A 139,839-nucleotide genomic window follows, 5' to 3' on the forward strand; every position below is an offset into this window, starting at 1 on the left:
GGTCAGGACCAGCACAGTGAAATATGGAGGTGGGGGTGAGCTGATGTGAGGCTGCATGAGAGCAGAAGGTGGTGTGGAGATGACTTATAGATGGAGCTTTTAACCCAGATCCTGAACCAGAAGACAGCCCCCAGTCTGAAGGAGTTTCCAACATCACAATGATCCAGACACTCTGAAGAAGTCAAACCTAGTCTAGTCTGTGCCTGACTGGAACCCAGTAAAAACCGCTAGAGGATTTTAAAACATCAGGATCCGGGGAGAACATCTGTCCACACATCTGTCCACACATCTGTGTCAGATTGGTGTCATCCATATCCAGGAGGAAGTCACCAAAAACAAAACATTACAAAATAAAAGGGCAGAGTCTGTGATGGAGGTGAACTGACTTCAGTGTCTTTGGTATCAACCTTTCATTGTTAGAGGATCACCCTGACCCCACCTCCCTGCCAGTCTGACTGTGGCCGGCAGTGATCTGGAGGTAGACGTGACGTCAATCAGTGCCTCCACACTGGCCACAGTCAGGCTGGCTGTCTCGTTATTGTGAAAACTTTGAGGAAAGTTCTCTGGACTCAAGGATGAACTGATTAGAATCTGGTGGTCAAAGGTCAAAGTTCAACGCTGTAATCAGGAGGAGGAGACTGTGACCATATTTCCTATAACTTCATTGGCAGAGGAAACCACAGGAGGAGGTGACTCTGGTTGTTTTTCTTTATGAACGATGACAGAGTGTGTTGATGTACCTGAGCTACTCAGGGTCTGTGGGCTCTGTAAACTGGATCATGGTGTTTTCAGTCCAGACTGTTGGACGGTGTCGTCTCACAGCTGCTGATCTGTGACTCACAGCTGATTTAATGTCAATAAAGCTTCAGTGTTTACTCTGAGTGAAGCTGCAGCAGTTTGTCTCATGGCACAGTCACAGTGTTCAGGCCTGTGCATCAATGTTTCTATTAAGGACGGAGGTGATGGTGGTGATCAGCTGACTGCAGCTCTACAGAGACTCAGATCAGTGTTCAGTGTTCTGGTTCACTCTCTGCTCTCACAGCTGTTTACAGATGTTTTCATCTGTAAACAGCTGTCTGTAGAGAGCTAAATGAGAACACACACACTGCTCCTTGAGCTGATTTATCTCCAACATAATGAACAGTGAGTCATCACAGCTGCAGTCAGAGCACCTGAGCGACACATGCTTTTATTATGAAGGTCCTGTGTGATAATATTTTAGGAAGTGCATTTCTCAAAATGTTGACAGTGTTCAAATGAGATGATACTCTCATCAGTCACATCAAGAAAAACATTTATGTTTGGACAAAATAATAATAATAATAATAATGAGGCAGAGGCCCAGTCTCAGTCTTCCTCTTACGGCCTGAGTCCTGAATCCTCACAGACTGCTGCAGGGGCACAGAGTGGCCCTCAGCACTGGAACTGGGTCAGTCTCACTGTCCTCTGTTGTTCCTGAGAGAGTCCTAACTCACACAGCCACTGGGGGGCATCTCTCATCTCACCTGTAGTTAACACTGGGTTAAACTGGATGATAGGCCTTTTATTTTTTATTATTATTATTATTATTATTATCATTACCCTGTTCCCAGTGTAGTCAGCAGAGCTGATCTCAGAGCAGCCACATGATGGTGACGTCTCAGGTGATGGTATATGCTCTTCCTCCCTCATGCAGCTCATCCAGCAGACAAACACGCTTTCAGCTTTATTGAGTTTATCCACTGAATGGCAGCTCTATCTATCTATCTATCTATACAGTGGAGTTTGGTGAACTGAGCCAACTCTGTGTCCTGTTTTGACATGAATGTATTTCAGGCTCCATTGTCAGGTGATGAATACATGAATAAGATGGTGTGAGCAGTGTGATGAACACACGAATGAGACGGTGTGAGCAGTGTCAGGCTGAAACTAGAACCGGGACTGGACTTACTTCTGCACAAACTTTTGTCATTCATGTGGACTGTATGTAAAATAAATAAAAGTTGTAATACAGAGTGTGTTGTGTTGAGTTGAGTTGTGTTGCGTTGTGTTGATGTGCAGACATTAGAAGCCAGAGGATGTGACTGTAGAGATATGACTGATACATACAGGTGTTCTCTGTCTGATGCACAGAGAGAGGATGAACAGTAGGTCTCAGGGTTGTACAGTGGTTCTTGTTCTGGTTGGAACCTGCTGGGATATCTGTGTATGTGTTTGTCTGTGTGTATCCTCCTACAGCCCAGAGACATGCAGGTTATGTTAATGTTATCTGAGCCATGTGACCTCCTCTCAACATCACAGACCTGGACAGAGGACAGACTGCACAAAACTCAGAGACAGTTCATAGAGAGGACACAGATAGACCCTAGACCAGATCCTAGACATCTGGACCGAGGCCTTGATATAACAGAGGGACAGACGGAGACGATGGTCCACCACAGAGGGTTCCAGAGACCCAGCATGTTTACCACCTACTCATGGACATGAACTCATTTAGCTGTACTACAGTTTTGGTCTCTAGAGCTAATTTCCTCCTCCATGACAACTGTTCGGGCTGAATTTTATAGAACTCACCTGTTTACATTTTATTAAGGACTAAAGTGATGGAGAATTGTGGGCGTGGCCTCTTTGAGTGACAGGTTGGTGAACATATGTTTGCCACAAACCAACATGCACTGAAGTCCCAGCTCCACACATGCCCCGCCTCTTTGACCATATTTGGATTAGCTGGGAGTTAGAGGCAGAGTCAGGCACTGCTAAGATGGCGACGGTGGAGCAGCTCACTCTGAGCTTCAGAAACCTATGGTGATGTCACAGAGGCTCCGCCCATCTTTACTGACAGTCTGTGGTGGAGGCGAGCTCAAATGGGTGAAGTCATTTTCAGGTTGTAGTTCAAATTCCAGCTGCAGGAGTCTCAACTGTTGTTACTACTGATTTTCTATTGGTCAGCTTCATATGATGAAAAACATTTCTTACATACGAAGCAATAAATGTCACCACTCAGCATTTGTTTCCAGCTGCAGTTCTTTAACATGTTATTAACAACAATTAGTGATAAACTGCTAAGACCATACAGTCCAGCTTTAATGCTTGGAGCCCTGTCACCATATACAGTCCACCAGAAGGCAGAGCCAGGTTGAACACACTCTGATCCTGTGATAGAAAAGGTCACTGTCCAACACATGGACCCACAGACTCACAAACTGATATCAACCTTTTCTGATCTGATGTTGGTGACCAATGTTTCCAGAATGTGATGGAGCTGAACTCAACAGGTTTGACAGTCTCAGACCTAAGCAGTGATCCTGCTCCCTACTCTCTGTCTGCACCAATGGCTGCCTGTGTATTTGTGTGCATAGCTGCAGACATACAATCTTATTCTAATCCTCTAGACAATGTCAGCCAAAAGATGTTTATTAATAACCCGACTGGGGCCTAGAGAGGGGAATAACTGACATGGTCACCGCCTGGCTCACTACCCCATCCATCCCAGGAGAAATCCAAGTATAGGCACTGGAGGCCAGGTGATGGAATAGAGTTACAGGACAGACATTCCTACCCAGTGTCAGTTTGTATTGTGTTCTATCTCCTAACCTCTCAACCTATCACGAGACGGTTCATAGAACATCAGTTCTTCAAGTTCTGTTTAAAACAGTTATGTTCTACATTATTCTGGAGGGGATTAATGTGTTTCCTTTAGACACAGTCTCTACCTCTGAAGGCAAAAACAGAATTTAGTGGAGAGAAATGCTGACATCAGTGTGTGACTCCACCTGAAACACTCAACACACTTCCTACAACCTCCTTCAGAACTGACCCAGAGGTAGTAAAGCTTCACTCATACAAACAATGGATCAAATGAATGAATGTAATCTGACTCAGCTGTAAGAAGACGTCCATCCTCTTTTACCTCGTTTGGTTTCCGTCTCATCTGAATCCAGCAGCAGCTGTTGTCAGAGAAAAGCTCTGATGAAGCTTCTGTCCATGACCTGCTCAGCTGAAAACAGACACAGTTAGAGAGCAGCAGCTGAACATAGTGGAGCGTTTAGCAGATAGATCTTTTTCCCATCAGCTGGTGGAGACTAGAACAGGGAGCACATGTTTGTGAAGTGGCCTGAAACATTAGCATGCTAAATGAATGCTTGCTCTTAGCCAGAGAGGAAGGCACTCCTCTCCTTCTCCTCTTAACCATGACATCAGGTGGGAAAACAGATTCAACATCTTCAACCTGCATGACTTCCCCCTTTGGCTTCTGCCTCCACCTCCCCTGCCATCACAGTCACTGTCGTCTCTTGTCCCTCCACCAGCCATACCTGAGTGTTTCTCACTCTGCAGTGTCCTGTAGTGTCCAACATGATGGAAAATATTCCCAGTGTCCTCGCAGATCACCCACTCACCCAGTCAGACCTCTGAATTTCTAAAATTCCTGGTTCCCTCACAGTCCTCGATAACCAATCTTTATGTCCAGTCCTAACACAGCTGTGATGTGGGTCATTTTAGTTGCACTGTTAGCCTTAGCCTCGTGTGTTGACAAGGTTAACTTCTTCCTATAGACGTCCAGAAGAAGTTCTATCCTGACTGTCCTCCATCAGGTGCCCTCATCCTCTTCTGGTCACATCTGGTCTCCACCAGTAATTAGGAGTGTCAACTGCCACTTCCCCAGGGAATCTCACATATACAATAGTAGCAGTTATCTTTGTTGAAGCAGGCTGCACAGCAAATACCAGACTGCCCTCCAATCAAATCTGCCCTATTCAGCACTCAGTCTCCAACAAACATGATCTTCACTTTAAATGACTTCATGTTTCATAAGTCTGACTTCTTATAAGGACCTGCTCTTTCTTCCTTAAATGATATTCTTTGGGGTAACAACCTAATAAGAAAAATTTGGGCTCCATTGTTAATTGTATAGATAAAATCTCTTCTATCACATATTTCACCTCTTCCCAGAACATTTTTATCTTGTTACATTCCCACACACCGTGTAAAAAATGTTCCCTTGCATTGTTCACATTTGAAACACGAATCAGAGAAGTTACTATTAAATTTATTTGACTTTTCTGTGGTAATATACAGTATGTGCACATCAGCCAGTTGTACTGTAAAACTGTAAAATCCTCTCTCCAAACTTGAAGTTTCAGTTTCAGAGGATTCAGAGGACCCAGATGTAAGTAAGTTATAAAATCCAGATATTGTGATTTTTCCTGTACAGTCCTTTAAAATATATTCCTCTAACAGTGAATAGGGAGGCATATTAGTCAATGTTTTTGTCAGTGTCACGCTTGACATGTGACGCTTCTGATTTAATAAACTCTTTATTGATGTCAAAATGTCAAAATCTGTACAACAATTAATCCTCTACTGCCTCCACCTCCATCTGCTGTGATTACAAAGCACCTACATATAAAACTGATGTTTTTTTTAATACATGTTGTATAAGATAAAGTGACTTGACTTTATTTCTGTGCCTTTACCTTTCTATTGATGTGATGTACTTTATAATGATTAAGACAATTTAATTTAATTTAATTTCAATTGTGCTGTATGTCCTGTATGTGTAGCATAATTGACAATAAAGCTGACTTTGACTTTGACTTTGAGGTGATATGATTAAAAGAACAAAGAACATCTACTAAATGGATTGGTCTGTGTGATGACTTTCTTAACAACATGAATCATTTCTTCTACAATACAATAATTACACACGTTGTGGTAGAAAATATGATTCATATTGCCCTCCCCTATTAACAGGTATTAACAGTTATGGTGCTGTACCGTCTGTCACTGTAAATTAAATGGTGTCAGAGGGATATGAGTCACTTAATGGCAGCAGCAGCTGTTGCTGAACTGCAGCGTGGCCATAACAAAAGGCAGCATTGAAAATGGAAACCTGTAACATCATACTTAGTTAGAGTTAGAGAGCGATGAGTTTCTGTGAGATATTTGGAGGGATCAAATGCCCTGAAAACTGAACTCTGACAGTCACAAACCCACAGTAGGTTCTTTATTCTGTGACACACATCCAGCCAGAAAACGACAAAACATTTTCCTTTGTCATGTGTCCTTCATCCAGTCAGCCTCCCTTTATTTCATATTTAAGTATGAGTTATATTTATGTTCTGTACAGTGTTGTTCTTCTCTTGAGAACCAACATCACAAGGAACAAACAGACTGACAGTAGATGAGATAGAGGAAATCTGAGGAACTGTGTCTCTACGAGTAGAAACCTCCAGGTTCACTTTTCATTGGAGTAGGACTGTGGGGGCAGAGGAGGGTGCGATGCTGAGGGCAGGTTTAGGGGCTTAGGGGTGGTGGGGGGGTGGAGTGTCTCCTCATCTGTCATATAAATGCTCTGGCTCTATCTCTGTCAGAGTTTGGTGTCTCCACCAGTTTTGCCGGGCTCTCTCCTGCACCCGTTCGTCTTCCCTCTGTTGTCAAAAACCTGTTAAACCTCAGTCAAAATGGAAGCCATCAAGAAGAAGATGCTGATGCTGAAGTTGGACAAGGAGAATGCCCTGGACCAAGCTGAACAGGCTGAGGCAGACAAGAAAGCAGCCGAGGAGAGAAGCAAGCAGGTGGGTAATAAACTCAGGAGCAAATCAGGTGTCAGACACCCAGAGAAAGGTGTTTCCTCAGACATGATTATAATCATCATAGTTCCAGTGTTCATCTCCTCTGAGGTCAGACATGTGGAAGGTGTCTCATACCAGGGTGAAGGGACGCTGCCATATCACTTCTTGAAGGTGTCTTCACACTAAGGATGATGACACTTTGACTAACACTCCTCCACAGGCTAAACTAAGACCTGGACCTGGACTGTATCTGAACCGACTGAACCCAACTAGCGCCGCCAAATTTGAGATCAGGACAGAGACCTGAAGTCAAATATATTTTTACTGCCTCTTCCCACTAGGCGTCAACCTGCAGCACATGACACTCAGATCAGAGACAGAAGAACCTTCACAACAGACTGAACCAAGACCTGAACCTTAATCAAGTCAGGAACCAGTCTGATTAGGGTTAAATTATATCATTTATTATTTCATAGACAACACTTTTTAATGGATCACATGACCTGATCAACCTGATGACTAATGAACTGTCACTCAGTATTTCCTGAACACCTGTGAAGTGAGGACTCTACAGTAGATAATAATGAGTTCTTGTGGATCAGACACTGAGTCATTAGTTTATAACTATCTGCGACACAGAACTGTCTTCATGAACCAGGAACCTCTCACTGATCACTTATGACTGATGATCATTAGTGTTTTAAAGTTTAGAATTAATCCCTTATTTCCTCGTGATCATGTGACCATTACTGTTTATGTGACCCTCAAAGTAAGAAGACGAACTCCTGCTGTTACCAGACAGAACTTCAACCTGCCAGGTTCTCGCTGCACTAAAGTCCTCTAACTATTCCCCTAACCAGTCCTCTAAACACTCCTCCAGCCAGTCCTCTAACCAGTCCTCTAACCAGTCCTCCAACCAGTCATCCAACCAGTCCTCTAACCAGTCCTCCTACCAGTCCTCTAAACAGGGCTCCAACCAGGGCTCCAACCAGTCCTCCTACCAGTCCTCTAAACAGGGCTCCAACCAGTCCTTCAACCAGTCCTCTAACCAGTCAGCTAACCAGTCCTCTAACCAGTCCTTTAACCAGTCCTCCAACGAGTCCTCCAACTACTCCTCTAACCAGTCCTCCAACCAGTCCTCTAACCAGTCCTATAAAACACCCCTCTAACCAGTCCTCCAACCAGTCCTCCAACCAGTCCTCCAACCAGTCCTCTAATTAGTCCTCTAATCAGTCCTCCAACCAGTCCTCCAACCAGTCCTCCAACCAGTCCTCTAATTAGTCCTCTAATCAGTCCTCCAACCAGTTCTCTAACCAGTCCTCTAAGCAGTCTTTTAAACCTGAACAACCATCAATCCTCTGATAGGACTCATAGCAGTGTCTCCTAAAACAGCACCCCTACATTGGCAGGTGTCCCTGGACCTTGGTTGTCATGGTTACAATAATAAACGCACAGACTGTACCAACAGCTGTGTACCTAGCTTTCTTGCCATGGTTACTATAATAACAGTCATGGCTTGGCTAGGTTTAGGAAAAGATGGTGATTCGGATTAAGATAAGCACTTCCTCAACATTAGACAATCTTTGTTGTCATGGTTAAAATAATAATGATGAACGGTCATGGATAATAGAAATAACATAAACTGCTATTTTCACATGGGAATCGAGCACCGCTCTCCTGTGTCGTATACCTGTGTTTTGTTGACCCATCCATCCACCCCAACCTCCTGATGTGGACTTTGTTGCTCTATAAACTATGTCACCGCACTTTTCCGTTTGCTTCTGTCATCATTACTATGACCACTAGATGTCGCCTAGCAACAAAACCTAACTATGGGTCATAAGAACCTGCTGACAGATGACCTGTGGGCTTGTTTGTTACAGGACGGTCTCGGCATTAATGTGCAAGACTTCCAGATCCAGATCACATGCTGGTGCCAGGCGTAAATAGGGTCAGAGTCTACATGGATCCACCGGTCCACTTAGTGTTAGACCTACTGAAACACAGGCCCAAGGCAGCTGTGATACAACAGGACCCTACCTGACAGGGCCAGACTAAGAACAATTTGAACCTGGTCCAACCCAAATCCTTGGTCAGGTCTCAAATGCAAGGATCCAAGTGGACCCAAGAAGACTTAACATGCTAACATGACAGGTATTTGTTAGTACCATTCACAGCCTAACCATCAAGGTATTTCAGAGGAACAATCAGTAAGACGTCCTCTGATTATCACATCCTAAACCCTGACAGTCCGGGTTCAGGGCTCCTGCAGGTCTCAGTCATGGTTTAGACTGACTGACTGTGGAGAGACGTACTGAGAACTGTGTTCCAGTCAAAAGGTCACTGTGGGCAGAGGGACAAAGTGTTGGGTGGGGGTGGAGTATTATTGCACTTCTTAGTCTCAAATACACAAACTGATCTTACAGTTCAACTTCACCTGATTAAGACCAGAGGATCTTTAACTGTTCTTCAGGTCTTTTAAGAACCCAAAAACAAAACTGAACATCACATTGACAGAGGTTTTCAGACACTTAGCTCAGGTTCCTCATTCTCTGGATCATGTCCAGATGTTTCTACACCTGGACTGGAATCCACCTGTGGTAAATCAGCTGATTGGACACACACCTTTCTATATCAGGTCTCACAGCTGATGATGCAGATACGAGCATAAACTATGAAGAGGGAGAACTGCTGCAAGTCTGGAATAACCAGTACTCTTCTAGAGTCTTAACCAGGACCAGAGACCAGGACCCTGATGGTCTCTGAGCTCCACAGAAACTTCCAGAAGGACCACCACTACTGCAGCTCTCCACTGATCTGGTCTTTATGTCAGAGAGTCCAGATAAGGCTAAAAGACTCTGAGACTAAGAGGAACCAGATTCTCTGGTCTGTTGAGACCAGGACTGAACTGTTTGGTCTCAGTTCTCAGAGTCAGGTCTGGAGGAAACCAGGCACCCCTCATCACCTGAACAACACCATCCCAACAGTGAAGCCTGGTGGAGGTAGCATCAGGCTGTGGGGGGACAGGGAGACTGGTCCAGAGCTCAGAACCTCAGACAGGGCTGACAGTTCACACAGCCAGGACGACACAGGAGAGGCTCAGGGACCTGAGTGAATCCTGACCTGAACTCAGTCCAACATCTGGAGAGACCTGAACATGTCTGTCCACTGAGGTCCACGTGAACCTAACAGAGTCTGAGAGAATCTGAGAGCAGAGTCCAGGTGTGTCCAGGTGGTGACATCACAACCAAGAGGAATGGAGACAGAGACCAAAGGTGCTTCAACTGAGTCCTGAGTGAAGTGTCTGAAAACTTCTGTCAACGTGACTTTTCAGTTACTCCTTTTTAAAACATTTCTAAGGTCCTGGTTCTGTCCACAGCTGGTCTGAGGCTTCAGCGTGAGACACTGGATCCTCCACAGTCTTTTTAGCTCAGAACCAGGACTGTGGGTTTGTCCCAGTCCCAGTCACAAGTAGATCTGGTGGTTAAATCCCTGTGTGAGACTCTGACTTTGATATGTCACCGTCAGCATGAAGACGAACTCCTGCAGATGCAAAAGAAGCTGAAGGGGACGGAGGACGAGCTGGACAAGTACTCTGAGGCCCTGAAGGATGCTCAGGAGAAACTGGAGGTGGCTGATAAGAAGGCTGCAGATGTGAGTAACACAACACAGACTGACACACAACACATTGTCACACACAACGCACACACCCTATGTACCACTGATAAACTGGACATACATTCAGTATGATTTAGAAGAGCTGTCTCTGAGGACCCAGACTCAGAGGCTCCTGGTGGACCTCTGAGGACCTGGACTCAGAGGCTCCTGGTGGACCTCTGAGGACCTGGACTCTGGCTTCGATAGTGCCTCTGTAAACCAACTCTGGCTGAGTCTCCCTCACATTCCATTCCCCTTGTGCCCACGTGGACTCCCAGCTGTCGGGGGCTCAGAGCCTTATTTTGGTCGTGATGTCAGCAGCTCAACCTTGAGCTTAACAATGGCCCAAGTCCATTTTAGGTTCCTCATCCTCTGACAGGACGCATACAGGAGAGACGCTGCCATATATGGATCCTGTATTATTATCACATACATTCGTCCTCTGGATATCTGAAGACATTTTGGTACAATCTGTATATGTACATAAATTAAAAATATCTATAATTTATTTTATATGGTTGTGACCATATATGTTAACAATATATATTTAATTAATATCTTTATCAAAACAACACACATGTATACATTCTGTATGTTTATATATGATTTTCTTAAATTAAATTCTCATTCATTTTAAACATATCAATATATACTGACAGACTGTGGCATGGATATATATTTGTATAACATATATTTATAATGTAAGATATAAGCTAGACATGTATGTTAATATATGACATTGTTTCAGTTTCTAAAAGGTTTTAATATATTTTTTAAACATTTTATTTTATATGTTCATTTGTTTCATATATGTAATTTCAGCATATGTACATATGACAGTATATAACAACCAGGCTGTAAAGTCACTTGTTCTTCTTCTCTGAGTTAAACTGAAGAGTTAGCTTCAGTGTCTACATATAGACAGAACAGCTGTCAGCACACATCATTGTTGTGCCTCAGAGAACGTCTGGAACCAAACACAGATGGTGTCTGGGTGTATGTCCGGGGATAGCCTCAAACATCAACACACATCACAGCCATACACAGCTCCTCACGGAGGACTGAAGTTTGTCTTTAACAAACACCACTACTGTCACAGTAAGACTGTCACTGATGTCAGCACTGGCACAGAGAACCTGTCTGAATCAGTCCCTGTTGTCTGTGCTCAGGCTGAAGCAGAGGTGGCGTCTCTGAACAGACGCATCCAGCTGGTGGAGGAGGAGCTGGACCGAGCTCAGGAGAGACTGGCCACAGCTCTACAGAAGCTGGAGGAGGCTGAGAAGGCTGCAGATGAGAGTGAGAGGTGATGTCCTGTAGGAGCTGTTTCCTGTTTAGTGCATTAGCAGAATAAGATCTGACCTAAGGCAAGGCTGAGGACGATGCCATGTTAGAAACATGACCTCAGCATCCCTGCTGCACACCTGGCAGCTGGACTGGTGGGCAGGGTCAGATATGAGCTGTGTCCCAGGTCAGGGTCTCATCCTCCAGAGGCTGTCCCATTTCAAAGGCTCTTTCCGAGGTGTCCACAACATATCCCAAGATTCATTGTACATCGATAATGAAAATAATATGTCATGGTCATGATTACATTAGTGAACTGCTGGAGGGATCAATACATATCTATCTTATATAACCACGCCCAGCTGTGATCCCTGTAAGGTGACATGTTAAACCAGTATAGCACAAACAAGAGCAGGTTTACAGATATCTATCTCTATGGAAAGGTCAGAGTTCACACTGTGGACACAGTTTACAGCCAAACTACAGTAACACTGAAATCATCGATCAATATGATGTCTTGTTCCCATGCACGAGCAACAGGAGGACTGAGGTCATTAAAATGTTTCATATATAATCTATTGTCACTGAGGACAGACATCTGATCCTGATCCTGTCTGAGACCCAGAGTCAACAGCTTCTCTTCTTCTTTATTTGTGTGTGGTTCCTGTTCTGCAAAAAGAGAACCACATCAGATGTAAAAAGGAAAAAGTGCACCACAAAGATAAAGGTAAAGTTCAATAACTCACAGGGCACACACACTGTGGCTGAGCTCAGAGAGATAGAACAAAGGAAGAGGGACGTACAGGTGGTGGTTACACATGAGGAGGGTGGGTCCTTGGGTTACCTCCATGCCTCAGGTGTGATCATGTGACTCCTGGATGGGGACTTCTTGACACTGTTGTTGTTTGCTTTCATTACCAGCATGCAATGAATCTTTGGATGAAGGATCCACCTGTTGGATCCTTCATGGTCCAGGAGAAGAAGGGGCCTCTGAAGTGAGACACTCTGGTCTCTCCACAGTTGTCTTCAGCTCTGGAGGAAGAGACTCTGAACTGAGTCACAGCTGTAGTGTCTGCTCCTCGTCCTCACCATCTACATGGAGGTCTGAGGTCAGACTGGACAGACCCTGAGAGCACAGTGTACCAGGGGTGTATCACATCACACATATCTCTGAGGTTGTACAGCCTTGATGAGACGGTTCAGTGGCTCATTCAGTTTCTAGTCAGCTGCTGAGCTCCTGCCACACTGGTTCTGTCAACTCAGTGACATTCTACATGAGAGAACAAGGTTCCTCCAGGCTTCAGTGACTCTGGGGAGGTTTTACACAGAAGAATTAAAACGAAGGAAACCAACATGTTCCTGACAACCAGACAGCTCCAGTTTTTAAAATCAAATCATTACATGTGACTAAAGCTTTAATCAGAAGACTACAACAGTCAGTCACTGTGATCCAGTTCTACAGTTTCAGACCAGAACCTCTCAGAAAAAAACCTCTAGATGAATCCAGACATGTGAACACTGGTCATTAGGGCTGAACAATTGATCAAAGATTTAATCAAAATCACAATATGGCCAAGTACAACATACAAATTATGGGAGCTGCTGTTTTTTTTAATGAAGGTAAAATGTGTCACAACATTGTTGAGCATTGTTATATCATTGTGGTGCTAAGAGCCACAGGTCATATCCTCCAGACGTGAAGGAACATGAAGACCAAACAGAATCAAATCAGCAAAAAACAATCATTCCAACTGAAATATGACAAGATCTGCCTCAACAATCACAATATGACTGTTTCTGTGTGTGTGTGTGTGTGTGTGTGTGTGTGTGTGTGTGTGTGTGTGTGTGTGTGTGTGTGTGTGTGTGTGTGCAGAGGGATGAAGGTGATTGAGAACAGGGCTCTGAAGGATGAGGAGAAGATGGAGCTGCAGGAGATCCAGCTGAAGGAGGCCAAACACATTGCAGAGGAGGCTGACCGCAAGTATGAGGAGGTGAGTTCCTGTCACTGTCTCCAGGTGATGAGGAGGAGGAGATGATGAAGGCCTCGTCCACAGGGAGCGGTCCAGTAATAATATATGATGCCTTCGTGCAGGTGGCTCGTAAGCTGGTGATTGTGGAGGGAGAACTGGAGCGTACGGAGGAGAGGGCGGAGCTGGCTGAGGCGTGAGTACCTGTGTCATCCGCTCAGGTCGTGAATCATGGGTAAAGTAATTTCTGTGTGATGAGATCAGGACATGACACTCCTCAGCGACTCAGACTGACTCAGTTTATGAAGCAGATACTGTCTCATGTTCAGACCTGGTTTCACTTCCAAATATCATCAGACCGTCACCAGTCAGCCCAGTACAAGAGGCTGCATTGTCTGTGGGTGGAGGAGGGGGGCACCTCCTCCTACTGGTTGATGTGTGCACCTCCTCAGCAGAGGAGAAGTCAGCTGTTGATGTGGACATGTCTGTTTCAGGTAGTGTTGTTCTTGTTCTAGATTAAGGTTCCACACAGAGAACATATGAAATCAGCTGCTGAATCTACAGCAGTGCAGTGTAAGCTACTGCACAGTAACACAACAACAACAACATAACAACACACTGATACAGGCTCCACTTCTGTTTGTAATGCTACTCTACATGAAGCTGCTGATGCCTCTGTGGTTTACTGCTGTTACTCTGACTCTCTTTACCAGGGATCTGATGTACAAAACCAGGTCATCCATCAGCAGGTTATTATGACCCATAGTTAGGTTTTGTTGCTAGTGGTCGTAGTAATTATGACAGAAGCAAAGGGAAAAGTGCGGTGATGTAGTTTATAGAGCGACAAAGTCCACGTCAGGAGGAGGTTGGGATGGATGGATGGATGGATGGGTCAACAAAACACAGGAATATGACACAGGAGAGCGATGTTCGATTCCCATGTAAAAATAGCGGTCTATGTTGTTTCTATCATCCATGACAGTTCGTCGTTATTACTGTAACCATGACAACAAAGATCGTCTAAATGTCGAGGAAGTACTTATTTTAACCCAAATCACCATCTATTCCTAAACCTAACCAAGCTACGACCATTATTATAGCAACCGCGGCGACAAAAGTAGCTGCTGTTGGTACAGTCCGTGTGTTTATTATGTAACCACGACAAGGTGCAGAACACCTGCCGATGTAGGGGCGCTGTTTCAGGAGACACTGCTATGGATCGTATCAGAGGGTTGGTTGTTTTTTACTAGAACTTTTATTGCTTTTTTAACAAATAGAAAAAATGAGACATTTTCCTTACATACTAATGCAGATACTTATACAAGGTAAAAAGAAAAAAAAGGAGGGTCTAGAGAATAGGCTAAACATAAAGTGTAGTTCTTGCTATCTATACAATACAGCAATGCATAAAATACATGAAGGAAGTGGGTGGTTTATGTTACGTTGGGGTATGACAAGGGATTCTGGGGAGGATGGTTATTTTGCGAACACTGTCCATTATGACCTTCCACAATTGTTGTTCCTCATTATAAAGTTCAGAGAAGTTAGACACAGCCCCCCCCCTGTCAGTTGTTAAAATTAGTTTGTTCTGTTTGGACCAGGTTCCCTCACCAGTGTAATTCAGAAGGCACATTGCAGGATCACAATGAACAGTATGGCCAGTGATCTTTCCAAGGGATCGTGTAACATTTCCCAAAAGGTCTTAACTTTAGCACAAGCCCATACCATATGGTAAAAAGACAACAAAGATCAGAGTCAGACACACCCATCTTATGTAATCAAACAGGAGTAAAATATGTTTTATGCACAAAATTATAATTTATCATTTTATTCTTCACCAATTTAGATACTTTGGAAAGTTTTTTCCATACATGATCCCATTCTTCAGTTTCCAGGGATATCCCTAAGTCGGTTTCCCAATTTCTTTGAACTGCATTCCAATTTCCCCCTGATGCTATGTTCATCAATTTATATAATTTTGACGCAATTTTGTTCTTTTGTTTGACCATTAATTCTAGTTTGTCAATTTGGGGATAACTACAGTTTCCCCAAGATATTTGGCCAGCTGTGATCTTATTTGCATATATTTTAAACATTCTTTATTTTCAACACCATATGTAGCTTTAAGCTGAGCAAAAATGTCTGTCCTGAGGGTTTTCTCACATCGTCTAAAGTTCTAATACGTTTTGATTCCCAGTAGGGTTGCACATCTCTCTGTGATAAACGATTCGATATGCATCTAGATACACAGGTTACGATTCGATTCAAAAACGATATCCTTTTATTACAGACCGATTCGATACGAATCGATTCCATACAGTGTAAGAACGATAACCGGGTTACAGGTCGGAGCCAGTTATCATTTGAACCCGCTGACACAGTGAAGGTCATTCATCTATAAAATAATAAGGTGGTTGTTGTGAGCGGATGACAAGCTGGTGAACTCCAGTCAGGATGAGACACTGCTGCTCACACATCACAGAAACGATCCCAAAGAAGCTCAATGACTTAAATTAAAATACCTAAAGAAACTGTTACAGAGGAAGCTATGAAAAATCATATCGGCGTCTTAGTTAATCCAGAATATATCGATTAAAAACAATTACATTCCTGAAAAAAGTGTAAGAAGTGACGAATAAATGCGGCAAAAAAAAAAACACAAAATCAATGAACCTTGATGTGTAGAAGAAAACTCGCCTTTGTGTCGTTTATTCACTGTTCACACTAACTTGTTCTCGTCCTGACGACGCTAGCAGTAACCTAGCAACCATGCTCGTTCTCGAGACACAGCGGGACCGCGGATAGAGTGCACGTACACAGTGGTGACGTCACTCAGAGAAATAAGACTTTTCTGGGCTTTTTCTGATCTTTGAAAAACTTTTACACAGATGAAAACCCCATGGCTTAAAAATATACATTAGAAAGATTGATATTCGGCTGTGTGCACAGCTGGAGGTGTCCTCTTAAAAGTTTTACAGGCCTCTCTTTTACTATCGCGCTCTATGGAAAAATGCTTTTTGTGCCGCAGGGGGATTTTTCACTGCAATACCACAAGTGGCCACTGGAAACAACTGGCTGCAAGGCTGAGCGGTGTCCAGGTTTTAGAATACATCCATGGTCGTCCCTTGTTTATCACTCATGCTAATATCAGCTAGGCAGCTACGGTGTTTCGCGGGCAGCCTCAAAGCTCTCGCGTTGTTTTATAGACCTGGCGCGTGTGTAATGCATGGATGTATTATAATACATAATACATACGGGTAATGCCACCAACCGATTCAAAGTCTCGCGATACCCGATCCATGACTCTATAACCGATTCATCTAGGAATTCATTGATAATTCATATCGATTGAGGAGGCTGCTACCGATGCAGCCGTATCTCTCACTTGTTGAACCGAATATCCAGTCGCATCGGTTTATCACAACCCTAATTCCCAGTCATAATTTCTGATTAGCCTGCAATTCAACATAAACATATAGTTGTTCCATAACGGAACACTGGGAGAGTTACTAATTTTAAAATTAATCATATTCTGGAATGTTTTCACAATGGAGCAAGAAAACTGAATTAAAGGGTTATCCATTTTCTGGGTCGTATCAGAGGGTTGGTGGTTGTACCAGGTGGAGGACTGGTTGGCAGACTGGTTGGCATATTGGTTGGAGGACTGGTAGGAGACTGGTAGAGGACTGGTTGGATGCTTTCACTCTGGTGACTCCTGTCTTCTCTCCTTCTTCCTCTGACATGAAAACTAAACCAGTAAATGTGCTGAACTGGAGGAAGAACTGAAGAATGTCACCAATAACCTGAAGTCTCTGGAGGCCCAGGCTGAGAAGGTAGGACCAGGCTACAGTATCAACCCAGTATGGCTCTGTTGTTCTGCATGTCCTGGTGGGTGAACATTAGTTGGGTGTCTATAAACAGTATGAAGATGGGTCAAAGATGTCACAGTCTCTGTCACTGTCTGAGTGACAGGGTCTGGTGGCTCCCTCTGCCATGTCTCCACTTGATTTATGCAGGTGGTATTAATGTATTTTTACACAGAACAGCTGCCCTGAATTGTGTCTCAGCTGTGGATTGCGTCTCAGCTGTAGATTGTATCCCTCAGCTGTGGACAGCAGGACACCTGCAGAAGACAGTAACTCAGTCTGGACTCTGGACCTGAAGAGTCAGGACCTATCTCTGACCAGGCTCAGTTTAAACCCTCATGGAGTTTAAATAGAACCTGATTGGGATGGTCCACGTACCCGACACAACCCAGAACAGATGAGGAGGACGAAGCTATACCTGAACAGGGTTCACCTCCTCCAGTCTGGACCACACAGGCCCTGGAGTCTGAGGCTGGACTGAAACTGATTCAGTGTAAAAAGATCCAGCCACATGTCCAGAGGGACATCATCGATCAGCTCTGGGTGAGAGGCGGGGCTTATCACAGGTCATCACAGGCACCTGTCGACTGTGATGGAGCTTAAATGTGTTAAACATGTGTTTTATATAATTATTGTTTTATCTGTATTTGATCCAAGAGGCTGCAGGTCTACTGACCCCTGGTGGACCCTCAGGGCCCCTCATCACTCTGTTCATGTTGCCACAGTGTATGAGCTAATGTCTCATTATTGTCCACTAACGAGTCTAACGAGTCACCTGATGTTAGACTGACAGGTTCTCACCTGGATAAAACTGTTGTAGAGCTCAGGATCTTTTAACAGGACACAGGTGTAAAACCTCTCACTGCTGCATGAACTGATCATATGACTCTAAGGTCATCCCTCATTGGTGAAGGTGATACTGTGACAACCATCCTCCACCCACAGTGTGGTGTCAGCTGATAAACGAGTATATGGAAAACAATTGTAGATGACATGGGCGTGGCCTGTGCACAACCCAAGTTCATACAGATGATTTCTGGTTCAGTGTCTCATCATAAGGTGGTGTTTGTTGACCTGCTGTGTACCACGGGCTGCAGAACCGTGTCTGCTTCAGTTGCCTCTGTGGGGAGTTGATGTGCAGTCACATGTGGATGTTCTTTCTCTCACAGTATTCTCAAAAGGAGGACAAGTATGAGGAGGAGATCAAGATCTTGACTGACAAGCTGAAAGAGGTGGGTAAGAGGGACATTTAAAAACTGGAAATGCTCAATTAAAGTTTTCTAAATCTAAACACCAGGAAAGATTTACACACTCGTTCATATTGTGTTTGTTGTGACTTGTGTCGTCTCAGGCTGAGACCAGAGCTGAGTTTGCTGAGAGATCTGTGGCCAAGCTGGAGAAGACTATTGATGACCTGGAAGGTACAACACTGCTTTGTCTCATTGTTCACCTGTACATGACACACTGTGGGACAACACAACTAATCACCTGTCAGGTCAAGGTTTCACAACTGGATCGGTTAAGAGTGTAATAATAATAATTAATATAGAACCTAGACCTGCTTTGTAATCAAAAACACATGATCATGTACCTTAATATTGTATGGACCTTTAAGTTTCTGTTGGACTGTAACACATCTACATGGATTTATTCTGGTCACTTTATTGTCATATATGTCTTCACATGACTAACTCCAGCCTCTCTGTCATATTTACGGTATGTTATATATTTGATGTGTCATATATTTCCTGTTGTCCTCTCCTTGGTCTTCGTGTGGATGAATAGATGAGCTTTACGCACAGAAACTCAAGTACAAAGCCATCAGTGAGGAACTGGACCATGCCCTCAATGACATGACCTCTATGTAAGTATTGATGAGTAAAGGTCCCAGTGTGAGGATCACTGAGCCCAAACATGAGGAATATTAAAGTGTGGCTGTATGATTGCAAAAACAATCTTCATTCTCTCCCCTGAAGTAGCTGGCGTGTCTGTGTCATCATGTCCTTAATGAACAGTCTGTATGAACACTGTGATATGATGTGTTTCACTGATTAAACACTGAGTATAGGGAGGTTGGGTTAAACTGGGCAGAAAGTGGATTTCTTTGTATCATATAACCAATCAGAGGCCTTTCCATCCAAACCAGACAGAGGTCAGTCAGTGTGCTCAGCAGAAATAAAAGAAGCATTAAAAAGAACAAAAAGAAAACACAGATTATAAAACAGATCTGATTTAAGGATCAAATGAAGGCAGAGGAGAACAGAGCAGTTTTTTTTTTTAATCTTCCTCTTAAAGTCAGTTACAGTTTAACTGACTGTAGCACAGTGACTCAAAGACATGCCACCAGGTTCAGTTTGAACTCCAGGCTCCACTAACTGAGCAGCTCATGCAGACCTCAGGGACCTGTTGGTTCATACACAGGGAAGATTTCAGAGATATCTTCAGGGACCATTCAGTGACTTGTAGACAATAAGTGAAGCTTTGAGTCTGGTTATGTATCTGGTTGAATCAGTCACAGACCTGAGAACTGTAGCTGTGTCATGGTCTGATCTGGTCTTAGCGAGGAGGGCGTGGGGATGGTCAACTCTGGAGGATATAAAGACATGAAGAAGTTTCTCTAAGTCTGGAGTAGACACGGGCTCTGACCCCAACTGTGTTTTCCAGATGCAGATTGAGTTATAGTTCTGATGTGGTCACTATAGACCCCAGCAGGGTTCCTCCTTCATTCAGACAGAGACAAAGAATCAGCGACTGAAATCCTGTAATGAGGGAGCTGAATAAACCTGTCATCTGCAGAGCTGTGATAAACCCCCTGTTCTCTGGTTTCAATCAGTTGATAAAAGTTCATCCACTGTCTCAGACCTTTATGTGAAGGTAGATCACAGTGATCTTTTTCACTGAGAACCAGCAGCTCCCAGCAGGTTCATCCAGACCTGTGCTCACCTGTTCCCCTCTGTGAGAACCACAGCTGCTACAGAACACCAGTATTTAAATCATCTAGATAACGTTCTTAACTCATGGGAGGTACAGGGAGGACCACATGTCACAGCTCACCTGTGAGGTGAGGTCCTCTCACCTGTTGCTGGTTCTCAGTGAAGACAAACACTTAAACTCTGTGTCCTACTTCTTTGTTTCAGCTGAACGTCCTGAGGCTCCACCGTCTGGGTTCAAGATTCATCCTGTTACTGCCCCGCCCACTCCCTGTTGTACTGTGATGTCACTTCCTCCTCAGTGTCTCTGCTGAGTCTTCACTGTTTGTTTTCTGTCTGACTTCGGTCATCACTGTTCTTCTGTGTAAAACAAGACAAAGAAACACTTGATGCATCTGTGTCTGTTTTTATTTCCCCTCCAGTTTAATAGTGTTTTGCAGGTTGAGTTGAGTTGAGTTGAGTTGAGTTGAGTTGAGTTGAGTTGAGTAACCTGCAGAGGTTTCTGTCATTACTGTGTGAGCTTCACTTTGCAGCAGCTTTAGAAATCTGATTTCCTCAATGAAGATATTCACACATCCTCACATCACAGGTGCAGGTGTAATGAAAGTGTCACCTCCATCTTGAAAAGAAGAATATCCTCCACACTGCTCTTGATTTACTGATCATCCTAACATCTCAGTATTTCAAACCATGGTCTTAGATAGATAATCCCTCTCATGTGCCCAGGTGTGTGACAGTTCATCTCATCATTCAGGTTCCAGGGTACTGAACAAGTGACTGTACATGACAGAGGTGGTGACACAGAGGAAGTTTGCAGGATATTCAGTCTGCAGACGTCCTTCTCTGAACAATGAGATCCATGTGAGGTTCTCAACCTTCTCCAACTCATGACCCAAATGAATCTGTCTGAAGTGTTGTCAGCTCACATCCGACCTGGAACAACACAGAGGCTGAATAATGTTTTTTTATTGTCATGATGAAAAACAGAGATGACTTTTCTTTCAGTTTGACAGAGGAGAGATCAGCTGTTGATTCACTGTCCGTCTCTGACTCTCCTCTCAGCTCTTCCTGTTGTTAACCAGACATTCCATTCAATTCAATTCAATTCAATTTTCTTTGTATAGCGCCAAATCATTATACTTTTTTATACATTATACTGGGGGCTTTACTAATCCCCCAGCAGTTTAGCTCTATAGCAGCATAACTAAGGGATGGGTCAGGACATACCCGAGCCAGCCCTAACTATAAGCTTTACTAAACAGGACAGTTTGAAGCCTGATCTTAAAGGTAGAGAGGGTGTCTGCCTCCCGAACCCACACTGGGAGCTGGTTCCACAGGAGAGGAGCCTGATAGCTGAAGGCTCTGCCCCCCATTCTACTCTTACAAACTCTGGGAACCACAAGTAGACCTGCATTTAGAGAGCGAAGTGTCCTATTGGGAAAATAGGGAACTATAAGCTCTCCAAGGTACGATGGTGCCTGACCATGAATGGCTTTGTAGGTGAGGAGGAGGATTTTAAATTCTATCCTGGATTTTACAGGGAGCCAATGCAGAGAAGCTAACACAGGAGAGATGTGATCTCGTTTCCTAGTTCCTGTCAGTACTCGTGCTGCAGCATTTTGGATCAATTGGAGGCTTTTTACTGAATTTTTGGGACATCCTGACAATAAAGAGTTACAGTAGTCCAGTCTTGAGGTAACACATGCATGAACTAGCTGTAGTGTTGATAGAAGAGTCATTATTAACATGAACAAACTGGAGTCTATGTGACAGATATGACTTAAACCAGCTTAGTGCGGTTCCTTTAGTGCTGACCATATGCTCTAGTCTCTGTAACAGGATCTTATGGTCGATGGTGTCAAATGCGGCACTAAGATCTAGCAGGACAAGTACAGAGACAAGTCCATTGTCTGAGGCTATGAGGAGATCATTGGTAACCTTAACCAGAGCTGTTTCTGTGCTGTGATGGACTCTAAAACCTGACTGAAAATCTTCAAACAAACCATTTCTGTGCAAACAATCACTTAACTGGTTTGCAACAACCTTCTCAGGGATTTTGGAAATAAAGGGGAGGTTGGATATAGGTCTATAATTGGCTAAAACATCTGGATCAAGAGTAGGCTTTTTAAGTAGAGGTTTAATTACTGCAACTTTAAAAGCCTGCGGTACACAACCAGTTGATAAAGATAAGTTAATCAGACTTGATATAGAGGTGTCGATTAAAGGAAAAACTTCTTTGAACAGCCTTGTTGGAACAGGGTCTAGAAGACAAGTCGATGGTTTAGATGAAGAAACTGTTGAAGTGAGCTCAGAGAGATCTACAGGAGGAAAACAGTCAAAATATAAACCAGTTACAGTGGACTCTGAGGCTGCTGAACTGGACAGTACATCTGAACCAGCTGTGGGGAGGAGATGGTGAATTTTTTCTCTAACAGAGACTATTTTATTTGTAAAGAAGCTCATAAAGTCATTACAACTGAGGGCTAAAGGAATAGATGGATCAACAGAGCTGTAGCTGTCTGTCAGCCTGGCTACAGTGCTGAACAGAAACCTGGGATTGTTCTTGTTTTCTTCTATCAATGATGAATAATAGGATGTTCTGGCTTTACGGAGGCTTTTTTTAGACGCCAATAGGCTGTCTTTCCAAGCCTTTAGAGATTCTTCCAGGTTAGTAGAACGCCACCTTCTTTCTAGCTTCCTTGAATTTTGCTTTAAAGCTCGTGTTTCTGAGTTGTACCATGGAGCTAGTCTTCTCTGACTCACTACCTTCTTCCTCAGAGGGGCCACAGTATCTAGAGTTGCACGCAGTGAGGCTACAGTACTGTCAACAAGATCACCAACCTGTGTGGATGTGAAGTTAAGAGAGCTGTTCCCTACTGTATTGATACATGGCAGTGGGCTAAGTACTGATGGGATCCTTTCTTTAAATTTGCTAACGGTATTGTCAGACAGACACCTGCTGTAATAGATTTTTTCCCAGATGCTGTGTAGTCCATGACTGAAAACTCAAATGATAACAGAAAATGGTCAGATAAATGAGGGTTTCTGGGAAATACATTCACTGATTCTCCACTGTTTACCATGGATGTGATCTGTTAATACACAATCACACTGAGATAGAAAACAAGTGTACGATGTGGTCCTGTCATTGTCTTATCACAGTGATAGACCTTAATATGAGAGAAAACATTTGGAATGTTTTGAAAGAACATTTTGTTTTAAAACATTATTTGTATTTTAATGATTTTTTAATAACTACATCTTCTCACCAAAATTGTTCCATTTTTCAAATAATTTGTTGACCCACTTGCAACACCTTCAGAGCCCACAGTTTGGGAACTAGAGCTCAGGACTTTATAGATCTATCTATGACTCAAGTTACCAATAGATACCAAAAGATACCTACAGATACCAATGGTTCATATGAGACATATTTTGATGAAAGCTCATTTCTGTAAACAGTAGATCTGATATTATATTTTCTCTCTTCCTGTATTTGCAATGTAACATGGCATCTCACATCACTGTCACTGACTGACAGACACTCCCACTAGAGATTAACTGTCACACACCTGGACACACAAGACACGATCAGTAGATCCAGCAGTATACAGGATGTTCTCCTCCTCAAGACTGAATGTGATGATAAAATCCAGGTCAGCATCAACAAGCAAAGCACAGGTTGACCTTCAGCTGAAGAGCATGTCTGAGGACCTCACTACATAGATACAACAGCTCTTCACCACCTGCTGCAGAGTTTTGCGGTCTGAGATGGAGCAACTGATGTCAATGGTACAGTTAAAGCTCACCTGTACCCAAGGACACAGGTGAGCTTTCTCCAGGCTCTGTCGCCTCTTTAGGGTGGAGAACATGAACATGAGGGAACTGTGGTCTGTTGATGAGATAGTCCAACTACACTGGGGCATTCTGGGAAACTAATTTGGGTCCAGTGTAGAGGGTAGAAAGACAGTTCACCCCCATACAGTTGTCATGAAGGAGGAAATTAGCCTTAGAGACCAAACCAGTTTTTGTACCAGCCTGTAAACACGTTTATTTCTGCTGTAAAGTTGGACATTTGAACATGGGAGTCTATGGGGACTGACTCACTGCTGGAGCCAGACTCTAGTGGTCATTAGAGGAACTGCAGCTTTTAGTTTCATGTTTCAGACCTGGACAGACTAACTGTTGATTATGGTTCTAACACTGTGAGGAAATATAGACAATACTGTCATTTCCTGTTTATATTGTCTTAAATGAAGTGTCTTTGGGTCTGTTCGAAGAACACAGGAGAACATCTGAACAAGAACTTTCTGATTGGGTACTTTTCATGGACTAGACAACAAATGAGTAGATAATGAAAACAATGATTAGTAGCAGTCTATTATTACGGTTCCCTGCGGTCAGTCTGTGGTTTGTCTGCAGTCAGTCTGTGGTTAGTGTGAGGTCAGTCTTTAGTCAGTCTGTAGTCGTTCTGTGGTCAGTCTGTAGTCAGGCTGTGGATGATGCTGTAGTCAGTCTGTGTGGGTCACCTGCCATAAGGTTATTTAACTTGTAAAAAAGACAAAAGACAAGGAGGGACAGTCGTACCACGGCCAGGAAGTTTTCTACCTGTGAGAAGTAAAACAAACCAAACACCACACTAAATAAAACGTACCACTGGAAGTCAAATCACCATCAAGAGAGAGTGAACTCCTGCACCCCGACCTCACCCTGGAATGGAGGCCACCACCAGCCTCAGCCCTAGAGACAGGATTAAAACCCTTAACTAAGACGTCAGGTAAATAAGGAATAAAATACTCAATACTAAAACAAACAGCAGTCAAATTAGCTGTGACAATGCTAATTTAATTTAATTTAATTTAATTTAATTTAATTTAATTTAATTTAATTTAATTTAATTTAATTTAATTTAATTTAATAAACTCGGTCAGATTTTCTCTCTACGGATTCCTCAGTCCTCCAGCCTCGGGGCGGCGGTAAGTTGTATGTAGCTTTTTAACAACCGCGTAAAATAGCAGAAGAAGAAGATGGAAACTTCGTTAGTGACCCGGCATCTGCATCATCACGTCGCTGGGCCGCATGACATGTGTGTGTTTGATAAACGGAACTGGACAGAAAAAAGGACCCAGTTTTAGCTTCGCAGTTTTCAGGGAGCCACAGTTATAGTGACAAAATGCCCAGGAAGGCGAAGGAGGAGGCGGAGTGGGTGGACGATGAAGTCGCCCCAGCTGCTGGTGAGCAAACGAGAATGTTTGATGAAGCTAGCAGCTGCTAGCTAGGTAGCGTCACAGCTAACTGTAATGTAGCAGTACTCTGCCAAACTCCACTGGAAATCTGCAGTCTTCCCCCTAACCTGCTTATTGGTAACAGTGTGTACTAGTCATTAACTAGTTTAAGTCTGTCCTGAATCTCTAGCATCTTCTGATCAATTCGGATTGAATAAAAAATAATAAGACAATTAAATCCCAACTGTTAACGTGATAGCTGAAGTATAATCGTTAGCTGGATGGATAGGGCCCTGGACGTTTTAATAATATTGTTAACATGGTGTCGTGAGGAATCTAAACTGTGAGATGTGTTCTGCTACCAGAACATGTCGAGTAACAAGATGACATTTTCAATTTCTATATTTAGGAATGAAGTTTGGTGTGACAGCACGACACATACAGTCTCATTTGGTCAATAAATGCGAACAAGCATCAGCATCACAATATTCAACCTGATTTGTTAAACGGAAAAATGAAGGATGAGTAAACTAAGCACGTTTGAGCTGAACTGAAAGTGATTAAATAAAGCGAAGATTGAGTCTCAGTACAACCAGATTCTATTTGACTTTTCTAGCTTTGACTTTTTAAACTGTATGAAACAAATGAGATGAAGCTGAGGGGCTGACAGTGCTGACTCGGCTTGATGTGTTGTTGACATCTGTATTGTGTGAGCAGAGTTAAACCAGTAGCTCTGTATTCAGATGAACAGCAGAGGCAGTGTGGGTAAGTGTGGATCCACCACAGGCCTCCTGCTCATAGACCGAACAGGTGTGGTGAGTTCTACTGTTCTCTGGAGCATAGATAGTCACCTAATATTAACATGATCTCTGTCTTGAGTATAAACTGTCCCATTACTGTCTCTGAGAGAGAGAGTCTATGGATGTCAGCTGAGAGTCAGCACTTTACCTTGCAGTTGTTGTTGAGGTTCAGGTGCAATGTGCTGGACTGTGTTATTGTGTCTGACAGTACTCCATATGTTTCCCACTGATGTTTTCTTCCAACAGAAAAAACAGTGAAAAAGGGGAAGAAAGATAAAAAGGGGAAGAAGAGTGTGAGTACTGCAGTTTGATTAGAAGAGTTTAAATGCTCCATATCTGTAGTTTTCTCTCTGTACACATATGCGTCTCACTGGATTTGTTGTGTGGATGTTTCTCTCCAGTTCTTTGAGGAGCTCGCCACAGAAAGCAAACCTGAAAAGGTTCAGGAGGTGAAAGAGACGCAAGGAAAACAGGTAATTGTCACTGACTCTGTCACTGTGTACAGTTCAAACCGATGGAATCTGTCAGGCTGGCAGCAAGTGAGCGGTCCAGGGGCTGCATGTACAAACACTGTGTAAACACAAAAACGTCGCATACGCCATCTTTCCTGCTCATGACACTACTGATGAGAGGAACTGGTTCTTGAGTCTGTGAAAACAACTGCTGCTCAAACAACAGTAACACACCTGCGTGTGTGCAGTTAAATAATCAAAGCTAAAGGATGCAACACACGCTCCAACAACAGCAGCTTTGGATCATTAGAGGATGTAGAGAATGAATCTAATGACCAGGCTGAAATCTCATCAGGAGGTGGTTTCCTCTGTGCTCAGATGTCACACCTGAAGACCTCCATCACACCTGACACCTGACATAACTGTTGTTTTCAGCCTCAGAAAAAGAAGAAAGACCGGCGGAAAGGAAAAGGTGGAGATGCAGATGAGGAGGATGATGATGATGTCATGCTGAAGCTGAAGAAGCTCTCAGTACAAGCGAGTGACGAGGAGGATAAGCCAGGTATGACACTTCAAGACTGATCCTCACAACACCTGAATCTTATTGTCATATGTTTGATTTAGTCTCACTGTTCACTGTGCTCCCCCCACCACAGTCATGTCCCCAAGCAAAGGAAACAAGAAGAACAAGGTTTGTCCTCAGTCCACACTGACACACCCACAGCCCCACAGCCCCACAGCTCAATACCCACAGCTCCACAGCTCCACAGCTCAATACCAACAGCTCCACAGCCACACACTCACAACACTCACAGCTCCACAGCTCCACACCCACAGCTCCACACCCACAGCTCCACACTTACAGCTCCACAGCTCCACACTCACAGCTCCACAGCTCCACACTCACAGCTCCACAGCTCCACACTCACAGCTCCACAGCTCCACACCCACAGCTCCACAGCTCCACACCCACAGCTCCACAGCTCCACAGCTCCACAGCTCCACACCCACACCCACAGCTCCACAGCTCCACAGCTCCACAGCTCCACAGCTCCACACTTACAGCTCCACAGCTATACACCCACAGCTATACACCCACAGCTCCACAGCTATACACCCACAGCTCCACAGCTATACACCCACAGCTCCACACTTACAGCTCCACCCTCACAGCTTTACACCCACAGCTCCACACCCACAGCTCCACAGCTCCACACTCACAGCTCCACAGCTCCACACCCACAGCTCCACACCCACAGCTCCACACTTACAGCTCCACAGCTCCACACCCACAGCTCCACACTCACAACTCCACAGCTCTACACCCACAGCTTCACAGCTACACACCTCCACACTCACCGTTCACAGCAGCTGTTTTATCAGATCTGACAGAACCTGGACAGGCCAGTCTCAGTACATTTACTCAGAGTACTCGTACTTTACCTGAGTATTTCCATTTTCTGTGGCTTTATACTTCCACTGCATCTCAGAGGGAAAGACTGAACTTGTAACGAGCCTGAACAGGGGTTTCTGTCCTGACATCTTCAGACACCACAGTGAGGTCAGGTCACAGGTCACAGCTTCACCAGACACCTCCATGAATGATATCACACATAATAATCACACATCAGTCAGAGACTGAACCAGGACTTCAGTACTTTAACTTCATGTTGTTTCACTGTGGCAGGGTAATGGACTGTTTTAGCTGGTTCAGAGGAAAAGGAACAACATGAACCAGATGTAACTGGTAAAATGTATTTAGTAGTGAGGAGATAACAGATGATGTAGTCAATGATGAAGTGAACAGGTGCTTCTACATCAGAGACCTAGATCTACCAGAGGACTCTCAGAGCAGCAGGTAACTGCACAGTTCAGGGAAATTACTCCAATGTGGAGATGAAAAAAATCCCTTTGGTATCAGTTTATTACTCTTTAGATAAAACATGTGAGCCGCTCAAAAATTTAAGATGGCTGCAGTTTCCAAGATATCTGTCATTACTGATGAAGAAATATTATTTTTACTTTAAAAAATAATACACCTGACTGATGAAGGTGTCAAATTCTAAATGTTAACAGTGTGGAGGGTGAAAGGCAGTACACAGTACACTGTAAAAAATGAAAGCAAAAATATTCTCAAAAAAGTTTCTTAACAAAATCATAACTTTTTGTTGAGCTTTGCTTTAACTCAGTTTTTTTAAACCAAACATTCAGATTCATTTAGTCTCATATTTCTCTTTGAAATGGGAACACTGTGAAATGGTTGTTTCATATTAAGATATCAGGACATTTCTCTGTCAGTGATGATGTTTGTCAACAAAACAAAGAATGCAACTCACAACCCAACCCAACCCCATCCCACGCCTTCGCCGCTTCCTCCCATCCAGCGCGGCGGGCGGGGTCCGATAGCTGCGCCTTAAATGGCAGCGGCTGCGGCTGGCTGCCTGTCTGCACTGGAATCACCTCCTCCCCCCTTTACCCCCTCCCCTGGAGCAAATTGTCTTGAGTCACTGTGTTGTAAGATGTGTTTGTTTATATATGCCTATGTTGCTGAGGTTTTTTTCCCGAATCCCACACTGTACCCCCCCCCCCCCCCCCCCCAGGAGTATAGTTTGGGTTCTGTTATTTTTTCTCCTCTCCTCTCCACTTGTTTTTTCCCCATTCCTCCTTTTTAAATGGCGCCGCAGATGGCTGCCTCGGTGTTTTGGTGCGCTCTGCACCATTCACCAGAACAAATTCCTTGTACGTGAAAACATACTTGGCAATAAACCTGATTCGGATTCTGAAGAACAACAACAAATAACAAAGGAGTCATGGAGCTAACTTTTCATGTGGAAGTAGCTTTGAGGTAAAGTGTTTAAAGTCTGAGAAATGTCAAAGAGTGGAATTCAGTTGACAGGGTCTGTTTACTAACTTGTTAACTAGCTTAGCAAGCTAGTAAGTTAGCATAGAAAGCTAGCAAGCTAATGTTAGCTACTAATGCTGACTCAAGTGTTGAAGAAAAACAAGTAGACTGTCGACTTTTACAGAACCTTTGGTTCATCATCATAATGGTAAAAAAAATTACATTGTGTTTTATTCAAATAAACAAATGTAAGAGTTGTGACTGCGACATCTTCAGGGTCGGGGGGGGGGGGCGGACGGACGAACGAACAGACGGACAGACAGACAGACGGACCCCTACACACACAGACCTAATGAATCTAAGATGCTCCGGTGTGAAATCATCTCTGTGTACTTCAGGGTGGAAACATCTTTGCTGCTCTGAGCCAGGACCAGAGTGATGAGGACGAGGATGATGATGTGGATGAAGAAGACAAACCAGTGAAAAAGGTACAGTACAGAGGTGGTGTTGACCTGAAATGAGTTTTTATTGCAGTGAAGTTTGACAGCGTCTGTGTCCTGTTTAAAGAAACAAATTTTATGAAATGATGGTGCCCAAATGCTCCTCAAATATTGAAGATTAAAATACTTAAATAAAAACAAATCAAAGAAAGAGATGAAGGGAAATACACTGCACATTGTTACATCATTGAGGACCAGATGAGCACATGACTAACGTTTTTAAGACCTGACCGATGAAGTGCTTTGTGATTCGCTGAAATTTGTGTCAGGAAGGTGGAATCCATTATAGCAAACATTTCATTTGTTTTATGGTGCGAAAAGTTTTTAAAGTGCCGGTTCAGAAAGTGTCTGACGACCTGAGGGAGGGGATAGACACAGAAGCAGAGTTAGGTAGTTACCTGAAGCAAACAAATTAGTAGATCAGGTCTGGATGGTCAATAACTGAATGAATAGTTTTTCAATGTGTCATGAACTTTCCAGGTCACAGTCAAATGAGATCACAACAGAAAATGGTGAAGATGCTCAGCAGAGGCTTTGACAGGACACCTGATGTTTTTCTTTTTGGACAATGATGCTTCTCCATCTCAGTAAAGAAAACGCTACCTGCACCTCCTCATCAAACCTGAGGACAGTTTTTAGTGCTGGATTTGCTCAGCCTGGGACCAGGTTCAAGTCTGAAGGTGTTTTTGAAGCAGGTTAAATGGAGCTGTAGGTTTCCAGAGATAGCATGAACAGAATCTGTGCAGGAATAAGAGACAGTGTCATCAGTGAATATGTTTATAATGTTTAGTAAATCAGTGTGGTCCGAGGACAGAGTTCCCTTTGTAAAGGGGAGAAAGAAGGACTGAATGATACCTTGACACTCTGGAACTTCTCAGAGGTCATCATGAACTCAGGGGAGCAGAGGATGATCAGCTGTCACAGATGCTGTCATTAAATCAATTAAGAGCAGCACCGTGTTTTTTGTTTTCTAGTGCTGAGTCTACACAGGGGTCATGATAATTGGATATTTTTCAACGTTTGCTGATTTATTTTTTTGAACAATGACAGAAAAATTTGAAGGCCATCAGTGATTTTGACAGATTATAGGAGAGTTAGACAACAGGTTCTGTGACATGAAGCTCACACAGGCAGATGCACACACTACAGCGTGGAGGCAACATGTCTTCAGCCTCTTTTCCACTGGTCAAAAAACCCGCTAAGATGCACTTACATCAGGCTTTTGTCAGTGATGGAAAAGGCTTCAGTCGGCATTCACACCCAAGTCACATGACTCTGCAGTAGACACTGGCAACATCTTTCAGAGTCACTATAGACTCACCTGTCCAGGTGCTATTGAACCAGAAACACTGCGGCAGCTCAGGGATGAAAGAGTGAGCTGCAGCCCTGAAATAAGTTTTAAAAATGCACATCAACGATCAAAGGGTCTGACACAAGGCTGCAACACTTTTACAGGAGCAACGACTCGGGGATGAGATGAGACAGATCAGTTTTACTCGTTAGCACGGTGGCTAGCAGCTCACATTCTCTCCACTGTGTCTGTGTGTGTGCTCTGGAAGTGCCTGTGCTGACATAATTCATTGCAGTTGTGTGTGTCCTCAGTCCGCACAGAAAGACAAACTGCACTGGCGGTGGAAAAGGGGTCAATCAGCTTTTATTAGTAGGTTTACCCGTGTTTAAAAAAACAGCTCATACCTGATACTTTTGGTGGGAAAAGGGGTATTAGTGTCCGGGTGCTGACAGTGTGTTACTGACAGTGTCTTGGAGTGTCTCCGACCACTGCACAGAGGGGGGGCAGCCGGTTTCTGGTTCAGAAGGAGCACATCACAGCACACCAGGAGATCCTCCTGGTGAAGCCAGTCAGTGTAGGACCAGGAAGTCCCTCGTTCAGAGGGTCTTGTGGAAGCAGTGCCGATAGCTCCAGTCTCCAGTGAGGCAGCAGAGCAGGTTCAGCCTCCAGAACACAATCAGGTTACAGGCATGAGAGGTGGACCTGCAGGAATCTGCTTTGATGCTGCTGCAGGTTCATCCATGGACAAGGGTCTGATTCAGGCTACAACAGGTCAACGGTTGAGTCACATGTTTAGAAATGAGCTGATAGAAAACACTTCCACATGATTTTCACACGTCAGTGTGGCCTTCTGATGGCTTCTGATCCAGATCCATCTACAGGGAAATAAATTCAGAATATTGAGACTGAAGTCGGCTCAAGTTCAGAGAGATGATCTTACATCTACACCCAGACAGGAGCATAGACCAGTGACTCAACTGGGTCCAGTTCTTCCATGAAAGGTACTGGAAGAACTGGATCCAGTTGAGTGCCAGTGTGGGTCCGTCAGACATGAGGGTGCAACCTGATCAATGTGTTCTACTTTGGATGTGGTCACAGCAGTGATGAACTGACATTGTGCTTAAGTTGTGGGTCTACACGTCTGTGTCTCACTGTTTACTGCCCTGTGTCTTTGTTTACTGTCCTCTGTGTCACACTGTTTACTCTCCTCTTTGTCTCACTGTTTACTCTCCTCTTTGTCTCACTGTTTACTGTCCTCTGTGTCACACTGTTTACTCTCCTCTTTGTCTCACTGTTTACTGTCCTCTGTGTCACACTGTTTACTCTCCTCTTTGTCTCACTGTTTACTGTCCTCTGTGTCACACTGTTTACTCTCCTCTTTGTCTCACTGTTTACTGTCCTCTGTGTCACACTGTTTACTCTCCTCTTTGTCTCACTGTTTACTGTCCTCTGTGTCACACTGTTTACTCTCCTCTTTGTCTCACTGTTTACTCTCCTCTTTGTCTCACTGTTTACTGTCCTCTGTGTCACACTGTTTACTCTCCTCTTTGTCTCACTGTTTACTCTCCTCTTTGTCTCACTGTTTACTGTCCTCTGTGTCACACTGTTTACTCTCCTCTTTGTCTCACTGTTTACTGTCCTCTGTGTCACACTGTTTACTCTCCTTTGTGTCCCACTGTTTGCTGTCTTCTGTGTCACTGTGGTTTACTGTCCTCTGTGTCTCACTGTTTACTCTCCTCTGTGTCACACTGTTTACTGTCCTCTGTTTCACACTGTTTACTTGTCCTGTGTATTTCAGAGATGCCACAAACTTTACAATAATGTGTGTGTGTGTTTTTCAGGCTGCATCTGATGAGGAGGAAGAAGAGAAAACTACGAAGAAAACCAAGAAGGCGGAGGCCAAGTTCAAGGTGGGTGCTGCTGAAATCTTCGTGATTCCACAAGTTAAGCTGAGACTGACAGTTCGTATTAAACATTTAATAAAAAGATGAAACATAGAAATTGAAATAAAATACTTTGACCATTTCCCATAATTCCCAGAATGTATCAATACCTCACATAAACAAATCCAGTTAACTGTCCAAGAGTTAACACCATACAGAGAGGCACAGAGGAAGACCGCTCACATCAAATCACAAACGCCTCTGGAGACTTCACAACATGGCTTTTACAAAGTTGTGTAATCAGTCAGCAAACTGGGTACTGGCTGCTGGAAGGACCACTGGAAACTGGGGAAGAGGCAGCATAGAGGGGAATCCCCCTCCTTAAAGAGTGCCACAACAGAATATAATACAGAAAGGTCGTAACACAGGGAAACACAAACTCAGTGCCTCAGGTCTCAGACCGGCGTCAGCCTCTGTTACTACACTCTCAGACCGGGGTCGGCCACAGATACTACCCTCTCAGACCAGGGTTGGCCACTGACAGAAGCATGTTGAGGATTCAGGGACACTTGATAAATCTAGGCCCAGGGTTCCCTTCAGTTCTGTCCAGGTGAACAAACCTTGAGCATGAGTTAAAGCAGAGTACAGTGTCTTCCTGTTTTTACTAACCTCTCTTATCTACACTGTGACATAACAAAGGAGCTGATGTCTGCCCACAGTATCTCCTCATTTACAGCAGAAATAGAATAAGAGAAGACATCTAAAGGCTGAGACACATTTTCTACTCTTCACTTCGATTTTTGACACAGAATAAAATATGTTGATCTTGCTCTAGAGACGTTTTTAATGAAAAAAATCATCTTCTAGTCACCAGAAAGCGATGAGGATGAAAAGCCAAAGAAGGGGAAGAAGGAGCAACACAAGGCGAGTCATCAGCTCATACGTTGGTTCTGTGTTTACATGACTTCCAGCTGTTTGCAGGTGATGTGATTTAACTGTCTGTGTAGAAAGGAAAACCTGCTGAGCGACCATGCAGCGAGGATGAAGATGAGGAGGATAGTGACCAAGGGGACATGATGATGGTACGTTTGTCCTCCACAAAGCTCTCTCTTCTTCAGTGTCGGATCAGTGGGTTAACTTGTCTCCTCCTCTGTCTGTAACCATCCAGAGCGCTGAGGACGTAATCGCAGAGCAGGCCAAGCAGCAGGAGGACGACCCATATGCTAACCTCAGCAAGAAGGAGAAGAAGAAGAAGAAGAAACAGGTAATCGCTGAATGCTACTATGGTGCATTCAGTAAGGGCTGCTCTACCTGTCTGTCCAACATTTGGATATGCCACACATGTCAGGTGGATGATGATTTGAACACATTAGTGAAGAAAATCTAAGAGAAATTAACTGTCTGTGACTTTTTAATTTCACCACATGAAAAATGGATAAAAAAAACTAAAGTGTTTTTTATGTTTTTGTTCAGTTTATATTATATAATATATTCACAAAAAGATGCTTGTATCAGATTTAACCACCAGCTAATTTCCATCTGCAGAACAACACAACATCACAGGCACAAATAGGCCAATACCCTATTCATAACCACACAGACGCACACATGTACACAAACATACAATAACATGCTTCAAATGCACAAACACTAAACAGAATATTCACATTAAATAGTAGATACACGTGTCCAAGGTTTTAAAAACAGGTGATCAGCGGTCAGCAGTCAGTGGTCTTAGACTGGTCCGGTCACTGGTCCGAGACTGGTCTAAGACTGACCCTTTCACTGGTCTAAGACTGGCCCAGGAACTGGTCCCAGACTGGTCTCAGACTGGTCCTGTCACTGGTCCTGTCACTGGTCTGAGACTGGTCTAAGACTGGTTCTGTCACTGGTCCGAGACTGGTCAGAGACTGGTTTAAGACTAGTTTGATCTCAGGACTAAAACTGAGACTAGACCCTGTGTGTTAATTGAGTTGTGCGTTGGCTGTCATTGGATGGTATGTTGGTTGTTGTTGGGTTGTGTGTTGGTTGTCATTGTGTTGATTGGGTTGGGTGTTGTTTGTCATTGTGTTCATTGGGTTGTGTGTTGGTGTGTGTGGTTGCAGATGGAGTATGAGCGTCAGGTGGCCAGTGTTCGTGCTCAGAACGCCCTGGATGGAGACTTCTCCATTTCCCAGGCTGAGATGTCGTCCAGACAGGCCATGCTGGAGAATGCATCTGATATCAAGGTTCACACTGACTTTAATGACTTTTTACAATTTCCTGCCTACAATGAAACAGTGAACCTAATAACTGTTTGTCATCTTTACTGTGAAGATGTTCAGAACCTGTTATGTGTCTGTCAGTGAATTCAGCTTCTCTCCTGCAGCTGGAGAGGTTCAGCATCTCTGCACACGGCAAAGAGCTCTTCGTCAATGCTGACCTTCTGATTGTTGCAGGGAGAAGATATGGTTTGGTTGGACCAAATGGGTAAATACCTCTTTGTTTTGAATTACTTGTAATGAGCCTGATAATCCGCTTTTGAACATGTGACCATCATGACAGGTGGAGTCAGTTTGTTGAACTTCCTCTCAGTCAGACCAGAACAAGATGAACAGAGCTGCTGGTCATTAGATCAGTAACCAGGGACTGGTGTGTGTCTAACCAACATTACATCCATTAGCTAACACACAACTGCAACTGCTGTCAATGACTTACTGTCTTTCGTTTACTGGGGTAACCTTTAACAGAGTGTGTGTAGCACCCTGAAGTAACTCAACTTAATGTTCCCCTGCACGTTATTAATCACTGATCAAGTGTTCTGGTCTTTCAGCAAAGGAAAGACCACGTTATTGAAACACATCGCCAACAGAGCTCTGAGTATTCCACCCAACATAGACGTGCTACTGTGTGAACAGGGTAAGTGACCCACCACAGTGTTCCCTCGATCACCACTGCCTCTCTCTGTGCCACTTCCACCCACTCACTCTGTCCCGTACTTCCTATCAGAGGTGGTGGCCGATGACACGCCGGCGGTGCAGGCGGTGCTGAAAGCAGACACCCGCCGTCTGAAGCTTCTGGAGGAGGAGAAGCAGCTGCAGGCTCGTCTGGAGAAGGGAGAGGACAGCGTGGCTGAGAGGCTGGAGAAGGTGAGTGAGTACCACCACGGACAGCTGGCGTTGTACCGGACTTTTGTGGTGAAGAGGGATCTGAACCTCAGAGATAGGGGGAGGAGCTCTGACATCAGAGGGAGCTCGGAGGAGAGCCGCTGCTCCTTCACATAAGGCAGCCGTATACAGGCATCTGGTCAGGATCTTGCTGGTACTTCACTAAAAAGAAGTCTGACAGATGAAGACCAAAGACTATTAAAAAAAAAAAAAAGGTAAATGGACTGCTTATATAGCGCTTTTCTAGTCTTATTGAGCACTCAAAGCGCTTTACAACGTGAGCCGCATTCACCCATTCACACACACACACACACACACATACATACAGCACTTACATCTACACATGGAGTGCTACATGCTACATGGAGTATTATTCATCCTGGTTTCATTGATCAGTTTGATGGTATTTTGTGTCTTTGCTCAGTTCAGTTGGACTCAGCGATGTTTACATCAGTATAGCTGGTTGAGGTGACTGTAAACAGGTGATGTTACAGTTGAGACATATGTTCAGACTGAGCAGTTGACATCCCAGGATATCCACACAGAAACCACATCCAGCTTCACACAGTGTCTCCTCCTGAGTAATAGTGGATATTAATATGCTTTCTCCTCCTCCTCCTTAGGTCTATGAAGAGCTGAGGATCATTGGAGCTGCGGCAGCTGAGGCCAAAGCCAGAAGGATCCTGGCTGGTCTGTCCTTCACCCCTGAGATGCAGAACAGGGCCACCAAGAGGTTCTCAGGGGGCTGGAGGATGAGAGTCTCCCTGGCCAGGTACACATCAGAGTACACATCACGGAGGATCAGGTCCAAGATTTGACCTGGTAGGCCCTCACTCTTACCTTGTACCCACAGAGCTCTGTTCATGGAGCCCACGCTGCTGATGCTGGATGAACCCACGAACCACCTGGACCTGAACGCTGTCATCTGGCTCAACAAGTACGAGCTTTTACATCACTTTCTGTCAGTGTGTGTGTTTGACTGAGGATATTCAAGTCAGTACCAGCAGAGAGTTGATGTAGTTTACATGTGACTGGTCAGAGGTCACTGTGACCTCACTAAACACTGATGAATTTACTGTTCATGACACAGTTTAACTCTGAGTTCCGTCAAGATGACATTTTATATCCAAAAGGTCAAAGGTCAACTTCACTGTGACATCATGTTCTGTAGCAGGAAGTGATGATGATGATGAAAACCAGTCGACTGGGGCTCAACCAAAGATCAGATTCAAATATACAGTTAATAAAAGTTTTGGCGCCACCTTGAGGTGCAGTGCTGCTGTGAAGCTGAGAATGACCCCATCCCCCACCCTCTCTCTCTCAGCTACCTTCAGGGCTGGAAGAAGACCCTCCTCATAGTCTCCCACGACCAGAGCTTCCTGGATGATGTGTGTACAGATATCATCCACTTAGACAACCAGAAGCTCTACTACTACAGAGGGAACTACTGTGAGTACCCACTCAGGCCAGGATCCTGCAGACCATCATCTATGACTCTGAATAGGGGTTTAACAGATGCGGTGCCTGTGGTCTGAGGAGACCCTGCTGAGCTTCTCGCACTGTCCCTGCAGTGACCTTCAAGAAGATGTACGTGCAGAAGCAGAAGGAGCTGCAGAAGCAGTACGACAAGCAGGAGAAGAAGCTGAAGGAGCTGAAGGCTGGTGGCAAGTCCACCAAACAGGCTGTGAGTAAGACACACACACACACACACACACACACACACACACACACACACACACACACACACACACACACACACACACCCCTCCCCCAGCTCTGTGTCTGTAGAGGTCTCATGTCCGTCCTCTTCTACATGTGTCTTCAGGAGAAGCAGACCAAAGAGGCTCTGACCAGGAAGCAGCAGAAAGGCAAGAAGAAGGGGGGTCAGGAGGAGGAGAGCCAGGAGGCCACGGAACTGCTGAAGAGGCCTAAAGAGTACACCGTCAAGTTCACCTTCCCCAACCCCCCCCCTCTGTCTCCACCCATCCTGGGACTGCACAGTAAGACCCTTCAGTCACTACGGTCTAGGTCAGGGTCTGAAGGACACAGGTGAGGGCTGACTGTCACAGTTGCCATGGCAACAACAGTGTCTGTCAGTCAGATAAAGTGTAGCAGATCAGGGTCACCTGTGGCACCTGGTCTAAAGCCCCTTTCCACTGGTCAGAAACCCCAGAGACCAGGGTCCAATCAGCATTCACGGCCAAGTCACATGACTCTGCAGGAGGGTTATCTCCATCAGTCGATCCAGATCTGAGTCATTTCTTGAGTCTGTGTTGATCCAGAGTCCATGTGTTCATTCTCAGATCCTGACAGCTGAGCAGAGTTTGTGTGTGTGTGTGTGTGTGTGTGTGTGTGTGTGTGTGTGTGTGTGTGTGTGTGTGTGTGTGTGTGTGTGTGTGTGTGTGTGTGTGTGTGTGTGTGTGTGTCAGTGTCAGTGTCAGTGTCAGTGTCAGTGTCAGTGTCAGTGTCAGTCATCATGTACCATCGTGTACCAGAGTAACTGCTGCTTAAGTGTCTCTGTATTAGTGGTGGATGAGAACCCTGGTTTCTCTCTACAGGTGTTGACTTTGGCTACGAGGGTCAGAAGCCTCTCTTCAAGAATGTGGACTTTGGCATTGACATGGACTCCAGGAGTAAGTGGACTTCCTCTGACACTGACAGTATGGTGGTGTGACAGCAGAGAACCTGTGGATGCTTCTGACAGGTTCTGTCTGGTGAGATCAGATGTAAGGAACAGCCCAGTTGAGGATGCACCTGCTGTGACTGCACCACAACTTTCACAGCTCGGTTCTCCTCAGGACTGACTCTGGATGTAACATGTTAAACAGTTTCCGGATGTGTTGTGGTTTTCACATGTGCACATGTGCACATGGTCTGAGGACAGAACCAGACTGATCAGGATCACACAGAGTGAACACACAGACTTCAAACTGTCTGATCCTGTTTTTAAAGAATTCACCAAACTGACCTCAGGAGGAGCTGTACACCACAACCAGGGAGTCCTCTAGACCAGATACAGGAACAGAACCAGATCTGTACTTAGCACATTGAGCCAAGTAATTATTTTATTTACTGAGTTACAATGACGTTTGAACTAGCCCGAGAGGACAGAGGCAACTGTGGACTATTATAATTATAATTATTATAGTTAGTAGTAGTAGTAGTAGTAGTAGTAGTAGTATGTTATGATGTCTCGTCTGAATGTCCTGGTGCAGTGTCCCCCTCTGTGCTCACTTTGTCCTCTCTCCTTCAGTCTGTATCGTTGGACCCAACGGTGTAGGGAAAAGCACGCTGCTGCTGCTGCTCACTGGGAAGTTAAATCCTGTAAGTGTGTTTTCATTGGTCAGAAGAAGACAATGTCAGTGAATCACCTTCATTCAGTTTTTCTTCTGTTAGTCACTGTGTTGTAAAAGCTGTGAACATCAGCAGATGACCTCAACAGCTAACTGGACTTTTTTTTTTTTTTTTAGACTAAAGGTGAGATGAGGAAGAACCATCGTCTGGTGAGTAAGATACAAACTGTCACCGTGTTCACACTGTGACATGAACCACATTTTCTCTGGTTCAGATCAGTTCAGGACTTTATACTAACAACGGACACAAGTGAAAACAACAAAAATGATAATTAGTAACGGTGTCAGTGGGAGGATGGACTCTCATATCTGGACTCTCAGCTGATACTCAGGTCTAGGTTGAGACCTGCTGTTCTGTCCCCCTGCAGAAAGTGGGCTTCTTCAACCAGCAGTACGCCGACCAGCTGAACATGGAGGAGACTGCCACAGAGTACCTGATGAGGAACTTCAATCTGCCTTACCAGGACGGCAGGAAGTGCCTGGGTCGTTTTGGCCTAGAGAGTCACGCCCACACCATCCAGATCTCCAAACTGTCTGGTAAGAACGTGACCCGCCAGACGTTTACTGTTGCCTGTCAAGGTGGAGACGTTTTCTAACAGTCTGCACGTGGTCTCTGACAGGGGGTCAGAAGGCCAGAGTGGTGTTTGCTGAACTGGCTTGTCGTCAGCCCGATGTCCTGATCCTGGTGAGACCACTTTCATTTTTAATGTTTGTGTGAAAACAGAGCAGGTGAGGTGTATGAAGAAGAAAAGATGGAGCACATAGAGTCAGAGCCAAGGGTTCAGACAGGAGTTAAAGGTCTGCAGGATCAAAGTTGATCTGACAGGTCTGTAGGGAAACTAAGACTGGTCCAAGTCCTCCTGACTGAGCCTCTTGTCCACACTGTGTCTCACAGGATGAACCCACCAACAATCTGGACATCGAATCCATCGATGCTCTGTCAGAGGCCATCAATGAATACAAAGGAGGTAAGAGGGTGATGGAGGCTCCACCCACACGACACCTTTTAGTTTAAACTCATCTGCTCTTCAGCGTTTTAGTTTTAAACTCATCTCTTCCTCTACATTTTAATTTTAAACTAATCTCTTCTTCTACGCTTTTGCTTTAAACTAATTTCTTCCTCTGTTTTAGTTTAAACTCATCTCCTCTTCTATGTTTTAGTTTTAAACTCATCTCTTGTTCTGTTTTAGTTTAAACTTGTCTCTTCTTCTATGTTTTAGTTTTAAATGGAATCATATCAGTGTGGGTGGAGCCTGAGTCAGATGGCTCATTCTGTTTTTATATGTGAGGTTGTCGTCACTAAAACCTACTGAAGTACTGAACACACAAGACATTTATCCTTAAGCGATGTCACTTGAGTCAGTGGTTTTTGACTCTGACATCGTTACAGCAGTGATTAATCAGTGGTGTTGGCTCCCAAATGTTCAGCTGCTTTGATGAAAGGTGTGATGACAGTTTCTGATGACCTAATTAAAGACTGATGTTGTCATGTCTCTGAGGAGATGAACAATATAAAGTCAGATTCAAGTCAAATGTGTGTACCAGTGGAGGACTGAGGTCAAATCACTTGACCTCTGCCTGGTCTAACGCGTCCCAATGTCCTCACACTAACACCGTCCCTTGTTGTGCAGCTGTGATCATCGTGAGTCACGACGCCCGGCTCATCACAGAGACACAGTGTCAGCTGTGGGTGGTGGAGGACTGCACCGCCAACCAGATCGATGGAGACTTCGACGACTACAAGAGGGAGGTGCTGGAGGCCCTGGGAGAGACTATGGTCAACAAGGTGAACCCGTGATCAGAAGTCACCTACACTCCTGGACTGAACATCTGTAACATCTGGAGTGTTAATGTATCATGAAACTGAGTGATGATCTGTGGGCGACGGCTACAGAAGACAATAAAATAAATCTGTTTTTCATCACGTTTTTATTTTGGAATTGTGTGTGTGCCTGCGGGACATGGTCCATCAGACTCAGACATATGAGCAACATTCAAGTCAAGACAGGTCCCAGGACTGTATCAGGTCCAGGTCTCATCACTTTAAATAAGCCTTGTAGATTTTCTTGACTTTAGCTACTTCCTTCTCGTCAGGCGTCACTTCCCCATACCATTCATACCAGCTGTCTCCAGAGGTCAAGGACAAGGGAGGTGGTGTGGACCCCACTGCATCATGGGAATTAGAGAAATCCTCTCCTGAATATTCCACATGTGGAATCTGAAAGGGAAGAAACCCTGAGAGAGGACAGAGGTGTTAGTGACGACGGTCTGTTACTAAATTCAGCTGATGAGGAGTCACACCTGCTCTGACAGGTGTTCTCCCTCTGTGTTATAACAATAATCCTGCACTGGTTCGTGACCTCATCACTACCAGCTGCTGCTGTGTCCCAGGTGTTTCAGTCTCAGGTGATGGGACTGTGTGTAAACTGTTTCCTCCCATGTGATTAGACTCAGAGTGAAAACAAGAGTAAACAGAGGTCACTGACCTCTGCACCATAGTCATGAACAGGAAGTGGAGACCTCCATGTTCTGTACTTTAAATATTCAGATCAAAGAGAAAATTAAGGATGAAGGGAGGTATTACAATACATGTAGTATAATACTTTGTACTGTAATACTACATGTATTATAAGACAACCCTGTAATAAATGAAAATTGAAAAAAAAAAAAATAACTGAAAAAAAAATAAAAATGATAACTAACAAACTGCTGTGTTTACTAAACTAAACCCATAGAGAAAAGTTAAGTTTGTTTCATATATCAGCCTGCTGTTCAGGTATCACATGGGACAGTATCTCACAGCTGATTGGCTCTAAGTGTACAACCTGTACATGTGACCTTTAAACATTCACTGTGTTAATGATGTTTAGTGTTTTATGGTTAATTAGCATCAGTAACCTCAGAGCTACAGCTCAGTCTGAATCAATCAAACCTCTAGCGCAGTGGTTGGCAACTGGTGGCCTGGTGGCATCTGGCCCACAAGATTAATTTGATAATCTGATTTTTTTTTTTTAAATCTTAAAATATTGAACTGACAGTCACACATTAAGATGTAGCTAATGTCAAAATAGAGAATCTCCTCCCACATGAAGATGCTTTTTATACTTTTATCCACGTTGAGAGTGAATGACAGACACAGCTGTGTCACATCAGGAGCAGCACACAGCGCCTGGTTTTACAATAGATCTTTATCATAGCAGTAGCAGTTACCACAGAATCATTTCCTCTTTAGTGATTTTGTCTACAAAATAAAGTGCAAGAATGTTCTTTTTTTCCCCTCTTGCAATTCTATAGTTGAAACAAGCTTTTAGCTTTTATTATGAAATGTTCTGACAGGACGGTCCAAAGGTTCTGTCGCTTGCTTGATAGACCTCTGAAATAGCGGACATATGATGTGATATGAAAAAATAACACCAGTTCAATATAGTCAAACGTATGATATGTGACTGTGGCTACACAATAAAGTACATTCAAGTTGCATTTTTATCAATCAGTTTCTTAAAATTATCCTTTGATTATGTTCTGGCCGCCATATAATGGGTCAGGAAAAAATTGGCCTGAGGCCAAACTTACTTGTCGACCCCTGATCTACAGTTGTTCTTCAGTTTCTGGGTAGACCACAGCAGCACGGCCAGAGTCTGGACTCTTGACTCAATCAATCAGACTGATCGTGTTTCCTCATCACTGAGTTGTAGTTTCTAGCTCCATCAGGTTCTATAAGGAGCTGTTTACAGCTGCAGTGCTGATAACTCAGCTCATCATATCTGCTGTGTGTTTGTTTATGTGGTTGTGTTGTATCTGCTGTGTTTTCTGTGTATGTGGTTGTGTTGTATCTGCTATGTGCTTGTGTATGTGGTTGTGTTGTGTTGTATCTACTGTGTGTTTGTGTATGTGGTTGTGTATCAGCAGCATGTTGTCAAACTGATGAAGATGTTTGTGTTGCAGTGTGTTGAGCTCTCAGTAGTTGTGTTTCTGTTGCGTACCATGATCTCGGGCTGTGTTGATGGCCTCGTTCAGCTTCTTCTGCTGCTTCATACACACACCTGGAGACACAAGCATCACAACATGAGGTACCTGCTGATCAGCTGTAACACCTGGTTACCGCGGTGACATGGGGACTCACCTGTTCGAGTGGGATCATACACCTGTCCAGTGTGAGGACTGATGAACTGCTGCAGTAACTTCACGTTCTACAGGAGGAGACAGGTGTGTCAGAGGCGCTGCGCTCACTGATGACTAATGATGACATCACATCCTTACACAACACAGTGATCATGAATGAGGGAAGCAGGACAAACAGTGATGTAACAGAAATAGACATCACACACTGTGACATCACACTGACAGCTTCTCACAGATTCATCTCCTCTCTAACTGACGGTTGTGGGTCCATCGTTACATCAATGACCTCCTGATGTCCAATGACTGAGCAGCATTTCCCAGGCAGAGCAGCCGCTCGCTGTGACGCAGCTTTAAGTTCAGCGGGTGAATACGAGTTGTGTGTTTGATACAGAACCTGCAGCGGTTTTAAAACCAGAGGGAAATCTCTCTTTCTACAACATTAGACCTTTAAACCGCAGTCTGTCCTGTGTGGACGAAAAGAATAAATGATGCTGATAAATACTTTCACCTTCAAACTCAGATGTTTGTGTGTGTTTGGTTCTGACACTGACTGTTCAGACTCATCCAGGTTTTATTAAACTGTTTCACTATGTTGCATCGACTCTCTTTGATGTTGACTGTGATCTAAAATACTAAATACTAACCACTGTCAATAAATATATGATTTTTCAGAATTAACCTTCAGAGGCTCAGACGTGATATTTTCTGAAGTGCATGTGTGTGGTCAGAGTTGTCCTGTGACACTGTGGTGATGACAGCCTGTTGTGTGTCTGCAGCTGTGTGCAGGTGTTGGTCTGTGACGGCTGTCAGGCTCTGTACAGTTTGTCGTGGTTCAGTGAGGAGTCAACCAGTGAGCTGGTGTTTTCATGTTGGATCAGTGAGCTGGTCGAGGGTCCGGGTGTATCAGAGCGAGTCCTTCAGAGTGACTAAGGGGTGACCCACCTGATGGTGGATGATGACGTTGGGGTCTCGACATATTGGACAGGGGTTCCCAGAGATCTTGTCTCCTCTCTACAGAAACACAAACACTGTTAATGTCACTGTAAATTCCAGATGTGATAAACACAACAGATAAGAGGTGTCTGAGGTGGGTTAAATAGAAATTTTACAATGCAGGTCTTGCGTGTCTTCTGTGGGGGAATGCCTCCTTTGTGGTTCCTCCTGTAGCTGGCCCACACTGTGTTGGCTCCATACTTCTCGATGTACTCTGTCAGGGGGGAGAGGCACATGGTAAAACCACATGTGAGGGTTGAAGATGAGACCTGCGGTCAAAGTCTTTTTTCGATAAAGGTTCCTGAACTGAGCTGAAGTCTCTAAGCAGCAGCCACAAGAGCTGAGGAAGTGAGCTTCAATGCTTCCTATCTTGTTTCCTTTAGCAGAGGAAACAGGGGACCTTCCTTTATGAACAGACAGGAGAAAATACTGTCCCACAATTCCTTGCTGCTGCAGCAACATTTAAAGTGAGGCACCATCATAGTTTAACCCCACCAGACCCAAATAAATATAGAAACAACAGAGCAGCTGAAAATGATGAACTGATGTAAATCCTGGTCTGAGCTGAAGTTCCATGAATATAGATTTATTCTCTTTAATCTGTCAGATTTATAGAAACATCATCATCAAAACAAAAAACTATACACAGAAATGTCATTTCACTAAATCCCCTCCCATTGTGTAAAACACTAAAAATATTTTTCTCCATTTAACAAATGTCAAAGCAGCAGAAATGTCCATGTCAGGAAAATCTATAAACTGAGGTCTGAATACCATTTATTCTGACCTCTGATCGGTTCATTATTTTTGATTTAATTATTATTTTAATGGATCAGTGTCTCTGTTTGTGTTTTCCTTTCATGTTTCTTATTTCAATATTTCATCCTGTTTGTTTCTGTGGTTCAAGGAGGATTTATTGTCCATGTATTATAAATAAAGTTGGTTTAAAAAAAAAAAATCCCTGTGAAAGTCCAGTCAGATTCTCTCTCGTCTTTGCCTAAATCCTTATTATCTCTCTTTCACTTCTTTCCTTGACCTCATGATTTCCATCGAGGACAGGAGATTATTTAGACTTTTCGACCGCAGCCCCGACTTTCCCTCAGGTACCTTCACTCTCCAGGTAATCCCAGGGTCTGTCCTTATAGCGGGAGAGCGCCTCAGCAGTCTGAGCAGCGTCCTCGTCCTGGAGGGAGGCTGCTGTGCAGAGAGAGTGGCCTGGAGCTGTGACTGGAGAGCGCCATGTTCTTCCAGGCAGCCTCTGGAGACAGGACTGAGGCACAACACAGTGAGTGACATCGCAACATCTGGACAGGAACTCCCCCCTACCCCTCCCCCCGTGCACCACGCCCGCTGGGTGCGTGACGGAATATAAATATAAATATATGTTTAATGAATTGTCATTTTAAAAATCGCGCTATCGCTAAATGCCCTGTAAACATGGCTCCGCATGCCTGACATCATATAGTGAGTGACACTGTCGTCGTTTATGAACATAAATGCTGTATAGAGAGGGGCAGATCTAACCAGACTCACAACACGAACACAATATCAAACTTTGTTTAACCAAGTTACCACCGGGGTATTTAATGAGTGCGACACAGCTCCGGCTCTCTAGGTTAACAAGTTCCAGCCTCCAGCGTGTACTTTGCCCCGCCATATAACACCCTTTGTGCAAACCGAACACAAATACATTAACCGGATAATGGCCACACTAAATGCACAATTTAATGTAATACCTGATTCTGTCGTAAAGGATGAAACAGTGAAGGTGATAGACCGTACAAAGTCTTAGCGAAGCGTTGGATGGAGGCAGCCATGTCTTCTTCTTCTTCGGCTGACTTGCCGCTACGCTGGCTCACTGCTGCCCCCACAGGCTGCTGTTTTTTTCTGTCACTGTAGGGTTGTAGGTGAAAGGTAAAAGATCAAGCAACGCTGGAGCTAAATCAAGCCTTACATTTTATATCAAAGTTTAATCATCGCTACATCACTTATATCATGTTTAAAACCACACCATGTCGTTTTATTTTAATACGTAGGGGGCACATGATTGTTGAAATGGAGCTTTCTCTCCAACTGGTCCACACGGCCCAAACAGACAAATCAGGCGCCATTTTGAGGAAATATTATTGACTGGATTTATATATCAAATAATCACTACAATCCAGATATTTCATCAAAATGCGTCGCTGTTCTATGGCGTCTCCCCAATTTTACCAAAACACAACACTTTAAAGGCGAATTTATGGAGTAATTCAGATTCATAGTTTCCAAACTGTGAGATACGCCATTATGTCCTTGACTGGGCACTGAAGGTCGGTTATCCGCCATTTTGTTTCAACGATAAGCGAGAATAACGCTGTCCGTGACGTAAAAAACGTCACGCAGTATAAAAATGAAGTCCCTCCTCCGCAACTCATTCCTGGATTTGGTCAGAGGTAAGTGAAGTCAGAAAGACAACAAGCCTTAATTTCAACATTTTGACCGTGTATAATGCGACATTCCAACTAAATGTAATGAGAAAAAACTAAAGATTTCGATATAGACGAAAGACGACGAAATTTGTCAATCGAAATTTAAATTTTGTTCTTTTGTGTGTTTTTCAGGTATGAATTCGCTTTGCCGAAGACTGAACCGTCGAGGACTTTGAACAACTCTACTCAAAATCATATTTTTTTCTTCAAGTAATGGACATTTGATTTCTATTTTTGCCTCCAGTTTGTTCCTGAAGGAAAGGCTAGCTTTTAGCTACCACAGCCCCACCCATAAGAAGTCTTTCAGTTGATATTAAACCATGAAGGTTGACGACATAAAATTTATGAAAAAAGAGATATAAGTGCATGAAAGGCACACAAAAATATACCCGAGACGCTGAGGATCTATAGTGTCAATAGTAAGTTGATTTTGAAGTTAAATTGAATCGAAATTAATCAAATGAAAATAGCCGTAGATAAAAGGCTAGCTAGCGGTAGCTGGCTAGCAGGCACCGCGAGTTAGCTTTGTTCTTGGCAAACAATTTGAAAATAGACAATGTGATAGTATGAGCTCACACAGGAAAGTGGACGGAGCTACAAAGCTCCGTTTCTTTGTGTGTGAGACTGGGCGAATTGTACCAATAAAACAAAATATAGCCAGTAAATTCGCAAAAATAACCATAAGCAATCTACTCATAAAGATTGCCGTGGGCATGGAAAGATTATGAAATCGGACTTTTTGCCTGCTAGATCTGCTTTGTAGGGGCTGCTCCACGGAACAAACACCCACCGCAATCTACACATAAAGATTGCATTAGTTTGAGGATTGTGGACATATTTTATGAAGCACTGTGTGTGTGTTGAAATGTTGATAATTATAGCACAGGGACTTCCCGAAAGCCCGCACCATGTACTCGGCAATCTGTGGATAAAGATTGCAGGATGACTCAAGCGAAGTGGTCTTTCGAAGCACAAACAGTCGGGATTGTCAAAAATGGTGGACTAGTTTGCTTTTCGTCCTCGGACAACTCCGGGGGCTAACAATGTTCTCGAAGCAGCATTTTGGACTTTTTACTTCACTAAACGTAAATGCAGAACAAGTTCAGGCTGGTGTCAGTCCAGCGCATTGTCTGACCGCCATACGCGACGATTCGATAGATATCCGGTGCTGGTCGCCTTGTTTTTCTATCAGTCTCTACGGTCTCTGCTATGAAAGCCATTGTTGTTGGTGCAGAGTTTGGTTTGCCGTCGTCGAAGTGGTTAACGGAGGGAGGGCTCTGATTAGCAGTCAGCCTCCAGCGCCCTCCCTTTTGTCGGGCAGCTCAGCCGCAGGAGCAGGCCTGTACTCAGCTATGACAGATGTCAGGTTAAACTCCAGCCTTTTATAGGCTGCGTGCGCTGCTCTTATATAACCGAGGGCGTTTAACAGTGTTATTGGATTCAATCTGTGTCTCCTTGATGAATATACCTTGGTGCTGTATTTGTAGTCAAGTCTGTTGTTGCGCAACCTTTATAAAAAATAAGTATATATTCAGTAGGAGGCCTGGTTATTGAGGACAGTCAGGTTGTCTGAGATGTAATGTATAACACCACAGAGTGAAAACAAGTAATCTTCTTTCCCCCACTGAACCAGGAACCAGGGCATGTTTAACACTGACTTTGTGTATATGTGTAACAATTGTGACATTTGCAGGAGTTGTTATTTGCAGTGTTACGGAGGTCTGAGACTATATAAAACTTCTACTACAACAGTTACGCGGGTAAGACTGAACTGATTCCTCACATCATGACATTTCCAGTGGATTGATTTCCACCAGAACTGACGGCTCTGTACATGAGATGATGAATTAGCACAAAGACTGTTTCAGTATAACATTCATAAACATGGAGAAAGAGTGCATGCTTACAAGTCCAAACAAATAGTTATATAATGAATAATGTGAAGGTTATTGATAAGACCTTGATCATTTCATGAATCATAACAGTGAAGACAGTCATGAGGCCAGCTGACTAAGTGTGTTTGTTTGGATCACATTAGATTATATGACCAAGTGACAGGTCAGGCCACTGTTATGTGATGTTGCTCAACAGTTGTATTAGTTTGTAGTGTGTTTTTGTGTTGTGTAAGCACACAGACAGAGCAGTGCCAGTGTGTAAACAGCCTGTAGGTGGCAGTAAGTGGCTGACAGTACCTGTGACAGTGATGTCATTAACATACTGGTCCCTCAGTCAGAGAGACACATGTTCAGATACAGTGTTTAACAAACTAACTACAGTTTTCAAGCATTTCATACTTCATACAGTTTCCAACCAAGGGTTAATGTGCTGATGTGTATAATCTGAATTTCTACCATTCATCCTCTCACCAGGGGCCATGTTTGTGAAAATAGATCTTTACAAGACATTATTGATTGTTTTGTTTCCATCCATTGTTGAGTAACTGTGAATGATGGTGACAGACATGGTATTAAAAAGTTGATCAGTAATTATCAGGAATATGTTAAAATAATTTCTCTTTGGCTACTCCAGTGAAAAACCGTTGACCTTGTTTTGTCTTTGATCCATAGATATAACATGTAAAATGAACCAGTGATAGATATTGAATATATACTAATTGTAAAGGTCAATACCCAGTTATACTTTTGTTTTGATATGATGAGGGAAGAAGTTAAATAAAGTAAAGACTTTGGTGAATAAAGGAAGTGGATTACAGTCAATGTGAAACCTTTTGTGCATCAGTTTTATAAATGTGCCACTTCATTGTTTGCTTTGCTGCTGCCTCTTTAATCACAAACTGCTGCCTCACACACAAGAATGAACATAACCTCAGACTGTAAGAGAGACAGGCTCCTGGCTCCTCCCTGATCAGCTGGTGTCAGGGCGGCCCCAGTAAACTGCCCACAAACACCTCAGCTCTGAGGCAGCACCGGAGCTGTGCAGCCCTGTGTGTGTGACTGCTGCCTGTCCTCAGAGCTGAGAGAGCCTCAGTGTGAGGGGGTCTCCCTCCCGGCTTTGTATCAAATAACAGTGGGCAGTGGCTCAGCTGGGTCCACTGCTGGACCTCCACTTTGTAACCAGGGGTGTTAAGCAGCTTGAGGAATGTGCTGCTGCTCAGACCCTCAGTGGATCTGATGAGACCTCTGGGGCTGGCTTTGGTGTGGATGTTCTGGTTCTGGTGTTGTGTGTCTGTGGGACCTCATGTTGATGGACTGACAGATTGAGTCACTATGGGATCTGGATGGAACTTGGTGGTGAGCTCAGTCAGACTCATGTGGTTTGATGTGGATCTGCTTTTGAACCTTGATGGTGTTGGTTTTGGAGCGGTGGAGGTCTGAAGGTGGAGCCCCCTTTCATATATGGCAGGCAAACAGTCGTCAACAAACAGCCCTGTGATGAATTTGATCAAACTCAGGAAGTTACCTGTACGTGACACTATACGTGTGGCTGGTGTGTGCTGATGGTCTGACGTGTGTGTTTCAGGTATGGCGGGTGGACCCGTGGACCCCAGAGAGATTTTGAAGGGTGTGGAGGCTCTGCTGGGGAAGGATGGAGAGCTGCGTAGCCTGGAGGGAGTCCCCAAGGTGTTCAGGTGAGGAAGTGTTAACCCTTTAAGTAGAGCCAGCTGAGCCAGCTGGAGGACCTCCTAACACCTGTGTTCTGTGTCACTGCAGCCTGATGAAAGCCTCTACCAAGATGGTCAGCAGGTGTATGTACCTGAACATCCTGCTGCAGACTAAGTCCCATGATGTTCTGAACCGGTAAGTCTGCGCTGAGCTCTGTGTCCTGTCATCAAGCAGGTCCTGGTCCTCATTAGTGTCAATACCAAGAGAACTAAATCCACTTCACTCCAGATCACAAAACACCTTAAGTTTCCTACTTAAATATGACACTTAAAGTTTAATTTCTCCTTAGTTGAGGTGTTGGTTAAAGATGTTGCCCAGAATCTCTTAAAGGTTTCCTTAGTTAAGGAAAAAGTTGAATAATTTACAACTGTGAAAGACATGAAAGCCATGAAACACCTTGACTACACCTGACTGGAGAGATCATGTGATCAAACTGCAGAGTATCAGTGAGCTGAGGAAAGAGGAGAGATCCAAATCCTAGACCTGATGTAGAACCAGGTCCTCGTGGTTCAGGTCTCTCCTGGTCTGAAACACTCTTCTTCATTTATCACCATGATCTCATCATGTTGAACCTTTAGTTTTTACCTTAGTTTGGTCTCTAAGGTTCAACTGACTTAATGTGATTCCTTAAGTTTAAGACTAAGATAAGAGAAAGCCTTAAATACGTAAGTGAACATATAACGAAACCATAAGGAGAAGACTTAAGGGTGATTTGTGTAGCAGTTTTTGTTTTAAGGAAACCTTAAGTCAGACGTTAAGGAAAAGCTTGCGGTGTTTAGTGCAGCTGGTCCTGCTCAGTCCTGTTCTATAACCGGGTTACAGGTCGGAGCCAGTTATCATTTGAACCCGCTGACACAGTGAAGGTCATTCATCTATAAAATAATAAGGTGGTTGTTGTGAGCGGATGACAAGCTGGTGAACTCCAGTCAGGATGAGACACTGCTGCTCACACATCACAGAAACGATCCCAAAGAAGCTCAATGACTTAAATTAAAATACCTAAAGAAACTGTTACAGAGGAAGCTATGAAAAATCATATCGGCGTCTTAGTTAATCCAGTTATGCGACGAATATATCGATTAAAAACAATTACATTCCTGAAAAAAGTGTAAGAAGTGACAAATAAAAACCCCACAAAATCAATGAACCTTGATGTGTGTAGAAGAAAACTCGCCTTTGTGTCGTTTATTCACTGTTCACACTAACTTGTTCTCGTCCTGACGACGCTAGCAGTAACCTAGCAACCATGCTCGTTCTCGAGACACAGCGGGACCGCGGATAGAGTGCACGTACACAGTGGTGACGTCACTCAGAGAAATAAGACTTTTCTGGGCTTTTTCTGATCTTTGAAAAACTTTTACACAGATGAAAACCCCATGGCTTAAAAATATACATTAGAAAGATTGATATTTGGCTGTGTGCACAGCTGGAGGTGTCCTGTTAAAAGTTTTACAGGCCTCTCTTTTACTATCGCGGTCTATGGGAAAAATGCTTTTTGTGCCGCAGGGGGATTTTTCACTGCAATACCACAAGTGGCCACTGGAAACAACTGGCTGCAAGGCTGAGCGGTGTCCAGGTTTTAGAATACATCCATGGTCGTCCCTTGTTTATCACTCATGCTAATATCAGCTAGGCAGCTACGGCCGAATATCCAGTCGCATCGGTTTATCGTTCACAACCCTAACCTGAGTCAGTACCAGGTCCACTGATGTCTGTCCACAGTTTCCCATGATGCTCTGTTTCACTCAAAGGTCACCAGGTCGAAACAAATTGACACTGTCACTGCTGTAATTGTTTCCATTTATATAATATGTGACCAACACAAACCCGGTTCTAGTTCTGGTCTGAAGCAGAAGACGCTACACTACATCTGTTTCAAAAGGGCTCACAGAGTTTCAGCTGGTCTTGTTGGCCCCTGATGTAAACAGTTCTTCGTTCTAGACCAGCAAAGTCTTGGTCCCACTCTCGAACCGTTGGAACACCTGAGCTTTAGATACACTTGAGTGACAGTGAGCACAGACACTAATGAGACCTGGCCCTCAGTTCATGTAGTCTAACCCCAGGGGCTGTCACTGTTAACGAAGAGCAGTACACAGACACTCTAATGAGACAACCTTTATTAACCTGTGTTCCTTCGTTAGGTTCATCAGAGTTGGGGGCTACAGGCTGCTCAACTCCTGGCTCACCTACTCCAAGACCACCAACAACACCCCCCTGCTGCAGCTCATCCTGCTCACACTGCAAAAACTGCCTCTCAAAGTGGACCACCTGAAACAGGTACTGCCCACCCCTCACCCCCCAACAGGAAACAGCTGCAGGATGACAAACAGCTGCAGACACTCAACCTGCCTTTTTCTTTCAGAACAACACAGCGAAGCTGGTGAAGCAGCTGAGCAAGAGCGCAGAGACCGAGGGTGAGCTCACCTCTCAGCTCTGTCACAGAGAGACACACACACTCACTCACACAGAGACACAGACACACACACACACACACACACACACACACACACAGACTTGTACTTTGTGGGGACACTCATTGACATAATGCATTCCCTAGCCCCTTACCCTAAACTTAACCATCACAACTGAGTGCCTAACCCTAACCTTAACCTAAACCTAATTCTAACCATAACTCTAAAACCAAGTCTTAACCCTCAAAATGTGATTCTAAGGTGTCTCAAAAAGTGAGGACCGGCCAAAATGTCCTCACTTTCCCAAAATGTCCTCACTCTGTGTAAAATACTTTTTTTGGTCCTTACTATGTAGCAAGTACAAGTACACACACACACACACACACACACACTCACTCACTCACTCACTCACTCACTCACTCACTCACTCACACACTCACACAGAGACACACACACACAGACACACACACACTCTCACTCACACAGAGACACAGACACACACACACACACACACACACACAGACTTGTACTTTGTGGGGACACTCATTGACATAATGCATTCCCTAGCCCCTTACCCTAAACTTAACCATCACAACTGCGTGCCTAACCCTAACCTTAACCTAAACCTAATCTCTCGTGTCTTTTCTCCTCAGAGCTGAGGAAGTTGGCATCTGTGCTGGTCGATGGCTGGATGGCGACCATCCGCTCCCAGAGTGTGTCGAGCAGCAGCAACTCTCCTGCTGGTACACACATCGTTTTGCTTTGTGTCTGTCTGTGTGTGTTTGTGTGTGTCTATGTGTTCTAAAGGCACTGAAACACTTGTGTTCATCTGCAGAGAAGAAGAAGAAGAGGGAGGAGAGCAAGCTGCCGCTGCGGGACGTGAAGGAGAAGAGCACAGAGGAGGAGAAGAAGAAGGAGAAGCCTAAAGCTCATGCTCCTAGCCATGCCAAGATCCGCTCCATAGGTGAGTCACGTGACGAGCTCAGGTGTGTCTTAGTCTGACACTGACACTTCACTGAAGCTCTGTATGTAATATCTGTAGGACTGGAGATGGACACCCCCAACCCCACCCCTGCCAAGAAGACCCCCACAGCCCCACAGCTGGGTGACAAGTACAACATCAAGCCGCCAGTCCTGAAGAGACCCAGGTACTGAACCCGTCAGTGTGTGCTGATGCAGCCATTCTCTGCCCCCCCCTCAGGTGGCTGATATTTGTTTCTACATTTTGGTCTCTGCAGCTCTGGACCGTCAGACGCTCCACCCCTGGAGAAGAAGTACAAACCTCTGAACACACCCTCCAACTCTGCCAAAGAGATCAAAGTGAAGATCATCCCAGCCCAGCGTGAGTCCAGCATCTCTGCAGAGCTGAGCTCAACAGGTGAGAGGTCCATCAGCCCCGTGCTCACCTGTGTCTCTCTGTCTGCAGCCATGGAGTGCACCGGCTTCCTTGACGCTCTGAACTCCGCTCCTGTCCCCGGGATCAAGATCAAGAAGAAGAAGCCCAGTACTGGTGCTCCAGCAAATACCAAGGCTGTGTCCCCCACATCCAACAAGGTACTGACTGATGTTCAGTGTGTCTCTAGTCTCTGTCCGTCCCCAGAGGAAATCAGCTGAGTCTAACTTCTCCTCCAGAGCCAGGACCTACCATCATCTACTCATCCAATCCAGATTAAAACCAGTCCTCTCCCTCTCACTCTTCTGTCCTCAGGCGAGTCCATTTGACAGCAAACCCTCTGCGTACTCTTCTTCTGCTAAACCGTCGTCTCCAGAAACTGCTGCTTCCTCCACTCCCACTGATGAAAACCAGGAGCCGGAGCAGCCTGGGACCCCCGTTCCCTCTGAGGATCCCGAGGCCCCTGACAGCGGTAGGTGCAGGTCTCGATGATGAGGGAGGCCTTGTGTTGGGTGGAGACAAGCGAGTTCTCAGTGTGTGTTCTCGTGCAGGTGAAAAACCCAATGCTCTGGCAGAGCCGCGAGGAGAAGAAGAGAGCCTGACCAAGAAGGGCAAGAAGAAGAAGACGGTTCACTGGGCCGAGGAGGAGCATCTCAAACACTACTTCTACTTCGACCTGGACGAGACAGAGAGAGGTGAGGCCTGTGAGCTCTCAGCCCCTCTGAGCATGTCAGAGGGTTGCTGGGTTAATGACATCATCACTCTTTCTTCATAGTAAACGTCAACAAGATCAAGGACTTTGGTGAGGCTGCCAAGCGTGAACTGATGATGGACAGGCAGACCTTTGAGATGGCCCGTCGGCTCTCCCACGACACCATGGAGGAGAGGGTCCCCTGGACCCCCCCGAGGCCCCTGACCCTGGCCGGCAGCCTGGTCACACCCGGGGCCAACAGCACAGAAAAGCTCACCCAGAGGGATCGTGAGATGGGAATACTGCAGGAGATCTTCCTCAGCAAAGAGAGGTGGGATGTCAGACACCTTCTGCATGACCTGTTTATGACTTCACCCCCTGACGTCATGATGACAGCTGCTCTGTGTCTTAACAATCTCCTCCTTTTATCACTAGTGTGCCTGACAGTCCACATGAACCAGACCCAGAGCCTTATGAACCCATGCCCCCCCGTCTCATCCCTCTGGACGAGGTTAGCACACACACACACACACACACACAGACACATACACTTTCCTAGAAATTTGTCTGATGTTTTGTCTAAAAAGAAAAAAATAATCTAACACTGTCTTAATTAAATATTCCAGCTAATAATGAGCTAATCTGAACCAGTCATAAACTATATCACTGTTTAACATAATATAACCATCAGAGGAACAAGATTGTTTTCCATATTTTAGGAGTAAGAACACAGTGTCTCAATTTAAGAATCCTATGAAACGACAAGACTTCAGGTTTTTCTGTTTTGTGGCTGCAACTTTTTGCTAATTTTAAGAATTCCAGTCAAACAAAATTGACTTTACCCCAGTGGCAGATTTTGTTCCTCAATACAAGACATTTTGATTAAATTAAAGAATGTTTGGCTTCTTTTTAGTAGGGCTATTTTTGCAGTGCGCATACATGCACGCACGCACGCACACACACATACTCACACACACAAATTATGAAATACAGTGTGTGATCTCACCTGCTGCTGCCAGGACTCCTCGATGCTGGATGATGGTTACGTGGAGCCCATGGACACCACGTCCCAGCAGGGCAGCGCCATGGCCCAGAGCGAGAGCTCCAAGCTGCCGCCAGTCCTCGCCAATCTCATGGTCAACCTGAGCAACAGCTCCCGCAGCCCACAGGCCACCAACACCATCAGCAACCCCACGACCCCCTCCGTCAATGTCCAGGAGCTGCTGTCATCCATCATGGTACAGTCACATGACCAGAGGGAGGGGTTTGTCTGATTTGGTTTTCTTCCAGGTGAGATGTGTAATAACAGCTTGTCTGTCACCAGGGGGCTTCTGGGAACCAGTCCACTGAGGACCTGATCAAGCAGCCGGACTTCTCAGACAAGATCAAACAGCTGCTGGGCTCCCTGCAGCAGACCCAGAACCAGAACCAGGGAGGACCTCCACCAGGTAAATGATGATGTCCTTGACGTCCACCTGTCCAGATCCTGGTCCTCCCCCCTGTTTTAACCTGTCCCTGTCTGTGTCCAGTCAACCAGGGTCTGCTGGGCCACGGTCCAGGCATGAACAACATGAACAGCATGAACAACATGAACAACATGAACATGCACATGCAGATGCCCATGAACGGAGGCTACCCCCCCAACAACCCACCTGGCGGTCCCCGCTTCAACCATCCCCCACCCCCTCACAACCATGGACCACCTTTCAACGCTGGGGGAGGCCCACGCATGATGGGACCGCCGCCGGGCCAGGGCCGGGGAGACAACGGCAGCTACTGGGGAGATGACTCCATGAGAGGAGGGCCCCACAGAGGGGGTCACTTCCACCGAGGAGGCCGGGGCCGAGGAGGAGGGGAGCCAGGCTTCAGGGGCCGAGGACGAGGGGGCCCCAGAGGAGGACACAACAACATGAACGGTATGTGGGAGGGGTGTGTTGGTCCTCAGAAGAACCTGTATGTGTGTGTGTCGTGGTTGTGACTCTGTCGTGTCTCCTCCTGTCAGACATGTCCAAGAGGCCTGTGTGTCGACATTTCATGATGAAGGGAAGCTGCAGGTACGAGAGCAACTGTGCTTTTTATCACCCCGGGGTGAATGGACCCCCACTGCCCCCCAACCACCCCGCTAACAACCAGCACAACCAGCACCCGCAGCATGGACACTAGACGCCGCCGCCGCCACTGCTAACACGGGAACAAGTCTGACCTGCTGACCTCCAGAAGAGCATCCTGTGAGCAAAGCACTGGTCAGGTGACTGACTCACCTGAGGGAGCAGCACTGGAGACTGATGTGTTTTTATTGTCATCATTTTAATCGTGAGACTGAAACAGACCCACACCTCACCTGTTGATGACATCACTGCTCAGTCAGACTCTCCTCTGATTGGATGATGTCAGCTGTGACTCAGTGGGACAAGGTGTTTGAATCTCCAAACTTTATTCCTCCCTCCCTGAGAATGAAGCAGTGTGTGTGTGTGTGTGTGTGTGTGTGTGTGTGTGTGTGTGTGTGCGCGCGCGCGTGCGTGTGTGTGAGTGTGTTGTGTGTCAGCTTGACATGTGTGTGGCACAACAATCATAAGTCAGAGGTGTGGTGGCCTGCCTGTGCCTCCTGGGCTCCACCGGGGGGGGGGGGGGGGGGGGGGGGGTTAGTCAGGTGGTTGATGAACTGTGGTCCCTCATACTGAACGTTTTCTGTGAAAACTATGACCTGTGTCTCTTGTGGGACTGTAAGAATGTCATGTTTTGTGTTGTCGTCTCCACCCTCATGATTTTTGATCATATTTTCAGTTGAATCTTTTGTACACAGTGTATTAAATAAATGACCAAACACAAAATGTCTTTGTGAACGTGGCTGAAACAACAAGCAGTTCAGGTTCAGTGGAAACTAATTCATGGATTATTTACAGAACACAGAGCAAACATTGAAGGGATTTCAATCTTCCTACTGTCCCTGAAATATCCACGTCAGACCCCAGGTGATTTGAGAGCAGAGTGACATCATCAATGAGTGACCTCCACCAAACTGACCCAGAACAACAATATCAACAGTGCAGGGTCAGGACACTGGTTCCAGTTCAGAGGCCCCCAGGGGCTCACATGATAATTGTCCTCTACTTTAATGTGTTGATCCCCTCAGAGTCCACAGTGAGAAGGTCGGAGAACAGCTGTGTGTTGTTTTGTGTCACTGGTCAGAAACACCCGAGGTTTTTCAGTGTGTCTGTTTGAGGCACAGTGTGTAACTTTTGCCTCTAGGGGTCTCTCAATCAAAACAAGAACAAAAGACACCGTTTGATGATGTCATAAAGTAGCATGGGATCATGGGAGTTGTCTTCACCACCATTGCCGCCATCTTCGCCAGGTTTGGATTCTTCAGAGATCAGCTGATACAGCTGTTTCCCATTTAAAGTCAACAGGTTGACTTCACATGAGTACACTTGACGTGATGGTCAACGTGAGCTGCCGGTATCTTCAGGGGCGGAGTCTTAAACGGCTGCAGATCGATGAGTCTAAGTCATCTCCTTTCCTAACCACTTCTCCTTTCCTCAATGGAAAACGTCATTAGGTCAAGGAAAGCAATGAAGGAGAGGTCATAAGGACTTAGGAAAAGACGAGAGAGTCTGACTGAACTTTCGCTGGGCTTATTTTTTTAAACCAACTTTATTTATAACACATGGACGATAAATCCTTTAACCACAGAAACAAATAGGATGAAATGTTGAAATAAGAAACATGAAAGAAAAACACAAGCAAAGAAACTGATCCATTAAAATCACCATCAAAATAATGAACTGATCAGAGGTCAGAATAAATGGAATTCAGACATAAGTTTATAGAGTTTCCCGACATGGACATTTTTATACATTAGTTAAGTAGAGAAAATTATAAATTTTAGTGTTTTACACAATGGGAGGGGATTTAGTGAAATGACATTTCTGTGTATAGTATTTTATTTTGATGACAAAGAGAATAAATCTATATACATGGATCTGGAGCTCAGACCACATCAGTTCATCATCAGTTCTGGATCAGGTCACAAACATTCAACAGCTGCTCTGTTGTTTCTATATTTATGTGGGTCTGTCAGGTTTAAACTATGATGGTGCCTCACTTTAAATGTTGCTGCAGCAGCAAGGATAAATATATATTGTTAACATAAATGCTCGCAGCATGTGAAACCATACAAAACAGTTATCTGCTGGAAATGAAAACTACAGTGCTGGCATCCATGTGTAAAACATGAGCTGTCAGAAGGAGGCCGTCCAATATAAATAAATTATATTAGTTCTCATGTCTGAAATCTTTGACCAGTCATAGTAAAGATTTTAATAATTTGAGTGAATTTGTCTGTTTTTCAGGCTAGTGGTTAGCTGACACACACACACACACTGTTTTACTGTGATCCTCTACAGAGAGGAGAGACAGAGACATCACAGAGGCAGAAGTGAAGGATTCAGCAGAGTCTTTAATGAAACTGATGTCAGGTGAGGAACAGGTGTGTTGGGTGAGAGACTATGGAGTCAGTTAACATGTGTGCTAGTATTTCTCAGCTTTATCTGAGCTGCAGCATTGTGCTTCATTTTGAACCAGGTAGTTGCATCCTATTCGAGTAGTGTGTGTGTCAGATCCGTGTTATCAGGGCAGGGCTGAGTGCAGCTGGTGAATGAGGAGTGTTAGTAGGAGCGGCCTTTAACCGTGCCCTTTAGTTCAAATATTGACCATGGTGCTGTGACAACACAGACACAGAGAGGGAGACATGGAGTGAAGAGCGGGGGTGAAGGACACCTCAGCACTAACCTGCCCCCATATCCTGGTTACAGCATTATGATGTCATGACAGGAGAACAACGAGCGAGAGAAGGAATAAAATTATATCGGACTGAGATTAAAGGCGATGAACAACAACACGTTTCAGATCTACGGCCCTGTTTCCAAAAAAGTTGGGACACTGTGTAAAATGTAAATAAAAACAGAATCCAATGATGTGCAAATCATGTGAACACATATTTAATTGAAGAATAGAATAGAATAAAGACAACATATCAAATGTTGAAACTGAGAAATGTTATTGTTTTATGAAAAATATGAAAAAATAATGTTCCTCAATGTAAAATTGCAAAGAATTTGTGAATTTCAGCCTCTACAGTTTATAACATCATTAAAAGATTCATAGAATCTGGAGAAATCTATGTAGACAAAGGGACAAGGCTGAAAACCAGGACTGGATGGTCGTGATCTTCAGGTCCTCAGCAGCACTGCATTAAAAACAGATACAATTCTACAGTGGAAATCACTGCATGGGCTCAGGAACACTTCTGAAAACCATTGTCTGTGAACACAGTTTGTTGCTTCATCCACATGCAGGTTGAAACTCTACCATGCAAAGAAGAAACTATATCTAAACATGATCCAGGAACATCTCCGACTTCTCTGGGCCTGAGCTCATTTAAGATGGTCTGAGGTGACATGGAAAACTGTCCTGTGGTCTGACCAATCAAATATTCCGATTCTTCTTGGAAATCATGAACGCTGCATCCTCCAGGCTACAAAGGAGACGAACCATCCAGCACACAGTTCAAAAGCCAGCATTGGTGATAGTGTGGGGGGGCATTAGTGCCCATGGCTTGGGTAGCTTGCACATCTGGGAAGGCTCCATTAATGCTGAACAGTATATACAGGTTTTAGAGCAACATATGCTGCCATCCAGACACTGTCTTTTTCAGAGAAGGCCTTGCATATTTCAGCAAGACAACACCAAACCACATTCTGAGAGTATTACAGCAGCATGCCTCTGTAGTAGAAGAGTCCGGACACTAAACTGACCTGTCTGCAGACCAGACCTGTCACCCACTGAAAACATCTGGAGCATCATGAAACTAAAAATACAACAAAGGAGACCCTGAAGTGTTCAGCAGTTGAAATCCTATATCAGGCAAGAATGGAACATTTCACTTTCAAAACTCCAGCAGCTGATCTCCTCAGCTCCCAAACGTTTACAGAGTGATGTTAAAAGAAGAGGTGATGGGAGCGCCTCGGTGTCTCACCTGGTGGAGCGTGTACCATTGGAACTTGGTTCTGGCTGCAGCGGCCCAGGGTTCAGGTCCGACCCGCGGCCCTTTGCTACGTGTCATCCCCTCTCTCACCCTGACTTTCCTGTCACTCTCTCACTGTACCTATCTAATAAAGGCATTAAAAGGCCAAAAAATAACTTTAAAAAAAAGGTGGTGATGACCACAGTGGTAAACATGACCCTATCCCAACTTTTTTGAAACGTGTTGCTGCATCATGTTCAAATTGAATATGATTTGAAATATTTTTCATAAAACAATAAAACTTCTCAGTTTCAACATTTGATATGTTGTCTTTGTTCTATTTTCAGTTAAATATGTGTTTACATGACTTACACAGTGTCCCAACTTTTCCGGAAACAGGGTTGTACACAGATGTATAAAATCATAAGGTTACATGACGACAGGAAACAGGAGACACAAACACCACTAACACAAAGTACTCTTACTGGATTTGTTCTAGTATCCTTTAGCCACATCTCACAGTCTTTATCAGTGGATGGAGTCGTAATGGCAATGGTTCAGTTTGTCACCTGTCAGGGAGGTGATAATGTCCGCCCACTGGCTGCAGCCTGATGACCTCTGACCTCTTCACAGAGAATGTTGGTGTTAATTCGTACATGTACAAATCAAAGATGACTCTTTCAAGCTGTTTATGAAAACACCAGGTCTGTATTAACATGTAAATCAAACTACAGATCAAAGACTAGAAATAACCTTGTTATATTCAGTGGTTTACCCGATGCAGTTCACCTCCTCCACTGCAGTTCACCTGTAAAATCAGCTCCACCTTCACCTGCTGCGACAATAACATGCCGTTCATCCACTGATGGTGCGTCTGCTGCTGGTTTTCACTCTTCAGAGTCATCATCCTCACAGCTCGTCATCATGTCTCACAGCACTGACTCACGTGTGCAAAAGCCACCAAAACAATTAAAACCTTGTTCATGTGTGTTGAGAAGTGAAGTCAATGGTGTCACCAGTGAATAAAACCCTCTGACAGAGATGTGACACTCACACATCAGTGATCTGATGTTTTCATAAAAACCTGACTGACTGCTGAAACTGAGGATTCTGCTGCAGAAACTGTAGAGTCTGAAACATTTGGATACAATGTGAACGAGAGGCTGGACTGAGGTCAGCTGATCAGGACTCAGTTCACGTCCATGATCCAAACCTTCAGAATGAGTCCAGGTGTGAACAGGTGTATCTGATGGCTCCTGCAGTAGCTCTGTAAAATATGTTTTACTGCATTATAATACACAAACTTGTAGGTCTTACTGTAGCCACCCATTTACTGCACTGCATTGTGGGAATGGATGGTATCATACAGTACTACTACAATACTCCTTTCTGTAAGTCGCTTTGGATAGAAGCGTCTGCTAAATGACTAAATGATTAAATGAATACAATACAGCAAAGCACATGTGTACAGCACACACACACACACACACACACACACACACACACACACACACACACTGTTTTACTGTGATCCTCTACAGAGAGGAGAGACAGACATCATGGAGGATCCTTGTTCAAAGAGGATAAGGAAGTGGCTTCTGTAAATGTTTTTTACATGTGTGGTGTTTGTACAAATTTCCATATGGTAAACATTGTGATACACACTGTAGTAAACACTGTGGAACATTGTACAGTAACATTTAGGAAAAGTAAAAATATTGTGTTTCAAGGTTACACTGTTTTAGTGTGAACATTTGTATAACACTGTGTGGAGATGTGAACACACAACAGACACAGTAAATCCAGAATTTCCTATAATGAAAACAGTGTTTGGCCTTTGATGTAAATACTTGAGATGATTATGTGATTATGATTATGCGTGTTTTTGTAGATTGACGTCTGTGGCTTCACACATATTTATAGGTTTAAAGTGATTTGACTGAACACATGAATTCACTGTGTCACACTGAGTTCTGTGAGTCTGATGAAAGTACAAACTGTTCATGATCAGAGGAGAAATTCAACATCTTCAGCAGTGAGACACAATGAAACACTGGTTTGTGTGTGTGTGTCTTTGTGTGTGTGTGTGTGTGTGTGTATGTGGATGATGAAGAGAAATCATCACCTGTGTAACAGAAGTGAAACCTTGTCTAACGAATCAAACAAAAATGATTTTTTATTTGATCAGAAAATGTTTAACATTATTATGTTTTTCATTGAAAAACAGAAATGCTCATTTAACTTTACATGATCTACAACAGAGCCTAATTTATTTCATTTCTTTCCTCCTCTGTGTTCTTCTTTGTTAAAACTCTGCACGAATACAACAGGAGGCTTATTATTCAACCACGGAGAAGAAGCTGATGACAGCTTGAGGCAGCCGCACAGGTGAGTGGGGCTGTTTCAGGAGCTGCAGTGAAAGGACTGATTCAGTCCGTCAGGCCCAGACCAGGACTCAACAAAGCTGCATTGATGCAGCGGGGGCCCGACATAGGAGACTGTTGAGAGCCTCCGGAGAAAACCCCTCTCAGTCCGTTAACGTTCAGACATAAAACTGGACCACCCCACCCCCATGTGTCTGGATCCGCCTCCGGCTCAGTGCCGAACCTGGATCTCAAACATCTTCAGGACTGAATCAGTGTGTTGACTTTGTAGGAAAGGCGCCTGCACCTGTGAGCCAATCACAGACAGACCAATCACCGCGCAGCCTCTGGTGCAGCGCTGACCTGTCCTTGGATCAGAGCCAGGTATCACACCTGAATCCGTATTCACTCCTCCTCTCTGTCAGTTTCCAGTCTGCGCTCAGTGTTTCAGGATTTAAACTCAGTTCGATGTGAACGTGTGTGTTGCTTCAGGAGTGCAGAGAACTACATACAAAACTACCTTAGAAATGTTGATGATGTGTTTCTTATTAGCAAACGTGATGAACGTGAGAAAAACACCATGTAGTCTTCAGATAAATACCGTTGTAAACAGATGCCATACTTCAGCAACATTTCACTAAAATAAAACTATTTATGTATAATTAGTCCCTGTTGTTCCCGCACTCAAACATTTAGCTGAAGAAGATGAACAAAAGTTAAAAGTCATATCTATTAGAAAAGGCGCGGCTCACTCATGATGACGTCTCGGCCGTTTTCAAAACTGATTTCCGCCATAAAGTGAAATGTTGACACTCATGATCTCACACCAGGACATCTCTGTAGAAACACACTGAAACCTCAAATTACCGGTTTCTCCAAGGGAGTTTGGTTCGCAAACAAAATCGTTTAGAAGATTGAGCCACAGGCATTCCTGCACAGAGGAGGCGCGTGGGAGGGGGGAAGAGGGCGGGTCCGCGAGGGAGCAGGTGCTTAAATACTGGACAGGTGAGAGCTGAGGTACAGCACATACGGGAACACTCTCACCTGAGCAGACCCAAACAGGTAAGACACAGAGCCTGTCCTCACAGGCTGCCGTACTCTTCATCTTTGCCACAGGGGAGAGAGTAGTGAGGTGATTCAGTGTGAATCAGGCTGGAGAGGTGAACCTAGTGAAAGAGGGGGAGAAGGCAGGTGAAGCTATGTGAAAAGTAAAGACGTCACCTGTCAGCCTCTGCTGGTGTGGTTCATACTTCAGGTGTGTGTGGTGACAGATGTGTGACCAGGCATCGTGGTCACTGATGTGTTTATCTGACCTGGGACTCAAACCCCACCTGTGCTGTGGTTTTGTGAAACAACCTGTTAGTTCAGGGATGAATGCAGACTGGTGTCCTGAAGGGGTCGTGGTTCAGGTGTGTGGGTTCACTCAGACCGTGTCATACCTGTGTTGATGATGAAATCTGTTTCCTGTGGTGGGAACCACCAGAGGACACAAGTCTCCTCTGTTCCTGACTCATGTGAGCTCATCTCCACACTGAGGTCAAACAGTTTGTTTCCCCGCCTCTGTGTGCTCCTCACAGGAAGCCCGTGAAGATGATGAAAGCCCTGGTGTCCGTGCTCCTGGTCCTGGTGGCCGTGTCCTCCACCTTTGGAAAATACACCCCAAGGACCGGCAAGAGGATCCCCAAGACTCTGTCTCGAGGTCTGTGAGAATGATGGACACAGGTACGCTGTGATGAAACCATAGTATGTAACTGAGCTTTGTGTCCATGTCTGTCCAGGTTGGGGTGATCAGCTGATCTGGGCTCAGACCTACGAGGAGGGTCTCTACTGGTCCAGGTCGAGGTAGGAAACAGGTCTAACTCTGAATCTGAGCTTCACTGAAGCTGATAATCGGTTGTAAGTGAAGCTGATCTGTCTTCCAGGAACAAGCCCCTGATGGTCATCTTCCACCTGGAGGACTGCCCCCATAGCCAGGGTGAGTCTGGCTCATTTACTCACTCATGTAGACAATCAAGAGCCAAACCTGTTTGAGGAGCAAGTATTCATGTGTTTGCTCAGGTGTGACGTCACCGCACACATCCTGGTACAGTCCTGGACTGAGCTGAAGAACTAAAACCCTGTTTCTCCCACAGCACTCAAGAAGGTTTTCTCTGAGGACAACGAGATCCAGAAAACTCTTGATGAGGACTTCGTGGTCCTGAACCTGGTGGTAAGTTACAGGAGGTCTCAGAGCAGTTCATTTTAAAGCTCAGGAATCATTTCTCTCTGACATCAAGTCTTCAGACTAAAGGAAGTCACTTCAGCTGTTTGTCTCTCTGAGCTTCTCTTTCTCTCTCACAGTATGAGACCACAGACAAACACCTGTCTCCTGACGGACAGTACGTTCCCAGAATCATCTTTGTGGGTAAGAGCTGCCTCCTACTGTCATTGTGTGGTCTGTCACCTGGCAGACAGCTGACCAGGTGATCCTCAGTGTATGAGTGGTGTAGCTCACGGTCCTTTAGTTTTCAACCATAACACTTTGACCTTTGACATCAGATTGTTTCCTGTCATACCAGTGACTATTCACTGTGTCAACTGTTCTTCATGTTCCTCCAGTGCCAGTGTGCACCTGTAGAATGTAGTTGTGATAGTAGAAGTATTCAGATGCTTTAGAAATACTTCATTATAAAAGTCCTGCTTTGAAAAGACTCATCTTCTTATTGATACATTAATATCATCATCATCATCATCATCATCATCATCATCATCATGTTTAATATCTGAATCTGTAATGGAGCTGGTAACTGTTCACTCTTCACTGAACGACATTAGCAACATGAGCATGTCAGCATGTCCAGCGTTCATGTGTTTAATTAATGAGTTGGTCACATGGTGATCAGTAGCTCCTCCTCCCTCTCCACAGACCCCACAATGACAGTGAGGGCTGACATCACCGGTCGCTATGCCAACCGCATGTATGCCTACGAACCAAGTGACATCAAATACTGTAAGTGCTGCAGCTTCCACAGTGAGGTTTACACTGATCTGAGAACGTGAGTGTCAATGTTCTTCCTCTTCCTCAGTGATCAGCAACATGCAGAAGGCCAAGAAGCTCCTGAAGTCTGAGCTGTGAGATCTGATCCAGGGTCAGTGTCACCACCATCACGAGACCACGACAGTTTACATAAAGAAAACTAAGCACTGGAAAGTTTCCTGACTTCACCTGAATGTTTCCTCCTCCTCATTCTCACCTTTGTTGTTATTGCTGTTTGAAATAAATATGGAAGTTTTCACTCAGGGTGGAGCCTCTGCCTTCTTATTTTAACAGGAAATATATAGCTCACACATACAAACATGGTTCTCTGCTGTTCCACCATGACTGTATGAAGACACCAGAGGCTAGCTGTAACATTAAAGGAACATGTGTCCGTTTGAAAAAGGTTATGTAATCCCTCAGCTACACCTGCAGGGAATATTAGCCTCCTACGAGGCCACGTTGCTCGTTAGCTTAGCTAATGTATTAACTAAATGTTTGCTGATAATTATCTATTTTAACACAGTTTTTACACTGAATTTCCTGGTGTTGCTAAAAACAATGTGCTGGAGCCAATCCCAGCTGACACTGGGAGAAGGCGGGCTCACCTGGACAGGTCACCTGTCTATCACAGGGCTGACTCATAGAGACAAACAACCAGTCACACTCACCTACAGCTTCTGTGATGGAAGTTAACTGTTAAACAGCAAAATAAAACTTCTGGCCCAGAATACACCTGGGTCCTCAGTCCACATCTGGACTGTACAAAGTTGACTGACAGCTGGAAGTGTGCACGCCAGAACTGCTCAAGATGTGGAAGTAGCTTCCGACAGTCATGCTGTATTTGGGCCAGATTTGGGCCGTGGAACCTGACCAGAAGAAAACAAGCATGTAGCCTAAGTATGGGCTGGATTTAATTTGCTCTATGAGTGTTAACACTCTACGAGTGTTAATCATCATGATGAGATGTCTGGTAATATAAACTCTGGGAACCGTTCTCTGTCTTCATCCCGTGGGATGTGAATTAGCTTCACATCATTCAGCAGCAAGGGGTGGTGATGAGAATTCTTTTGAACTGATGAAGACATGATGACCAGTCCAGAGAAAGTGATGACCAGTGCAATGACAGCAAGTGAACCAGAACAGTGCCACACCAATTTCTGAAGATGTCTTGTCTGACAATTAGTATATATATTTAGATCTCACACAGCTGCAACATTTACCACACCTTACTCCAAATAAGGCTAAACTACAGTCTAAACATTAATGTCTGAAGATGCTACTGGACACAAGCTGACGGCGGGCTGCGGTCAGTCACTGTCTGGATCAGCTGGGGTTCATTCAGGTCTCATGTCTGCTTCACAGTAACATTTAATGGTGGTCGGGGGACTGGGGTGGTGGGGGGGGGGGGCACCTCTCACTGAAGACATTTGCGATAATATTTCTAGCAAGCAGTTTCCTGCAGGCACATCCTTCACACACACACAACAACATGAGCATTCATTCAGTGGTTTATGTTCACCTGATGGATCCAGTACAGTCCACCAGCTCCTGAGGGAAACATCTGTCTCCAGCTGCTGTCAGCTGTGAGGAGGACAGAGGGTTTATCTTTCTCTCATGTGAAGCGATGCGATACACTGATGGTGCAGCTGCAAAGTCACTTCCAAATTTCTGACTGTTACATAAACTGTGACTTTCAGGAGACTCCCTGTGGAGCACAAGGAGGCAACATGACAGTCAGAACCCAGGTTACAAACCTTTCCGCAGCACTTTGCTCAAATGCAGTGCATTCTGGGAAGCATGCCAAACAGCTCACAATAAGTTTGTTGTTCATCTTGTCACATGATCAGTTCAGTGAACAAACTGAGACCAGTTTATATGAACCTGTGTGTGTGTGTGTGTGTGAGTCTGCGTGTGTAAGTGTGAGTGTGTGTGTGTCTGTTTGACATCCTGGATGGGTGGGTTCCAACAAGCAGTGCTGAAAGCGTTTTCCTGTTGCCGGGTTACTGAATCTCAGCTGAAGTTGACTATGACTGGTCAGGATTCAGGATTTCAAACCGATTGAAGACACTTGCCAACGTGAGCTGAGGTGATGATGATGATGATGATGAGGTGAAGAGGAGGGAAACTAACATCTGTACCTGTAGGGTCAGATAGGATGAGGTGTTGTCTGGAGGGTGTAAAGTAACATGTAGTTTACACACACAGTGTGTTCAGACACAGTCATCTCTGTTCAACTGCAACTCATATGTCCGACAGTAAGTGAAGGCATCACGGTCCCCCTGAGCCATCAGTAGACACAGCCTCCACAGTAACTGCAGAGGCCATGTGACCACAAAGTCTTCAGATTGTGATCAATGTGTCTGTCTTAACAAGGAGGTAACTAACTGTTGATCAGTGATTCAGTGTTGTCACATCTGTCTGCAGTGAACATCTGGTTGGTCACATGACTCATACACTGACCCAAGGTGTCTGTTGAATGTGCAGCTCTGAGACATTCTGCCTCAGTCAGCGGTGTCAGTGTGTCATGTTGTTGTCTTCACACTGTGTCATTAGATCTGAGGCTCATCAAATCCTGACTGACAGGCCTAAGGTGGGTCGGGGTCCGGGGACCTGCACCTGAACCACCTCAGTATGAAATGTATTTAATCTCTCTCTCATAGAAAACCTGACCCTGGTCCCTGTACTGCTCTGCTCCAGTCTGCTCTCACCCTGGATCACCTGATGTAAATAGTCTTATGATCCAAATTATACCTTTAACTACTAAGTCACAGTTACTGCTACTTATTAGGAATCTCTTCAGAGTGGTGGATTTAACATATATTTAATCAGTTTTAATAAAATAAAAGCTTGAGGAGGTTTTGACAGTTTGTACTAAACACCTGATGGTTTCTGGGAAAAGACACAGACGCAGTTTTCTGCTCTTCCAGGAGAGTTTTATTGTGTTTTACAGTACAAAGGCTCAGACACAGCAGCTTATGAGTCATGCAACATACACAGCACACAGCCAGGAGCAAGACACACACACACACACACACACACACACACACACACATTAAAAACAGTTGCAGTTCCTTCATTCCTTTACACAGTGGTCGACATTATTGCATCCAGTGGGGCTGACTGAGACAAACAACACAACAAAGACACAAACAGTGTACAGTTCAGCATCAGGCAGGCTGCATAAATACTTGTGGACTGTACACTGCTCTTTGTGCTCAGTGTACTGACTGTGTGTGTGAGAAGCTTCACACTGATGTGCACTGCTACTTCTCACACAGGACACATTTCAACATGCTGCAGCAGTCAGTGGAAACGAACAGGTGAGTCTTTTATTTACAGGTAGAGCCCAGAGAGCATCCAGAGGAGAGGAGGCAGAGTGGATGGGCTTCAGGGGCTGTCTCACAGGAAAGCACTGGGGTTCGCTCGGGGGTCTTTCTGGTTCCTGTAGCGGTACGTGAGCCACACCCCCAGAATCTGACAGGCGGACACAGGAACAGTCAGGAACCACCGACAACAGCCTGACCCTGTTTTTCTTGTCAACAATCCGTGTGTGTGTGTGTGTGTGTGTGTGTGTGTGAAGAAAAGCCTAACATACTGTATCTTCCTCCTCTGAGCCATAAAGCTTCATTGTTTCCAGCAACTTTTAAAACACTGAGTCACATGATCCTAATTTTCAGCCCCACACACACCATTTCTGCTGCCCCAAATACTCACTACAGCACCAAATGTGGATTAATCCGCTGCTGAAAATAGTCCTTAACAAAAGCCTGGTTTGTTCCTGTGTGAACCACTGACCCTTTACAGAACATGAAACTGTATCTGTGAGGCTTTAAGGTTGATGGCCTCAGTAGTAGCCAGTGGGACTGATGCTAAGAACCACAGGCTGCAGGTACCAGTGAACAGCTCACAGCCCTTTTCCACCGCATGCTACCTGCTCTACTCAACTCTACTCGACTTTACAGGTTAGTACCTGGTTCATTTTTGTTATCACCTCTGCTGAGGTTCTAAGTGAGCTGACACCAACAGATGATGTGAAAACACTGCAGACTGCTGATTGGTCAGAGAGAATCGTCACTACTGCGTCATCACTGTGGGAGACGGGACATTCTGAAAAAACCCTCCATTTCTAGCCAGCCCATTTCGGTACACCACCCACTGTAGCCTCTCACATTTCTGTTAGTTATTGTACTTTACTGTTCCTATGGCAACCCACAACCCACAGCGTGGTCACTGTGGAGGAGCAGACGTTTCTCTGTTTGGCTTCCCTTCAATATCCTCCATTGTTCATGTGTGTTTCACATCAAGGTGTGGAAAAAGTATCTGGTGCCAAAAGTGAGTAGAGATGGTGATGAAACCATGAGCAAAGTACTGCTGGTGCTGTCCTGCACCGTCCCGTCACTGCTAATGCTACTGCTACTGTTATTGTTACTGCTAATGCTACCACTGCTACTGTTACTGCTAATGCTACTGCTAATGCTACTACTGCTACTGTTACTGCTAATGCTACTGCTACTGTTACTGTTACTCCAAATGCTACTGTTACTGCTAATGCTACTACTGCTACTGTTACTGCTCCCACTACTGCTAATGTTACTCCTACTACTGGTACTGCTACTATTGCTAATAATATTGCTAATGCTATTATTAATTATAATATTATTGCTATTATTTGTGCAATTACTGGTACTATATTACTACTAGTACACCAAATAATACTAGTACTAATACTGCTAATGCTAATCCAATACATATCAACCAACCCTCAGCAGTGATATAGCTGTGGCTCACCTCAGTGAAACTGAAGAAGAGACCGATACCTCCTACAAAGTGTAAAACTTTTCCAGCGTGTTCCTGGATCTTGTCTGCACAGGGCTGGCAGGAGTGGTTAGGGAAACACGCCTGCAGGAAAAAGCAGACACAACACCTGCACAGATGTAACAGGGACCAGAAAACCTCTCATGATCCAGCACAGATTCAAACTCACAGCATCACAGCTGCCGTTGGGGTCCACCTGTCTGAAGCCACAGCAGTTGATGCTCTTCTCCACATCCCTCCGAGTGCTCTCAGAGTTATTCCAGCCCACCTCCAGCAGCTGGTCCTGCAGCACATACAACAGCAACATTTGACAGCGTCTTCTCATTTGGGACGTCCATGCAGCCCAGAACAATCACTGTTTTCAAAGGTCAAAGGTCAGAGCTCAAGCTCATCATGAGGCATCCTGATAGTGAAGTTTAGATGAAGTTTAGGGTGCATACCAGAGGCCTACTCAAATGCCCTGTGCCCTAAGTCACCGGTTCAACTCCAGACGGCCTGGACCCTTTGCTGCCTGTCCCTGAATTTCCTGCTTGTCTCCTATTTAATAAATAAAAAATGGTCAAAGGTCACTGTGACCACACAAAACATGATAAAATACACTTAATACCATTTATTTCCCACAAATTAAATGAGTCTGGACAGACATGGATCTAAACAACCACGAGGCAGTTATTCTAGTTATGTATTCATTTATTCAGAATGTTTAAAAGGCATGGTTATGATATTCATGTTACACTGAGTGACCTCCCACATGGTCATAAGTTACTGTGATGAGAGATGTAGTCGTTGTAGTAGGTAAAGGTGAAGTGTTGAGCTGCTGCACAGCCTGCAGACAGTCTGAGACTTTGTCTCCGCACTGTCTGCTCCTTCACTGTGACTGGACTGATTTGGATTATATCACACAGCTCAGTCAAATCACCTGTTCTTACATACATTTATCTTGTCAGCCACATCAGTGGCTACTATGCAAATAGAGTATTGGTAATTATCATGAGCAAAACTCAGGCCTGTATTTATCAAACGTCTTCAGGAAATACCAACTGTTGCTGTGTGAGTATGAGCAATAAGACACATAATCAGTGACTTCCTCCCACTAACAGCCAGGTGCAAAAGTCACTTTTAAGAGCAGAAATCACATGACTGATCACATGCCTCAATAGAGAAGGAACAGCCCAACCACAGACTGACCCTACATCTGCCACATTGCACATCCTGTAACAAATCCAGGGCTGCGGTCAAAGTCTTTTTTCTATGAAGGTTCCTGAACTGAGCTGAAGTCTCTGAGCAGCAGCCACAAGAGCTGAGGAAGTGAGCTTCAATGCTTCCTATCTTATCTCCTTTTGCAGAGGAAACACTGGACCTTCCTTTATGAAAGGAAAGGAGAAAATGCCACCCCACAATTCCTTGCTGCAGCAACATTTAAAGTGAGGCACCATCATAGTTTAACCCCAACAGACCCACATAAATATAGAAACAACAGAGCAACTGTTGAATGTGGAAATCCTTTTATGATCCACTGAGTTCAAGATGCATAAATTTCTTCTATTTAAATCCAGTTAGGAGTCAACTTGAAGAACAAGCATCTATATTGAATTTATAGCTAATATCATCATCATAACAAAATACTATACACAGAAATGTCATTTCACTAAATCTCCTCCCATTGTGTAAGACACTAAAAATTTATTTTCTCCTCTTAACAAATGTATAAAAGGTCATTGGAAACTCTGTATATTTATGTCTGAATATCATTTATTCTGACTCATTATTATGATTTAATTATTTTAATGACTCAGCTCCTTCTACTTCTTTCAAATCAACACTTCAGTCCTGTTTGTTTGTGTTTGTGGTGAAAAGGTCAGTCTATTCTCAGCTGAGCTCAGACTAGTAGTCACAGTCTAGTCAGTCACAATAAAGCTGTTCTCATTGACATGTTTTTCTGTTTCGGTTGTCATGACAACAGAACAAGTAACAACCCACCTGACAAGAACCTGAGGAACTGTGAGCAGGGGAACTGAGGAGACCTGGAGCTGGTCTAAGGGTTGGTTTAGTTTTTTCTCTTTACTGAACTGTGGATGAAGTTCAGTGAGAAAACTTCCTGTCTTCACTGTCAGAGCCTGAGGCTTGAGTTAGATCACGTAACCACGTCTTTGTCCATGGAATTACCTCGATTCTCTTTTCTGCAGTTTGAAGTTCTTACCGTTGAATTCACCAAACTGTAGCTATCTGAAACTTGAACTCTGAGGCAGCAGTGTGCTGGTCCTGGTCTAACTCTCTGTATGAGGACCAGGAGGATCCTGTACAGTCACACAGTTTGTTCTGCTTCCTGTTTGAGCTTCACTAGGCTCAGTTTGTCTCAACATTCATCTGCTGAGGAGGGAAAATTTTAATCAGATTTTTACACCTGGACACACCTGCAGTACTCAGTGACATCACAGATCATGTGGAACCCAGTCAGGTGACAGACACTGAGGCTTTTCAGGAGACATCAGCAGCAGCAACACTACTGATCTGTGTCAGCAGACTGTTTGTTCTGTTTCCATAGCAATGACGTTCACCCGATACACTGCTGGAGTATTTGGAGTTGTGCACGCAGGTACAGTCTACGGTATTTACAGAGTGCGATGTCTGAGGTGTGAGCAGCAGCAGATGGAAAAGAACATGTGACTGACAGATGATCACTCAGCAGAATCTCTTTGTCTGGGTGGAAACATGTACAGGGCTTGAGGATGAGTGGAATGAATTGAATATAGCAGAATTTAAAGAAGATTTATAGTGATAAAAACACCGACACATAGCAGAGCTCTCTGTGTCATCACACTGCTCTGATGTTCCTCTAAGTTCAGATGCATTTCTCTGGGTCTGGAGTGGACCAGGTCTCTACGAGGAGGGAGGTGACAATTAAGAGCCACTGAATGTGGAGTCCTGTGGAGCGTTCTCCCCTGTACGCACTCTGAGGTGAACTGCTGCTGAAAGCATCAGTAAAAAAATGTCAGCTCTGTGCGAAGGGTGAGGTTCTCCCATGAGCTCTGCAGTCTAAAGTTTAGTCTTTATCACCTGTGGATAAACATCTGGTTACTGCTGATCCCATCAGCTGCTGGAGAAACTTGAATTTGCACAGTGTTTGCTGACAGACAAGCTACTGCTAACATGTTAACACTGAACAGGAAGCAGAATTCAGAGGACAGATGAATGTTTTACATCAGCACCTGCACTGAGGCATTCTACTCCAGCTCATGACAGTTTTCTACTTAAGAATGTCTTCTTAGCTGAGGGAGTTAGAGACAGAGGCAGAGGAAAAGAAAACCAAACTGCTGAGAAGTGAACTCTGTTGACTGTAAAGATCCTGTTGCATCAAACCACAGAACAGTCAGTAAGTGTAAAGAGCTGAAGAGCTCAGCAATCACCTATCACAAAGCAGCTGTGTAAGTTCAACACACATGCAAACACACATTATCCACCAAAGAGATGTGTGTCGTTGTTTTGACCCTGGAGGAAGTGGAGGTGTTCCTCTTACCTGCTGCTCCCTGTTGATGGCCAGGCAGGCGCTGGACACAGAGAACTGCACGATAAACACCAGGAACAGGATGATCATGTACTGCGCTCCACTGTCAGGGAACAACAACAGACACGCACAGTCCTGTCTGCAGAGTGAAACATGATGCTGCTCATGAATACATGAATGGGAAATGGATTTTCCAAACCACTGAAGAGCAGAGGGCTGTGTACTATGAAAGATTACAAACAGCCTGTGGCTCACGCTGTTCATTACCAACATATCATCTGCAGTGTCGCCGTGAACACTCTGCACACCGCCTCTCACTGCTTCAACATATTTCATCTTTCACAACATAAATCAGCAAACAAAGATTTTAAACATCTTCATGAACATGTGACATTGTCACTAGTCCTGCTGACCTGGACCTCCCACTGCAGGAGTGATCTGTTAATCCTTGATCATTATCCTGGATCACAGTGCACTCTTCAAATACAAGCAGAAAATTTAAGACGTGGAGCCGTGGTTATGACTCATGACTACAGGTCAACCAATAAGGTTTTTCACTGCCCATTCTGAAACAGATTATTAGTAATCGGTATTTGGATCCAATATGCCGACACAAACCTCCTGCTACATAAAGACTCTCGCCTAGGTGTCCAGGTGTTTCTATTATTTTGTCCACCTCATTTATATCAATAAGGGCAGGCTAAATAACAGAACCATCTCTGTATAATGTGATCCAGAGCCACATACTACATCCTTTACAATGACCACACAGCTGAACAACAACAACGTGAATGTGGAGGATTTATTACATGACTGTTGTATCAGACTCTTTCATCTGGGTGTTCCTAACAAACTGACAAATTAGTCTATTTCAGTCATTATCAGCTGCCTTTGGTGCTGTTCTCACCTGGGAACTAATTCACCTGCAGCCTGAAGATGCGCTTTAATACTTTTATCACTTGGTGACCACAGCCAGGCTGCAGTAGTAGTAGTAATTAGCACATTTTAAAATTAATTTATTTCATCAGTAAAAAAAAAAAGCTGTATATTGTATCTGATCTCTCCTTGTGACCTTGATATGACTGAACTGTGAAGAAGCAGTTCAATCTCACGTCTGTGTGTTCAGTACAGAGCTAGACTTTGGACATGGTTAGCCTAGCTTAGCATAAAGACTGGAGGTCTTATGTAAAAAGTCCACCTGCCAGTGCCATTAAAGTTCACTGAATAACAGGAGGGAGTTGTCTGCTGGAGGTGTCTTGGTGTACAGGCCTCAGGTCAGCTGTTTGTTCTGTTTACTCTAAACAAAGCTCACCTCATCCTGACTCTGGTTCAGACCATGACTTTAATAAAGATCTTCTCACCTCAGAAATGCAAACAGTAAATACCTGCATTTCCTTAAATGCTGAACTGTTCCTGTTCCTTTAGTTACACAAACTCATCAAGAAACAGACAGCACTGGCCACACCCCAATTCCTGATGTCACAGACCTACTGTGATACTTACTATGTTCCCTTTGAATCCTGATCTGGTTCAATAACCTGACATTTTCTGGGTCAGATCAGAAATATAAATATAATAAACAGTGTGAAGGATACGAAGAACAGCAGGACCTGGTGGTGCTTCATGGCCCCGATGAGACCGGCCAGGGCCACAAAGAACAGGAAGACCCCCACGCCAATCACGCCTCCTACAACCTGGAAGCTGGAGACCAGACCGAACCACTTCCCCCACGCCGCGATGCCAATCATCAGCAGACTCACCATCTGCAGGACAGACTAAGTCTGAATACTACAAATAATTTGTGACAGATGTTATGTACACATTCATTATTCAGTATCAAATAAAAATTTCAGGTAACAAGTTAAATATCCTGTCAGGAAAACGACCAGCTGTATTAGTCTAATCTGCTGCATGACCTCTGACCTCTGAGCTTTAATGTGACGTCTGGTAACAGCTGTGTGTGTGGACATTGACCACCAACAGTGTGAGACAGTCAGGAGCAGGAGAACACAGTCAGCTGTTACACACACAGTCAGCTGTTTAATATGCAGTCAACTGTTTAACACAGTCAGCTGGTTAACACAGTTAGCTGTTTAACACAGTCAGCTGGTTAACGCAGTTAGCTGTTTAACACACAGCCAGCTGTTACACACTGTTAGCTGTTTAACACAGTCAACTGTTTAACACAGTCAGCTGGTTAACACAGTTAGCTGTTTAACACAGTCAGCTGGTTAACGCAGTTAGCTGTTTAACACACAGCCAGCTGTTACACACTGTTAGCTGTTTAACACAGTCAGCTGTTTAACACACAGTCAGCTGGTTAACACAGTTAGTTGTTTAACACACAGTCAGCTGGTTAACACAGTTAGCTGTTTAACACAGTCAGCTGGTTAACACAGTCAGCTGGTTAACACAGTTAGCTGTTTAACACACAGTCAGCTGGTTAACACAGTTAGCTGTTTAACGCAGTCAGCTGGTTAACACAGTCAGCTGGTTAACACAGTTAGCTGTTTAACGCAGTCAGCTGGTTAACACAGTCAGCTGGTTAACACACTGACAACATTAAATATATTTCATGGTGGGAAAATGACTCATATCCTTTGCTAACTAAAATGTCTAAGCCTCCTCTAATACATTTGTACCATGAATGTAATGACATCATCATGACATCATCCAACAAGTCTTCTCCACATCAACAGAAAACTATATATACTACTAACTATATTATACAGCACAGGCTCAGTCGTCCCCTACTGCCCCTTTAAAGTGACTGAAGGGTCCGCGTCCGGGCCCCTGTGAGGCCCCTGTCACGTCCCGCTGCTGAACCATGAGGTAGCACCTGTAGAGGTCACACACACACCTGTGTTCAACGGTGATAAGCGCTATCAGAAGCGGACACGAAGTCCTCTGCTGTGGCGGGAGGAAACACCATGAAGTCTCACAGGTGGATCCTCAGGTCCAGGTCTGTGTTTCAGGTCGAACTACAGCCAGCATCTTCTCCCGCCACAGAGAATCACTGACCTCATCATCAGTGTATCTACAGTCCGCCACCGTCCATCACAGCCGCGTTGCAGTGATCCATATGGTGAGAGCTGGTACTCACCACATAGAGGATGTTGAGCGCGCACAGGCAGTGTTTGGAGCATGTGAATCCGGCGCAGCCCATCGTGAGCACGGTCAGTCCGATAAACGATCAGAGGCGAACAGGACTCCCGCTGCAGAGACAACCGCTAAGCAGCAGGTCAAACCTGGACTGAGCCGAGCCTCAAGCGTCAACACTCACAGTTACACTGCGGCGCGGTGGAAGTTGGATATCCTTCAAAATAAAAGCAAGCTATTCGTCACCTCTGCAGTGGTAGAGTCTATGATAGTTTGACCTACAGTAACATGGCTGACACCACTTAGCAGCACACTCCACCAGGACCTCAGTGTGTGTGGAAGGTTTTACTCTCTAAGCCAAAGGCCTACAGTAGATGATTCCAGTAAAAACATAAATAGAAGAGTTGATATTTATCCACCAGTGAAGGGAAATAAAACAGTAACACTTATTAACAACTATTAATTGTTTGCTGTGGGTTTCTCAGAAAGAGTCATTTCAAGCTGCTGCTCTTTGTGGGTAAACACCCAGTAACATACATGTAATTAAACTAGTAGTTTAACGACATTTGTCAGTAGTTTGCTGGAAGTTCAGCTACACTCACATGTTAACCAATGAAACTACAAACGATGTTGGGCCATTTTTCTCAGTAGCTTTAGTGAACTAAACTAGATTTCTCTATCAGGTAGCTTTGCTGTAGTTCAGCCTCTTCCAGTGTAAGGTAGCTAACTGTTAGCTTACAAAGCTCTGCTTTTAAAGTGGGTTCTCCAACACTGTGAACTACATCTGAGTTTAACAGTATAAAGAGGTGGGTTTATAATTGGTTATTTTTTCTCCATTAAAAAAAACAGTGAAAAGATGAAGGAAAGTTAAAGTGATTAATCAAGTGTGTCTGGGGGGACATGTGGTCCAACATGTGTTGTTTCATGTTAAACTGAAGCTGTGGGTGAAATGTGCTGAGATGATAAGATTGTTATTATGAGGTCTAAATGATGTAATAATGATGGTGTATTTGTGAGATGGGCTGCACAGGTAGACTCACCTGTCCCTCCTTTAGCTGATGTAAACCTCAGCATCTGTGAACTCGAACATCTGTAGAAACTGTACACTGGATCTTCCACAAAATCACGTCTGTGCATCATCATCATCATCATCGTCTCTGTCAGAGATACAGCTCTACTCAGCTGACTCTTTCACAGCATTTCTGTTGTCATCAGACAGATTACAGTACACCTCTGTACTGTAATCTGTCTGATGACAACAGAAATACTCTGATTAAACCAACACACTGACTCATGCTGAGCTTCCTTCTTTGTGACGAGATAAGTTGGTTTATTGCTTTAACAAGAAGAAAATAACTTGGTATTTAAATGTCACCGTAACCTGAAGGTGTCTCATAATAGGAAGAAAGAGATTTCATTGTAAAGTAGCAGTGAAATCAGTAGCAGAGTCAATGAATCTGGGTCATTACTGTTGCTGAGGTGAGTGTGATTATTTTTACTGATCCCTTAAATTAACTGATCAAGTATCAGTCTTCACTTTAACTGATTAAATACTAAACACTGTCATCAACCATGTGACCACGATGTTGCCTGAAATCCCATGCTTTTATTTTGAAGATCACTTCCTGTGTTAGTGTGATCATTTAACTTGGCATCTGTTCAGTGTATGACTCAGTGAGGGGCAGCAGCTGATTGGCTACAGAAACGTCCTGTTATTTCCTCTGAACATCTTCCAGAAAGAATCCGGATAAACCAGACTCAGTCCACCTGAGCAGGACCAGTCGGGTTCAGCTGTAGATGCTGTGTGACTGCTGAACCATGAGAGTCCTCCTGTCTCATGTTACACCTCATCCATGATTCATCAGACACTGCTGGTCTGAAGAGAGCAGGCTGTCTCTGGGTCACACCTGTCCTCAGAGGACATCAATCATCGTCAGCCTCTCCTGACAAAGAGCTACAACATCTGGACTACATTTCCCTTTTCAACATCTGGACTATGGCTCCTTTTCAACATTTGGACTACAGGTGTGACTCAGAGCAGCTGAAACTCCTTTGAACATTAAGACAGAGTGAACCAGACTCTCAATACTCTTCTTCTTCTGTGGTTTGGCTCTGAGCATGCTCAGTTATACATCCTCACATCCTCAACTCAGGTGACAGGACCAGAAGAGTTCAAAGGTCAACTGTCCCCACTGCTCATTGGATCATTTCAAACTAATGATTTGAATCATGCGGCTGCTCCCTTTGATCATGTTACCAATCAAATCTGTAATTAATCCAATTAGCATGAAATAGGTGCTTCGCAGACATCCTGGGGTCAGGAAGGACCTGGGGCCCATGGATACTGGTCCATCCTATCTGACACAAAAAAGACCAGATCAGTCCAGTTTAGTGAAATGAGCATGATGAGAGAAGCTGACTGAGATTAGACTGGTTCACTGACTCTGACCCTGCTGGTGCATCATGTGATGATGTAATGTGATGATGTCACAGTGCTGCTAATATGTTGATGGTAAAAGTTAGCATGATGTTGTTATGTTAGCAGAAGATGCTACAGTCCCATAAAACTCTCACATATAGGTCCTGTGGTTGGTATGATGTGTACAGCTGTATGTTTTTAAACAAAATGTTCTTTCAAAACATTTCAAATGTTTTCTCTCATATTAAGGTCTATCACTGTGATAAGACAATGACAGGACCACATCGTACACTTGTTTTCTATCTCAGTGTGATTGTGCATTAACAGATCACATCCATGGTAAACAGTGGAGAATCAGTGAATGTCTGGTTAACAACAGGAAGAGCTGAGAGGAAAGAGTCAGAGATGGACAGTGAATCAACAGCTGATCTCTCCTCTGTCAAACTGAAAGAAAAACTCATCAAAACCAGCCGAATGCCAACTGGGCCTGACCATTATTCAATACAAAAGGTACAAAGGATGTGGACCGATGACATTTCAGAGAGTTTAATTTGGGTCATGAGCTGGAGAAGTTTTTCTGTTAATATTCGTTTCACTCTAAATAATCCTCTTAGTTTTATTTTGACATTATTCCTTTTTTTGATTTTATGGTGGAGACTGTGACTTTTCTGCTGAACTAAAGTGTAAAGATGAAATAAATGTGAACCAGTAACTAGCTGGTCTGTGAGATGGTGTGTGGCTGGGTTTATAAAGAGGAGAACACTTGTACATATAAAACCAGTTTATTGATAAAGAGAGAAGAACAGTTCAATACATACAAGAGTGAGTAAAACTCACTACAACATGTGTACATCTACTGCAGAGGTCACACTCCTGTGTGAGAACTGAGACTTCCTGGTTGTCTGATGGTGGCGGGCTGCTTCGGGGGGGGGGGGCTGGCCCCCACCCCAGCTCAGAGGGGACCTACACTACATGTTGACTAGCTGCTGCACCATCAGGACTCAGGGGGCAGAGTGTAGGGGCCTCTCGCTCAGCCCTCCTCCCCCTCTGACTCTGACTCTGTGGACAGGAAGAGAACAGAGCGTGAGCTGGCTGCGCCACCTGCTGGTAACACTCATCAGCTGCATCACTGAGTGGCACAGTCAAAGCCTGCAGGTTTCCACACAGTCAGCAAAGAAGACTTGGCAGAGTCTTGTGACCTGCTCAGTGATGATTATGAAAGACCATCACAATGTCTTAAAATCATAGCTTTGATCAGTCATATATGATCATCCTGAACGTAAACATGAGTCCTGTCACTATGATAAAGTGTCAGTCAGTCAGAGTATTTATATTCATACATGAGGACAACACAGAACAGCCACAGACATAGGCTGTACTGAAAAATATCCAAATTCATATTTCTACATTAACACTTGTGTGTCCTTTGGGACATTTTTGTCCCTTTCATTTTAGAATTTTTGGCTTTGTTAATGCAAACAGAATTCATGTTGCCAAAGTGTGGAAATTTGAAACCCATTAAAACTGCAAGTTTTGATCTCTCTGCCGTTACAATCTATTTTATTAGGATTTTGTCCTTAAGTCCTTGAAAAAAGTTTTTACTATTTTCCACTAGATAAAGTCATATTTGGCTGATGGAGCAAATACAGACATTTTCCTGGTGTCCACTAGGGGCAGTGCCGCTCTGTTATGGGCCACTGAAACATGTATTCAACTGAACTCTGACCTTCCGGAAAAAATAATAATGCATCAAGATCATTGTCACTGACATATCCCAGACTGTGATCAACTGTTTTCATAAAAAACAACTGACACTGACTTTATGTGAACAAACTGGCATTTAAAAGGTTAACATCCTGAAAATGATTGAATGTTTGGTCATTATGATCAGGACTGTTGAATGAAAAAAAATATTCAGTGAAAGTGGAAAATAATATTAATACATAGTTCTTTATCACAGTTTTTTGATGCAGACATTTTTGTCCTCTAACAACCTCTGTATAAGTTTTTTTTTAAAGGGTTAAATAATAAAGATTTTTTTTAATCCCCTCAGTGTATAAAAGAAATAATTTGCAGTTATTATGAATTTATGATTAAAAAAACGTCCTCTGTTCTTTGATAAAACACAGAGGTTCTGACAGACAGCACAAAGTAAAAGAACCTTCTTCAGCATTCTGAAGCCACTCCACAAACTTCTTCATCTGCTCTAAGAAGACACTCTTCCCTTTAGCAGCATGGGCGTCTTTGTACCACTTCAAGATGGCCTCCTCACTCAGGACATCAGCTGAGATTAGAGAGAAAACCGTCAGCACACATCTGCACAGAAACAGCTGGAGGAGAGCACTGGCAGCACAAGGACACAACAGACAGACCTGATGTGATGTGAGTGTGTGAGGCTCTGACCTTTGTAGAAGAGCACCACTATCTTAGAGAAGGACTTCATGAAGTGGATGTTGTCGTAGCAGTACTCCTGGATCTTCAGCAGCAGCACCAGCTCAGACTGACCCTGAGTGCTGAACACTGCCAGCAGAGGAGCGTAGTGCTGAAAGAGACGGCGCACACACACACACACACACACACACACACACACACACACACACACACACACACACACACACACACACACACACACACACACACACACACACACACACACACACACACACAGTTACCTCAATGACACTAAAATGTCATTCTTCATTTTTCAGCATCACATTCTGGTGACAGATCTCTTCCCTCTGTTGGTTCTGGTTTCACTGCTGCTGCTTTGCAACCAGATAAACACAAATTAAAATTTTTAATTTTAAAAACCAATTTTCATTTTAAATTTTATATGTGAAACCATGAATTAAAGTTATCACCTGTACCTGTTTCTCATTAAATCATCCAGACATGTTGAGTTGTGGTCTTACATCATCACAAATGTTTCAATCCTCAAACAGAGATTTCTAGATCTGAAGTTATCAGAGAAATAAACCTTCTGAACACCTGACACTGAAGGATCCAGACCAGAAGAAGACTTCAACTCCCACAATACTGCTAGTTTCTAACTTTAGCCTTAAGTTACAGTTTATCTAATGTTAGCTGGTTTCTAACTTTAGTCTTAACAGTTTAACTAACTAATGTTAGCTAGTTGATAGCGCCCTTTCATCTCCAGTGTTTTCATTTCATTCCCAATATAAAATGTCATATGTGATCTATGTTAGCAAACACTGGTGCTCAGTCATGAGCAGTGAGACAGTGGAGGATCAGTTGTTGTAGAGTGTTGACATCAATATAGAGTTTATTATTTCATGTTAATAGTCTTTTGTGTGTCTGTGGTGGTTTAGTTAGTCTTTTACCTTTTTGATATCAGATTCTATAACAGACACCTCCTTTGTTTTCACTCAGGAATTCAGGAGTTTTACCAGTTGGCTCATTGAACAATATTAAATTACACCTGTTAAGGGCTCAGTAATTGTATTAGCAGTGGTGGAAAGTAATTAAATACACTTGCTCTAAGTACTGTACAATTTTGATGTACTTGTACTTGAGTGTTTCCATTTTATGCTACTATATACTTCTACTCCACTACATTTCAGAGTGAAATAATGCAGTTAAACAAGTAAGATACCAAGGGAACTAACACTGAAGTTGACTGAAGCATGTGTCTCCACTGTACTGGGTGCCCTCTCACCCCGGAGAAAAGTCAATCCCCCCGCTCGATAGCACAATTCTAATACTAGCAATTAAGATGAAAACAACACCAGTGCTAGTATAAAAACAAGACTTCTGTCAACACTACACTGATATTAAATAGCAACAATAGCCATTGTTGGGAAGTAGCATTAGCGCTCAGGTAGCATCAGTGTCTGAGTAGTTTGTAGTGTAGCTTGCTTCTATCAGTAACAGTTATACAGTGTTGTGTTGCTAATACCAAATTAATATATTAGGATGACAACAGCTAATATTAGCTGTTGTCATGCTAATATGATATAATATGTGCTAAGGAATCTAAACTTGTGTTAAAACTCATGTTCATCAGAGTGAAAAGCTTCACTGTGTTTTACTACGACTATAATTTTTCCTTAGGGTTTAGACCTTCTGTGACTGACGTCTTAGCAGCTTTTCTTCAGGAGAGAAATTTAGCCTGATGCAGTTTTAGGGAAATACATAAATGATAATGACCCTTAGAACCTCCAATAATCACCAGTACTGAAACTAGTCCTCACAGGAGACAAGAGAGCAGCAGAGGGAGTTAAAAATTTTAAACACTTAATATAGACTTTGCATATTCAATTCAGTTCAATTCAGTTCAATTTTCTTTGTATAGCGCCAAATCATAATATACATTATCTCAAGGCACTTTACAGCGTAAGGTCAAGACCTTACTTTGTTACAGAGAAAAACCCAACAGTTCCCACAAAGAGCAAGCACTTGGCGACAGGGGGGAGGAAAAACTCCCTTTTAACAGGAAGAAACCTCCAACAGAACCGGGCTCAGGGTGGGGGGCCGTCTGCCTCGACCGGTTGGGTTTAGGAGGAGAAAAGGGGGGGTGGGGGGAGGAGAGAGGAGAGAAGAGAGAGAGAGAGAGACCAGGAACAGCTGTAAAGATAATGGTGTTATCAATAATAATGACAGGTAACAGTGGTTAATAGTAATGATGAGTAGTGGTGGATCTGGATCCTGCTGCTCCAGAGGCAGAGATACCTGCAGAATGAGGACAGAGAGAGGGAGAGAGAGGAGAAGCACAAACTACGGGAGAGAAAAAATACAAAGTTAATGGCATGAAGTCATCGAGAGAGAGAGAGGGAGAGAGACAGAAATAGAGAGAGAGAGAGAGAGAGAGAGAGAGCGCCCAGTGAATCATGGGAATCCCCCAGCAGTCTAGCTCTATAGCAGCATAACTAAGGGATGGGCCAGGACATACCTGAGCCAGCCCTAACTATAAGCTTTACTAAACAGGACAGTTTTAAGCCTGATCTTAAAGGTAGAGAGGGGGTCTGCCTCCCGAACCCACACTGGGAGCTGGTTCCACAGGAGAGGAGCCTGATAGCTGAAGGCTCTGCCCCCCATTCTACTCTTACAAACTCTGGGAACAACAAGTAGACCTGCATTTAGAGAGCGAAGTGTCCTATTGGGAAAATGGGGAACTATAAGCTCTCCAAGGTACGATGGTGCCTGACCATGAATGGCTTTGTAGGTGAGGAGGAGGATTTTAAATTCTATCCTGGATTTTACAGGGAGCCAATGCAGAGAGGCTAACACAGGAGAGATGTGATCTCGTTTCCTAGTTCCTGTCAGTACTCGTGCTGCCGCATTTTGGATATGTGTTCTACCTACTTCCTGCTCATTGTGAAGCTGGAGCGCAGGTATTTTTGAACAGCTGTGGGCTCCTCTTCCTGAATGTGTGACCTGATGGAGGACCCTATGTTGTGCTGTGCAGTGCTGCCGTGATCTGCTGTTGATAGTGACCTACTTTGAGGTGTTTGAGTGCCTGCTCTGTGACCAGCTCCTCCTTCTTGTTCCACTCCACCGCGTTCATCAGGCACGTCCATAACAAGCCAATCACAGCCTGCTCCTGCAGCTCGTTCCTCTTCATCTCCTCCTTCACGTACACCACCATCTGAACACACACACACACACACACATAGTACAGCATGGCACACTACCTGTACATACTGATGTCACTGACAGTGTGTCCTCACCTCTCTGATGGGGCACTGCTGGGACAGCCGTTCCTGCAGTTCCCTCTGCAGCTCTTTGCGGGTTCCCAGACTCTGCTGCATGTGCAGGAAGTCAGAGAGCTCCTTGAGCCCGGCCTCATTGAAGTACTTAGAGAAATGCTCCACGTTCTGTTTACTGGCTGGAAACAGCTCCTGAAGTCAACAGGGGTGAAAAACAACAGGTGATTAACAAAATAAAAGCCACTGCTTTAGAAAACATGGCAGCTCCTCCACTCAAAGGTCAAACAGGACTCAGACTGACGAACACTGTCTGTTACCCTCTACTGTATACTGGGACAATAAAGAGCTGGGGGACATGGGGGACCTCAGCTGACCTCACAGGTCACTTCTGTCGCCCCACTACATGAGGACTTTCCTCCTGCTGCACATCGTGCTGAGCAGCCAGGTTCATATTTAGAAACCTCAAGTACAGTTGTGGACAGGTGAACATAATCACCATTGAAACTGCACTGATACTGATACTGTGCGTGAGGCCTGCAGTGCTTTCCTTCATGGTGACTCTCCACTTCACAGAAACAGAGGGTGTAGCAGTAAACTCTGCTGCTGAGCCTCAGCTTCTCTCACCAGAAGTCTTTTATCCAGGTTAGCCTTCCTCAGAGATGAGGTCACTGCAGTTGCATCTTTCTCTGCCATCCATGCTTTGAACATCTTCACAGCAAACAGTGCAGAGATCCCTGAAAAAAGATGTCCAACACAATAAAGTTTATTAAAAAAAAGATTTCTTTGTCATTTGACATAAATATTTCCTCTTGTTACAGAAACAGTCTGTGATGGAAGAGTCACATCAGAGGCATGAGGATCAAACAGGAAGAGCTGCTGAGCAGCTCGACAGTTCTGGAAAATGAAATACTAAATGAATAAAGTTCACTGTGAGTGTCTGACTCTGCTCTACTGATGGAGTTAGTGCTGTGGAAATGTACAAAACACTGACTGTATCAGGACAACAGGAAACATGGAGGGAGTCTGGAGTAGTATCCTCAACCAGTCTCCAACCAGTCCTCCAACCACTCCTTTAACTAGTCCTCCAAGCAGTCCTCTAACCAGTCCCCCAACCAGTCCTCCAACCAGACCCATAGCAGTGTTTCCTGAAATAGCATCCCTAAAGCAGCAGACATACTGGACGTTCGTTGTCATGGTTACTATAATAATGGTCGTAGCTTGGTTAGGTTTAGGAAAAGATGGTGATTTGTGTTAAAATAAGTACTTCCTCAACATTAGATGATCTTTGTTGTCATGGTTACAATAATAACAACAAATGGTCATGGATAATAGAAACAACATGAACTGCTACTTTCACATGGGAATTGAACACAGTTGTGTCATATTCCTGTGTTTTGTTGACCCATCCATCCATCCCAACCTCCTCCTGACGTGGACTTTGTCGCTCTATAAACTATGTCACCACACTTTTCCCTTTGCTCCTGTCATCATTACTATGACCACTAGATGCCGCCTAGCGACAAAACCTAACTCTGGGTCATAATAACCTGCTGACAGATTACCTGTAGGCTCATTTGTTACAGGACAGTCTCTCTCCTCCTTCTACAAAGTGAATGAACCTGTCCCACCTCCTCAGACCTGCAGTGATCTTCGGAGACCAGCAGAGTGGTCTCCTCTCGTACCTTCTTTGACCACGCTCTCAGTGAAGAGGCTGGTGATGATGGGAGGTGGTAGTGTGCTGTTGGCCAGCAGGATACCAGTCAGCATGGCTAGCTTTGTCTGCTCCGACTCGCTGAAGGCCTTCAGGAAGAGCAGCAGCTGCACGACACAGACAGCACACAGTGAGTCTCATGTTACACCTGGAGCAGAGCAACACCAACAACGCTCATTAACAGTTTTTGCCCTTTGAAAACATCCTCATACAAATCATATGAATTAGAATCCAGTGATCAGAAACTAGTCTGAATGTTTCTGAGCTGATGCATTTCATTGAAGAAGTGTGGGTTACCCCTCTTTGTCAGTTTGTGGTGAGTCTGTCAGGGGTCAGAAAACTACAAACAAAATCCCCCAAATAAATGTACTATCTACAGTTACTGAAATAAAATGTTGTCCTGCTGATTGATGTGGATATAGAATCAGTAATAGCACTGTATGCTCATGTAAAAATAAAATAAAATAAAATAAAATAGTTAAAGAGTTGAGATTGTAAAAACAGTGCTGCTACTGAGGAAAGGAAATTTTGATGTTATTTTGTCAAGATGCTATCACTCTCAGAACTGTTCTGTAAGGGATCTAGCTACGCTAGGTAGAGGTTGCTACGGGGACCTGTTTATGGGACGCACAAGAGAGTTAAGAAAAATACAAGTTTGTACTCTGGTCTCCGTCTCGTCATTGTTGTCGTCCGACATAAGACATAACACAACAAGAACCAGGCCTGCTCTGAAAAGCATTAGTCAGAACCAACCCACCAAGACACATCTGCAGACGCCATTTAATACAAGTACAGCCTGTCTCACTTCACAGGGTTCAAATAACTGTGATTATTGGTGGAACAATACATGACATAGTAACACCTGCACATGACTTATATTGTCATATATAATATATTATATAATATATAATTTTTTGCTGTTATATATCTGATTATTATTTACACAGTTAAATTACAGATTCAATTATGATTTGATTATTGTAGTTGTTAAAACAATAGAATTTGAGTTCAAGTGAAGAATTTACTGAGATACTGTGTGAATGAGATGGACAACCTGAAAACATAATGTCTCTGGGTCTGGCTGCCTCCAGTGGGGAGGAACAATAATCCACGACTACAACAACAAAGTAGCTTTGTTCTCAAAAATGACCATATAACTCCATAACTACAGGTGCAGGTACATACTGTAGAAATCCCATTTAAAAGGATGTGGGTGGACATTGTTGATCTTCCTGAGGAAGGCCATGCTGAGGACAGAGACATTCAGATGAGGACAGGCTGGTGTTAAGGCTCAAAGTGAGTCAAGTCCCCACACCACCACCACCATCACCACCTGGACTGGTTGGTCCATGGATCCAGACTCTGACCTTATCATCTGCTGCCTCAGCAGAAATCCAGATCCATCAAACCAGGTCTTCATCTGTCCAGTGTTGGTGAGCCTGTGTCCACTGCAGCCTCAGGTTTCTGGTCTTGGTGACAGGAGTGGACCCTGACACGGTCTCTGCAGTTGTAGTCCAGTGGTAAAGAGTGGTTATCTGAGTGACTGGAGCTCCAACCAGTCTGTCCATTCACCTCTGACCTCTCTCATCAACACAGAGCTGCTGCTCACTGATGCTTCTTGATGAGATCAGCAGCTTCACAAACACTCAAACCAACAGTCATGAGAGTCTCTGAGTCACAGCTCCTCACCTGATCTGCTGCTGCCACATGATTGGCTGACAGGATATCTGCATGAATACGCAGGTGGACAGGTGTTCCTAATAAAGTGCTCACTGAGTGTATAAGGTATAATAATTGTGGACTATATAGAGAATACAAACTGAGTTTGGATGCAGCATCACCTTTTTGATCTCCTCCTCAAAGGCCTTCTCCAGATATTTGTATCGTCTGATGAGCTTATTGAAAACCTGAAGTCACAAACAGACACTTATCATGTTAACAGAACCATATCCCCCTTCCTGTTGCTGGGCACAGTCAGTGTGAAGGGGAGTGTGGGTGTACCTGAGCATATAGGCGTAGAGCGGCATGGCTTTCCTCAGTGGTGAACACGCAGTACACTGTCACCTTGGTCTTGTCGCCCTCATCAATACGAGTCCCTCCAGGAGCTGTGGACGAGAACAGGACATTTAAAGTTACACAACATGACCTGTCCCGAGTGGGACCAGGACGCTTTGAGCTAGCAAAGTGTACAGGTGTTCCTAATAAAGTGCTCCTGAATGCATGTAAAATAATGGGAGCATAAATCACCCCAGAACAGAACAGGATCTGTTTGCATTTGTGTATTTCATTTCATGGCTTTATTTAGCTATTTCCTGTTTCCTGTCTGCCTCAAGGTATACTCCCAGTGTGACATCCTCCGTACCTTTATCTCACCTGGATTATTGTTACAGTGTGTAGAACTGCTGGACCAGAGAACAGTGTTCTGTTGTAACCAGTTCTGTTTCGGGGTTTGGAGGTTTAACTATGTTGTGCTCCATTGTCACCTAAAGGGGGCGCTAAATTTTTTTGGGCTCACTGTATGCATGGCACTGCTCAAGTGCTCTCATGTTTCCCCTTGCTCTAATGAAATAACCATCACAGTTTGTTAGCGTTTTTTCATCTGACGCATATTCCACACAATATTCTGTGAGCTACAACAACTGTAACTCTCTTTCTTCTTGTTTCAGTGAGTCTGAAATTTCTCAGCTGCAATAGGTTCAGAGGCTCCAGCCCAACCTCACTGGCTCCCTGTATGTTTCAGAACTGACTTGAAGATCCTCCTGATCACATTCAGAGCCCCCATGACCCTTCTCTGTGCTCTCCATCAGTCTGACCAGCTGCTCTTAAATGGGTCCGTCCTTTTCTGTTTTAGCCCCCTACTCTCCATCAGGTCGGCTCATCCAGGCTGGTGGTTTGATCAGATTGTTGGTTTTATCTGTCTCATGGTTTTATTTGGTTTATTATATTGTTTTTATTGTTGAGTTTATTGTTGTTTACTAATCACCAAACATTTTGTAACTGTTTTTTTTTATTATTATTATTAATTCAATTCAATTTTATTTGTATAGCACCAAATCATAATATACATTATCTCAAGGCTCTTTACAGGGTAAGGTCAAGACCTTACTTTGTTACAGAGAAAAACCCAACAGTTCCCACAACGAGCAAGCGCTTGGCGACAGGGGGGAGGAAAAACTCCCTTTTAACAGGAAGAAACCTCCAACAGAACCGGGCTCAGGGTGGGGGGAGAAAGGGGGTGTGGGGGGAGGAGAGAGGAGAAAAGAGAGAGAGAGAGACCAGGAACAGCTGTGTAGGTAATGGTGTTATCAATAATAATGACAGGTAACAGTGGTTAATAGTAAAGATGAGTAGTGGTGGATCTGGATCCTGCTGCTCCAGAGGCAGAGAGACCTGCAGAATGAGGACAGAGAGAGGGAGAGAGAGGAGAAGCACAAACTATGGGAGAGAAAAAAATACAAAGTTAATGGCATAAAATAGTCGAGAGAGAGAGAGAGAGAGAGCCCAGTGCATCATGGGAATTCCCCAGCAGTCTAGCTCTATAGTGAGCCAGCCCTAACTATAAGCTTTACTAAACAGGACAGTTTTAAGCCTGATCTTAAAGGTAGAGAGGGTGTCTGCCTCCCGAACCCACACTGGAAGCTGGTTCCACAGGAGAGGAGCCTGATAGCTGAAGGCTCTGCCCCCCATTCTACTCTTACAAACTCTGGGAACCACAAGTTGACCTGCATTTAGAGAGCGAAGTGTCCTATTGGGAAAATAGGGAACTATAAGCTCTCCAAGGTACGATGGTGCCTGACCATTAATGGCTTTGTAGGTGAGGAGGAGGATTTTAAATTCTATCCTGGATTTTACAGGGAGCCAATGCAGAGAAGCTAACACAGGAGAGATGTGATCTCGTTTCCTAGTTCCTGTCAGTACTCGTGCTGCAGCATTCTGGATCAGTTGGAGGCTTTTTACTGAATTTTTGGGACATCCTGACAATAAAGAGTTACAGTAGTCCAGTCTTGAGGTAACACATGCATGAACTAGCTTTTCAGCATCCTTTAGACACAGAATGGGTCTGATTTTAGCAATATTGCGCAGGTGGAAGAAGGCTGTCCTAGAGACTTGCTTTATATGTGAAGTAAAGGACAAGTCCTGGTCAAAAATGACACCAAGGTTTCTGACTGTAGCACTGGAGGCCAAGGTGATGTCATCCAGAGTCAGTATGTTATCACATAGTGTATCTCTGAGGTGTTTTGGGCCAATTACAATAACTTCAGTTGAAGTTGTCTGAATTTGAGAGTAAGAAATTACTGGTCATCCAGGTTTTTATGTCCTTAAGACACACCTGAAGCTTGGCTACCTGGTTAGTCTCACCTGGCTTCATGGATAAGTACAGCTGGGTGTCATCTGCATAACAATGGAAATTTATCTGGTGTCTCCCAATAATGTTTCCTAGAGGAAGCATATATAGACTGAAGAGTATTGGTCCTCGCACAGAACCTTGTGGAACTCCATGGCTGACTGTAGTGTTGATAGAAGAGTCATTATTAACATGAACAAACTGGAGTCTATGTGACAGATCAGAATCAGAATCAGAATCAGAATCAGTTTTATTGCCAAGTATGTTTTCACATACAAGGAATTTTTTCTGGTGATTGGTGCAATTGATCAGAAACAGTGGGGCTCTCTAGCCTTGTTGATGAGGCTAATAGCAGATGGGAAGAAGCTATTTTTGTGGCGAGAGGTTTTGGTCCTGAAGGACCGCAGCCTCCTGCCAGAGGGGAGTGTCTCAAAGAGTTTGTGTCCAGGGTGGGAGGAGTCAGCTACAATCTTCCCTGCACGCCTCAGAGTCCTTGAGGCGTACAGGTCCTGGAGGGACGGAAGATTGCAGCCAATCACCTTCTCAGCAGAGTGGATGATACGCTGCAGTCTGTTATTGTCCCTCTCCGTGGCAGCAGCGTACCAGATGGTGATGGAGGAGGTGAGGATGGACTCGATGATGGAGGTGTAGAAGTTCACCATCATAGTCCTTGGCAGGTTGAACTTCTTCAATTGCCTCAGGAAATACATCCTCTGCTGAGCTTTTTTGATGAGGGAGCTGATGTTCAGCTCCCATTTGAGATCCTGTGTGATGGTGGTTCCCAAGAAGCGAAAATGCTCCACGGTAGCCACGGGGGAGTCACACAGGGTGATGGGGGTGGGTGGGGCTGGGCTCTTCCTGAAGTCCACTATCATTTCCACTGTCTTCAGAGCGTTTAGCTCTAGGTTGTTCTGCCTGCACCAGGTCACCAGACGCTCAGTCTCCCACCTGTAGGCAGACTCATCGCCATCAGAGATGAGTCCAATGAGAGTGGTGTCGTCTGCAAACTTCAGGAGCTTGACAGACTGATGGCTGGAGGTGCAGGTGTTGGTGTACAGGGAGAAGAGCAGAGGAGAAAGAACGCAGCCTTGCGGGGATCCAGTGCTGATGGTCTGGGAGTCAGACACGTGCTTTCCTAGCTTCACGTGCTGCCTCCTGTCAGACAGGAAGTCGGTGATCCACCTGCAGGCGGAGTCAGGCACGCTCAGCTGGGAGAGCTTGTCCTGCAGCAGAGCCGGGATGATGGTGTTGAAGGCAGAGCTGAAGTCCACAAACAGGATCCTGGCATAGGTCCCTGAGGAGTCCAGGTGCTGGAGGATGAAGTGGAGAGCCATGTTGACGGCGTCGTCTACAGACCTGTTGGCTCTGTAGGCGAACTGCAGGGGGTCCAGGAGTGGGTCAGTGATGGATTTGAGATGGGACAGGACAAGACGCTCAAATGATTTCATGACCACAGAGGTCAGGGCAATGGGTCTATAGTCATTTAGTCCTGTGGGCCTTGGTTTTTTGGGGACAGGGATGATGGTGGAGGATTTGAAGCAGGCTGGCACGTGGCAGGTCTCCAGTGAGGTGTTGAAGATGTCCGTGAACACTGGAGACAGCTGATCAGCACAGTGCTTCAGGGATGATGGAGAGACAGAGTCAGGACCGGCTGCTTTGCGGGGGTTCTGCTTCTTAAAAAGCCTGTTGACATCTCTCTCCAGGATAGAGAGAGACGTTCCTTTGGTAGAGGAGGAGGAGGGGGGTTCTGATGTGGCTCTGATGTGGAGGTTAGTGTCAGGCTTGTCCCACTGTCTTTCAAAGCGGCAGTAGAACTCATTCAGATCGTTGGCCAGACGGAAGTCGTTAGTGGAGTGGGGGGGTTTAGGTTTGTAGTTAGTGATCTGTCTGAGCCCTTTCCAGACAGAAGCAGAGTCATTGGCTGAGAACTGGAGCTGAAGTTTCTCAGAGTACAGACGTTTAGCTTCTCTCACCGCTTTGCTAAACCTGTACTTGGACTCTTTAAACTTGTCCCTGTCCCCACTCCTGAAAGCTTCCTCCTTTTGCCTCCTGAGCTGACTGAGCTTAGCTGTGAACCAGGGTTTGTCATTGTTATAACTCACCCTGGTGCGTGATGGGATACAGCAGTCCTCACAGAAGCTGATGTATGACGTCACAGCCTCTGTGAACTCATCCAGACTGTTGGAAGCAGTCCTGAACACCTCCCAGTCAGTGCAGTCCAAACATGCCCGCAGATCCTCTATGGCTTCACTGCTCCACTGCTTCGATGTCCTCACAACAGGTTTACACAGTTTTAGTTTCTGCCTGTATGTGGGAATCAGGTGGACCATGACATGGTCAGAGTGGCCCAGTGCAGCCCGGGGGACGGCGTGATAAGCTCCACTGATTGTGGTGTAACAGTGGTCCAGAGTGTTCCCCTCTCTGGTCGGGCAATTAACAAACTGTCTGTATTTGGGCAGTTCATGACTGAGGTCACCTTTGTTAAAGTCACCAAGTACAATAACTACGGAGTCCGGGTTGGTCCGCTCCACACACAGTATCTGGTCGGCGAGCGCCCGCTGTGCCTCCTGCACGTTGGCCTGTGGTGGGATGTAAACACTGACCAGGATGATTGAGGTGAACTCACGGGGGGAGTAGAAGGGCCTGCAGTTTATGATGAAAGTCTCCAGGTCAGGAGAACAGTGCTGCAGGATCACTGTCACGTCTCTGCACCAGCCACTGTTTGCATAAAAGCAGATTCCTCCACCTTTGGTTTTGCCGGACAGCTCTGTGTCGCGATCCGCTCTGAAGAGCTGGAAGCCGGCCAGCTCCAGCGCAGAGTTCGGAATCGATCCACACAGCCACGTCTCCGTGAAGCACAGGACGGCAGATGAAGAAAAGTCTCTGTTCTTCTGCACCAGTAGCTGAAGTTCATCCAGTTTGTTGGGCAGTGAACGCACGTTGGAGAGAAAGATACCTGGGAGCGGTGTGCGGAGTCCGCGCCGGCGGAGACGCGCAAGCGCACCGGCACGTTTTCCTCTCCTCCGGCGTTTCACTGCGAGAGCAACGGTCAGTGACCTCTGACCAAAATGTCCAATAATTCCACAGGTGAGTCGAGAAAAGTAGGAAAAAAATCCACTGGAGTTGTTTCTCTGATATTAATGAGCTCTTCTCTGGTGAAAGAGCTCCGGAAACCAAAGCAGAAAACTGGATTTATAAAGAAAATAAGGCAAAAAAATGCGCACCAAAACACCGAGGCAGCCATCCGCGGCGCCATGGCAACAGAATGACTGAAACTTTATGACTTAAACCAGCTTAGTGCGGTTCCTTTAGTGCTGACCATATGCTCTAGTCTCTGTAACAGGATCTTGTGGTCGATGGTGTCAAATGCAGCACTAAGATCTAGTAGGACAAGTACAGAGACAAGTCCATTGTCTGAGGCTATGAGGAGATCATTGGTAACCTTAACCAGAGCTGTTTCTGTGCTGTGATGGACTCTAAAACCTGACTGAAAATCTTCAAACAAACCATTTCTGTGCAAACAATCACTTAACTGGTTTGCAACAACCTTCTCAGGGATTTTGGAAATAAAGGGGAGGTTGGATATAGGTCTATAATTGGTTGAAACATCTGGATCAAGAGTAGGCTTTTTAAGTAGAGGTTTAATTACTGCAACTTTAAAAGCCTGCGGTACATAACCAGTTGATAAAGATAAGTTAATCAGACTTGATATAGAGGTGTCGATTAAAGGAAAAACTTCTTTGAACAGCCTTGTTGGAACAGGGTCTAGAAGACAAGTCGATGGTTTAGATGAAGAAACTGTTGAAGTGAGCTCAGAGAGATGTACAGGAGGAAAACAGTCAAAAATGTGCACTTCTAAACTTACTACTAGTTTAATATAACTATTATACTACTAGTATAAGGACCACATCAATCTGCGTCTTGAATTTGCTTTTCATCTTAATCTGACTTAAGACTTTGACCCACAGGTAACACCAAACTGCCACCATGTGACCCAGCAGACACAGGAGCAGAGGAAGGTCCGGATGTGGACCTGGTTCTGCCTCCTAAGCTTGTTGTAGAGGGTGAAGAGGTGAAGGGGTTAACAGTAACGGCTGTGATGTATCAAACATGAAACAAACAGGCTGGATAATCAACTCACTGCTGTGTATCATGAACTCTGAGGACTGAGAGTAAAACCTTTACGTATAATTGGTTTAACAGAGTGAGAACACTGTGTGTGTGTGTGTGTGTGTGTGTGTGTGTCATACTACAGACAGATTAAGATCAGTTTAAGATTATAAGGTTACACAGGTGAGTGTATGCAGGTAACTGAGTAACTTCTGCCCACATGAGTACATGATCACAAGATCACATGACCACAGTCTGTAAAACGAGGATCAACTCTCCACACAGGGGAGAGGTGACTTCAGTGTTTACCTGTCCATCACATCAGACTCAGTGTTCTTGTTCTTTGTGTAGCAGACAACAGATTTTTGATCACAAGGAAGAAATAATTCTGCGACGACCATGACAGTGAGCGAGCTGAAGGTGTGAACTCTTCGGTCCTCGTCTGTGTGAACAATGAGGCCCTGGACTGGAGCAGAGTTGAACACCGACCACTGTTCTGAATGGAAAACACCAACGCCTCACCTTTTATTTGACGGTTAGATCACACCTGAGTTTTATCCTAACATCACGGTGATGTCATACCTGCCAACCAGGGAAAATATTGTGTCACTTCCCTGCATCAGTCAGAGAGGTCAGAACCATATTCTGGAGAAGATCTCTAATGAAAGGTCATATTTACATCCAGGAGCAGTCAGCTGTTTGTGGTCATGTGACATCAGCTCAGAAGGAGGTGAACCCTGGGTGTTGACTTGAAGGAAGAAGGTTTACATACGTTCACCTCAAGTTTCTGAGTTTTGACCATGTTTTTCTAAATGATCATTAACACTGAGCTTTGTTATCAGATCCGGTTAAAATCTAAGGTTTCAGTGCGGCTGCTTAAAACCACTGTTTTCATGATTTCTACAGATGGTAGGTGGCAGCCCTACACTGGAGGAGTAAATGGGGACTAGACTCTGCTGCCCCCTGCACGAGTACTGCACCTGCACTACAGAACCACTGACTCACCGAGCATGCTCCCTGCGATGAGGATGTCGAACAGCGTGTCGGCATAGCGCCTGTAGTCCAGCCGCGACCCTGTGGAGTCCAGAAACTTGGCTACAGCCTCCAGGTCGCCGCCTGCTTCATTGAGGCCCGCAACAATGGTATCCCGAAAAACTGTTGGCTCGAACTTCTCCTTTTCATCTAGGACAGAAGGTCACATGATCAGAGCAGAAGGAGGTATTGGCTTCGGTCGAAAAGTCTAAATCATCTCCTTTCCTAACCACTTCTCCTTTCCTAGATGCAAAACGTCATGAGGTCAAGGAAAGAAGTGAAGGAGAGGTCATAAAGACTTAAGGAAAGACAAGAGAGAATCTGACTGGACTTTCACAGGGTTTTTTTCTTTAAACCAACTTTATTTATAACACATGGGATGATAAATCCTCCTTTAACCACAGAAACAAACAGGATGAAATGTTGACATAGGAAACATGAAAGCAAAATGAAAAAAATTATCCACTAAAATGATAATTAAATCAAAATAACTGAGCAATAGGTCAAAATAAATTATTCACAGACAGAGTTTCCTGATATGGACATTTTGACCTTTTTATACATTTGTTAAGAGGAGAAAATTATTTTTTTATTTACTGAGGGGATTTACTGAAATGACATTGCTGTGTATAGTATTTTCTCTCAGGTGTAGTGAGATTCCATCAGACTAAACCAACCCCTCCTCCTCACACACAACCAGTGAGGAGGAGTAGGAGGAGGAGTCCAGATGGACTATGAGTGATTCCTCCTGTAAAGATGAGACAGTTTGAATGATTCCCTCAGACTGAGTGATCTTTTTTTTTTAGTTATTGATTAACTGTAATGAAAAATAAGAGAGTAATGGTACAGTTTAGTTACCAGTCAGGTTTAAAAAGGTGGGGCAGGTGAAGATGTCTTCACTGATGATGTCCAGTCCACTGAGGCTCCACCCTCAGGTCTCAGAAGTAAATGAGAGGATTATGAATTGATTCTGAAACTAACTGGAACCTGGTCTAAAATCAAGTGACCCACAGGTGAAATATATATAGGAACCAATAAAGACCTGAGGCTGGACCCTGGACCTGGACCTTGGGTCTGCTCCACAAGACAGAGGAGGAAGCACTGATGACAGCCAGACCTGTACCAGACAGACCACCTGAGATCAGCACCACAAACACCAGTTCATGTGTCCACACAACTATAATATATTATATTTATCAGCCTATAAACAGTGATGATGCACCTACATTATTATCACATACATTCATCCTCTGGATCCATGAAGATGTAAGTTGTAAGTAGATGTAAGTAACATATCAGAATCAGAATCAGAATCAGTTTTATTGCCAAGTATGTTTTCACATACAAGGATTTTTTTCTGGTGATTGGTGATGAGGCTAATAGCAGATGGGAAGAAGCTATTTTTGTGGCGAGAGGTTTTGGTCCTGAAGGACCGCAGCCTCCTGCCAGAGGGGAGTGTCTCAAAGAGTTTGTGTCCAGGGTGGGAGGAGTCAGCTACAATCTTCCCTGCACGCCTCAGAGTCCTTGAGGCGTACAGGTCCTGGAGGGACGGAAGATTGCAGATTATATAGAATACCCACAGTAAAATGTACATATATTAATTATTAATTTATGAAAATTATTATCTATGATGATTTGTATGTTGTATAGTTGTATGTTTTCAACATATATGTTAATGACATACATTTAATTTGTGTATGTCAGTTTATTAAAACAACATATGAAAATTCTATATGTTTATGTTTTTTAATAACATGTCTCTTCTCATTATGAAAGTGTTGCAGACTTTAGGACTCAGCTGTTTATAATATCAACAGTTACTAACAGACTGAGGGATGGATCTATATTCATATAACATATGTCTACAATATTAGATACACACATAAACATATATCTGTATGGGCTGGACACATCTGTCAATATATGACATTGTTCCAATTTCTAAATGGTCTGATGTGTAATTTTTACATATATGTTTTTATTTTATACATACATTTATTTCATATATGGAAATTCAACATATGCACATACTGTATATTATATGGGTTGAAGGCATCACTGAAATCTGTGTGATTCAGTATCACTTCTGAACATCTGCCAACATCTGCATCCATCACAAAGTCACTCAGGTGAATTAAATGGAACCCAAACAGATTAAGGTTCACTCTGGTTTGAGAAGTGGTTATAATTTATAAACTTACACTCACTGTTGGAAGACATTTTTTACATTTGTCTGGGTGATGATCACACGACAAAACAGCTGGAAAACTGCAGCAGTTTAGTTTTTTATGAAAACCAGTTTAGACTGCTGAGCTCCTTCTTCACTGTGCTCAGAAAAAAAAGAATTCCATCTTATTTCATAATTTTACTATATTTTCTCACAGGGACAGTTCACCCACAGAATGAGTACATGGAGACTATATTTTTATTGTTGAGTGAATGAGTAATTTTCCCTGTTAAGCACCAGAAACAACATGGAGGCAGCAGAAGACCTGAGCAGGTGAAGACTGCACGTCATCAGGAGGAGGAGAGATAACATGTTCACATCTGATGCTAAATCACATTCTTATTAGGCCAGTTTAAAGCTTCTGTAAGCCATCCTCACTGCCACTAGATGTCACACTAGACCGCCAGCATCTCAGACCAGAAAGAAAACGCTTCGTTGGTTCCTTTGTTTTTCTCCCACAGTTGTTGGTTTGTTGATCTCTCATTCGCTCTCTTTTTATGTGTTCAGTAACAGCGCTGTTTGTCTGAGGCAGTGTAAGCTACTTCCTGTACTGTGTGTACTGTGTGTACTGTACCACACTGCACTGACCGTCATGATGATCAGAATATATTTAGATCTTGTCTGCCGATTCGTTCCGGTAACCCAGAACTGCAGCTAACAGAGAAGCTAAGCTGCTCAACTTAATCCACACAGGACTTTTCACCAACAACAGCTGAATTAATCAGATATTCATTCACTCAATTGTGATTTTAACAGTTTCAGACTATATTTTATTCAGAAAAAACATATAAGCTTTAAAAACTGTGGCTGCTTCATTCACTCACAACAAGGTTAATATCTGATAGAGTCACATGGTCTATCTCTGTGTTTGAGTGTTGGGACCTGCTCACATTAGCATGTAGCTGTTTCAGTAAGAGTGTAAAGGAGTCAGTCAGAGCAACGTCTGTGATATTTTCAGTGGAACTGAATCATTTTAATGTGTGCATGTGTCTGAAACATGCAGAGACACATACACACAGTGTTTGTGTTTGCTCAGATGAGGCCAACACACAAACCTAAACCTTGGTCTGGTACTCACCCCTTTTCCTGGTCTTAAACCTCTGGCCTGTGAGCACTGGCTTCTGCTGCTTACCGGTATTCATACAAGTCCTGAAAAACACAAACAGGTCCTCAGTCTCCACTCACCAGTGCAGCATGTACTGTGGTGTTGTGCAGGGTGCTCTGGATGTCACGTGACAGTGGCAGTGAATGTGAGCTAGCATGGAGCTTGTTGTTCAACATTTCTTGCTAAACTGGGTTGAGCTGCCTCTGGCCTTTGCTTCTGATTTTCAAACTAAAAGAAAGCAGCTGCTCTGGACACGTCATTGCTTCTTCTACATACATATTTTTATATAGAGGTCAAAGGTCATTCAGTCACAGTTTTATATGTACAGCCTCTAACTTAAGTTATGCAAAGAGTGAACACACCAGGAGCTGACAGTGTAGGACTTCAAGAAAATGCATCATGTGCTGTTGGCTACAGTGGCTGAACACAAAAAAATAGAAGCAACCTATTGAGATGCACAAAGCAGAATTAACATTAAAGGTCCCATATTTACTCAAATTACCCATATTTAACCAAAAACCATCCACGTATAGTTTTACATCTCCTCTCTCAGGCTTCTCTCTGGAGCTCTAGTAACAACAGGTCAGTCAGGCAATCAGAAGAGAGCCTTTGAGCCTTTTTGTGTTCTTTGTTGTGACATCACAAAGTTCCAGAAGTCCTGACGGCTGGTTTTAAGGCTCAGTTTCTGAATACAGGCTGTGTGCATTTCTCTGTGGACTGAGGCTTTGATACTTTCACAGTATTAATATAGAACCTAGACCTGCTTTATAATCACAAACACATGGACATCTACCTTTAGACTGTAGAGAGCTTTAATCATCCATATCTGAGTAGATTTGCTAATGACAGTGATAATAACAGCCATAATAACATGAGGTCAACAGTAGTAAGAGGGGCAGGAGTTCTGGTTGTCAGAACAGGTCTAATCCAGTTGAGTCCAGTCGGGACATAAACCTTCTCACGGACGTATAAAATAAACGGCCACAAGAGAGATTCTGTGACACCTGTGCATGTTCAGCTGAGTACCAAAAAAGTGTGTCCAACCTTCAGACTCCTCCCACAGCTTTCTAAGTTACTGTTAAAACGGTGGCCTGTACTCTTTAATAGTTTGATCTGAATATGTAAACTATGATGGAAATATGACTCCAGTTGTATAAAACTCCAGACAGAGCAGCTGCTCAGACCCTCATCACATCTACTTCTTTTGCTTTTTCAATATTCAACATTCACCTCTGTGTAAAATCTGTTTCAGCAGCTCTTCCTCTGAGGATGACTGTTAAAATAAGTTGGAAGGTGCTTACCAGCAGTGAGGTCCCTGTGCTGCCTGGAAGTGAGTTGGGCTACTGACTGTCTGAGTGTTAACCTTGTGCTCTGCTCTATATATAGTGGGCTCATCCCTGCAGTGTAAACCTGCCTCTGACTCTCAGCCACAGGACACGTGTCATGTTACTCAGACTGTGTTGGACTCATTCTCTCCCCCTTAGTCATTCAGTGACACTAACATACCACAGAAACGCATGGTGTGTTAGAGTCTTTTATTTTGAAAGACACAGTTGAAGCTATTGTTGTCAGAGAGGCAGCAGGACTGCAGAGCCACTGGCTGGGTCAGGGATTACTGCACTTTCTAATCCACAGCATCATCCCTGTTGTCTGGAGCAGACTGTGTCACTTCACTGCAGACCGTGTGTCCACTCTGGTTTTAAAACAGAGCTTCTAACAAACAGGGAAGAGTTTATCACTGAATAACTACATCAGAACTATTAGAGCTTCATCTGAACTGAAAACAGATTCTTTCATCCACAGAATCCTGGCAGTGATGAGGCTGTGACTCTTCTCTTCATCACTGCAGCTCAGAATAAAATAATAATAGAAAATAACTACTAGACACTACTCACACAGAATAACTCAGCAGGCCAAGAATTTACATCAAAAACTATTATAAAATCCTGTTTAAGTTTAAGCTTAAACAGGATGTTTAAGCTGAAGAACCAGCTCCACCCAGAGTCAACCTTCATCACAGTGTTAGTACCAGGTCTCTGTTAAGTCCGGGTCCTGTCCTGGGAGGGGAGCAACTTCTGATCTCTATAACTTCATTCATAAGTGAGACACTGACAGGTGTGTGACAGGATGCGAATGTTGTGGTCATGGGTTTAAACGGTTTCTGTAATCAAACATCTAAAAGCAGGAATCTGGTCACATGGTCTGCGGTCTGGTCAGTCACTTCAGAGTCTTTGATGTGAAGTGGTCTGAGGAGCTCTGGTCTATGGGACCTGTAGTAGTGCCTGTAGTCAAAAGGTAAAGCTGATCAGTCTTTAAAAACACACCTTCTGCAAGACTACCGGGACTTCCCTTGCCACATGGCACAAAATTAATTGAAATTGAGATCAGAGTGTCACTTACTTACATCAACTCCTAATGAGACAACAGTTGTGTATGTGTGTGTATGTGTGTCTACCTGTGAAAAAAAGGCAGAGGGCGGGGCCTATATGGAGAGGGAAAACAGACGGTGGCATCACTAGGCCAAAAATCCTACCCATCACACTGACAATGATGAGGACTATATTACATTACTATTATTATCTTTATTTAAACTCGAGGGTCATTGAGGGCAAGGCCCTTATCTACAATGATGTTGAGCAAATCCAAATAATAAAAAGATACAAGGTAAAAGAGAAACAATATTACATCAGAGTCAGTACTGGATTTCTTTGGAGTGTATCTACTCAGCACACAGCAGGTGTCCCCCCCGCCCCGGTCTGATGCAATGGTACGTTCCAAGAATGGCTCGACTCTAAGTCTGGAGTGTTTCAGTCCACATGTAGACTGAGACTGACCTGACACACACACACACACACACACACACAAACACACACACACACAGTCAGAGAGGATGGCTGCAGCTCAGAGAGGAGACTTGTCCGCGTCTGAGAGGAAGATCCTGCAGGTGATCGCTGCAGGTAAGAGCTGCTATGTCTTCATTCAACTCTATCTATCTATCTATCTATCTATCTATCTATCTATCTATCTATCTATCTATCTATCTATCATGATGATTGTATTTTATGGGGCTGTCATTTCTGAATAATGAAAACAGGACAGTGTGTTTAGCTGATGTTCAGACAGAGTCTGATAATAATAATAATAACAATAATAATAATAATAACAATGATGACAGAATGACTTTATTTTATTTTTCTCTGAATCTCTGAGCTGACTCCAGGCCATAAAATGAAAGCTGCAGCTTCATCATGAGGATGAGGTGTGTGGATGTGTCAGTGCTGTTTCTGGCTCACTCGCAGTTTCACAGAGGTGCGTCTGTTTGCAGGTGATGTACAGGAAGCTGCTCAGCTGCTCACCAGCAAAGACGTACGAGTCAACTGTTTGGATGAGGTACGAACACAGACGCAACATTTCACATGAATTTATCAATACTCAAAACTTACCTTTCCACCATGTCTAACCCCATGACCTTTTCTGTGACCTAATTTTACACCGGAAAGCCTCACTGTCAGGAAATGTTGACTTGCCATTTAAATGTATAAATAATTTTCAACAATAATGAAAAGACGTTTTTGAACAAACAATAAAATTATCAATCTTCCAGGACCCTTCTTTCCTCTGTAGTGACCCTGTGCAGGACCTCAAACCCAAGGTTGAGAACTCTGCCATTATAAATAATAATAACTATAAATCCAATTCAACTTTATTTGTATATGATGTATATGGAAGAATGGGATTGAACAGGCGGCTTCTGTTACTGAACAACAGTGTTGAAGAGGACTTCACCCCTCACCCAGCTCACCTACTCCACCCATAATCCAACAGTTATGTCATCTTAACATATGTTTTCCATTGTGATGGAGACATATGGAGGCGACTGCTGAGAGACAGGAGCAGCCCTCAACGCTGCTTCAGAATAGCATCAGGCCACTACATGTAGCTCACAGCGCCAGTCTGTCACTGTCAGCTGTGGTGACAGAGCCTCACCCAGCCCACACACACACACACACACAAACACACACACACACAAACACAAACAGCACAAGTCTCTTCTGTGAGTGATGTAACATACACACAGGAAGTTGATACAGTTACAATTAAAGTTTGTCACCCTTGCAGGTTCCAGAGCTCTAAAGAAAAAAACAGAGGCAGGAATCTGACTCCACCCTCACAAACCATCAGACCTCTAACTTTGTAGACCAGCGCTGTAACAGGAACCAGACCAGACTGGACTGACCAATAAATATGAAAAAAATAATGATAATTATTATTTATTCATTTATTTACTTTTTTTGAATTAATGATGGACTTTGTGGTCATTTCATCAGATCTATGGTTGTATGTCTCAGGTGAACAGAGGAGCAGAGCTGTCATGTGATCATCACCTGGTGGTGAGTTGGATCAGGCTGTGGGACAAATCTGGTGAACCCAGACCCCTGTCAGCAAGCTCGTCACCTCCCACAGTCTCTAACCTCTGCCTCGATCAGAACAATAACAAAAGACATTTGGTGACATCATGAAGCAATGTGGGATCATGGGAGTTGTAGTCTTCTTCTGGTCTGGATACTTCAGTGTCAGGTGTTCAGGAGGTTTTGACCCAGAGCTGAATTCTTCGCAGAGGACTCCTCCTCTCCCCAACAAACAGAGCAGCTGATTAGAACCAGTAAAAACACCGAATCAAACGGTTCATATTTAAAGTCAGTGATTGGTTGATGCTATTCAGTGACACAGGACATCTTTGATTGGAGAGTGGAGCTGGAGTTGAGTTGTCTAACATTTCCTCAGCTTGTCTCTCTGATAACTTCAGATCCAGACTTCAATGACTAAAATCCTTCATCTGGCCATTGTCTTCTGACAGTATCAGCTTTATGGTGATGATGTTTGTGTTTTCAGCGTGTTGCTCTGCCCCCAAGTGGTCGAATACATGTCTTACTTGTTTCTCCAGGTTCCTCAGAACACACACTGTATGAATTAACTCCTCATGTGATGTTGTCTGTCTCCCTTGCTATTAAAGTATGGCATGACTCCACTGATGCACGCAGCGTATAAGGGCAAGGCAGATATTTGTCGTTTGCTGCTGCAGCACGGGGCCGATGTGAACTGCAACCAACATGAATATGGATACACTGCTCTCATGTTTGCCAGCCTGTCAGGTATAAGTATGAATCTAGATCTGGTTGAACTGGACTAAAATGAACTCTTATTTTAGTATGATGTAGTGTTGTTCTTCTGAATATCTAACCACTGGTTCCACCTCCTCCAGGGAAGACAGACATCACCTCCATGATGCTGGATGCAGGAGCGGAGACGGACCTGGTGAACTCTGTGGGTCGCACTGCTGCTCAGATGGCAGCATTTGTAGGTGAGACAGGCAGAGACTGTCCTGCTGGATATCTGGTGACTGGGAGGGTCCTCACACCTCAACCTCTACCTTCTCCCTCCAGGACAGCATGACTGTGTGACAGTGATCAATAACTTCTTCTCACGGACAAGACTGGAGTACTACACCAGACCACAGGGGCTGGAGAGGGAGCCCAAACTGCCCGCAAGGCTGGCGGGGCCCCTGCACAAGATCATCATGACCACCAACCTCAACCCTGTCAAGGTGAGGCTGAAACATGCCGCATGATTGTACCCTCCCCTCACTGTGGATGTTCTTCCCACTGTATTGGTGTGAGCTGAGTGTTTGTGTGTCTAAATACTGGGGACTGTTGCTTTGGTTTTTTTGTTGTGAAGTTGTTTCTGAGGACTGGGGTCATCAGACAGTAGGTTTACAGTGAAGTGTCAAGTTTGTCTGTTCCCTGCTGCTGATGTGACAAGTGGAACACTGGACCATGGGCTGTGAGGCCTGATAATATTAATCATTATCTGTGGCCCACAGCAAACTGTTGACTGTTAGAGGAACCACTTAACTCCCTGCCATTTAACTTTGGATCAACACAGTTCACAGCCCACCTTGCAGGGAACATGAGGATCTGCTCTTACTCTTGTGGTGGTGCATCCTGTCAACACATTTCACTTGGAACCAGTTGAAGACAAATGGGATCGCTCTGGTCTGGATGTTTCCTGGACAAATCAGATCAGATCAGCAGGAAGAGTTGCTGTTACTGGACCCAGTGCGACGCCTGGACAGCCCAGTGCCCTCTGAAGTCCATGCAGGTTCATGTGATCTGTGCTGGCTCTGCTCCAGTCCACAGCTCTCCTTTATCTAAATATATCGCCTGCAGTCAGTCAGATATATCAGGTAGCACTTGCATGTGACCAGATAATAGAGGCTGAACAGCAGAAAGCAGCGGATGCACTTCCAAGCTCTGAAAGTATTTGTGTGTATGAAGGTCACACAGAACATTCAGAGGCTTAATGTTGAGAGAGGAAGGACAGTCAGCAGCAGGCCTCTCATGTTAGTGACACTGTACAGGTTCCCAGATTATCAATCCCAAAGAGTTTGCTGATCTCCTGATTGGCTCTGGATGACATTGGTCCACCACTGGATCTGTGCAGTGATTGGATGGATTGCCCTGACACTGTGTTCAGACACTCACAGTCCCCAGAGGGTCGTTCCCTGACTGTTCCTCTAGCTCCACCATGAGGCTGACATGTTTGTATTTTTGTGAAAGTTCTTGTAGCCATAAAACCCGGTGCAGATGTGGTGCCCATGGTGCTGAGGATGTGTTGTAATCTATTCTAGTCTATCTGGTGCTATCAAAATACTAATTTGTCCAATACTCTCCAGGCGCTGCTGTCTGTATATTACTGAGCTGCAGTGTGTCTGTAGACTCTCTGTCCTGTTTCAGGCAGGTTGTTGGTCCCTCAGTGTTTCTTAATGTTATTGTTTGTGCATATGTTCAATACCTTTGCTGACAGTATCTGTTCAACACAGGATGAAACTGTTTGCATCCTTCTCTTGCAGTCTTAACAGTACACGATGCATTAGCTGTGAATAACACAGACTGAGGTGGAATAGGTTGGGGAGGGTCTGTGTGGTTGCTCTAACCAGCTCTCCACTCTGTCAGATAGTCATGCTGGTGAGGGAGGAGCCTGTGCTGGTGGATGTGGAGGCTCTGGAGAAGTGTTACCAGGTAATGGACCTGCTGTGTGAGCAGTGTGTGAAACAGCAAGACATGAACGAGGTGCTGGCCATGAAGATGCACTACATCAGTTGTGTGCTGCAGAAATGCCTGGTCTTCCTCCAGAAACAAGATGACAGGCTCGATGCTCTTGTTAAGAGGTGAGTCTGTCCTCCTCCGCTTTCCACACTTTGTTTTGTTGTAGATTGAACTGTCAATGGATGAATGGTCATTTTTGCACATCAATCTACACATTCAATAACCCCCAATGAAAAAGTGTTTCTAGACATTCTCATTTTTTTTTAAATCACCTGACCCAGTCTGTGGTCAGCTGCTTTCTGTTTGCTTTAATTATCCTTGATGTGTCTCCAACTTCTCTGGAGTGGAGTCCACCTGAGTCCAACTGAAGTGACACAGTTCACCTGCAGGTCTGGACAGAGACAATGAAGTCCATTATACTGCTGTGTGTTTGTGTGTCTGTGTGTGTGTGTGACTCAGCAGCAGGGACAAGGAGACTGGACAGAACAGAAGGCTGAATGCAGCTGAATACAGCTGGTTTAATTTGTGCAAGTTTTGAGTCTCTGAGAATTCTGGCTTCACCTCTGTACAGCAGAGGTTGCAGAGCAACCATGATGAGTTGGGGGTCATAAATATCCACAACACATATATTTGGAATCTATTTACAATAATAATGTGACATCTCTCCTTCCTGTTGTATTTGACCTGCGGTAATACTGCCTGGTCCCAGCCTGCTGAGGGGGAGGGACAGTGATGGTTTCCCACAGTACCAGGAGAAGTTCATTCGGGACTGCATCAGGAAGTTCCCATACTGTGAGGCCACACTGCTTCAGCAGCTGGTGAGGAGCATTGCACCGGTAGAGATTGTAAGTGAAGAAGACACCTGAAGCGTAGTGAATAAAATATCATGTTTAGCTAAAGGCTTTAAGAATCAATGAGGAAGACTAGTGTTAGAAGCAGATGATGATATTCAGTAGGATGTTATTGGTTACTAAGTTGTTATTTTCTCTTGAATCACTGTCAGTGTTGTTGATATCACTTTAACACATCAATGGCACCTCGTTTCCAGGGCAACGACCCAACGGCTTTCTCCGTGCTGACCCAGGCGCTGACAGGTCAGATGGCGTTTGTTGATGCTGACTATTGTGCTACATGTGGGGAGAGGGGAGCGGACAAGAGGTGCTCCCTTTGTAAAGCAGTAAGTCAAAGTCTCACTCAGGTCCTCAAAGAGTCAATGTTCCAGCTGTGAGTTGTCTACTCTTCTCTCTTCCCTCTCCTCAAGGTGACGTACTGCAGCCTGACCTGCCAGAAGCTCCACTGGTTCACCCACAAAAAGATGTGCAGATCTCTGCAGGAGCAGAACGTCGACCTGGCGAAGGACACACCCAGGCTGAAAGAACTGAAAGGTGCTCATCTTTTACCTGTGTCACAAACTAGGGCCGTGACAAGAGAGGGAGATGCATGGAAAAAAACCTAAACTAACAAAGACTGGTGTCATGTGTATGATCAGCAGTGTGAGTAGAGGTGTGTGAGTGCAGTGTCCTATGGTGCAGCAACAGAAACAACACAAACCAAAAACAACATGGATGTCTCAGGGAGGGGAGGGGAGGGGGGGGGGGCTGAGCTGCAGCACAGTTTTAAGAGCAGAGTGCAGGTGTGCCAGGTGTGCTGATGAGCCCAGAGAGAAAGCAGCCCACACAGGAAGCAACAGGTAAACAGGATGGTGAAGGTGATCACACCTGTGTTCTACAGTTATTTACTGTACACCTGTGGGTCACCTGTGGTAGCCGTGGTGGTACATGGCAGACTGCAGGAGCTAATGTCATTATGTTGTGTTTAAAGGCTAACACCACCGAGTTCACGCTGCAGCATAAGCCCCTGCCCCCCAACAACACCACAATACAATTTACAGATGGTCCCTGAATGCCTCACATGTAGGAGATGGGTGGATATGAACTACAACGCACATCATCAGGGTCCCCATCTGCAGGGGTTTATAGTGGTCATTGCAAAGTGTACCAATCCGAGGGGCCATTGGGGGCCCCTTTGCCCTTGGGGGGGCCCAAACATTTGCCTGTTTTGCCTCTTCTGGGTTAACCCCAACCACCCATCTCTGCTGGGGGAGAACAGCTTGTGGCTACATTAGTCAATACAGTTGAGTTTTATCATGGGTAATGTAGGCAGCAGGAAAAATTAAAAAGATGATATTCTTGGTTCTGTTGCATCAGTTTGATCCTTTTTTATTTCTTTAAATTGTCTTTTAAAGCTGCACAAACCATTTTTCAAACTTTAATTAAACCATTTATGTCAACTGATATCATACTGTACTGTGCTCTCTGCCACCCAGTCAGAGTTCTTTCAGGTGCAGTGTCATACTCAGGGCCTCACGTTGCTCTGTCAGCTGCTCATCTGAAAGACTTTGGTAGGTTGACATTTCTCCAAACCTGTCTCCCACATGTGGAAAATATTTCCTGGGGGGGTGAGGTTGCGACATCAACAATGACACTGAAAATGGCCTCATTTAAGGCTCATCAACCGATCCAAATATCCAACTTAATACAAAGAAAAATCCACTTTGGGTTTTCCCTGTTAGTAGTCTGTAGACGTCACCACAACACAACACAACACAACACAACACAACACAACACAACACAACACAACACAACACAACACAACACAACACAACACAACACAACACAACACAACACAACACAACACAACACAAAGACAGTTCAGCATATCAATAATGTGTTAGGTTGTCACTGTTTTGTTGCAGACTACACACATTGTCATTATGACACATGTGAGACTGTATTCAGTGTCACAAGTTGGACTGACAACAGAATACTGTGAAAGAGCAACATAACAACAGGCTAACAAAGCTACACTAACTAATGAGCCAATTTCATTCCATGCATGATGTCATAAACTGGCACCTTACCCATCCCCCAACGCTGTTGACCAGGTGACAAGACTAAATCAGTTCACTGTGGAGAGAGAGAGAGACTAGGAACAGTTGTATAAGTAATGGTGTTATCAATAATAATGACAGGTAACAGTGGTCAGTAGTAATGATGAGTAGTGGTAGATCTGGATCCTGCTGCTCCAGAGGCAGAGATACCTGCAGAGTAAGGACAGAGAGAGGGAGAGAGAGGAGAAGCACAAACTACGGGAGAGAAAAAAAAAAGTGATAAGGAATGACAGCTGCTTTATATAGCAGCAGCTCCTAAGCTTTAATATAATCATTGTAGTACATCATCCTCATCTTTCCCTTCATGTAATTGGTCTTTTTCTACAAAATCCAATCTGATTACAAAGTTTTTTTTTACAGATATAACATTTTGTACCTGATTTGATCAGTTAAAGTCTCCAAAATTCAGTAACCATGAGCACTTAAATTTAACTCAGATTTACCAGCATCATATACCACTAAAACCGATGACTCTCTACCTTTGAGGAGGTCCTGTTGTCTGTTTGTTCATCCATTATTTATATTCCTTTAGCCTGCAGTCTATCAAGCAACTTTATTCACTGCACTTCTCTCCACATTTCATCCGTTTCTCTCCTTCCGTCTTCCTGTCAGCAGGTGTGTTTGTGTTTATTAGCTTTCTGGCTACAAACTGGAGGTTGACCTGTAAAGATCCGTTAAGGAGTCACTGCAGGAGGCCTGGGTGAAGACAACAAATGCACGAGAGCGAAAACCTGACCTTCAGTCAGAGAAGGAGCTGCTATTGGTTACCGCCTCTTTCAATTATTCTAGCTTGAAGACAGGCGTCTGCCCTGTCCAGTGAGAGCAGTCAAGGGGGGATGGGCACTTCTCAGCTGATGCCAATTGGCTATGAAAGGTGTGAAATGTCCCACCTCACAGCTGAGAGGCTGCAGGAGGAAGTGTATGACTGAGAAGGATCAGCTCTGTTTTTATTGATGTAAAAAGGTTTTTATGCATCATTAGGCTTCAGTTTGTTTTCTACTGTTTCAGATTCAAGAGATAAAACACAGTTTCCACAGTTTTTGACAGGTTCATGGACACCAGTGAAAAAAAACAAAAAGTCATGATATTAGGCCCAGAGGTCTGAAACTTCATACAGGAGGTTTTGACCAGATGTAAAAGGAATATGATGATTTTCATAGTTCCTGTGTGAAGTGTATCCCACTTATTGTTCAAAACAAATATGACAAAAAATATCATGTATGAACTGATGTAGTTTAGGTTGGGTTATAGTCTAAACAAACACATTTTCAGAAACTAGAAGATGTTTCAGATGATGTCTCATAAATTAATTTGGACTTACAGTTCTTCTGTTAAATACACATAACTACTGTGTCTGTTCCCTGTTAGATGATGAAAGCAACCTGGCGATGGAGACGGCCAACTTCCTGCAGGAGCTGTGTCTGAGGGCGGAGGAGAAGGTGGCTGCTGCTGGAGGCTGCCCTGCAGAGCTGCTTGCCTGTCCCTCCACCTCCTCCCAGGGCCCGTCTTGCGCCCGAGACTGAGGCGGGACAACCGACTGAGGATCCTGAACAACTCTGAGTCACCTGTTTTCGTGAATTTTCACTAAAGTTACACATGGAGAGGCGTGGCTGAGCAGAAACATGTCAGCAGGATACTTCCTGTTTGTGTATTTCACACCAAACCGTGTAGTTTTAGATCAGCTGTGATACAAAATCTGCTCCGGGTAATGGGGTAGTATTGGGATCCTCCAAATTACAAATAAAAAATCTTGTAAACTGATACCAGCAGAGATTCTGATAAATAAATAATAGAGTCCTGTATTAGCTTCTAACTAAAGAGACTGTCTCTGAATCTGAGTACAGCATCTTAAACATTACACTTTCTCCACATTCAGTTGTTTCTTTACAGATACCTCAAAACATTCTCAATGAATTTGCATGTAGAGTTGAAGGGAGGTCATAGGTCATTGGCTGTAGGTCAAAACTAAACATCACTTAAGAGCAGATTGATGTGTCTGTGGGCACATCGACAGACAGAAGAGAAGTGGAAGTGAAAAGTCCGTGGTGACGTGCTGTCAGGTAAAGCTGTAAAAAAAGTGGCGGGCCTTATTTCACCTGAACAGTTAGTTGATATAGACATAAATGTATCCTGTCCTGCTTCAGCCACTGGCTGGCTCTGTTTTCACAGAGGAACAACAACAACATTTCCTGACAAAGTTTTATCTGCACACGTCAACTATGGTGTTTTTAAGGAATGGCTATGGTTATGATAATTAAACACAGTTAACATCTGGTTACAGCTGGAGGAAAACCACAGTTACTGTTAATTAAAAGTCTAGTCCAGCTGCACCAGGCCATCAGGGGTCTCAAATCCACAGTTTTCCATGAAGTTTACCTGGTATCACCTATGACCATGTGACCTTAGGGCCAACAGCTGGTGGTCTCTGACCTGTTGATTAGGAAAAGAACATCTGAGATTATCTTATTGTTTACAACTTCTCAGTCCAGGACAGTGATGTGTCAGTAACTAACAGTAAATCTACATTTGCTCTGTGTTGTCAGTGTCAACAATCTTCTCATGGACTCATCACTTTGACTCTACATGCAAAACGTACAGACAAAAGTCAGGTTATGAACTGCAGTGTACATAGTTGTATTTATCTGTGCGTACTGTGCATTACAAAGTGGGAGGAGCCTTTGCTTTAGTGTGGTCAGGAGACGAGTTGTGTGTAGTTTAGACAGTCATGGATGATTGTATATGAAAAGACTTGACTGTGTTTCCCTGAACTGTAAAATACAGTTGGATAATGTGAATTTCACTGTGCTCTTTGTGTGGTTGTGGAAAGGCTAAAGTTTAGTTAGTGATGTGCATTTGATCTTTTTAATGTGTTTTTCTTGTTGTGTTGTTAAAGTAGCCTCATCTATCAACCATCACCTGCCTTCTCTTCTACATGAATAAAGTTTGCCTGCATCAGAGGGTGAAGTTATTTTACTGACTCACACGCAGAAACCCATTGTCAGCTCCTCAACAGTAATGTCACAGTGAAGGTGACCTTTGACCTTTTGGATATAAGATATCATCACTTCATTTAATCCTTATAGATGTTTGAGTTAAACTGTGTCAAACAGAGTTCTGCTAAAACCTGTGTAACTTGCTCAAAATATCCTACGATCAGAAGAAACTCATCTCCAGCCTTTATCCTCCTGCAGTAGCAGCTGTAGTCCAGCAGAGGACAGCGGTGCTGCTGCAGAGGAAAAACTATCTCAGACTAGTTTCAGGTCACATCCTGTTTATCCAGCGGCCGATCAAATGTGAACCATTTGTGTGAAATGTTGAAACGATTACTTTGTGAAGTCTTGAGTAATGGCTAAAACTGACCAGACCTTGACCTTTGACCTTTGTCCACCAAAGTCTAATCAGTTCGTCCTCCTGTATAGCCTGACATTAGCTTTACTGCTGCTGGTTGTATTTAGGCTTCAAACATCATCAAGTGGTGTCATTAGTGAAGATTATCCTGCTGAACAAAACCTGTCAGGATCAGAAACTGTTGCTTATTTTCTGAGTTAATCCAAAAGACAATGGAGAAATCCTATTGGCTGTTTGTGGAGGGAACCAGGTGATCAAGACTGGTCCACAAACATACATCATGCTTGCAGGACTGTATCAGGGTGTGAATGCATCAGTTATGGCCAAAAACATGTGTTGTGAAGTCACACTGACCTTTGACCTTTGACCACTAAAAGTGAATATTTGTGCCATGTTTGAAAACTGTGAGAACATCATTGTAGGAAGACGTGGACAGCAGCTTTATTTCCATGAGTGATACTGCTGGAACATTGTGACCCTCTGGATATAATGACATAATGTAGGGTACATTATTAGGGTATGGTCACATTCTGATAAAACTAGCTTTATACTGTTGTGCCTTCACCTGTGTTTTCTGCTTGTTAATCATCAGCTCGATATCTAGTCACCCACACAGATGCTGACGGGCTCAGGTGTTCTTGATGGAGACCATGAATTTTTTTCTCCAATATTTTTATTATCATTTTCTTAATATGTCCCATACAGATAACAACACTCAACAACAATACAACAATTTGTGATCAGAAACACCTGCATGACACACTCAACCTGCACGAATATCAGACACAAGACAAATAAGATGAAAATATTTCCCTGTAACTGTTTCCTGTGTGTGTGTGTGTGTGTGTCCTCAGCTGCGTCAGTTTGTCTTCACACATGTCATCACAAAGCTCCTCTCTCCTCCTCCACACTCCTCTAGCTCAGAGCAGTGGCTCTCTCTTCTCCTGGCTTCAAGAGGTCAAGGCCCAGCCACACCTCCTCTGACTCTCTCACGACATCAGGAACAGACCAATCAGACGTGTTTTCTTGAGCAGCTTCTCCACTGGTTGTTTTTTTTTATCTGATTTATTTTGCTCCATAAATGATGAAGCATCAAAGTTACGTCTGCAGGTGACAACACCTCCTCTCCTCCTATTCTCCTCCTCTTCTCCTCCTCTTCTCCTCTGCTCCTCTCCTCTTCCCCTCCTTCTCTTCCTCCCCTCCTCCTTCTCCTACTCCTCCTCCTCCTCTACCTTCTCCTCTCCTTCTCCTCCTCTCCTCCTCTACCCCCCCACCCTTTAACTCCTCCTCTCTGCCTCCTCTCCCCCTCCTTCTCCTCCTCCTCCCCTCAATTCAATTCAATTTTATTTGTATAGCGCCAAATCATAATATACATTATCTCAAGGCACTTTACAGGGTAAGGTCAAGACCTTACTTTGTTACAGAGAAAACCCCAACAGTTCCCACAAAGAGCAAGCGCTTGGTGACAGGGGGGAGGAAAAACTCCCTTTTAACAGGAAGAAACCTCCAACAGAACCGGGCTCAGGGTGGGGGGCTGTCTGATAACAGTGGTTAATAGTAAAGATGAGTAGTGGTGGATCTGGATCCTGCTGCTCCAGAGGCAGAGATACCTGCAGAATGAGGACAGAGAGAGGGAGAGAGAGGAGAAGCACAAACTATGGGAGAGAAAAAATACAAAGTTAATGGCATAAAGTAGTCGAGAGAGAGAGAGAGAGAGAGCCCAGTGAATCATGGGAATCCCCCAGCAGTCTAGCTCTATAGCAGCATAACTAAGGGATGGGTCAGGACATGCCCGAGCCAGCCCTAACTATAAGCTTTACTAAACAGGACAGTTTTAAGCCTGATCTTAAAGGTAGAGAGGGTGTCTGCCTCCCGAACCCACACTGGGAGCTGGTTCCACAGGAGAGGAGCCTGATAGCTGAAGGCTCTGCCCCCATTCTGCTCTTACAAACTCTGGGAACCACAAGTTGACCTGCATTTAGAGAGCGAAGTGTCCTATTGGGAAAATAGGGAACTATAAGCTCTCCAAGGTACGATGGTGCCTGACCATTAATGGCTTTGTAGGTGAGGAGGCGCCCACCCTGAGCCCACCCTGAGCCCGGTTCTGTTGGAGGTTTCTTCCTGTTAAAAGGGAGTTTTTCCTCCCCCCTGTCGCCAAGCGCTTGCTCTTTGTGGGAACTGTTGGGTTTATTCTGTAACAAAGTAAGGTCTTGACCTTACCCTGTAAAGAGCCTTGAGATAATGTATATTATGATTTGGCGCTATACAAATAAAATTGAATTGAATTGAATTGAATTAAATTCTATCCTGGATTTTACAGGGAGCCAATGCAGAGAAGCTAACACAGGAGAGATGTGATCTCGTTTCCTAGTTCCTGTCAGTACTCGTGCTGCAGCATTTTGGATCAGTTGGAGGCTTTTTACTGAATTTTTGGGACATCCTGACAATAAAGAGTTACAGTAGTCCAGTCTTGAGGTAACACATGCATGAACTAGCTTTTCAGCATCCTTTAGACATAGAATGGGTCTGATTTTAGCAATATTGCACAGGTGGAAGAAGGCTGTCCTAGAGACTTGCTTTATATGTGAAGTAAAGGACAAGTCCTGGTCAAAAATGACACCAAGGTTTCTGACTGTAGCACTGGAGGCCAAGGTGATGTCATCCAGAGTCAGTATATTATCACATAGTGTATCTCTGAGGTGTTTTGGGCCAATTACAATAACTTCAGTTTTGTCTGAATTTAAGAGTAAGAAATTACTGGTCATCCAGATTTTTATGTCCTTAAGACACACCTGAAGCTTGGCTACCTGGTTAGTCTCACCTGGCTTCATGGATAAGTACAGCTGGGTGTCATCTGCGTAACAATGGATATTTATCTGGTGGCTCCTAATAATGTTTCCTAGAGGAAGCATATATAGAGTGAAAAGTATTGGTCCTCGCACAGAACCTTGTGGAACTCCATGGCTGACTGTAGTGTCGATAGAAGAATCAGTATTAACATGAACAAACTGGAGTCTATGTGACAGATATGACTTAAACCAGCTTAGTGCGGTTCCTTTAGTGCTGACCATATGCTCTAGTCTCTGTAACAGGATCTTGTGGTCGATGGTGTCAAATGCGGCACTAAGATCTAGCAGGACAAGTACAGAGACAAGTCCATTGTCTGAGGCTATGAGGAGATCATTGGTGACCTTAACCAGAGCTGTTTCTGTGCTGTGATGGACTCTAAAACCTGACTGAAAATCTTCAAACAAACCATTCCTGTGCAAATAATCACATAACTGGTTTGCAACAACCTTTTCAAGGATTTTGGAAATAAAGGGGAGGTTGGATATAGGTCTATAATTGGTTAAAACATCTGGATCAAGAGTAGGCTTTTTAAGTAGAGGTTTAATTACTGCAACTTTAAAAGCCTGCGGTACATAACCAGTTGATAAAGATAAGTTAATCAGACTTGATATAGAGGTGTCGATTAAAGGAAAAACTTCTTTGAGCAGCCTTGTTGGAACAGGGTCTAGAAGACAAGTCGATGGTTTAGATGGAGAAACTGTTGAAGCGAGCTCAGAGAGATGTACAGGAGAGAAACAGTCAAAATATAAGCCTCCTCCTCCCCTACCTCCTCCTCTCCTCCCCAGTCTCAGGTGGAGGTGTATTAGCAGCGTTGAAACTGATGCTGATTGATAGACCAGTACCCCCCCCCCCCTCTCCTCCTTATTCAGGTGTGACAATCTGAACTGACTGATCAGCCTCTGGCCTCTGATGATAAAACATCCAGTTGTGACAGTTTCACTCTTCTCTTCTGGATGGCTTTATCTCCACTGCCCTGAAACTCACCTGACAGGTTCACTGGTAGCCTGAAGACAAACTCGCCAGGGGGAGAAGAGGCTCCTCTCAGCCTCACTTTCTCACACACTGAACAAGCTCTGTCTTCCTGACGGCTTTATTCTCTGCTCCCATGAGAGCTCACTGACCCTGTCGCTGTGCTTGTAGGCACAAGCAGCAAGCATGGCTGCTGTCAGTCTGAGTGTCAGTGGAGCCACAGCTCCAGGTCTGGCCTCCTGTTTCTGCTCCATTATCCCCTCTCCCCTCCTCTGCGTGTCATGCTCACTCTGGACCACTGTGAAGCATAAAAGCTTGATCTCAAATTTCCGGTTCCTGAGACGTAAAAATTAGAAAATACTCTGTGGGATCAAATAACTGTGATCGTCTTCTTACAGCCCCCAGGTTCTTCTTCCTCGGCCTCCCCTCATCCGTACCTCCAGCTCGATGATGTGATGTGACAAACACAGCTTTTTGGGGTAACTGGAGATCATTTTGAGGGAAAAGGGAAAAAAACACACTCCCCACCTCTGAGTAATAATAATGGCATGAAGCGGACAGTTCTGGAGTGGATTTATTTTCAGTGGTATCAAAGGGCAGACAAGGAGAGCTGGAGTAAAGTCATTGTCAGAGAGTCCTGGGAAAGGCATGTAAGAGGACACCTCAGGTCTTAGGGGCAAAGTTTTGGCAGAATGAAGGTGGAGAGGAGGCTTTGTCTTGCTACTGTATGATTTGGATAATGGACGTATACATACATCATGAAGGTGAGCTCATCCATACTGAAGAGCCACCATCCAGACATCAAACTCACCTCTTAGCTCTTCTATCACCTGCTTCATACACTTTCATTTCTGGAAAGAAAGTGTAGTGTGAAGTGAAGTGTTTGTGGCATGGAGAGCATCTTTCTAGGAGAATATTAACTGTATACAGAAATGAGTGTTTTTCATGCTGTGGGGTCTCTTTACCCTGGAAAGTGTCTGAAGGTCTTCCTTTCAGGATGTGTGCAGCCTGAGAGTCAAAAAGTCTGAGTGATTGAGATGAAAACACTGAGTGAACAGTAAAAACTGAAACAAGCAGATCAGTGTTTCTCTTGTCTGGATGGTGACAAGGAAAAAAACAAAGACATTTACCTGAAACAATAACAGTGAAGAGCTAAAAGCTGCAGTTCCTCTAATGACCACTAGAGTCTGGCTCCAGCAGTGAGTCAGTCCCCATAGACTCCCATGTTCAAATGTCCAACTTTACAGCAGAAATAAACATGTTTACAGCCTGGTACAAAAACTGTTTTGGTCTCTAGAGCTAATTTCCTCCTTCATGACACCTGTACGGCTGAATTTTATATAACTCACCTGTTTTTATTTTATTAAGGACAAAAGTGATGGAGAATTGTGGGCGTGCAGTTGGCTAGCTAGCTGCTACTTGCTCTGTGTCACCTCAGCTGCTGGTGTTGGTTGCTCTGGGGATTTCTCAGGTAAATATCAGACGGGTGATCTGACTTGTTAACAGAACATGAGGAAGTCTGAGCTCCTGTTTCTACAGGAGAGTGAAGCTCTACTATTTTATTTATACGTTAGCACTAATTATCAGGTCTGTGCTCACCATACCTGTTTTTTTAGTTTAGCTTGTTAACTAGCTAATTAGCTAACAATTGAATAAGCCTTGGGTTAGCTTTTGAGCAAGGCACACAGAAGTGTAGCTGTGCTAACGATGCTAATGGGAGTGTATGCTCTCCACATTTATCTTGATCCACAGAGGCTACATCCATCTTTATTTACAGTGTCCTGACTTTGGAATAAAACTACTCAGCTGTGTCCCAGGTCAGGGGCCCCATCCATCTGAGGACATGATCTATGAGGGGCCACACCATGAAGGCCAAACCAAAATGCGATGGTCTGGTCTACAGAGGACTTTCACTGTGTCACCAGCTGTTCCCGCCCTTACTGTTGCGTCACAAATTTGGCTCCTGTTGCCTAGCAACCGTGACTTAGGGTAACTTTTCTTCACAGTAACTTGAGGTTTTCAGGTCTTTGGTTTTAACAGTTGTACTGTTACTGTTCAACTGAGCTGAAACACAAGACTGACATTTAACAGTGTGATCCTCAGACTCTGTCTGTACTGTTTACTTCAGTGTGCAATGAATTGTGGGATATGTTGGGTCCTGGGGCTTGGCTGTATGTGAAGGAGTTTTTTGAAGGTAGCCTCTGAAGGATGAGACACTGAACTGGGACACATGGTCTGTCTTTATCATCTGCATCAACAGAGCAGTTTGACATGTATCTGAAAGAATATTTAAACCCACAGTCTGTAACCTCTTCCTCTAGTCATCTCTCTATCAGAACAGTAACTATAGACAGTGTTTGGTGACATCATGAAGCAGTGTGATATCATGGGAGTTGTAGTCTTCTCTGGGTCTGGATCCCTCAGTGTCAGGTGTTCAGGAGGTTTTGACCTGGAGCTGAGTTCTCCACAGAGGACTCCTCCTCTCCACAACAAACAGAGCAGCTGATTAGAACCAGTAAAAACACTGAATCAAACAGGTTCACAGTTAAAGTCAGTGACTGGTCGACGCTCTTCAGTGACACAGGACGTCTCTGATTGGCTGGAGCTGAGCTGTCTAACATTTCCACAGCTTATTTCTCTGATAACTTCAGATCCAGACGTCCGATGACTAAAATCCTTCATCTGGTTAAAGTATAGAGTCGTAAACCACCAAGGTGGAGAAAGAGGATCTGAAACATGAGACTTCAAACTGGATCGAAGTTAATTTGAACTTCTGTCAGACAAACACAACACCAACACATGAGCAGAGAGGATATCACATCACTGACAGGCGACCAATGAAACAGAGCCTTACCATGATTAAAGTCACAGATTTCTCTGTTTGAGAGTTGATGGAAACATTTGTGATGATGTAAGAACACAACCCAGCAACATGTAGAACAGAGGTCTGGTTGATTTAATGAGGAACAGGTACAGGTGATAACGATAAGTGATTATAAATGGTGAGAGTTGTTGGTTAGAAGTCTGTCCAGTGACAGTCACCTTTAGAAACGTTTCCTCACCGTCTCTTCTCATCTAACAGAACGAGAAATTTTACAGGTCCCATCACCACCTGCGAGCATTATCAGTGCTTTGACCTGTCACTTGGTGCTAATGCAGGTTTCCAGGAGGATGAGATCATCAAGAAAGCAACAAGACTATCAAATGCTGCTGAAGCATTCTGCATTAACACCTGATACCTGCCGAGGAACAAACAGCACAGCTTTTATGTGCTCCTGTCTGCAGGGGCTGTGCTGGGTTACAGTGAGACGGCCTCGTGTATAGGAAACCCTGTCTCCTTTACCTTCAGTTCCTCTCAGCCGTCAGAGATGTAATGATAAATAAGGTGCTAACAAACGTCTCCCTCTCTCTGAAACACCTCTGTAACCTTTACATGACTGGATCAGTATTTAGTCCTGCATGAGTTCATCTTCAGAGAACCCAAGTGTGAACCAAACCAGTTCACACAGAGCTGATCCACCCTCTGAGCTGCAGGTAAATCTCTTTGTTCGTGATGTGCTCCACATCAATCCTCTCCAGAGGATGAGGATGTTTTGCTGTCTTGATGTGAACTGTAAACACATCTGGATACCCTGGACAGACAGCTGCATCATTTCTCTGACTTGCATAGATGGGCAGCAGGAGACAGAGGTGAAGGTGCAGGTGAGGAGAGTGCTGGGTGTTGGAGACCGAACCATCTGAACAATCATTAAGACTCAGAGTTTTCCCTGAGCCTGTCCCATGTCAGTCCTGGGATTCATCAGAAAACAGGACTTTTTGAGTTATTCGTTTAGTGGATTCTGCATCTGTGATCTCTCAGGGGTCTGGCGGTCTGGTCTCTTCTGGTCTGCCTGATTGTGGTTTGGATACAACTGATCCAGTTTCTGCAAAGTGTTTTAGACCTTCATGCTCTGCCCCCTTCGAAACCTGTAGCCCTGGTCTGGCTCACAGAAAACCCCTCTGTGATTAGAACTACAGTTTGACGTAGTTCTGATAATCCCTCCATCACACTGCTGCTTAGTGAGCCAAGATCTGCTGGAAACATGAGGCATGGGTGAACTCTGGTCACCTGAAGGAGCCTGTGATGAGTGGATCAGATCCACCTGAGAGTCTCCTGAACACCTGCTTCACAGGAGGAACTGAAGGAGCTTCATACAAAGGAGTTAAATGTGATTACTGATCTAAAATCAGTGCAGAATCTTAAATATCAACACTAAAGATACACACACAGACACACACATGCACACACACTGGGTTGAGATCCTGAGGCCCATCGTTGGGCTGTTCATCTGCCGCCATCACCTCATGTAGCAGCATCATGTCTCCTGGAAGCTGAAAACATCCCAGTTGTCTCATGACCTGTGTTGTCAGCAGTCATGTGACCCACTGAGCATGTGTATCTGTATCTGTGTGTACGACAGCGTGATCCACTTCCTGTCAACATCCAGCAGCTTCACACTGAAGAGGAGCAGACCAACAATCAACAACCTGATCAGCTGTGTCGTGCTGCATCAGGTGGTCTCACCACGGACTAACTTGTTCTCTGATCCATGACCCCGTCCATATATGTCCATGAAACATCATATAAATATGTATGTAGGTATATATATATATATACATACACACACACACACACACACACACACATATATATATATATATATATATATAAATCTCCCTCTCACCCTCCTGGGGTGGTGTGTGTGTTTTCATCAAGCTCTTTCAGCTCTTGGTATCATGGCAGCACAAGAACAGGCATTCAGTACAAGATCAATAGACGCCGGGGTCTACCACACCAGACAGGACCCCATGTGCAGGCTGTGCAAAGATGCCCCCGAGACAGTTCAGCACATAACAGGAGGGTGTAAGATGCAGACAGGAACAGCGTACATGGAACGTCATAACCAAGTGGATATAGATGGTATAGAGTACAGGAACCTGCACCGAGTATGAACTGGAAGTCCCAAGGTCAAAATGGAAGACACCTCCTAAGGTGGTTGAGAATGACCGAGCTAAGATCCTGTGGGACTTCCAGCTCCACACTGACAAACTGGTGTTGGCCAACCAACCAGACATCAAGTTGGTCGACAAACTACAGAAGAGGGCAGTGGTGATAGATGTAGCAATCCCAAACGACAGCAACATCAAGAAGAAGGAACATGAGAAGCTCGAGAAATACCAAGGGCTGAAAGAAGAGCTAGAAAAGATGTGGAGAGTAAAGGGAACAGTGGTACCAGTGGTAATTGGAGCACTGGGGGCTGTGACCCCCAGACTGGGAGAATGGCTCCAGCAGATTCCAGGTACAATGTCTGAGGTCTCTGTCCAGAAGAGCACAGTTCTAGTAACAGCTAAGATACTGTGCGGAACCCTCAAACTCCCAGAGGCCCCGAGTTGGGGAAGACACACGCACCACCCCAGGAGGGGTGAGAGGGAGATTTTTATATATATACACTGTATATATACTGTACAGTATATATACAGTATATAATGTATAATATATACAGTATATAATGTCAGGCTGTCAGACATGAAAACCAGTGTCTCTATGGGAAAGTTGTCTATGTACAAACAGCAGAGAGGAGTGAACCACAGACTGGTTTTACTTTTGTCCTCTCTATTCCTCTCTGGAGTGATAGGCACGTGATATCTGTGTGGCTGTGAAACACAGTGTGTCTTTGTGTGGCGTTGTGGCTGTGAGGGCATCCTTCACCAACATCCTGCCTGAATGAGGAGCAGGTGTGTCTGCAGCACAGAGATTAAACTCTCTTTGACGATCTGAGGCTATTGACTGCAGAGCACACATGCAGACAGACATCCAGCAGCAGCACCTTTCACAGCTTCAGGCCTCAGGACACTCAACAAAATGGACCTTTGTGTGATTCTATTTTGGTCTTTTTCTGAGTGTGTTTGCAGAAGAAGAAGTTCTGCAGCGTTTGATGTGGCTCCCGCCCTCTCTTTGATGTACACCACACCAGAAACCCGCCCACTGATACGATTCATAACGAAGGGAAGAGGTAGATTAACACTTCAGGTAGAGGGGCTTTGTGAGAGCCAGCAGAGGCTCATGATTAACTGCTGCTTGTTCTGGTCTGGATGTGACCACATGGCTTCCTGACACCCCGCAGCCTCCCTGCCTCTGCTCTGAGCCTCCTATTCAGTGATGTGTGAACTCTGCAGGCAGAGAGATGTGTGTGTGTGTATTCACAGGCAATGATAATGTTGATGTGAGGCACTAGGGTTTGGCAGGATATAGAGTCTGCTCAGTTAAAGTATCGTAAGCTGGTGGTTAAGAGATGCATCAATAGAGATGTTATTATAGCTCACAGTGGAAGTCTTGACCCTGAAATGAGCACAGGTGTGTGACTGTAACCATCTGATCAGAGGTCCACATCCACACACACATCACGACTCACAAAGGCAGGAAAGGCCAAGACCAGGGCCCATACACAATAAGACGCTTTGCACTGGTATGGAGCTTTTCTCATCTTATTGATAACTAAAGGTGCTGTACAACACTTCCACATTCACCCACTCACTCACACATTCATACATCAAACTCAGACACTGATGCAGCAGCAGTTTAGGGGTCAGGACACTTCAAGTGGAACAAATGGAGATCGACCCAGCGACTATCTGATTAGTGCACGACCAGAGGAGGAAGTAACAAATTACATTTACTCTCATTACTGGAACAGAGTTGTTTTTTGTGTACTTGTATTTTTAAAAATCAGTAACTTTACGCATAAGTATTTTACTTCTCTACATTTAAAGTCGAGATTGATACAAAGTGAAGAGAGAAGCAGCTTCTACAGCTCCCCTGCTGAGTTCCATGATGTAGGTCAAAGGTCAAAGGACTTGTAACATAAATTATTAGTCAGAGCCACTTCTGTAGCCTCCCATCAGGCTGTAATAAATGAATGACTTCAGTAGTGATGAGTCTAACCCAACAGCTTGGTCTGGAGGGAGGAATGAGGTTCAGGTTCCTGAAGGATTATTTCTTATTGTTTGAACTGAAGGAGACACCTGTAGTTCAGAGTAAACTATTATTTATTTCCTGTTGGCCCCCGGAGTCATGATGACTCCAGGGTGGTGGTGCAGTGGTCAGGAGCACCGTTCAATTCAATTCAATTCAATTCAATTTTCTTTGTATAGTGCCAAATCATAATATACATTATCTCAAGGCTCTTTACAGGGTAAGGTCAAGACCTTACTTTGTTACAGAGAAAAACCCAACAGTTCCCACAAAGAGCAAGCGCTTGGCGACAGGGGGGAGGAAAAACTCCCTTTTAACAGGAAGAAACCTCCAACAGAACCAGGCTCAGGGTGGGGGGCTGTCTGCCTCGACCGGTTGGGTTTAGGAGGAGAAAAAAGGGGGGGAGGGGGGAGGAGAGAGGAGAAAAGAGAGAGAGAGAGACCAGGAACAGCTGTGTAGGTAATGGTGTTATCAATAATAATGACAGGTAACAGTGGTTAATAGTAAAGATGAGTAGTGGTGGATCTGGATCCTGCTGCTCCAGAGGCAGAGAGACCTGCAGAATGAGGACAGAGAGAGGGAGAGAGAGAGAAGCACAAACTACGGGAGAGAAAAAATACAGTTAATGGCAGTTAAGTTAATGGCATGAAGTCATCGAGAGAAAGAGAGAGAGAGAGAGATAGAGAGAGAGAGAGAGCACCCAGTGCATCATGGGAATTCCCCAGCAGTCTAGCTCTATAGCAGCATAGCTAAGGGATGGGTCAGGACATACCCGAGCCAGACCTAACTATAAGCTTTACTAAACAGGACAGTTTGAAGCCTGATCTTAAAGGTAGAGAGGGGGTCTGCCTCCCGAACCCACACTGGGAGCTGGTTCCACAGGAGAGGAGCCTGATAGCTGAAGGCTCTGCCCCCCATTCTACTCTTACAAACTCTGGGAACCACAAGTTGACCTGCATTTAGAGAGCGAAGTGTCCTATTGGGAAAATGGGGAACTATAAGCTCTCCAAGGTACGATGGTGCCTGACCATGAATGGCTTTGTAGGTGAGGAGGAGGATTTTAAATTCTATCCTGGATTTTACAGGGAGCCAATGCAGAGAAGCTAACACAGGAGAGATGTGATCTCGTTTCCTAGTTCCTGTCACTACTCGTGCTGCAGCATTCTGGATCAGTTGGAGGCTTTTTACTGAATTTTGGGACATCCTGACAATAAAGAGTTACAGTAGTCCAGTCTTGAGGTACTGTTGCCTCACTGTTCTGTCATCTGTCCGCTGGGATTGGCTGCCGCTCCCTGTGACCCTGACAGGAAAAGCTTGGTGGCCAGTGGATGAATGAACTCGATGTTTTCAGCTAGTCTCATCCTCATGAACCTGATGTCTCAGTAACACCCTGAAGGAACTTCTTCAAATTTGATACGAACATTTGTTTGGACTCAAAGATGAACTGATTAGATTTTGGTGGTCAAAGGTCAAAGGTCAAAGGTTAAGGTCACTGTGACCTCACAAAACACATTTTTTGGCCATAACTCATGAATTTATTCACTATGACACAATTTAACTCAAATGTCTATGAGGATAAAATGAAGTGATTATTTTATACCCAAAGATCAAAGGTCAACTTCATGGTGACATCATAATGTTCTGTAAACACTTCTGAGACTGTGACTGAGGAAGAGGAGACAGTCGCCATGTTTCCTGTCACTTCACTGGTTGGAGGAGTAACAAAAGGAGGAGGTGACTCTAGGGAGAGATTTTATTTTATCCAGCTCAAATGAAGGACTGCTTATTTAGTTTCCAGTTTCTTTTTCTTGTGTGCTGTGACAGAAAACAGACTGAAACAATTTAAATTAATTATTTTACCTAATCAATCTTCTTTCAGTTTCCCACAATGACAAAGTGAAAACTGAATTTTAGACATTTTTGGAATCTGAAATATCATATTGACAGAGCTATAACGGAGTACAGAGGAGTCCTGCAGATACAGAGGAGTCCTTCAGACTCAGGAGTCTTGTAGATTAAGGAGTCTTGCACGTACAAAGGAGTCCTGCAGGTTTGAGCCAGAATCTGGAAGCTTGTGATTTCAGGTCCTGATGTGTGACCAGGAGGTTTTCAGTGTTTTGGTTCAGTAAATTCGGCTCTCAGCAGCCTGGACTCCAGCAGCAGCCTCTGTCCTGAAACACCACTGATGAATGAGTGTGGCGCTGTGTGTCTCCTGGATGTGTCAGTGTTGTGGTATCAACTTGTTCAGCTTGTTAGCCTGTTAGCTGTAGCTGGCATTCTTTAAGCTGTAATGTGTTTTTGATCATCTCCTGTTGAACCCTCACTGTACCTACAGTATATTATTGACAAAGGGACACTGATCCTTTCTCCTTCTGGGGAACACAAGTTAAACATCCTGTTGTCATCCAGTGCAGGTGATTCTATTCACTGCTGCCTCAGCCCACAGCTTTCAGAGGGAAAACATGAAGGGATACATGAGACAATGAAGCGTCTTAACATGTTGCCGCAGCTGGAACAAACCCCACTGGCCTGGAGGTAAAGGTATCCCCTTCACAATAAAACAAAGTAAAGAGAATTTCATCACTGACTAATGCCTCTGTTGTTCAGGAGTTCCTGTTTGCAGTGAGCCTGTCTGGCATGCCTGCAGCCTTGTGTCAAAAACACAACCTCACACACACGTCCCAGCAGATATTTATTTCAGACAGTGACACAAATATAAAAAACAACTTTAAGTGTTCTGGTACAAAAATAAATTACAAACCATTCACTCTGGAAAACCCATAAACCCATCCACATACTGTAGAGTCACACTACAGGTTATCTACGTTTTATTCTATTTTACATGAATCTAACTTCACATTTCAAACTCCTATGCTGTGATTTACATGTTGGAGCCTTTGAAATCTGATGATGTCTGTTCTGTGATTTGTACAGGACACAACCGCCTGCTCTCTCACACACTGACCAAACTTTACACCTGGCTCCTCCCTCCACGAATCTGAATGTCCTTGAGTGAGGTGAGGGCTCTCAGGTGACATTAATGCCCCCCCAGCTGCAGAGTGATAAAGACTTGACGTGCATCTGACGGCGCTTTCAGACCAAACGTGCAAGAGCGAGTAGTGTGAGCGAGGTGGGTGGGCTGCTAATGGGGACCCTCACCTGTCACCTGTCCCACAGACATGAGCAAATACATCCTGAAGAAAACATGCAGCTGATTAGGTTTTTACCAACATAAGGAAATGTGAATACCTGTCGACGCTGAACGCATCTGTGAAATGTTGATTGTCATCAGGTACTCCAACACTTTACTCCCATTTTTCATGAGTAAAATAAAAAAAAAAAAAGAAAGATCTAAAACTTTTTCTTCACACAGAGGTCACTTTAAAGGCCACTTTAAAATGTATACTTTTATTTTGACATTTGACATTTTAAAGTGACCAGGTCACACCTGTGTAGTAATCCTGCTGTGTAATCAACATCTGGATATGGCACACTTGTCAGGTGGATGATGATCTTGTTCACTGACAAAGATTTAAATCTAAGAGCAATAAACCCTCTTAAATCTTTTATTTCTACTCATGAAAAATGGAGGAAAAAACAACAGGTACAGGTCCTGCACTCTGTTGCACTGCCCTCAACAGATAACTGTGGTTCTTCATTCAGACAATGTGAAGATGATGATGATATAATGACTGACAGGATCAGTCATTATATTTGTGATATAAACATAATTTCTATGAGACAGGGCTGAAATATTCACAGTATTAATTATCCAACCTGAAACCACTGACTCTGATACTTTGATATTTATGATCATTTATTTGATAATGATCTGATATTTATGATGTTTCATTGAGCCTCTGATATCTTGTGCTGTGCTTGAGGCCGTTCAGCTAAGTCCTGCTGGAGTCAGAGAGTCACATAAACTCAGACCTGAACCTATGCTGATGCCAGAATCCCATTGGACCGGTCGACTGTGAAATCAGCACAGAGCGTCTGCCGTCCTTTGGGAATAATGTCCTGGCTCTGAACGCTGCACATTTGGTGTGAAAGCCCCTGATACACGTGACCACTCAGCTACTGTGATGTCAGGTGGTTTTTACAGCCCGCCATAATCAGACCTGATGTTATACTGGTGGAAGTGACCAGGTGTTGCATGTTACTGCAGCAGATGAAGTCTCTCCTCTGCTCTGAACGACAGACATGAAGAAGGAGGTCAAACGGGATCAGTCAGGACAGGTCGGACCTGGCTCTTCTCTACAGCTCCTGTCCTTACCAAGGACAGGAGCTCGGTAACAGCTGTTTAATGTCAAAGGAATAGTTCAACATTTTCTCTCAGGATGTGGTTAGCCTAGCCTAGCCTAGCATAAAGGCAGGAAATAGAAAAGGTGTAAAGGTGTGTTTCTTGTTTGTTTATCTGTACACAAACAGTTGTTTCCTGATGAAAAACAGCTGGGTGCAGCCTCCTGAGTCTCATGGTACAGAGACCAGGACCAAGACCTGTGCTCACTGACGGGGTCTGAGACCTGCACTGCAGACGGGTGGGTGGATAGTCCACCATTCACTGACATTTTTCTGTTTGTGCAAAGACTGAACAAACAAGGGACAACAAGTGTAGCTCTATCTTTATACTAAGCCAGGCTAACGGCGTCCTGACTCCAGGTCAGCAGTTAAACCTTCCTCTAAATCTGACTCTACACTACTCGCTGTGTCTTCTGTCTGGCCTGGCTCTTCAGTATCTGCACACTAATAAACGTCATGATGAAGACAGGCGTGGCTGTGACTGCAGGGTTACAGGGTGTTAGTTGTCGGCCTGCCTCCCGCCTCTCTCCTCAGGGGGTCCAGCCCTCCTTAGGTTCTTCCTCTGTTTACCCCCGGGGACAGACGTGTCCTTGTGTCCTGAGTCGTTCTGCTCTCTGGAGTAGCGCTTGCACTTGCAGGAGGTCACCACAGTTATCTTGTAGGTTCGGGAGCTTCCGTCCTGGCACTGCAGCCGGATCCGCTGGGTCCTGGTTCGGTCAATGACGCAGCGCCACTCCTGTGCGTCGCGGCGGCTCCAGTACCTGGTAGTGTGAGCCCCGCTCCCGATCCAGTTGGGCAGCAGGTGGGCTGGCAGACACTCCCCGGCACACACCAGCTCCTTGATGGGATTCACGCTGGTGCACTGGCCGTCTGAGATGTACTTAGTGGACCTCAGCTCCCTGCAGCCCACCTGGCTCTGGTCTGCACCTGAGACAGGAAACTGAATTACACATATGCACGCTGCACTTCCTTCATTTGAAATACTGCTGTCAAATTTAACCCTTTAAAGCAGTGGTCGGTCCAGGGACCCCCAGGGGTGGTTGAGGGGGTTCCTGGGGTCCCCAGCAAAAATTTTCACTATGAATCCATACACACACTCTGTCGGTGTGTGTATGGATTCATAGTGATTCATAGTATTGGTGGTTTAAACACTTTGTGTAGTAAATCTGATCAGATGTGGTCTGATGTGTGTCAGTTTAGTCTTTGATGTGAAATAGTTTGAGAGGCACTGATTTAAGGAACCTGAGCCAACACAACACATGAGGAGCTTCCTGATGAGCTCAGGTTTGTTATGTTTCCTCTAAATGATTTTTTGTCTTTGCTGTTCATCATTTGTTGGTTTCATTGTCACGTTTTAACTAATGTATTTTCAATGATACATCTTCTTCCTGCTGTTTGGCCTTGAGCTGATGCTGTGTATTAACTGTATTAACATAAATAAAGCTGCTGTGTTAAGGTAGGAACTCTTTATTACTCCTTGTATATTTGTGTAATTTAGATTCATTAGTCACCATCTATGTTGGGCTCAGGTTTTATATACTGTAGACAAGCATGTACAGGACCAGCGTGCCAGATAAATGAACCGAAATAAACCATAACTTCTTAGTCAGTTCCCGCCCAGTAATCCTGAACTTTCTGCTCCCAGTGGAAAGTCTCCTTGACTTTTCTCTCACGGTAGAAACTGTCTTCAGATTCATCACAAATTAAAAATTCCCTTCATGCGTTTTGAAAATCCACCTGCTGCTCGCGTCACTTCATTGAGAGTGATGTCATCTCTTCACTCAGACATCCATCTGAAACAATACCTGCCAACTTTGACTCTCACTCGGAAAGGTAAATCTACTCCATGTGAGACTCACCACTACGCTCAGCGTCAAGCTGCCGTCTCCCGCCGTTCCTCGCCTGGTTCGTGTCTTCATCGGCCGGCTCTTGCTGGGTGTCGTGGACCGGCTGAGTATTGAATGACTCGGTGGCGTCGTTGTGAACAGCTGAGCCGCTCCTGCTCAGCAGCAGCAGGAGCGCGACGAGCTGGAGTGTGGCGGGACGGAGCATGCTGCACCTGGCTGATCTGAGAGCTGCTGTCAGTGGCGCACCTGAGGAGCGCGGGTTTATATACGCTCACTTTATCAACGAACAGGACACGCCCACCTCAGCAGCACTGACTTCTGCTGCTGCTGCTGTGTGTGTGTGTGTGTGTGTGTGTGTGTGTGTGTCGGACTTAATCTCCTTTCACAGTAAAATCATCAACAGCTGTTTGACTGCCGCCATTTATTCTGTGATCACACCTCCAACATTTAAATGTGTGAATCTTTATGATTTTTAAATACAACGGAAGAAAAGAAGATGACACCTAAAAAAGTACAACAGCAGCGCTCCTGTTGATGAACCTGTGTGACTCCACTTTGTCTTTTCTCTTATGCAGCAACATGTCATCACTTCATCACCCAGACATGAAACAGTGAGTGTTTATGTTCCGCTACTCACTGAAGTCATTTTCTGTCCTTTAGTGACTGTGGTGGAAAACAGATGACACCAGTCTCCAAACACATGTTTTTGGTACAATACAAACTGTGACCCCCACAGAGCAGAGAATCCTTCCTGTTCACAGGAACTGTGCCAGTGTCCAAACATCTTCATACTCTACATCTACATATCCGCAGAGTCTTTTAAACTGGGTCCATTTCACTGGAATTAAACCAACTGATGAAAATGAAACTGCCTAACTGATCCTGAAGGCCACAGCGGGAGCTGGTCCATTGTGAAGCTGATTTTAGGCTGTGAGAAGCTCTTTGCCTCCACCTGGTGGCTGAATGTGGTTCAGCTTTGGGTGATGTAGCAAGAAATACAGAAATATTCATCCACCAAATAACTTGACTTCAGCAGGAGGATATTTTTTCTGAGGTTCTTTAAGATATTTCATGTTGAAGTCATGATGGTTTCATTTGGTTGTTGAGTTGAAAGCTGCTAATATTTTAGCCTTCTGCTAACAGTAGCCAAGGCTCAAGGCTGCAGCCATGTTGCCCGCTGTATTTTATATGCTGACTTTTTTTTCTTACATTTTATTTTCTAGATTTCTGTTTAGCCCAACTTTAATGTCTGTGTGGTGCCTGCACACAGCAATGAAAACATTTTAGGGAAAACTGGAATGATTGATATTTAAGCAATTATACAACGAAAAAATAGATTTTTAAATAAAAGAAAAAATATTTGGACACACCCCTGTAGTGAGCGAGGAAAACCTCCAAAAAAACCTTTGTTACAGTCCATCTCCAGCAAAAGGGAAGCAACATAGTCACAGATGTAACTGGTTAAAAAAGTTATTTAATTGTAGATGAGATTAATACAAACAGCAAATGAGGTTAAGTAAACGTGACAGATGGTGTTAAAGGTGTTTTAACGATCCAAAGGTATACTCCACAGTATACAGTATGCTCCAGGGGCATGGTTAAAAGTGTTTGAACTTAGTGTTTTGGGTGTAACATACAATAAACCAGTCAGAGTACGATCTCCCAGTCCCTTTAAAAGCCAGGTGAGCCTGAACCTCCGTGGATTGCAATAACAACACAATGTTTCACACAGAATTAGAATCTGTTTGTGGTGAGTTGATTACATACTGTGACTGATCACTGAGCCCAGTCCTGACACAGACACATACACACACACACACACACACACACACACACACACACACACACACACATACTTGTACTTCTATCTTTGTGAGGACACTCATTGACACAATGCATTCCCTAGCCCCTTACCCTAACCTTAACCATCACAACTGAGAGCCTAACCTTAACCCTGACCCTAACCTTAACCTAAACCTAATTCTAACCATAACTCTAAAACCAAGTCTTAACCCTCAAAATGTGATTTGAAAGTGTCTCAAAAAGTGAGGACTGGCCAAAATGTTCTCACTTTCCCAAAATGTCCTCACTCTGTAAAATTTTTTTGGTCCTTACTATGTAGCAAGTACAAGTACACACACACACACACACACACACACACACACACACACACACACACACACACACACGGTCTGTTATCAAACTGTGAGCAAATTTATGTGATTCTATGGTGATTCTGTTGATGTCAGTGATACTGTTCTTAGATACAGCTGTGCTTAATGAACACATCTGGACTTAAAACCTAAGCATGGATCCTCTACAGTGATAATTAATAAAAGAGGATCCAGTCCAGAGGATTGGCCCCAGCAGTTACAGTCTGTTTTACTGTGGTGGACTGATAACAGTGTCAAAGCTGCCACTCAACACTGACCAACATACCAAAATACACACATAAAATTTAGTACATACACACACATTCACAAAACTGGGTTTAACCACCCAGAGTAGTACTGACATCTGACACCAGAGGTGATCTGATTGTAGACAGTCTGACCTTTCACCACTGAAGCTGATGTATGATCTTGAATTGTGTGACAGTGTGGTGTTGACAAATGAATGATGAGTAGATCCTATGGATAATTCTCTGCCAAGTTACATCTGAAATCTGTTCATTTAAATTCTCGTCCGATTTCTTTGTCAGATGATCTAAAGGTGTTGAGTTACATGTCCGACCTATAATCTGCATTAAATATACCTTGAAAATAGACCCTAACAGTGAGAGTGCGGTTCAGAATTAGATTGTCCTCTATTAGCTGACACTCAGAAACCCTGGGGCCTGGTGTCATTCTGCTGTCAGGTACAAGCACAGATGGCACCGGGTGAATCTGCTGCTCTGCTGTTGCTGTATTGTTCAAGGCCAAAATATGAGGGAGTGGATCAAGTGCTCAGATTCTTCTCTTAGCTAAAAGTAGCTCTACAATAGATTTCCACAATCCTCAAATCCTAAAACCCAGAAATGAATTAGCATGTTATCACTTCCTGTTCCCTGGTCCTGAGTCTCTGCTTGTTTGAATGTTTCTGATTGATGACTGAAATACGTTCTGTGTTTAACACAAGCTCAAGACATTTTCAGGTTTTATTTATTATATTTTTATTATATATTATTATAAGTGTATTGTTATATTATTACCTTATAAGATTATCCTGCTGAACAAAACCTCTCAGAATCAGAAACTGTTTATTTTCTGTAATCATCCAAAATACAATGGAGAAATCCTGCTGGCTGAACCAGGGTGACGCTAACATTCATGGTTAGTCTACAAGAACACGTCATCCCTGCCGCACTTAAAAAGACATCACAAGTCCCCTGAGCATTCGGGCTGCACCAGCTCCCCCTAGACACCAGGGGTGCTGCGCTGCCCGGAGCCTTCTACGTGGCCTCCACGGACACGTCATGCAAACAGCAGCTTGAAGCTCCTGCGCATGCGTCTCTCAAGCTCTTTCATTCCCTGCGGTTGGAGCTGTAGTGAACGGTAAGAGTCTGGGTTTCTGCTTCTTCTACCTCCACACACGGCACTGATTCAATAATTAGAAATATCAGCAACATAAACTGTAGCTTCAGGATGTAGCTTTAGACTGTAGTTTCAGGCTGTAGCTTCGGACCCTGTTGTTTGACGTGAGTCTGGTCGGAAGCGAACTCTGACTCGGCTCCTCTGGTCCACGTAAGCGTCGGTAACGGTCCGTTCTCCAGCTCTTTCGGAAGCTGAAATGTCGTGAGTGTTGTTTCTGAGAGGAGAAACGCTGCTGGAGTCGTTGTGAGTGAAGTTCAGCTTAAACAGCAGTGGGTCCATGTAAAGCAGCAGTTAGCAGCTGTTAGCAGCAGTTAGCAGCTGTTAGCAGCAGTTAGCCATGAGCCTGTTTGAGTTACAGCTTCAGACTCAAACCGTCGACGTGTTTCAGTGTTGTCTCCTCATAGACGTGGTTTCTACAAACTGTTTGATCACGTGGTTGATCTGGATTAATTGAAGACCTCTTTACTTAATAGCCAAATGTATGCCGACACCTGAACATTAACAATCATATGAATACGTCCTGCCTCTGTAATAGCCCCCAGTCTCCTGAACCAGGTTCTCCACAGGACTTCGGAGCCGGGCACACTCTGGATCCTGTAGATGTGTCTTTACCTTCGGCCTCTCCAACAGATTGTCACGTTTGAATTGGTTTATTGTGGCCTGTCTCCTCTCCAGATGACAAAGATGCTGCCCTTGTTCGTGGTCCTGGTTCTGTTCAGTCTGGGCTCAGGAGAAGAGGGGGCCCGTCTGCTGGCCTCTAAGTCCCTGCTGAACCGCTATGCTGTAGAGGGCCGTGATCTCACGCTACAGTACAACATCTACAACGTGGGCTCCAGGTCAGGACTGTGCTGAGTGTGACGGAGTACTCTCCTACAGCTACAGCTAGCTGTGTGTGTCCTTCATATGTAGGACTGTCAATAACCTGTGTGTGTGTGTGATATTCAGCAGCCCCTAACTGAGTGTCCTCCTCTTGTCTGTCTCTGCAGTGCCGCCCTCGAGGTAGAGCTGTCAGACGATTCCTTTCCTCCTGAAGACTTTGGAATAGTTTCAGGAATGTTGAACGTCAAATGGGACAGGATTGCACCGTATCCTTGAGCCTGAATGTCTGTTTGTCTGTAGGATGATGTCATGAATGGTAGATTAAAGGGAGAAAAAGACCGTCAGCTGATCAAACACACCTCTGTAGCTCACAAAGACTCCACTCAGACACTGATTTTGTTAAGCATGGAAGTGAACTTACTGCACAGAAGCAGTGATGGTGAGACAGGAGGTAAAGCACTGTGGCAGTTGGACAGAGCAGGACACGATGCAGCGTGAGGCCCAAACATCTCTGAGCAGGTCAGACTGTAGGATGTTGTTATCTTTGTGAAGTGATTTCAGGTTTGTGTAGCTGGACTCTTCATCTCTTCAAAGTTGTCAGCTTTAACTCAGGAACATGCAGAGCCAGCAACGTCTCCCACACAGTGGTGCTGCGCCCCCTGAAGGCCGGGTACTTTAACTTCACCTCTGCCTCCGTCAGCTACCTGGCCCAGGAGGGAGGACAAGTCGTGGTAAGAGCAGTTATTGTCCTCATGGATCGCAGCCGTTCCATGTGTGGTAAAGTGAACGAGGCTGAACTGTGTGTCTGTCCTGCAGGTTGGCTACACCAGCGCCCCAGGCCAGGGAGGCATCCTGGCTCAGAGGGAGTTTGACCGCCGCTTCTCCCCACATTATGTAAGTGTTGAGTGGAGTTCTGGGAGGACTGATGATCAGAGCAGGTGAAGCTGTACACTGCTGCTTCAGCTGAGGAGACCGAGGACCACTGTTATCTGATCTGTGTGATTTTGATATAAACTAGGCTTGTTATATTATTGGATGTTAAGTAAATTTTATTTTTATTTTATTATGATGCTCAGCATCTTTACTCACTCAGACATGTTCATGTAGATAAACAGTCAATCAGCAGCACTGTTGGTTCTTGGTCCAAGCGTGCTGCATGCTGATTGGCTCACTGATGCTGATGACATTTACTCCTGAGTACGGTGGCCCTGAGAGCCCAACACACTGCAACTAAACACCAATACAGTCAGTAAACATCTGCATCAGTTTAACAACACATGAGCTGCAGATAAAATGCAACAGACATGTTTCCAGGGGACACAACAAAGTGATGAGGGGCCGTCTCTGTGGCTCACCTGGAAGAGCACATACCACAAATGTCATTTTCTCTGTCTCTCTGTCTCTCTCTCTCTCTCTCTCTCTCTCTCTCTCTCTCTGTCTCTGTGTTGTCAAACTAATGCAGATGTTTTCTGAATATGTTTATGTTTTCAGAAGTTTCAGTGTATTGAGCTCTCAGGGCCACCGTACCTGAGGTATCAAATAATACCCAGGCGTTCCTAATAATACCCCCCCCCCCCCCCCCCCCCCCCCCCTCTCCTGTTCTCCAGCTGGACTGGGCTGCGTTTGGTGTGATGACTCTGCCCTCCATCGGCATCCCTCTGCTCCTCTGGTACTCCAGCAAAAGGAAGTACGACTCACCTAAGGCCAAGAAGAACTGAGGAGACACAGCTGGGGTTAAGGTTGGGAGGGTGGGGTGGGGGTGGGCCCAGGATCTCTGAATAACTTAATAACCCATATTGGGGGTGAAGGGTGAAAGTACAGTGACCAAGAAATGTGCTGAACAGCAGTGAGTCAGAGAGCTGAGGAACAGGAAGTAGAAGCAGCTGCTGCTTCCTCCACTGGCAGCTCTCTCAGGGATTTGCAGTTTTCTGATTGTGTTTGTAATGAACTGAATTCAGGTTTGTAGCCAGTTGTTGAACTGCAAAATAAATCAATAAAAACAGGCTGTTTTTCTAAAGCTGTGTCTGATTTCTGACATTTTGACTGTCCACAAAACAGAACAAAACTAATTTTAATATTATGAGTGGTCTGATCTGAGATCATCCAGGTAACTTCAGCTTTAACTCTGGTTTTCAGTCCTACGATGGTGGTTCACTTGTTACCGGGTGAATCACAATTGTAACAGATGCTGAACTCCTAACCTGCTCCTGATCAGGTTAACTTCAGAGGATCAGATCAAACTACTGACCAATCAGATACCTGGAAAACACAAGTCATCATCTCTACAGGATCCTGACAGGATCACTCCGGGATATTCTTCTTCCTGGTTCTGAAGATAGGTAGTCCAGGCAAGTCTGCAAACAGGGAGGGTCCTGGTCCTGTGGAACACATCATGTCTTGCTCTGGTACCTAAAGTAGGATGCCTGCCTTAGATAAATGACTATAAATTAATTTGGTAATATAATGTCATTATGTCAATTTCGAGCTTCACTCATCTGTAAAAACAGGAGCTCAGAGGCCCGCATGTTCTGTTTGTCAGTATCATGTATTGTGTTGTAGTACTGGAGAAACCAATAGGAGGTGCTGTAACATTACATATGTTGTTCTGTTTATTCTGCAGACACACTAGTAAAAGTTCTGTCTACTTCAGGCGGTCTCCTCTTTTGGTTTGGTGGAGCACATGGTGTCAGAAGTTTGTCAAAGAATTCAGAAATCCGAATATGGAAACATGGAGTAGCTAAAACTTTCAGGAACAATGAGCCTAGAAGGTGACCTGGCAGAAAACTGGAGGGTGTGGATTCAAAAGTTTCAGATATATCTCATCATGAGTGGAATCACAGAGAAGTTGGAGAAAGTCAAATGTGCCACGTCTCTCCATGTCACTGGAGATGATGCCATCAAGGTATTCAACACTTTTCAGTTTGATGTTGATGTTGATGACCTGGAAGTAGTAAAAGATCTGTTCAAAAACTACTGTGAACCTACTGAAAAAACCTGACGCACCAAAGGCATCTGTTTTTCATGCAGGTACAAGCGAGAGTCTATTGATGTATATGTGAGCAATCTTCAAAACAAAGCTAAAGACTGAGTTTGGAGACTTAACTGAGTCACTGATAAGAGACAGGGCTGTATGCAGGATAACAAATTATCTGATCTGAGGCAGACTGCTAAGAGAGCTGGAGCTAACGCATCACAGAGCAGTAGACATTTGCTGTGCTGGAGAAGTGAGTAAAGTCAGCTCAAGAAGCTCCATGAAGAAAGTGCCAGTTCAGAAAATACACAAGCAAAAAACAAATGGCAAAAAGGAGAGACTACAAGCACAATCCAAGAAAGAGAAACCACAAGCAGACTGTGAAAGATGTGGGTATAAGCATGAGCCAACACAGTGTCCAACATATGGCCAAACGTGGAACTCTAGTCACAGAAATAACCACTATGCAAAAATGTGCACGAGCCGTGAACAAACAGAAATCCCACATAAAGTACAAGGACTTGAACGTGTCACAGCAAGTGATAATGACATGTTTCTAAGAACAGTTCAAGTGAAAGAAACAGAAATGTGTCATGTGGACAAACTGGATGTGCAAACAGAAAAAGATGACTGGAAAGAAAGGCTGAAAATAAACAAGCAGACACTCACTGTACTGATAGATACAGGGGCAGACTGTAATGTCATCTCAAAGAGAGAACTGGAAGCACTGAAACAGGAGGGAAAGAAACTGCACAAATCACACTTTCACTTAGTGGCTTTTTGGGACAAAAAGAGAAGCCACTAGGTCCACTAAACTCTGAAGTTCCATCAGTTGTACATCCACCCAGAAAAGTCCCTGTAGCCCTAAAAAATACACTGTACAGGTTTAAGAGACTTCCCTCTGGGATTTCCTCAGCACCACAAGTGTTTCATGTGATGGATGACATTCTGGTGTGGGGCGGAGACCGAGAGTCACATGACAAGAGGTTGAGGGAGCTATTAAATCGACTGTGAACCATCAACTTCAAGTTAAATAGAGACAAATGCAGAACTGGACTGGTGAAATTGCTACATAGGGCAAGTGCTGCGCAAGGACGGACTGAAACCTGACATGGACAAAGTGCCAGCAATACAAGAAATGCAAGAGCCACAGGACAAGTCAGAGCTGGAGAGATTGATGGGGATGGTTCAGTACATGGTGAAA

The 139,839-nt window shown here is 44.3% G+C and overlaps 11 protein-coding genes across 22 annotated transcripts in view; 7 read left to right on the forward strand and 4 right to left on the reverse strand.

The window, feature by feature from the left end:
• arhgef2a (Rho guanine nucleotide exchange factor (GEF) 2a) overlaps positions 1-881 on the forward strand; it is a 34,418-nt gene extending 33,537 nt beyond the window's left edge. For all 6 annotated transcript variants that reach the window (XM_071499214.1, XM_071499209.1, XM_071499211.1 and 3 more), the window contains one exon: positions 1-881. This exon is cut by the window's left edge. The gene's annotated coding sequence lies outside the window, so the exon portion shown is untranslated.
• Positions 882-6,350: 5,469 nt separating this feature from the next.
• On the forward strand, positions 6,351-20,642 carry LOC139634595 (tropomyosin alpha-3 chain). The gene is made up of 10 exons (XM_071501157.1): positions 6,351-6,554; positions 10,080-10,205; positions 11,378-11,511; positions 13,363-13,480; positions 13,582-13,652; positions 17,214-17,289; positions 18,492-18,554; positions 18,674-18,743; positions 19,108-19,186; positions 20,460-20,642. Exons 1-10 carry the CDS (start codon positions 6,441-6,443, stop codon positions 20,461-20,463), a joined length of 855 nt encoding a protein of 284 aa, XP_071357258.1. The 5' UTR covers positions 6,351-6,440; the 3' UTR covers positions 20,464-20,642.
• Positions 20,643-25,290: 4,648 nt separating this feature from the next.
• On the forward strand, positions 25,291-41,668 carry abcf1 (ATP-binding cassette, sub-family F (GCN20), member 1). 4 transcript variants are annotated; one of them, XM_071501150.1, is made up of 26 exons: positions 25,291-25,486; positions 26,521-26,570; positions 26,679-26,750; positions 27,165-27,291; positions 27,386-27,420; positions 29,970-30,077; positions 33,219-33,272; positions 34,113-34,169; positions 34,253-34,327; positions 34,414-34,509; positions 35,351-35,473; positions 35,614-35,714; positions 36,058-36,143; positions 36,234-36,373; positions 37,015-37,163; positions 37,245-37,328; positions 37,716-37,840; positions 37,963-38,075; positions 38,217-38,391; positions 38,950-39,024; positions 39,645-39,715; positions 39,862-39,894; positions 40,113-40,281; positions 40,365-40,429; positions 40,640-40,712; positions 41,376-41,668. In XM_071501150.1, the coding sequence occupies exons 1-26, from the start codon at positions 25,426-25,428 to the stop codon at positions 41,540-41,542; spliced, it is 2,484 nt and encodes an 827-aa protein (XP_071357251.1). In that variant the 5' UTR covers positions 25,291-25,425; the 3' UTR covers positions 41,543-41,668. The 4 variants fall into 4 exon arrangements, with proteins under 4 accessions (XP_071357251.1, XP_071357252.1, XP_071357253.1 ...); XM_071501151.1 differs by having other exon boundaries at positions 29,970-30,059; positions 33,204-33,272; XM_071501152.1 differs by having other exon boundaries at positions 26,524-26,570.
• Positions 41,655-46,752, reverse strand: mrps18b (mitochondrial ribosomal protein S18B). Its single transcript, XM_071501158.1, has 7 exons — positions 46,596-46,752; positions 45,967-46,129; positions 44,976-45,073; positions 44,809-44,877; positions 43,868-43,934; positions 43,728-43,787; positions 41,655-41,979 (listed from the first exon to the last, which is right to left on the reverse strand). Exons 1-7 carry the CDS (start codon positions 46,674-46,676, stop codon positions 41,783-41,785), a joined length of 735 nt encoding a protein of 244 aa, XP_071357259.1. The 5' UTR covers positions 46,677-46,752; the 3' UTR covers positions 41,655-41,782.
• A 504-nt stretch (positions 46,753-47,256) lies between these two features.
• ppp1r10 (protein phosphatase 1, regulatory subunit 10) lies at positions 47,257-58,279 on the forward strand. 2 transcript variants are annotated; one of them, XM_071501154.1, is made up of 19 exons: positions 47,257-47,294; positions 47,463-47,749; positions 50,811-50,919; positions 51,002-51,088; positions 53,095-53,230; positions 53,316-53,367; positions 54,018-54,107; positions 54,200-54,328; positions 54,407-54,512; positions 54,603-54,706; positions 54,791-54,918; positions 55,073-55,229; positions 55,309-55,452; positions 55,533-55,779; positions 55,884-55,959; positions 56,468-56,686; positions 56,773-56,896; positions 56,978-57,364; positions 57,451-58,279. In XM_071501154.1, the coding sequence occupies exons 3-19, from the start codon at positions 50,813-50,815 to the stop codon at positions 57,609-57,611; spliced, it is 2,454 nt and encodes an 817-aa protein (XP_071357255.1). In that variant the 5' UTR covers positions 47,257-47,294; positions 47,463-47,749; positions 50,811-50,812; the 3' UTR covers positions 57,612-58,279. The 2 variants fall into 2 exon arrangements, with proteins under 2 accessions (XP_071357255.1, XP_071357257.1); XM_071501156.1 differs by having other exon boundaries at positions 47,280-47,294; positions 47,463-47,540.
• Positions 58,280-64,793: 6,514 nt separating this feature from the next.
• agr2 (anterior gradient 2) lies at positions 64,794-67,116 on the forward strand. Its single transcript, XM_071500919.1, has 8 exons — positions 64,794-64,898; positions 65,414-65,535; positions 65,615-65,678; positions 65,759-65,811; positions 65,969-66,045; positions 66,177-66,240; positions 66,742-66,825; positions 66,902-67,116. The coding sequence occupies exons 2-8, from the start codon at positions 65,427-65,429 to the stop codon at positions 66,949-66,951; spliced, it is 501 nt and encodes a 166-aa protein (XP_071357020.1). The 5' UTR covers positions 64,794-64,898; positions 65,414-65,426; the 3' UTR covers positions 66,952-67,116.
• A 2,650-nt stretch (positions 67,117-69,766) lies between these two features.
• tspan13b (tetraspanin 13b) lies at positions 69,767-78,455 on the reverse strand. 2 transcript variants are annotated; one of them, XM_071500187.1, is made up of 6 exons: positions 78,279-78,455; positions 76,771-76,938; positions 75,188-75,268; positions 71,840-71,953; positions 71,644-71,754; positions 69,767-70,329 (listed from the first exon to the last, which is right to left on the reverse strand). In XM_071500187.1, the coding sequence occupies exons 1-6, from the start codon at positions 78,339-78,341 to the stop codon at positions 70,255-70,257; spliced, it is 612 nt and encodes a 203-aa protein (XP_071356288.1). In that variant the 5' UTR covers positions 78,342-78,455; the 3' UTR covers positions 69,767-70,254. The 2 variants fall into 2 exon arrangements, with proteins under 2 accessions (XP_071356288.1, XP_071356289.1); XM_071500188.1 differs by having other exon boundaries at positions 78,036-78,442.
• Positions 78,456-81,439: 2,984 nt separating this feature from the next.
• bzw2 (basic leucine zipper and W2 domains 2) lies at positions 81,440-102,266 on the reverse strand. Its single transcript, XM_071500186.1, has 12 exons — positions 102,191-102,266; positions 100,863-100,933; positions 97,531-97,707; positions 90,072-90,175; positions 89,912-89,977; positions 88,042-88,177; positions 86,984-87,093; positions 86,381-86,551; positions 86,152-86,298; positions 83,097-83,235; positions 82,855-82,977; positions 81,440-81,752 (listed from the first exon to the last, which is right to left on the reverse strand). The coding sequence occupies exons 2-12, from the start codon at positions 100,924-100,926 to the stop codon at positions 81,724-81,726; spliced, it is 1,266 nt and encodes a 421-aa protein (XP_071356287.1). The 5' UTR covers positions 100,927-100,933; positions 102,191-102,266; the 3' UTR covers positions 81,440-81,723.
• Positions 102,267-103,709: 1,443 nt separating this feature from the next.
• On the forward strand, positions 103,710-113,900 carry LOC139634034 (ankyrin repeat and MYND domain-containing protein 2-like). Of its 2 annotated transcripts, none has more exons than XM_071500259.1 (10): positions 103,710-103,846; positions 104,215-104,279; positions 105,904-106,042; positions 106,153-106,251; positions 106,334-106,494; positions 107,903-108,117; positions 108,705-108,813; positions 109,044-109,172; positions 109,257-109,380; positions 112,314-113,900. In XM_071500259.1, exons 1-10 carry the CDS (start codon positions 103,780-103,782, stop codon positions 112,466-112,468), a joined length of 1,263 nt encoding a protein of 420 aa, XP_071356360.1. In that variant the 5' UTR covers positions 103,710-103,779; the 3' UTR covers positions 112,469-113,900. The 2 variants fall into 2 exon arrangements, with proteins under 2 accessions (XP_071356360.1, XP_071356359.1); XM_071500258.1 differs by having other exon boundaries at positions 103,734-103,846; positions 108,705-108,840.
• Positions 113,901-128,923: 15,023 nt separating this feature from the next.
• sostdc1b (sclerostin domain containing 1b) lies at positions 128,924-131,532 on the reverse strand. The gene is made up of 2 exons (XM_071500927.1): positions 131,286-131,532; positions 128,924-130,353 (listed from the first exon to the last, which is right to left on the reverse strand). Exons 1-2 carry the CDS (start codon positions 131,476-131,478, stop codon positions 129,926-129,928), a joined length of 621 nt encoding a protein of 206 aa, XP_071357028.1. The 5' UTR covers positions 131,479-131,532; the 3' UTR covers positions 128,924-129,925.
• Positions 131,533-134,654: 3,122 nt separating this feature from the next.
• On the forward strand, positions 134,655-137,667 carry ssr2 (signal sequence receptor, beta). Its single transcript, XM_071500744.1, has 6 exons — positions 134,655-134,806; positions 135,521-135,681; positions 135,832-135,930; positions 136,287-136,395; positions 136,481-136,558; positions 137,272-137,667. The coding sequence occupies exons 2-6, from the start codon at positions 135,521-135,523 to the stop codon at positions 137,380-137,382; spliced, it is 558 nt and encodes a 185-aa protein (XP_071356845.1). The 5' UTR covers positions 134,655-134,806; the 3' UTR covers positions 137,383-137,667.
• Positions 137,668-139,839: the final 2,172 nt, after the last annotated feature.

This window comes from Trachinotus anak, unplaced genomic scaffold, assembly GCF_046630095.1.
Source record: "Trachinotus anak isolate AG129_WGS33_773 ecotype Australia unplaced genomic scaffold, CSIRO_AGI_Tana_v1 ptg000016l, whole genome shotgun sequence".
Lineage (NCBI taxonomy): Eukaryota > Metazoa > Chordata > Actinopteri > Carangiformes > Carangidae > Trachinotus > Trachinotus anak.

What these genes read in the sequence shown, in the direction of transcription:
- bzw2 (XM_071500186.1), bottom strand. Translation starts at nt 100,926, where the DNA reads ATGAATACCGGTAAGCAGCAGAAGCCAGTGCTCACAGGCCAGAGGTTT. An exon ending in TGAGAGCGTGGTCAAAGAAG is followed by an intron (nt 87,094 to 88,041) that starts GTACGAGAGGAG and finishes ATCTTTTTTCAG; the next exon opens with GGATCTCTGCACTGTTTGCT. An exon ending in AGTGGTGCTCTTCTACAAAG is followed by an intron (nt 82,978 to 83,096) that starts GTCAGAGCCTCA and finishes CTCTAATCTCAG; the next exon opens with CTGATGTCCTGAGTGAGGAG.
- agr2 (XM_071500919.1), top strand. Translation starts at nt 65,427, where the DNA reads ATGATGAAAGCCCTGGTGTCCGTGCTCCTGGTCCTGGTGGCCGTGTCC. An exon ending in CCCCAAGACTCTGTCTCGAG is followed by an intron (nt 65,536 to 65,614) that starts GTCTGTGAGAAT and finishes ATGTCTGTCCAG; the next exon opens with GTTGGGGTGATCAGCTGATC. An exon ending in CTCTACTGGTCCAGGTCGAG is followed by an intron (nt 65,679 to 65,758) that starts GTAGGAAACAGG and finishes TCTGTCTTCCAG; the next exon opens with GAACAAGCCCCTGATGGTCA.
- sostdc1b (XM_071500927.1), bottom strand. Translation starts at nt 131,478, where the DNA reads ATGCTCCGTCCCGCCACACTCCAGCTCGTCGCGCTCCTGCTGCTGCTG. An exon ending in GCTTGACGCTGAGCGTAGTG is followed by an intron (nt 130,354 to 131,285) that starts GTGAGTCTCACA and finishes TTCCTGTCTCAG; the next exon opens with GTGCAGACCAGAGCCAGGTG.
- LOC139634595 (XM_071501157.1), top strand. Translation starts at nt 6,441, where the DNA reads ATGGAAGCCATCAAGAAGAAGATGCTGATGCTGAAGTTGGACAAGGAG. An exon ending in CCGAGGAGAGAAGCAAGCAG is followed by an intron (nt 6,555 to 10,079) that starts GTGGGTAATAAA and finishes TGTCACCGTCAG; the next exon opens with CATGAAGACGAACTCCTGCA. An exon ending in TGGAGGCCCAGGCTGAGAAG is followed by an intron (nt 17,290 to 18,491) that starts GTAGGACCAGGC and finishes TTTCTCTCACAG; the next exon opens with TATTCTCAAAAGGAGGACAA.
- ppp1r10 (XM_071501154.1), top strand. Translation starts at nt 50,813, where the DNA reads ATGGCGGGTGGACCCGTGGACCCCAGAGAGATTTTGAAGGGTGTGGAG. An exon ending in TGCCAAGATCCGCTCCATAG is followed by an intron (nt 54,329 to 54,406) that starts GTGAGTCACGTG and finishes TAATATCTGTAG; the next exon opens with GACTGGAGATGGACACCCCC. An exon ending in GAAGATCATCCCAGCCCAGC is followed by an intron (nt 54,707 to 54,790) that starts GTGAGTCCAGCA and finishes CTCTGTCTGCAG; the next exon opens with CCATGGAGTGCACCGGCTTC.
- mrps18b (XM_071501158.1), bottom strand. Translation starts at nt 46,676, where the DNA reads ATGGCTGCCTCCATCCAACGCTTCGCTAAGACTTTGTACGGTCTATCA. An exon ending in ATCCTTTACGACAGAATCAG is followed by an intron (nt 46,130 to 46,595) that starts GTATTACATTAA and finishes GTTGTGCCTCAG; the next exon opens with TCCTGTCTCCAGAGGCTGCC. An exon ending in GTATGATCCCACTCGAACAG is followed by an intron (nt 43,788 to 43,867) that starts GTGAGTCCCCAT and finishes TTGTGTCTCCAG; the next exon opens with GTGTGTGTATGAAGCAGCAG.
- ssr2 (XM_071500744.1), top strand. Translation starts at nt 135,521, where the DNA reads ATGACAAAGATGCTGCCCTTGTTCGTGGTCCTGGTTCTGTTCAGTCTG. An exon ending in AAATGGGACAGGATTGCACC is followed by an intron (nt 135,931 to 136,286) that starts GTATCCTTGAGC and finishes AGGAACATGCAG; the next exon opens with AGCCAGCAACGTCTCCCACA. An exon ending in GCCGCTTCTCCCCACATTAT is followed by an intron (nt 136,559 to 137,271) that starts GTAAGTGTTGAG and finishes CCTGTTCTCCAG; the next exon opens with CTGGACTGGGCTGCGTTTGG.
- LOC139634034 (XM_071500258.1), top strand. Translation starts at nt 103,780, where the DNA reads ATGGCTGCAGCTCAGAGAGGAGACTTGTCCGCGTCTGAGAGGAAGATC. An exon ending in CATGTTTGCCAGCCTGTCAG is followed by an intron (nt 106,043 to 106,152) that starts GTATAAGTATGA and finishes CACCTCCTCCAG; the next exon opens with GGAAGACAGACATCACCTCC. An exon ending in CTCGATGCTCTTGTTAAGAG is followed by an intron (nt 108,118 to 108,704) that starts GTGAGTCTGTCC and finishes GCCTGGTCCCAG; the next exon opens with CCTGCTGAGGGGGAGGGACA.
- tspan13b (XM_071500187.1), bottom strand. Translation starts at nt 78,341, where the DNA reads ATGGGCTGCGCCGGATTCACATGCTCCAAACACTGCCTGTGCGCGCTC. An exon ending in CGCTCAACATCCTCTATGTG is followed by an intron (nt 76,939 to 78,278) that starts GTGAGTACCAGC and finishes TCTGTCCTGCAG; the next exon opens with ATGGTGAGTCTGCTGATGAT. An exon ending in CCAACGGCAGCTGTGATGCT is followed by an intron (nt 71,755 to 71,839) that starts GTGAGTTTGAAT and finishes TTTTTCCTGCAG; the next exon opens with GCGTGTTTCCCTAACCACTC.
- abcf1 (XM_071501150.1), top strand. Translation starts at nt 25,426, where the DNA reads ATGCCCAGGAAGGCGAAGGAGGAGGCGGAGTGGGTGGACGATGAAGTC. An exon ending in GGAAGAAGGAGCAACACAAG is followed by an intron (nt 34,170 to 34,252) that starts GCGAGTCATCAG and finishes CTGTCTGTGTAG; the next exon opens with AAAGGAAAACCTGCTGAGCG. An exon ending in CATCAATGAATACAAAGGAG is followed by an intron (nt 40,713 to 41,375) that starts GTAAGAGGGTGA and finishes CTTGTTGTGCAG; the next exon opens with CTGTGATCATCGTGAGTCAC.